The sequence below is a fragment of the Ambystoma mexicanum genome, chromosome 1p, assembly GCF_040938575.1.
Source record: "Ambystoma mexicanum isolate Mex_15411 chromosome 1p, UKY_AmexF1_1, whole genome shotgun sequence".
NCBI classification, from domain to species: Eukaryota; Metazoa; Chordata; class Amphibia; order Caudata; family Ambystomatidae; genus Ambystoma; species Ambystoma mexicanum.
This window is the reverse complement of record NC_090921.1, coordinates 525,304,962-525,449,140: the sequence shown is the minus strand read 5'-3', so window position 1 is coordinate 525,449,140 and position 144,179 is coordinate 525,304,962. Positions and strand designations below refer to the sequence as shown.

Sequence of the window (144,179 nt, the reverse complement as noted above, 5' to 3'; positions counted from 1 at the left end):
ATCGACCCTTGGTTCCTCTTGGGGATCTGGTGTTTCTGATAGTACTGAACACATCAAGTCAGCCTGTGAGCTGTCCTATTGAGAGCACAAATTCAACCCTGTCCCAGTAAAAGGGTTCTCTCCTACCACAGTGACAAACCCTACCCTAGGTTCTTGTGTTTGCTCTGTGTTCACATTCCGTTGTATCTGCATAGGTGCTTGTTGCGATTGCCCTTGCGATGGGTGCATTTGTGCTGGCCCCTGCTGCTGTGCTTGCAGCGCCTGTGTCTGATAGGATGTGTGATCCTGGGCAAAACCCTCTTGTGTTTGTGTGCTGTATGGCGGTGGATAAGCTGTCCCCCCTCTTGAATCTTGTCCATTCTGTTGCACATTTCCTCGACGTCTACATACACAAGCAATATGCTCTACTATCCCTCATTTCCAACACACTGGGGGTGGCCCTCTGGTAAACCCACCGTTATATCCTCCCTGAGTGTTCTGACTTCTACGCTGGGCATTTTGAAATCCACCTTGGGTGTTCTGAAATCTGCCTGCTCTTCCTCTAAATCCTCCACCACTTCCTCGTGGCCAAAACCCATACCCACATGGATCCACTGGGTGTACCTTATTTACCTGCGATGCACCCGTTATTTCTTGCGTTCCTACTCCTTCTCCACTTGTCAGTACTGCCTCTTCTATAGCAAATTTTGACACTTTCTTCTGAACTAACTCAGCTTCCTCAACCTTTCTGTTCTCATCTTTCTTTCTATTCTTCTCTTTCAACAATCTGCAATCTGCAATGATGCACGATAGTCAACTGTATTCACAACCCACGGCTTTGCTTCCATTCCTACTTGTTTTTTTATTTGTCTCTGTACTTTTTCTGATAACCCCTGACACAAAATAGGATAGAATAGTACCACTGTTTTTTCCCCAAGGCTCACTCGTCTCAAGCTGCCACCTCCCTTCAATATCCTGAATATAAGCAATAAGGTCTTCATCTGCTTTCATTTTATGAGTCATAATTGCACCCATATCTGACGTATCAGGATACTGTACCCTGAGAGCCCCCCAAACATCCGCCCTACAATTATTAAATGGCGCTCCATCATGCGCAGTGTTTTGTTCTGTCACACTTGCATATCCTGCTAGTTTCCAAATGTCATCAGCTCTCTCTCCAAGAATAGCTGCCAATAGATCTTTTATGTCACCTATGGCCAATGTATTTCCCTATGTCATTTTCTCTTATTAGTATATCCATTTTCCAGCCCCCAAAGTCAAACTAGATCACTTATATTTTATGTTATCCTTATTCATCTGAGGCCATGGAATATATTGCTGTCTTGTCCCCCCCTTCTCTGACAAGGGGAATTGTGTGAACCCCATCCCATAACTGGACCCCATTATTCGTTTATTCAATGCAGGGGTAATCGCCCCTATTCGTCTTCGTGCTGGTAACAACATTAACCTACTCACATAGAGTGGGGATTCTCCTCTCACACTACACGATCGTCTTTTGGGAAGTTCGGGATATGGTATAGGATCTGGTGTTCTTTCATTAGGGTGTTCCAGATCTGACCATCTTGCCTCTTTATCCAGATTTTGACTTCCCAAGAGGGCGCATGTACCCTCCCCTTCTATCTCATGACCTGACTCCCTTTCTTTGTCTGACATTGCTACACCTGAACTGGTGTGACTATCATCCTCTTCCCTATCTAAATGTATTCTACTTAAAGACAATGCTCTGCGTTCCTCACTGAACATGTTTTCCTCCTCATTCCGTGGTTTTGGTATACGGGATCACATGCCGCTCCTTGAGTCCCATAGCCCCTGTTCTGCCTTATTTGCTGATATCACTTTTCAATCCTCTCTCCTATACCTTCTGCATCATATTTTTCCTCTTCTAGTGCTACTTTTGGTATTTCCTGAGCCACTTCTCTCATTGGGAAAATGTCTCTTATCGTTTCCCATTGCCCCTGTCTTTCGTCACTCGGTCTTTTTCGTTCTTTAGGAATGAGACTGGCATCAAGATCTCACCGCCTTCTAGTCTGTTTCAATCCTTCTTCCACTTCCCTTTGCTCTCTCGCATCCCTTCTTATCCTCTCTTCTCTTTGTTCTTCTTGTTCCCTTTTACTGGGTAATATTTTTCCTTCACTTGTGCCTCTTCTTCCTCTCTCTTTCTTTCCTATCCCTTTCTTCTATTTCTTTCTTCCGACTTTCATACTTCCTTTGTTCCTCTGCCCGCTTTTCATCATTCTCTTGTTATTCGCTTGATATCTATTATCGTTGTTACCGGCTTTTACTTCCTTGCTTATCCTCCCTAAACTGCTTTTCTCGTTCCCTATCCTTCTTCTCTTGCTCATCTCTGTCTTCCTTTTGCCTAACCTCCTCGATAGTTTTCCCATCTAACTTGAGTAATATCTGTCCTGTCACCTATTTATTCTGTCCAAGCATTACCTCATCGGCCCTATCCTTCTTTTCTTTCCATCTCTTAATTTCCTTGTCTATATCTGTTGGTATATTCGATCTCTCGCCTTGTTCCACTTTATAGTGTATGAACTTACAAGCTTCTTCATTCTTTTTGTTCTCTTCTGGACTGTCATCAATACTATAAGCGGGGGGTTCATATTTTTAGTTACTATACCCCACCAATGCTTTTAATTCTTTTGAAGGATAAAATCCTGTCTCTTCTGCATCTACATTCTTAGTTTCAGGTGGAGTACGAGGAGCTCTCCCCTTTATGCTGATTAAGCATTTCATTCTTCTTGTAGTGGGTCCTCTTACTCCTCTTGATACATTTTCCAGAGTTCGAAAACTGACAGTGTTTTCTCTAATTTGTTTCCCGTGTACACAGTGTGCACATATGTTGTCCTGTGTTGTAATACTGCCTTTGACAATGATCCCCCTTGTGGCCATGGCATGAACATTTTACCAGCAAGTACCCTTTGCCCATTCTGCACTGTATTGTTTGAGCTTGTGCGCATGTCGTGGTTATGTTTTACAACGGTTCATAAGAGGAGTGTCCTCCATAATGACAAGTCACAATTAACTGTCTATACTTACCAGATTGTTACCTTGTTATATTTAACAAAACTCTACTTATCTCAAATCCTATTGCTCAACTCTTTTAATCTTAATCTCAAAAACAATAAATTTGAGCAAACACCATCAATCGCCGCTCAATCCTCTTTTGTCTCAAAAACCTATCTATCTTTTGACTGGCGCCAATCGTTTACTATACTTAACTCAAAACACCTCCAATTCCAAATTTCACAATTTATCACTTTTCAGAACTTAGTATATTAAATAATAATCAAAATAATAATACAAAACACATTAACAACTCCTGTGATCACCTTCTCTTTTCTATATAATCATTCAAATGAACAGGTATTCTTTCTACACCTCTAATGATATTACCCCGTACAGAGTTTAAGACATCCCCTTCCACGGTCCAGACTGTGTGCTTCCTATCTCTTAATATTCTGACTGGAATTTGAGACATCTTCTTCTAGCTCCCTTGAAATAGGATTACCTAGGCGTTCCTTTATCCAGACAAAATTCATTTTACCCAACTTATTTTCATAAAATATCCCAATCCCGCCCCTTTATTTTTCCATTTCCCTTAGTCTACTTACACCCGTTTAATCGACTCGAGGTCTTCGGTATCGACTCTTCCTCCAATCCGACCACTTTGCCTTCCATCCACGGAGCACCTGTGGAAATCAAGCAGGGATTTCTGCAAAGATGGACCTGCCCACCATCTCGGTTTATCTTGAAAGTTTCCCTTTCAGGAAACTCCACGGTCTTCCAGCTAATGGCAGAGGATGCCCGATCATCTGAAATTCTGAAGCCAAACTAGATACAAACAAAATCTTCCACACCGCTACCACATGAGCATATGGCCCTTGGAATGTGCATCTGTTACTGGATGGGATTACACTACAATAATTCTGAGTCCAAATAACCAGACAAACTCAAGAAGATGGCAAGTTGCTATTTGATTAGCAAAGATCTAAAACAGGGAGTTTACAACGAACATCAACGGACGTACACTCAATCTCAGTGATTTCCACATGAAATACAATGATATACTTCTTTATGCATCAGAATAACGTCATGCTACGTGGCAATGGTAAAAAACCTGTCAGGGGCTGAGATTGGTAAAGGGACACATCTAGATATATAATCATATAGGAGCCGGGTTTGTTATTAGCTGTCCAATATCAGGTGGACAACTTTTGCCTACCTCTTCATATGTGTCATTTAAGAAAAATCAGTTACACAATGTTTCATTGGTTTCTCAAACTATAAGGTCCTTCATTATATGGACTAAAACAATTGGTTTGGCACGCTTGTGCCATTTCTGGAACATTTCGTTCAATTAGCAGCACGTAAGCCAAGACCCAGGAGCAAGTAGATAGGATATGAAGCTGCCCTACCACCAAATTAGCCCAACATCTCTCATCACCCATACCTTCTGCCATGAAATTGTCTTTGTACTTGGCCTTGCAGAGTATTCTTGTCCTGGGAATGCAACGGCAGTGAGGGCACTCGCTATTGTGTCTGGAACTCCAAGTGCAAGGTCTATTTTCATCCTAGACTCACGTACCAAGAGACCACGATTCTTTTCATTCTGCAAGCTTTCAAATGTTTTAAATGAATTAAGACTTGGCATCCTTTGTGTTCTTTCTTGCACCTTAACGTGTGCAGATTCATCCTCCGCACACATGTTCCCCTTCAGCGTAGATAGTTCACCCCGACTTCTCAGTTCTTGACTTCAGGCTAGATAGCCTCCCAACACAACTCCAACAACCTGCTATTCTACTGCGACATAGCTTTTCATTTTCTCTTCATGATTATTTGGCCTAGTTATTTCATGATATTAATGTCCAGTTTCTGTAAAATGGCAACTCCGCCTGCATTCTACTCACTACTTGTAGCTAGCCTATACAATGGCTTAATCTATCTTGCATTTCAGCAGTTGTACATTCATTATACTTCTGATTTCTGCAGCACTTTTTACTGTGTAATGTTCTTCTTTTATATGTTTAAGGTTCACTTGATTCTTTACTTCATAATTTCTCCTCTAGGATTCATACATTGTCTTCATTCAGTATTTCAGGACTTTGTCATCAGTCCATTTTCTTAGCTCTTTCTCATTCCTTCCTTCAGGAATCTCTTTCCTTCCTTCAGGAATCTCCTCCTGCAAGCTGTCATCAACTCAAGGGTACATTCGATATGGTTGTCTTAATGGATACCGTCTTCCAAATACTTGCTGCGGTATTGTTACAATATCTGTTTTTAGACAGGGCATGGTGTCATGTCTCCAATGGATGTAGGGGTAGGATATCCTTTGGATGTGTATGTCTGCTCCTCTACAAAATTGCTGCAAGAATAGTTTGCCTGAACACGCCTGCTTATGAACCCAGAGTGCCCTTTCTAGTTCTGCATTCTCTGTGTTTCTTTTCAAGGGGTGGGGTTTTAGTGTTTCATTTACTTCCTCTGGATTTTATTGTTTGTTTAAAGTCCCTATATTTTTACAGAACCTCGATTGAAATGTTTTATTATTTTGGAATCAATGTACTGACCCTGTTTTGGTTGCTCCTGTTATCAGCTCACCCCTGCCCTCGCCCTACGCTACCTATAGAGGTGAAGGAGGTATAACTTTTGCGTTGTGCCTGTTTCACCTTTATGATAGGGATCACTGTTTGTTTAGAAGTAATGCAGAGCCTGGTCGGCAGTTTAGCCACTATGTATCCCTGCATTCCTGTAAAAGAGTAGTCATTTAGTCACACTACAGCCTTCCCAACAGCACACATGGCTAGGAATTATTCACCACCTGTTTCCTTCTTGCTCTCCCACTCTTCTTCATCTAAGATGTTGAACTTGTGGCCAGGCAATAACAATAATAGGAGAGCATATCTCAGTCTAGGCTAGCCATCCACTATGGCAAGAACCGCCCTAAAGAATAGGTGTCCTTATGATGCTGGAATTGTCCATTGCAACCACTTAGTTTTTGTTGGGGGCTCCACAATCTCTTAATCTCTAAATCAAATGGCGTCTTTTTTGCCCAACCTCTTTTTCTATATTTATTTGTTTGTTTTTTAAAATTAATTTAGAGTGCAATTTGGTTAATAAAAACCTTATACACTATAACAGACAATTTCAAATCATTATTATAAAATATTGCAAATACAGAAGTGAAATAAAGCACGTTCAGTTTCATATCCCTTTCCTTTTTAAAATACAATTCAGTTTAAATTCTAAGCTAATAGTATTTATAACAGCTTTCATATCATCACACTTCATCTTCAAAATACATGGTCATCCAGAACATTCAAAAGATAGCATTTCTAAAATATCAATCAAATTAAAATATACCATCTATGAAGATTTTTGTCATAAAAACATTATAAAATCATTATTATTTCCCTAAAAAATGGCTCTCTTCCAAATATAAAAAGCTGCCCGATATATACCTTGACCTTACCCTCAAATATAATAGACCAAAACTGGTCCATTGTTATCATTCTTTGGTCACTTACCAGATTCCCATATCTTTATATTACCATCCTTGTAATTCGCTACACATCGTAAGAATGTGTCTTGCAGTTTCCACCTCAGATTTACAATACCTACACAATCTTTCTGCACGAGGGATATTTGTCGAAGCACCAATATATTTGTTACACAGTAGAATATTCAACCGTAATTGCATAATAAATCTCCTCATTGCTCTGTTTCCTGTTTTTAATAAATATTCCCTAGGTGTGGCGGGTTTAAAACCTTGTTAAGCATAAGGTGTAGCTAAAGGGAGGCCCAAGACGGGTCTCCAAAGTTTTCCTTCTAATTTACCTAAATTATTCAGATATTTACCCACCACCGTTTCCAAGGCATACAGAATTCCAGGTATATTTGCAGCTTTTATATAGCTCTAGGAAACCCTCTATAGAATAACCTCCCTTACTAGACATATATTTCCGTATCACATTCCACTTTTTTAGAATTTTGGTTTCTATCATGTCCTGCAAAAGATTTCTACGGGGATAGGTCAAAATTGGGATCCCTAAATACGGTTAGGCCTCCACAACCTCCAGTGAAATGCGATTTATATGCCATCTGCATCCCAATTTTCTTTTCCCTTTTTTTGTTGCTCCGAAAATCATAATCTTATTTTTATTAATATTAATATTCAGATTATTTTCCTCTGAGTAGAGATACAGTTCATCCAATAACCTCTGCAATCCCACTGGAGTTATATCCATCAAGATGGTGTCATCTGCATAGATTAGACCACATATAGCTTTACCTCCTACTTTAGGCAGAAAACTATTTATAATATCAAATCTGTCCCAGATGTCCGACACATAAATATTATATAAAATGGGTGATGTTAAACATCCCTGTTTGAGGTCAGTGTTAGTTCTAATTGCTGGAGACATTTTCCCTCCTTTACCTAAATAAATGGATACGGTTGTGTTCCTATACATTTCTTTTAAAAAGTCTAAGATTCTAGGACATGTTTTTTTCCCACTCAGTTTATTCCATAGTAAGTCCCTGTTAACACAATCAAAAGCTTTGGAGTAATCAATAAATCACACATAGAGTTTTCCCCTTTTTTATCTTTTGTATCAGCAGTGATAAGGTTCAACATTGTCAAGTTATCCAAGGTACTATGGTCTTTTCTGAAACCTGTTTGTTGGGTAGATAATAATACCTCTTCTTGGATCCATCTATTAATGCTACCTACTAGCAAAGAACACAAAATGTTACAGCTGCTATCAGTTATTGCAAGCAGTCTGTAATTGTCGGGGATTTTTATATCCCCTTTTAAAATAAATAGGCACGACTATAGCTTTCCTCCAACTATCAGGGACAATTCCCTTTTCCCATATTCCAGTAAATAGTTGTAGTAACAGCACAGCCCATTTTTTAGGGTTTTGTTTAATTACAATATTAGCCAGCCCATTAGGGCCAGGGGCTCTCGATGATTTTCTTTTTGTAATTATTTGAAGAATATCAAAAATATCATAGGGGAATCTCTGTTTTCCATAGGGCCAACTACTTATGGGTAAGTCTATAATACAACTTCGATTGAAGAAGAGATTTGGGATATAGTGCATCCATACCCCCTGTCCCACATCGGTATTTACTCTATTATCCTCCTCTATCAGGAATTGTCGATACAAATACCAGAATGTTTTTGAATCGTGGGTTTTACATAATGTATAGATGCACCTCCAATTAGCATTATTAATATTATATTTATAGTCCTTAAACCACTTTTTATATTTTGTCATAATATTCCTGGATCAAATTCTCCTCTCTTCTTCATCCAAGTCATATAGCTCTTTAAGCTTCTTCATTTCCCTCTTCATTTCTTTTTTTCCTTTCCTTGATCTGGTGGTCAAATTTATTTATATGTCGTTTCCCTTGTTTGTTTTTCAGATTCAACTTACCACTTGCTTTTTGTATCAAGCCCAACAGGTTTCTTTCACCTTGAAACCATTAAAGGCTATAACCTGGCCGTCAATAGTAATTTGATCAAACAGCCTGTTAAATATATCTACATTTTTATCGGACCACGTGATCCTATTTCCTCCCGCCGTAAGTTGAACATTCACCTCTTTTCCTTATTTCCAACATTGTGTTGGGTAGTTAATACATTTTGCCTTCAATACTTTGTGGTCACTGAGAGATGTAGGTACATTTTCAAAGTCGCTCATAGATTCAATTAGTCTTTTGCTAACAAAAATATAGTCAAGCCGATACCCAACCTTCCCATTCGCCCAGGTTTCCCCAGTGCTCTGCCCTTCCTTGGGTTCCAAATACTTCAACCCCCAGTTTGACAATAATTTCAGCCATTGTGCCCCATATATAATTTGTTGTTTTTTGTGTGATTTTTTTCCCTCTCCAAACCACAGTTCCAGATTTCAACCGGAACAGTAATGAGTGATTCATCCCATAGTTCATAACATATTTCCATCTGTTTTTTAGCAGAGTCACAATAAGTGTTGGAATCTCCTACTATACAAATTAATTTCAGAGTTAGGAGAATCTAATAACCATCCTTCAATGGTATTATTTATAATATCTCCTATCTCAGAAATATTTCCTCCACCGGGTGGGAGTAAATGTTAATAAGCAGCATTTCGCCAAATTGGCTCAAATTATCTACAGCTGCACACATAACAAATGGGGAATTCCTATATTGGTTGTAGGTCCTGTATAGGATATGCTTTTTCAACCCTATACACAGGCCCCCTACTGGTCTGCCTGCCCCCCCCTAATAGTAGCTTTATTCCATATGTTATATCCTTCCAATAACATTTCCCCACATATCCAAGTTTCTTGGAGGGCAAATATGTCACTCTCTAACAGGAGTTGGACTCCATCCAAATGAAGTAGGGAGTTAAACCCCCTATTATTCCAAGAAGGAAGGGTAGTTTCCTTTCTGCATACCTCATCTCAGTTGTCTAATAACAAGTTGTTCTCTAAAAACCGTAGTTCCTTTTTGCTACTCCCTATATCCCTTCCTGGGTTTTGGCACCTCCAAGACTCCGTATTTGCTTCACTCTGATCTGGGTTCATCGTATTTTGGCAGCATATAATTTCAAATTCATTTCCGCACTCCCCCTTGGAGTATTGACAAATTAGATCAACCAAAAGTGCAGATCTAAATTGGACAATTGCCCAATCTTCCCAACTCCCACATTTTTGCAATATAACTGTGTCAATGTCCCCAGAATTTAAATTATGTAATTGCGGGATTTATAACAATTTGTTCAAAATTCTTGCCCTATTCAAATAGGGGCTTTCATCAGATGTAACCTTTTCTATTATCTTAATACTTTTCCCCCAGATTATCTTTAGTTACCATTTTATTAGCAATATGTTTATTCATACTAATTTTTGAATTACCACTCCTTGCCAACCATTCCATTTCCTTGACATATATCTCCCTTTACTTATTGGTCGGAGTCTAGGCCGTTTTATTTATTGGGATATTTACATATTGTATTTAATTTACCACTGTCTCTTCATCTAATTCCCTTTCTTCGGGGACCTGATCCTTGCCACTCAACCATTTTTCTAATCCTCCTTGTTTACTCACAGCAATTTTACCTTCCTCCAATTTTCTCTGACATTCAACAATCTCGAACCAATTTCCAACTTCCACACATTCAGAGTTTAGTGGAGCAGTAGTGGCTAAAGCCATGGTATTCCTTTTAGCACACTTATGGGTTTTAACTTTGGCCACGGCCACCCTACTTCGAGGGTGGCCATGGTTGTCAGGGCATCACATTTTTCCCCTACCTTAAGAGAGTTATCATTGCTACCACTTAACCCCAGATTCGGTATATTCTCAGCAGAATTCCCTGTTTCATTCCAAGACTCGTCCCCCTCATTACATATAGTATTTGTCTTTGCAAATTTTCCCTTATCTGTTGTAGTTGACAGATGTATTCCTATGACATTATTCATATTGGTTTCATCAACAATGGAGATATCCATATCTGTTTGTGTCCCCATTGATTGGTGGCTAAAATTCTGCACCAGGTTCAACAGAGAGTTATTATTGATCATCAAACTGTTTAAGGGGTTGGGGGGGTTTGTATCTACTATCTGGGGTTCCTGTAGTTTTTCTTTTATGGTTAGGAAGCTCAGTATTTTGGGTTGGTCTAGTAATTGTTTTTCTATACTACTCTGGCCACATTCTTTGTTGCCTCTACCCTTATTATCTTTCTGTTTTTCCAACTCCACAACCCCTTGTTTAGTATTCATAAATTTCAAGATATGGGAGCACAAACTGGGCCCCATTTTAATAAACTCTAGGCAGTGTATAAACGGTACAAATATATTAAAATAATAGGTCCAAGATTATCGCTTAGCTCAATGATATACTTAAGAAGATATATAGGCGGTAAGCAATAGCCGTCTGCTATATCTCTGATCAAAATATAAATTAATAACAAAAGCACATAAGATCACCAGAGGAGAGGTCCCACACCTCGCAGCCTCCAATGTTTTAATGTCGAGGTAATTATAAGATGGAATATCCCTATAAACAGGGATAAACACCAGATTTAAAGTGCAAGGAGTGCCGAAAAACAAGGACAAAACTGTACAAGAGAGAGAGATCTATTACCTTAGCCAAAGATAAAAAAAGATTTAAAAATTGATATTAAAAATAAATAAGGGGGGAAGGAACTTCACATCCCCTATAGGGGTGAAATGAAATATTTTAAAAAGGGGATATATAAGGGCAGCAGTAGATATATTATGACCGTAACATATAATAAAATAGCACTGTGTCCAAGAGCAAGAGTATTACAGATCTAGCACAATAGGACAATAGTGGAGGTATCGTAGAACAGAAGCAATTATCATGGGATCAAACAAAAAAGAATATAAAAGTAGCAAATCATGCAATTCGTATGATGATCATCAATCAAGATCTATAAACTTTTGTCCAGTCCCCAGAAAGACCACATCCGAAAGTCACCAGAGTTAAAAGAATGGGATCGCCCACGTTGGGCAAGCCCGACAGCTCAAGGAGCTGCCTTAGTCCGACTCTCCCCCCCAACAGGCGGTCCTGTTTATTTTGAAAAGTAGTAGTCTTACTTTCAGTCTGTATCCTCCAAGTTCACCTCCGAAAGATTCAGAAATGCTCCAAGGTTAAATAGGCCAGATCTGCGAGGATTAGCACCCGGCCACACGCCCAACAGCTTACTCGCGTCCTTTTCTCCTAGCAGGCTTAAGGCCACAAGGGTAAAGGCACGTTACTTTTAAGCCTGCACTTCCAGGGGTGGGCGAGGTCTGCAGCCGTCACCAGGCGTCGCTTGGAGCGCCCAAGAAAAGTTATGTAGAGAAACACAAATGCTGCGTGAACGCTCAGAGCAGCTTCTTTTACAATTTAGGAAAGCACTGACTTGGAGAGGCACGCCACTTTTAGGCCTGCACTTACGGTGGTGGGCGGGGTCTGCAGCCGTCACCAGGCGTCGCTCCCAAGAAAAGTTATGTAGAGAAACACAAATGCTGCGTGAACGCTTATTTGTATTTAATTTCTTCAAACCACATAACATTTCACTGCCCACTGGAAGGCTCCCACCCTGATGGGTGTGTATGTACCAGAATTCGGGCATTCTGATCAGGAACTCCATACTGAACCATATTTGATGGTATATGCGCGTTTCATCTAATTTTCAGCACTGATTTCAATCAAAGACATACCACTTGGTAGGTCTGGGTAATCTGTGGGAAGTCTATTCATATGCATAATGGACACAATTTAATCAATTCCATTTTTATGTATCTCTCCTCAGGTCCAGCTGCATCTTCTTATAAGTCTTTTTATGAGAGTTGTTAAATTTCGCAAATTGTTGCTCACCATGTCTTGAAGTCAAAGTAAACTGTGCTACTATTTAAGAGTACATTTCAGATTCTCCCATTTTGAGGTATTTATTTACTGCCCGTAATATCCATCTTTCCCGAGGTTTCATCCCTCTCTATTTCTGTATCGAAATGTTCCCTCCTGACTAAGGTCCCTGACTTTTCTGGAACTGAAACACTTTGGTACAACTGTGTTCCGAGACAAATATGAAAAAGACTTTTAAGAATTGCTGTTGATTTTGATATTGTATTGATTTGCTTTCATCACGGCACTGACACTTGATATATCACATGACCGATGTACTGACTAGATAGGGATAGCAAGCTTAGAGCATAGATACACTCTATTTTTTTTTGCATTCATTAAAAAGTGACACATTTGATCTACATTCATTGTGACTTTGGGATTAGTGGTAGGAGAAAGAAAGAGTTGAAAGGGGACCTTGTTTGTTGATTTTTAGTACGATGACCTTTGGCACTTGGTGGGTAAGAGTAACAAGACCTGCTGGACCTTGGAAGATGGAAGTATGTTAGATATTGGTAGTCAAGAGCACCGCAGGCTGCATATCCATGGTAGGCAAGAGCACCACTTCCATTTGGCCCATGGCAGTTAAGAGTATTAGCACTAACTAGTACATGATAGGCGAGAGAGCGCCAGGACCTGTTGAATACTAGTATGTTAGCGTTCCAGGACTCTAATGGACCTTGGTAGATGTGAGTATGCAGGCATGTGACATGGGGAGTATACCAGGACCTATTGAACCCCAATAGCTGAGAGTAGCAGGAACTGTGAGGCCGTGATAAGTGAGAGTGCCCACATTAGCTGGATCCGGGAGGTGATTGGAGCTGGACTAGTTTGTCCCCGGTAGGTAACAGATCCTGTATCTGTGGGACTCTGCAAGGTGAGGATCTATGGGCATGGGAAGGTACGAGTACCTTGATATTTTGGCCACTGGTAGGTGAAAGTGACAAGACCTGTATTACCCAGGTAAATGAGAGTTCTGGGACTCATAGGGCCCTTGTTGGTGAAAGTACAAGGACCTGTGGGAAAGTGAAAGTTGAAAATACCAGGACACATTGAAGCCTATAAGGTGATAGTACCATGGTCTGTTGTGACATGAGTATCTGTAGCTGCTGGACACGGATACTAAAACCTTTTGCACACTGCCTGGTAAATGAGAGTCCAGTGTCTGTGCGTACGTAGTAGTTGAGTATTAAAGATCACTTTAAATGCTGTGAGGTGGGAGTACGAAGACCTGTGGGACCGTGGAAGGTAAAAGTACTGGGCGCTGCTGGACACTGATACCTGGGAGTAGATGGACCATGGATGTTACTCTTATCTATCTTTGTCCAAAAGGATGCAATACTATTACCTGTTGTTGTACCCTGGTAAGTAGGAGAACCTGAACACGGGGGACCCTGTTAAGTGAGAGTACCAGTGGCCACATGACCCCAGTAGATGATAGTAGTGGTAATGTGGCCTTTGTGACTCTGGTACATAACAATAACTGGATATGTTGTTGGACACTAATAGGTGAACAAACCAGCACCCCATAGTACCGTTATGTGAAAGTAACAGGACATATAGGACTCTGCTAAGTGAGGGTACCATTACCTTTATAAACCTTGGTAGCTGAGAGTGCCATGAGCTGTTTCATCTTGGTAGGTGAGAGTATCAGGTTCTGTGGACCCTGAAAGATAAGGGCACCAGTAAGTGCAGGTACCTGATAAGTGAGGTTTGGGGATCTGTTGAGTATGGTAAGTAAGTCTACTTCTGCAGGAGTCTGTTCTGATACATTCTGGTTTCACCGTCACCGTCTTGTGGCCAATGCTGGATTTGACTTTTATGGACTTCATTGATTCACGGTGCGTCATCCTTTCTCATGGTGGCCCTGAATCATGCCGTTCCCATGTTCATCTTGTATCCAAGCTTGCAACATTATGGGCCTCATTACGAGTTTGGAGCTAGCCATGGTGCTGTTAGCACCATGGCTGCCTCCAAACCGGGCTCCATTACCGGGTTCCTGTAATCGGGACTTACCGGGTCATTCCGACATAGGAGGACCCGGTAAGTCCTGGCAGGAACCATTCCCCATTCCCATTGAGCCCCCATAAAGCTCAATGGGAATGGGGAGGGAGGTAACAATGGGCACATTACAAGTGTCCCGTTGTTACCTCCCTCTTCCCCTCGCGGGACCTGGAAAAGACGTCTGGTTTTACCTATATCCTCCCCTCCTCCCCTTACTTTCTTCTACGCACTTACTCTATCAGAATAGTCCCTGGACCTAGTATGATAGCAACCTCGTCTGTCTCCTCTTCCCTCCCCTTACCTGTTCCCCCCCCTCCAGCGCTATCTGAAATGTCGTCAGGCCTAGTACGAAAGTCGCTTGTTTTGTTCCCCCCCTCCCTTTCTGCGCCCCTCTCCTTCACTTTTTGTTTTTCTCCGGCTCTACCAGAAATGTAGTCAGGCCTAGTACGGTAGTCGCCTGTCTGTTTCCATTTCCTTCCCACTCTCCCCCTCCCTTCCTTATCTATGTCTTAGCTCTTGCACTATCTGAAATGTCGTCAGGCCGTCTATGATAGTTAATTTCACATCCTTACTGTTCATGGCCTGTAAAAATGTCATTGTATTTTCCTGTGTTCCCTCCCTTGCCTTGAAGCGCTTTGAAACACATTTGTGTAAAGGCGTTATATAAATAAACGATCATATCATATCATACCATATCCCCATCTCCCTGAATGGGTGGGGGAATTTGCCCATAAATGTTTAATTAATGTATCGTTTATTGTTTCTGGATAATTTTATCCAGAAACAATAAACAATAAATTGATTAAACATTTATGGGCAAAATCCCCTATCTATTCATGGAGATTGGAATTGCTATTTCGGTGCCCATGCCCACAATAATGAAACTAATAGTCATCATTAATCCACTCCTAAAACCAGTTACATATACACTGCTTTGAAGATAAAATGTACACTTAGAGTAGTAACAATCTAATAAATACTGAAGTTATAAATAGATCATGTATTAATATCTGGGTCTCCGACTAACTTTCTGTTAATCATAATCAGATGATCAAATGTTACATACTGCCTATCAGGCTTACTGAGGCACATACAACTGAAGATTCAACAGGTGTTTGTTGATATTAGGAGCTCTGCCTACATAACATTACCACCATCCTCCTCAGGCCCCCTTTCACATTCTCTCCCTTCATTCTTGAACTGCCATGATGCACGGATAACACACACCCATCTCTCTTCCAGATTGCATACCTCTGTCTTTTTAATGAGAATGGTCCTGCAGGTATGTTGGTGTTGCATATCTTTGCCCTGTTCTGGATGTGGGATATAGGTCCTGTCTCTCCCAGGTAATCTGTTTCCTTTTGGTTCACGTTAGCAAGGAACATACTTTGTTGAATGTTTAACCTTACCCTCTATGCTCAGTCTTTCCTGCCTCACTACCCTTCCTAAACCCTCAACTAGAACTACAACTATGGCTATAGTCATTTCAACCCACCTTGTTAACAAATCAATTAGTACTTAAGCAATAGGCCGCTCGCAGGGGGTGGGGGGGCATTATCACTTATGTAATGCCCCAGGGCACACAGTTAATGAAGGCTCTGGGGCATTACCTGAAGTGGTAATGCCCCCCTGCGAGGGCCTACTGCTATCAGTACCCCGGCCGGTAAAGCTAGGGTACTAATAGCATTTCTTTTCTATTCTGAAACGCGCTGGCGTTTTGAAACAGACATTATTTTTTTTTAAATGGCCGTCGGGTAAGGGAAAATGAGTCAGTTTTCCCCTTCCATGGTGTCCATTGAAAACAATAGAAAAAAGTAAACAAAAAAAATGGCTGCCATGGAAATGGGAGAAGGAACTACACGTAGTCCCTTCTCTCTTTCCGTGGAGGCCATAAAAAAGTAAACAAAAAAATGGCCATCATGGAGAGGAGAGAAGCGACTATGTGTAGTCCCTTGCTTCTTTCCATGATGGCCTGTCGCAGATCAGGAGCGGACGCTCTGGGGACACAAGTGCTTTGAGCGTGTCCGTTCCCGAAATGGACAGAAAAGAAGGTAAGTGGGGGTGGAAGGGTGGGCAGGGAATTCTGTGGATGGGATGTGGGGGGAGGGGAAGACTTACCTCATTCCCCGGCGAGGGGAGATGGCGGCCGCCAGCCCTGAGGAGGCACATGGCAGCTGAATTATTGTCTGGTAATGCCCACGTTCTGAGACACCCTATTAACTGGGAGGCCGCCACCCCCCCTCACCGGGTACTAATAGACAATAAGTTTGATTCTGCCCATTGTAAATGGGTCCTATGATATGCTTTCCTAACTTCTCCCACGGTGCTGCAGATATTACTGTAACCATCATTGGACGCTTAGGACTTACACATACTTCATCACTGTTTTCTCATATGATACAGACTCTTACAGCTCTTTCTATTTGCATATCACAACCTAGCCACCAATGATCACTGCAAATGTGTTGCATAGTCTTTGTTATAATGAGGTGGCCTTCATGGCCTAGCCTTATTATGTGTTCCCTGATACCTTTTGGGGGAAAAATGATATCTCCTCTTTTAAAGATATTCCCCTCCACATATAGTTCATCTTTAATTCGCCACACCAAGTCCATACCTATCTCTTTAAATGTTGCCTTGTTTACCAAGTTCTCTTTGATCTTGTTGATCACCTTGACTAATACCAAAACCCTTTCCATTACGTCATTCTATTCTTTTTCCGGGATTGCTTGATCTATTACAGATAAAACGTGCTCTAGCTCTTCCGCTTTCTCTGGTTCTTCAGTACTTATTAGTATCCATAGGCAATCACATTACAGTTTCTTTGCACCCAGAATGTATGTTGTTTTGAAGGAACGTTCTTGCAATGCTGTTACCCATCTTATAATTCTGCCGGACACTTTGTCAGATCCGTTTGACAATAGAAGTTCCCTTCAAGTTTTATGATTTGTGCCCCAAATATAGGATCTACATTTCTCAATAACCCATCTGATAGCTAACATTTCCTTTTCAATTATTGTATGTGATTTTTCTGCACCTTTGAGCAATCTTGATGCAAAGGAAATGGTCTATTCTCTGCCCTCTTCCTTCTGAGCCAAGACTGCAACCAGTCCCACATCGCTGGCATCCATTGTTATTATTGTTTCCCTTTCACTTTTATATTTGTTCAAAACTGGGGCTTTGCTGAGTGCTATTTTATGTCCATGAATTCCTTTTCACAGTTCCCGTCCCATTCAAAAACTGGACCCACTTTCACTTTCTTCCTTTGTGTTGTTGTGCTATTTGGTATACATTGTGAATAGTACCCAGCCACGGCCAGACAGGACATTACTTGTTTCCTGTTGATTAGGTACGGTGTATTTTTAATCGTGTCAATTAGTTCCATCTTTGGTTCAATGCCTTTCTCTGATAATATATGACCCAGGTATTCTATTTAATTCTGTAGCATTCACCCAGCAATGAAGGCAGTTTATAATCAAATCGAGTTGCATCCTGACTAAAAAAAATGTATTAGCGTTCATAACACCCGAAGGTCTATTCAGGGTATAAGGACATCATTTGGATTCATCTTGGCAGCAGCTGTTTTCCAAAGGATTATGTATCAATTGCTTTAAGATGCACAGGGACCCGTGTGTTTTCAGGATGATGTATTGATGCATGGGAAAGATTTAGGAGAAAAAGACACACGCTTGCAAAAAGAATTAACCATATTAAGTAACGCAGGGATGTCTCTAAGAAAAGATTAGTGTAAAATGAGCAAAGAAATAGAGTATTTTGGCCATGTAATCTCTGAGAGAGGAGTGGAGCCGAAAAAAGAATTAATTAACACCATTTAGAAAGCACCAGCTCCCATGAACAAAGAACAACGTGTATCACTCCTAGGAGTGGCTGAGTACTATGCACGTGATTTGCATGCACTGCAGGTAACAAGAGGATGTTGCGAAAGAAAGGAGTGGTATTTCGTAGGGATGAGAAACGTAATAATGAGTTCAATGAAGTGAAGTGAAATGTGCATTAGGGAAGGCAACACCATTAAAGAACTTTAAGTCTGGTGGAAAGAGCATAATATCAATAGATACCAGCAAAAGGGGTTTATATGCTGTTTTAATACAACGACAGGGGTCAATAGAACATACAATAGCATTTGCTTCGAGAGTATTAAAAGTGGTACTAAGTGAAATGGTCTTTTTTACATTTTCAAATTTAAATAAAAGACCGATTTAGGAAGACTGCTCGGAGACCGCTCTGAGCGGTCTTTCTAAATCAAACTGTCATACCCCTGCCGCACAAGAGTGCGCGCAGGTGCTGACAGGCGCGTCCAGACAGGAGAAGTCACGGGAGAGGAGGGGGAGGTTAGTGGTGGGGAAGGTTGGAGGAAGGGGGCATGTAAATGTGTAAAGGGGGTAAAGGTAAATGTGTAAATGTGTGTTTGTATGACTGTCTGTGTGGGAGATGAGGGTAATGTGGTGGGCTGGGAAGGGGACAGTTGGTGAAAAAAGGGGGAGTTTTGGGGGTGAAACCCCCCTATTTTCTAGAAATGTCTAGAAATCCAGCCAGTGCGGCAAAGGGTGGGGCGGGACCCTTTTTCCGGGGGCTGGGGAGCTTCAGAATGCCATATTTCAGCATTTTAAAGGCCACACAAAATCAGCAAAAAAAAAATCAGCCTTTTTTGTGTTCGTTCTTTAAAATGCAGAAATATCACATAGAACCTTAAAAGTAGCCAAAGTAAGTTCCTCTACCATTGAGGAAGAGCTCTTAGCCATCAAGTGGGCTGTTGTGAAGGTCAGGTCCTTTTTATGGGCACAGAATTTGAAGTGCAGTCACACCACAAACCCTTGAAGGAAATACTAACTATGAAAGGATTAGATAAGGTATCACCCCGAATACGAAAATGGGCTACCAGGTTGCAAGAATATTCTGTAGAAATATCATATTTTCCTGAGGTGAATAATGAAGCTGCTGATTGCCTGTTAAGGCTGATAGATATACCTGAAGAAGATACTTCTGAGGATGAAGAACAAGTATTGGCTATTGAACAAGAAGTACTATCTGAAGAGGAGTACCGACAAAACCATGCAGAAAGATAAAGTGCGTAAACAAGTAATGTATGCCCTAACAAATGGTGAATATGGAAAAAATGACTTCAGGAGCTAGGGATGGAGGCCTTTTGGAAGGTCAGGGAAGAGCTGCATGTGGATTGGGAGTTTGTAATGAGAGTTGACAGAGTTGTTCCACCTGTAGGAATGTGCGCGCGTATCCTCAAAATGGCTCATGAAGGTCAACAAAACCTGATAAAGACCAAACAGAGGGTACGGGAAGATTTCAGTATCCAGTGATGTTACCAAAATGAAAATAACAAGTTAAATGTTACTGAAAAAATAGCAAAAAATAAATATATATGGGGTGGAGGTAAAGGGTTAAAAGCTGTGGGGGGTGGTTCAGGGTGGGGTTACAAGCATGGGGAAACAGGGTTTTGGGGGAGGACCCCTCCCCAAACATTTCCGGTAACATTTCATACGTTAAAATTCATTTCGGTAACATCACATGGAACTGAACATTAATTTCGGTAACATCACATGGAACTGAAGATGGAACTGAAGATTTCTGGTGGCCAGCAGATGACGTGCAGATGGAGAGGGCAGTTAGGCAGTTTGAGAATACATTACGTGTAACAATAGCGATGAAATGTGTATCGCTCCGACTAAGCCAATGACAATTATGGAGTTTTCAAATATACCTTTGCAGCGGATGCGTTTAGACATAGTAGGGCCCATTCACAATATTACCATGAACTGCAGGGTTCTCATGGATGTGCTTACCACCTGACGAATAGAAGTGGGTTTCATGCAGAGTATATGTTCTAAGATGTTATCGAATTTTTGGAGGGGATTTTTAGGAGGGAAAGATATCCCTCAATTATTTTGATGGATCATGGGGTCCAGTTCAAATCTAAGGCGATGGAATATTTTCTTAAAAGGAACAGTATAGAGTATCACTGTAGTGCCGGGTGTCACCCAGCAATCAACTGGATGGTGGAGAGGTTTAACAAAGTGGTTAAAGTGACAAAAGGCCATGTTTTGAAGGTCTCACAGGCGATACACCACCCATCTGCAAGCTTACCGTGACTGGCATGGTGACGGAGAGTGTGTGTTCCGCGAACTAGGACCCGCAGCCGCAGTGTCTCCAGACGGCTCAGCAGCTTAATGTTTGGCCTTACGGATACCCTGCAGGGATAAATCCTTGGCTTATCTTGACCTCATACCTGACGGAGAGCACTGCAGAGGTCGACTGGGTCTGGGATCTCTGCCTGAGCGTGCCCAGAGGCCACGCCAGGAGCCCTGCCTTCCTTCAGCTATGCCACTAACCATCAGTAACAGGCTCTCTTAGTCTTGGTTGGGAAACATCAGCAGATGTCTCATCGGTCTTCTTCGTGGTTGGGATGCAGACAATCGAGGCACTCGTGTGCCTGTCCTCCACGTAGATGTTCCTCAACTACACTGGAAGTAGAACCTGAACAAACTCCTCTTGCTTTCCTCTGACATGGTGAGGTGTGAAGTAGGCCTCACTAGGCCATCCAATACTTGACACGAAGATCTGACGGTGTAGTTGTCGATCTTCACCAGCAACGGATGGCCGCTACCGGTACTGACTACGAGTCAGCAGGAGAGAGATTTAGGACAAAAATAGGAATTTCTTCCATTAAAAAACAACAATTATGAAAAATAGCTCAAAGAGTAACTCACGAGTACTCCCTGCACCAAAACATGTGGTAAAAAACTGAAGATGGCCGCCATGGGCAAGGCTCAGGGAGACGATTGTCATTGGATGAGTGCAGTATGACCCAGTCTCCAGTGATTGGATAATGAGAGAAAGGCCGTTTTCAAACTTTTAAAGCAAGACTGCATTTATTTCTTACTGAGGATTCCTGGCCTGACGGCGGGGAATATTCATGAACATGTGAATGCATGCAAGATCCATGCTGGAGAACAACAGTTACAGGTAATTAACTTATTTCTTAGTTCCCTGAGGTCTATGTATAGCCATACCTTGCCTTATGGTTTCTGACTACCACCAACAGCGACACCCATTCGGAAGCATTTACATTCTGCATAATTTCTTGGTTCTTCAAGTTATTTATTTACTTCTTGTCTCATCATAATAAGTATGTTTTGTAGGTTTATGACTACTGGGTTAGACCCTGGCAGCAACCCAATCTAGTGAACGAATCCTTTGATAAAGCCTAACCTTTCATTGAATACTATGTCCAAAGGATTTTCTTTCTCTTCTCCATTTGCTAGCACAGATCCTTCCGCATTTGGATCTAATTTTATTTCATGTTTTTTCTGGTGTGCCCTACTCAGCAGTGTAATTGCTCCTTTTCTGATACATATATTATTTTACCTGTTGTCGGTCTTCCATTAAATTGTTAGCCAGCTTTGAATCAATCCTAACTCCTACATATGCCAGATAATTGATGTCTACTTAATGTAAGTATCTGTGGCTAAACGTGTCGCTCCATATTGTTTCTGAAAGTAGAGTGTATTTAGCCCCCGAGTCAACCATCATTATAATCAGTTTTTCACTCACATGCACTACGAGTGTAGCACCATTTAATAAATACTTCATGATCATTGTTAACCATGTAATTGCACTCTTCAAGTTCGTCACTTACAATTTACAGAATGTGTAGCTTTAAAGCATTTTGCAAAATGACCTTTTCGATTACATCATCTGCAAATTATGTGTATGGCAGGGCAATTCAGGTTATTCACCCAATGGGACATACTTTCACACCTGTAACAGTGCTGCTGTTCAGCAAAATAATCTAATCTGCCACCGGCATGATCCATTCTGGGCGCACCTCTAAACCATTCCAAACCACCCCTATTCCTAGTGGATGAATACCAATTATTCTTTTGTGATGCTCCAGTGTTTACTACTTGTATCGTGCTTGTTTGTTTGGTTTCCTGGGGCCTTTTCTTGCTTCTTCAGTACTATTTGTTTGGTTCTGTTCTCTAGCGTATTTACACAGATATTGGTGTGTTCTACTTCTTCTAGTGCACGATCAACTCTAGACCACAGCCTGTCCCCCACTTTCCCATCATGACATTCCAGCATGAATTGGTCACTCAGCCTTTCTGTTTGTGTTCCAAAATTGCAGGGCCATGCCAGCCCTCTCAGAACCGTGATTTATAGTCCAATTGTTTCCACGTCTTCCTGCGCTCTCCTCCAGAAGTAATATCATTCTAGGATTGTATTGGTTCTTTTCTTTTAATGTTGGCAAGACTTTTTCACACACTTCTCATACTCTTTTAACTTCTGTGCATCTTCCAACATGAGTTCAGGCATGTCCACAAATTGTTCCTGCCCTGCCATTCCTAGGCAGCGTAGTAGCAATTTACAATTGTCTTCCTTTCAGTAGCATAGCTGTTACCACAAACTACACTGGCATAATGCTCAAATTATTAAATCCATCTTTTCCAAGGGGCTACTGGTTTCTGGCAGAACAAACTGTTGGGAGTGGAACACGCTGCATTTCTTTATAATTTGAGCTGTCTCCTCCAGCCTCCACCTACACCTTTAATTTATTTTGACACTTTGGTATGTACTTTTTTCTCTTTACCCTGTGTTTATTTCATTCACCTGACCTTAATTATATAAGGTTCACTGTGGCGATCGTGTATCTGGTATTTTTTCATGGTCGCTAGCTAACAAGTTGCTTGTGTGGGCATGGGAGCGGTGGTCAGAGGCAAGCCTGCTAATGGTGACTGGTAAGTCTTTTAAGTAGACTTCTTACATTTAGTTTTTCCCACAGGCCTTAGTTCCTATAGCTCCGCTAGCGTTCTCTGGTCGGTCACCTCTTACCTTGTGTGGTATCGTCAACTTCATGGTCATTTTCCTTGTTGGTATCGATGCACCGGAGATCCCCGGCCTTCTTGTTACTAGTTACTTGTTACTAGTTTGTAGCAATGAGACACATACATCAGAAGATTCAACTGATGTTTAATAATATCAGGAGTTCTACTTACGTAACACAACTGCAATACTCCGCAGGCTCAGTCACTCTCACATCCTCTCCCCTCATTCTAGATCCACCATGACCCATGGATACCACCCTTCCTTTCACTCAGTCCTCAATACAAAGAAAATCCTCCACCCGCTTTACGTCTCTTATCCCTGATAGTCCTGAGTGAAGTCTAAAGAAATCCTTTTATTCTCTGTTCAGTTGGGAGCAAAACAACAGGATGTGGGTCATTTTGAGAAAAGTGCATATTGCTTGGAAAGGTCTGCTTGCGCCTCTAGTTACGTGTAAGGAGTCCGCTCTGCGCACTTTTAATTACTTAAAGGTGATATACTGTAGGCATGAATATCTTGTGTGGTCCAGGGTTCAGATGCCTTTAGTAACTTTGGATCTCGAAAACAATTTTAAATGTCGCCCGCAATGTTCCGGATTTGCAGATAGCATTACACGATTCCCAATGGATTCCGCCTGGGTTTTGGAGGTGTGAAAATGATGTAAAATTCCATACCCATATGAGTATTCAGTACGGTTGCAGTGCGCATGCATTTTATGAACAGAGAGGTGGGCAGGGGGTGGAGTCTGAGGCCTCCCAGCTCAATGCAGAAAATGCACCAGAACTGTAAATGGCTCCTTACTTATTGTAAATTATGACCCTGCCCCCTTTGCATCGACCGAAGTGAGTCCCTAAGTGTTACCAATAAGCGATTGATGGAGATGTTTATTGCTCGCGAGAATCGAGGCGTATCTTAGAAATATATAAGTATGTTGAGCATGCATTGTTCAATTCTCTCTTGGGCTTGAGGAGTTATTTTTTAGGAATTAGTTGAGTATTCTGAAAATTCAAAGTGTTGCGAGTAGCCATCATATACATAAAAGTATCATTGCCCTAGGATATCCTGTCCTGTCTAAATGGCATGCATTCCCGGCTCCGGCACAGGTGAACAGCCAACCTGCAGATATAAAATGGGGAAAAGGCGGGAAAGAGCCAGAAAACTGCGCTCCATAGCTCAGCTAGTGCCGTGATTTACGCTGACGTGTGACGAAGAACAGCTCTGATGCTAACTCATTTTTAGGATCTCACGTCAGTATTGGAGGTTTTCTAAGTTGAGTAACTGAAAAAAGAGCAACTGTGAAATTGAAGCTGTTTTGTGAGCAGGCTGATCACTTTGAACCGTCTTATTTCACACAGCTTTTCCTCACACATTGCAGATTCCACACGGACAGTGCCACTGGCATAGCAGGGGCCCCTGCATCCCTTGGGGTGTAGGAGCGGCACTGGAACAACTGGGGGGAGGTGGGGTTAGGGGTGGCACCTTGACCGTGACCACTGTCCTTCTACACAGATGGGAGGTGTGAGCTGCCCACCACGAAAGCCTTCATGCTGCTACCCACTGGTTGCTAGGCAACAAAGCTGGACCCTGCCTACCTAAGTGCCCACGTAGCTCCAGAGCACTATCACTGACCACCTGGAATAAGAGTAGACCACCAAAGCAGCAGCTTGTAAACTTGAAGGTCAGATGAAAATATAATAAAAGTGTGTGCTTGTTTGTGTGCATGATTTTGATGGTGTGAGTGAGTCTGCGCCCAGATGCAGTTCTCTGCCAGGTTTCCCTTTAGGGTATATGCGCGATATAAATATAAAAATCCAATCAATCTGTATGTGCATGTGTGTGTGGGCACGCCAACTTTCTCTCCTGTGGACAATCAAGCCCTTTATCCCAAAAAACAACTTCAGATATGCGTCCAAGCAGCGGTAGTCTTCCACCATGGTGGCAGTTCCATGTTGGGTGGCCTTCCAGCAGCTACCCTGGCACCTACCATGTGTCCTACATGCTGTGGCATGACTCATCAAAGAACACCAAATATTCAACAAAATCACCCCAGACTTAATCGAACTGCACTGGCTAAAGCTGCAAGCATGTATCATCTTCAAATTCTGCTGCATTTACAAAGCTGCCACTGTGAAGTACCCAAGCTACCTCACTGAGAAACTCAGCATCCCTGGAGGCCTACTATCCAACAGAAGTAAGGATATGTGCAGTCTGAACTCTGCCTGTACAGAAAGGAAAGAAACAGAACACAGGCCTAACCTGTCTATCACGCCTGACTCTGTAACCTCCTCCAGGTCAACACCAGACTCGCCTCTTCACATCTACATTTCAGGAAGGAGCTTAAGACGCTCCTCTTCAAGGAATGGCTCCTCCCCAATGCCAAGGTCCCTAACACAAACCCTCCACTTCCCACCTAACCTGAGACTTGGCGAGGTGCTCTCCCCTGGTTTCTCCCTGTTTGCTTGTATATCCCTTGCTGCCAATTTGCCCACCATTCTCTGTCTGTTGTTAGCTTGCTCCTTATTTGTATGTCTGCTCCCCACACTGTGTCCTTCCCCCTTATGATTTGTGAAACACTCTGCTGCTTCATGAAGCTAGGGCCATGCTCAATAAATAACCTAATGACGATGATAATAATAATATTAATAATAATACTGATGCATGCACGGCACAGACAGCATTACGAAAATCATTTATAGTGAGAATGCTGGTGTGTTTTCGGCATGCAAATTAATCATCAAAGTGCTGCAATATTCGAAACTGTGATATCATTTGGGGCCACATCTTCGTAAATGTGATTTACAAAGACAAAATCGTCAATGAATGTGGCCTAAGCTTCATGTAAATGAGTTACAGTGACCACACAGGCATATTTGTGTCCGCTCCTTTATGAAACCGATTCACAGTCACCATACTCGCAGCGATTGTGTCCACAACATCGAAGTGATTGTCTCTGCGAATATTGACACATGTAACAGGTGCTGCTTCAGAAAGTTATTTATAGTGGCCATATTCCCAAATATTGAAGGCCGCACACAAAAAAGACAGATTTCTTTCAGCTAATTTTGTCTTCCTTTCAATATTCAGAATTGTCACTGTTGTTTAACTGCCCACCCCCGAAACCATGTAACAACTGATCCCTGCCCACCTTCACTCTTAGACAGGGGGGTTTCTTCCCCAAACCTTACCTTTGCTCCTCTGCCCCACCATAAACATTCCTAACTGACCCCCGTTCCGATCACAGACACACACACAAACACACACTTACATGCCCACTGGCCCCTGCCCTTCCACGCCCGCTGGCCCCCTCCCTTCCACTCAACAAACACTTCTCTTCAACCCCCACACAAACACACTTAAACTACCCCCTCGCCTGTCCCATCCTCTCCACACTAGATGCATTCCCCCTCAACAGACACACAAACACACTTACATGATGCAACCGCAGTTTCCGTCTTCTGCCCGGCTGCGCCTGTTATCCCTTGCACATACTCGTGTGCGCCGAGGGAAGAGTCAGGTCGCTTTAGAAAGACCGCTCCGAGCGGTCTTGCTAAAGCGATATTTTTTGTTTTTGTAAATAAATAAAAATACATTTTCACTCCACACAGCTATATATTTTGGTTGCAGCTACATAAAAGTGAATGACAATGGTAATAAAGCAGCTGCTTCCATTCTTCTCTTTCTCTCACAACGTCACTATCATGAGAGCTTTTGTCTTGTCCTGTTTGCAGTACAGCAACTGCATGTATTTCGGCCTTTAAGCAAAAGGTACTGGATAAGCATCAGAGGGTACAGAATGCAGCAGCAGGGCGTATGCTCGGCAGTGGTCGAAGTGTACGAAAAGAAGTAGTTGAATTATGTTCCCTACTGGCCTGCACCGCTCCCTACAAACCCCATTCCCACACCCCTCCCATTCACAATGCAAACCTCAAAACCATGCACTTGCTGTTTAAGGGCACGTCCGGAACGGTTTCTTTTTAAAATAAAACTATAGGAACGGTAAAACTTATTTTAAAGAAGTATAGGAGCACCGCTCCCACCCACTTCGACCACTGATGCTCGGATTGAAGAGATTTGGCCATATCTCGCCAGGATTAAGAACCTTGCATTGGCTCCCTATCGAACAATGATTGTTGTTTTATGTCAGGGTGTTACTGCACAAATGTGTTTATGGAAAAGGAAGGACTCCTCTAGATCAGAAGCTTTATTCATATTAGCATACTAGATGACTCATATCTCAGTCATCATATTTCTATATTACTCCTAACTTCAAAAGGAAAGGATCGGAGGCCACAAGGTCTCTCTTGTGGGCCGAAGGCTTCTGAATAGTCTTCTTAAAACAAGAGGATCAAGATCTTCTATCTTTTAGAAGACATTTGAAGGCCTTCCTATTAAGTTGACCGTGTAATACTTATTTTACTATCTTTAACTTTATATTCATCTATTTAAGGCGTATGCAGTCTCCTCCTTTTCACTCTTTTAGCATTCTCTATGATTGCACCACAATGTCTTTTGTGACCGTCTGCATTATGCTAAACTCTTAAACTCTCCAATGATTACAAATGGGAAATGCTGACATATTTTGTGGACACAGACATCTTGGAAATATTGTAAAATGCTCCTGGTGACATCTATTGGATTTCGTCATGTGTTGGTGCTGTGCTCCCCTGTGGCACAATGTGTGATGGCCCAGGACAGCCTGAGAGTCTACGGCCCCGTCGGCACGTTTTTGAGGAGGTTGAGCCCCCACCGCAGAGCTCACAGGGTGGCCCCCACATTTTGTGTTATGTCACTGGACTTAAAATGACTTAATGCTTCAATGTCCTACACCATTTTGGAAGGGGGTTTTGCATTGGGAAGATGGAAGAACGTGGGGATGACATATATGTATAGATTTACAAAAACAAACATTCTAAATACCTTTTTGCAACCTAAACGGGATGTGTCTTTAAAAAGCTAGCATATGACTGATTACTTACTAGTAATCTTCATTACTCCTAGTTCTACTCTTCCTCGTCCTAGTGTTTACTTTTGAGGTGTTCCACCAATTACGCAGAAACTATTTTACACATTTATATTGTTCACACCCCCATGTGAGGTATACAATGCCTCTGCTTTGGTCTCGCCCATGCTTTTCCCTTGGGAAGCTACCCACTTGTCACCTGAGACCTACAGCCCGCTCTACACCTGAAGACCAACTATGCTCCTCTCCCAATGCCAATCCTTACTACTTATCCAAAAACTAACCTGGAGACTTACCCGACGGCCCATCCAAATTCTTTACATGAGGATCATCCTCCTTCTTCAAAGAGGTCAATCCCTGCACAGTAGCCAAGCCCTAACTGCACTCCTTACCCGAAGCCCATCCCTGCTACTCAACTGAGAACTATAACTCATCAACTGGTGCTTATCTGCTCTCCTCATCTAAGGCCCAGCTGATGCACATCCCGTCTCCACAACCATGGGTCATCCACCACTTCTTACTGGATGGCCATCTCTCCTCTTCATACAAGGCCCATCTCCGAGCACCTTGCATGAGCTCTCCGAATCTCAGGATTTTTCCATGCTCCTTACAAGAAGCCTGTGTAAACTGCTGTTTCATGTAAACTTTAATTGAAATTAATTCCACAATTATACTATTTTAGATAACCACAACAGATAATGGGCTTCATTACGAGTACGGCAGTGTTGGAAAAAATGTGGTAATGCAGTGGTAACTCCATAATTCTGCCAAAATCTCACCGGAGTCCTATAGACTACAATAAATGGAGATTTACACCGCCTATCGACAATTGTAATCCCACGGTAACGGTAATTCGGTTTTGCAACATTTCAGCGGATTTAACACCGAAATATCACCAAGCTTGTAATGAGGCCAATTGATGGTCACTTCTTTTCTCCAAAAAAGCATATTATTAGTAGATTAAGTTACATGGGAGTGTTGTGCCTTTATAAAACACGTGTCCCGCATCTAGGTGCTTTCTATGCCACAGAACCGTGACCTGAAGTTTAAGAGGCTTAGAATGTACAGCAAAGGGTACATTATTTTCTATGTTACCCTGCTTGTGACATGAGTACTCCAGTAATGTTATTGTACCGAACTATGAAAACTAACATCACTGCTCTACTATTGTACCTTATGACAGTGCAATGCTGATATCACCCTGTATCCGGCTAGAACAAGTGTAAACTGTCAAAAGAAGGTGAGAATTGTATTCAGAATCCTCCCTTGGTAATTTTTCTTTCTCTGACAGTCCAGGGTCAGTAGCTGATTATAATGTTTTTGTTTTTATTAATCAACAGCTGGAGAGTACGACAGACGAGAACGAATCTAGCTGAATTTTACCACACATTTCAACACAGGCCACACATTTTGAGAAGGACCTACAATAAACGGGTTAAAACATACGCTGTCAAACACTGCAGGCTTTGGTTCGATTTGTTTTATTTCCACGGTACAGGTTATGTTGATTTCTATATAGCTGCACCGGGAACAACGCTTTCATCAGATGGACATGCCAAAAAGTGGCACAAGGACTTGGGGCCATGTATTGCAATAAATAAAGTATAGCCTACCACATGGAATAGGGTATAGCACATTGACTCAGAATTATGTACCCTTAAGAAATAAGTGTCCTTAGCCCTCAGTCTCCAGTCAAAGAATTCCACGCTGACTTGTAATATCTCTACAGGCTATGTAAGGTGGAACGTCCCCCATGTGTAACTGGTATCAGGTAAAACAATCGCGGCAAAAATGTAGCAGGTAAAATAAATGCTGTGGTTTGACCCAGTAAAGGTGTACCCCATTATACCATTTAAGGGGAGCAGGGTTTTCGGGGGTGTCCCCCGGCCCCCTTTATTGGTATAATGGGTCCAGGTGTTGCGGGGGTGTCCCCTGCATCTTTTACAGGATTGTGGCGGCAAAACCACAGCATTTTTGCCACGATATTTTGTATCCGCAGCCATTTTTGACGCGATTTTAAGACATGGAACCATGTAACTAACACTAGGCTACTTGTGACATCAGAATCAGACTACAATAATTTGTCGCAGTGGAACTCGCAATGTCAGCAGGAAGTGTTAAAAGCATCTCCCTGAGAACACTTCCAACTGCCTCTGAAACAATTCATGAAAACAAGGGCTTCCTTACAGATTCCTTGCATGATCTACCCTGTTCCAGCAAATCTTGCTCATCAGCTGATGAAAACACAGGCATGGTTCTCTGTTTATTTAGTGCAATGCTGGAGTGGAGGACAGTAGAGCAAGAATTCACTGGACTAGTACCACAAGTTTGAGAGTAGGCAGCCAGATTTGACTGAATTGCTCAAAACATTTCCTTGCCACAGACTGCAGGCTTCGTATTCTTTTGTTTTATTTCCACAGTACCAATTTCATAATTATTGTACCTCACATTAGATCAGCAAGAATGGAAGGCTGTGGCCTCGGTGACCATGAGTTACAAGCAGGGCTGGTCCTCTGCTGTGGGATTCTTTTGTGTGGGTAACCCGGTTTTCTGCTCCTCTTACCCTCCTTCCCATGCACCCCGCCCCCTTACTTCCATCTCTGCTCATCCCCCACAAACCTTTGAAGTGAGGAATTTCTTAAAAGCTTCTAGTATGTTATTCCTCACTCTTAACAAATTCTATGTGTTAGTTTTCCAACATGATTGACGACATTGTAATCCTTATATAGGGACAAGTGCGCTTTAACATTTTTTCCAAATTGTCTTGTGGGAGAAGCCCCTCAAACCCTAATTGGAGGGGTTGAGCTTGCTTGCTGCATTTGTTCACAGAGTGTAATATGGGGACACTTGGAACAACATTTCCTGGGCCACTTTTGGCTCCCAGTCCACCTCTGGATATAAGGAATTTTCTAACCCCTACCATACATACAAAGTATCTTTCAAGTGAGGGTTCTGTGATCTTAGAAGAACTCTGCCTTGGGACTATTTATTCTATATGGTCATAGTACTCCATGGCGGGTCACACAGTCCCCTTAGTTTAGGGACAGGTTTACAAATGGTGACGATAGGTTGCTAATGGGTGGAATGTTGGAAGTGCAGAAGAACAAGGAGTACTAGGCCTCCACACCCCATAACTTGGGCATACGACAGGATTCAACAAGCGTGCTGGTCTTTGAAGATCAGTGACCATTACTTTTTAGCTGCATATGCATGCTGAGCCATTGGAGATTCCAAATGTGCACATGAGGTATGGTATATCAAGCTTGACTCCTGTGCATTGTGTGCCATTGTGTAACCCAGGGCGTGCACGTACAGCACTGCGTGACTGCGTATGCACAGTGCGTCTTGTAGAGAAATAGCTCGATGTTGCGTCTGTTTAAATGGTACTCTTCAAGTATGCATAATATATGCAAGACGTTCTTTCAAAAGAAATCACTCTGGTGACTCTGAAGTCCAAAATCTCACTGAGGGAATCCGCATTGACGTTCAGATGCCATCTCGCTGGCCCCTTGGAAATCGTCTCTATCAACTACTTAAGGGGTACCAGTCACTTAGAAGGTCCAGCAGTCATTTTTTCCTTGATGAAGCTGAAGGCAGAGCTTTCATATATACCTCTTGAGGTGAAGAATTCATACATGGGTGAGACGATCTTCAGCTTTGATGGAAATTAGTCTTGAAGCGCCCGGCCTCCCTTAAATGGGCTGCCAGGTCTTGTCAATGATTTGAATGTGTTCCTTGGCCTTCATCCGTAAGGAAGCAATGCTAGAGCTCCTCTGGTCCAGGTCCTCCATTGGGTACTTGTCCATGTAGGTGGTGTTGCACTGGTACGGTGAGTTGGACATGGATTGCATGGATGGCGCCATTGGGGGCTGCGTGTTGAGGAAGGAGTGACCTGTATAAACAGGCTGTAAACCTTGTGCCGGCCCCATGAAGCCCGGCATGTTGTGGACCGTGGCGGACATAGGCGATGTCAGCCAAGGGTCCATAGGTAAGGAGTTGCTCATGGGTCCCATGTTGCCTGCCATAGGTGGGCGGTTGAAGGAGAGCATGGGGGTGTCATGGATCTTCATGGTCGAAGCCTCCATTTTCTCCTGACGTCTCCATTTGGCCCTTCGGTTCTGAAACCACACCTGCAGGAGGAAAAATTAGTGAAATGTAAGCGAGACAATGACAGACACACAAAACAACTCAAGGGTCACAATGCATCTCTACAGATATAGGGGGCCATATAACTGTACATCAGTACCAGGTGTTCCTTCTATAAAGTGATATATTATGGGAGTTGTCTTGAGTCACATAAATTGAACCAAATAGACTAACTTACCTAATTGCCAAGATTTAGAGCGGAAAGTTGCTGACTAGCTTAGGTCGGTTGAACAGGTGCAAGGTTTCTCTTTTGATGAGAGTTTAGGGCAGGGGCCTGCACTCTGTCGCCCTCCAGATATTTTGGAGTAGGACTCCTATGATCCCTCACTATTGACTATACTGACTGGGCTGATGGTAGTTGCTGTCCACAACATCTGGAGAGCTTAAGGTTGCAGATCTCTGACTTTGGCGAGCTCTTGCAATACCTCATGCAGGCCACTGTGGTATTTTCTGCTTAACAGAAGCCCGTCTTGCAGCCTGAACCAGGCGAGTGTCAAACCCAAACATTTGCCCAACTACTGGTCATCTGCTCACTACCACAGGCCTTTCTAGGAGCTTGTTATTTAAAGACACCACCTGTCCTTTGTGGAATTAAAGAGAGGTACACCGGACCCTAGGGAATCATGGGATTTCCTGGCAGGCTGGTGTCAATGAAATACCAGTTGGTTTCGGGACAAGCTAGCTTGTCAAGCATGTCACCAACTAACAGAACTCATCTAGAGTCAGCCGAATGGCCTTTAGCCGGAAAGTGTTGCATGGTTTTCTCTACAAAACCAAGGTGTTCTTAAGCAGAGCTCACAAGTTTTTTTCATATCGAGTATGAGATGTTGTGCCAGCCCTGAATATTTAGCTCCCAACAATTTGCATTCGAGTACTTGTAGCTCTGGGAAAATGGGACTGCAAGTACCACATTGCAAAGAGATGAAACATACATAGGACAACTTGTCATTTCTTATTTGCCTTTCAATGTGTTTTCTGGGTGTTTTGGTGTACATTGTAAAAAGCTGGACCTCATTTATTTCCACAGTTTCCACATTTCGTGACAGAGCTCCCTGTGGGAAATCTGTGAGTTCTCCAAATGTTGTTTCTTGTCGTAGTTTTCGTTTTGCATGGCCCTGCCATCCTGCCCACCAAACACAGAAGAATCCTTAACTAGAATTCATAAAGGCAGTAGTCTAGGATTGTGTGTAGAGATAAGCTTTCCTCTCTGCATACAAGGAAACACACACCTAGACAGAAGTACCCAAACCTTAGACACAGCAATCCCTTGGTATTCGCAGCAATCCAATCCACTCATTGACACCCTGCTCTACAGGCACACCTTTCATCCTGGTACTGCCACTGCCACAGGGCCCTTGCCATCTCCCTCAGCCCTTCATCGCAATACCTCTGCTATTCCAGCTTTGGGGTCCACACACTGCTTCCCCAGAGCACACCCATGCGCTGCTAGAGCACCCAATGTTATGCCAATGCAGGAACCTGCACACCGTGCTGTTAGTGCACCTCACGTCTGACCTATTTGAACACTGCACAGACTGCTCTGGGGCACAATTTCATCCTGACCCGCAGTAGCTTCTGCTATTCTAACAGGACCCAATCGCTGCTTGATCCTGACCTGCAGTACTGAGTAGTACACAGGCAGACGTCGAAAGCCCTGCCAGAGTGCCTCAATCTATTCCTGCAAAAGCCCTTTGCTATCTCAGCAATGTCCATACAGGCTTGTCAGAAGCCGCCTAAATTCTGAACGGCAGGACCCACGCCATTTCATTACCGTTTCCCACAATCACATTTCTGCAGCGCGGTCTAGCCCTGATTTGCAGTATGCTGGCAGTTAAAGCACTGGGATCCACCTGTGCTGGGGGGCACTTGCATGCTTCCTGCTGTACCCTTACACCCCTTCCAAAAACACCCAAAACCCAGGTGACCCCAGTTGCAGGGAGTAACCAAAATCATCCCTTGTAGATTTCCCAAAAATAAGTGATAAGGAAAAATCCAAATCTCCCTGGACTAAAACTATGAGAGAGAAAAAAAGTGAAACATTTCTGCCAATACGTCACACTATACGGCATGAAAAACAGACGTGAGGGCCTGAAACTGAGCCGATAATAAAGCTTACTCGAAAATAAGGATAGAATAGAACTACACCTCGTGATTAAAACTGGAAATAGCATGTCTCCAAAAGGATCATATCCTCTATAAAGAGCAAAAGAAGGAGAATTGATGCAGTGTTGAAAGGGCGTTATGCAGAGAACAAGTGAATGTGAAGACAGATTTCTAGTGAACAAGCAGACAGAGGCGATTCAAGATCTAGCTGAGGGTTTAAGTAGAAAGGTGGGGACTCAGATGAAGTCTAAGGGCTAGGCGCTGTCCCTCTGTGCTCTTAACACACATAACGAAAATTAGCTAGAAATATTTGTTGCTTCCATCTGAGGAATCGACAGCTGGACTCCCTAAGTTTTGCTTTGTGAAGATTCTGTCCACTTTTTCATCCTTCAGTTTTTCTGGCTCTGTACTTGAATGGTTCCTATTTAACCGATCAGAGTTACTCCGTCTCCTGCTCTGGTCACCTATCCTGTACCTTTCCTCTCCATTTCAATGTCCCACAATGCCCAGTCTTTGGCTGTCTCCTCTTTCCCCTTTCTACTAATCCTCTTATTTTTCCCTTTAATCTATCCTGTCATTTTGACACTAATGATTGTCTGACCTTTCTGTCCTCCACATTTCCTGACTCTCGTCATTATACACTTTCTAGCTGTGCAGTAACTATTCAGTCGTGAATGACCTCTCATTTTCTCAGACAGAGGTGCTACTTTTCATTTCCTCTACAATTCACCCCCCCTATTCCTCTTCCTCCCTTAGCCTTCCCCCTTCCCTGCTTTCTTTCTCCCTTCATGTAATCTTGGGGTAATTTCTGATCCTGCATTTTCTCTAGCTCTACAGATCTATGTTCTTGTTCACTCCTGTTCATTTAATCTATTTAATATATATATCATCTTATATATAAGATCTTTTTTTGGCTTTCTTGCAGCAAAACCTCTTATTTTGCCATTCATATTTTCTCATGTAGACTACTGTTCAGACCCTCTGGGATATTGCAGCATTAAATTGAACATTTTGGGGCATAAAAAGAAAATTATGTGCCACAAATCGTGGAATTTTTGCCGCAAATTTTGTATTGATTGTGGGTGGTGGGAGCTGGTACACATTTTACAGTGATGAGCCGGCCCCTGTATAATGTGATAAAAAAGACATTGGGCCTCATTACACGGTAGGCACTAAGGGATTACTGGTACCGGTAAGGTCACCGATGCCGGTAATCCCTTAGCACCCTACTACGAGGTCCCTCAGCGGGTCCCGTCCTTAACGCCTGGTCTGACCAGGTATAGAATTAATCTTATCCTCTGGCATTGCTCTGGGAAACCCTCCAGACCATCGTTGTTCGCTTGCCAAGCCATTACAAAAGGGGAAAGACCATATGCAAATCAGGCTTGATCCCACCACATATTTGAAACAGGGGCATGGGATTGCTTAGTTTTTTGCACATTTAAAAGCACATCCCATTTGTGAACTCGGGATATGCTTTTAAATGTCCAGAACAAGGGCTGAAAAAGGGCTGCTCCTTTTTTCGTGCAAGTGAGGAGCGAGTGCATTTCATCACTTGTGACAAAAAACATTTTGAGAACATGGCCCTTTGTGTGTTTTTATTTCAAACATCTGCTTTCGCGTTTTATTTAAAAACAAATGATTTTGCAGTATTTTTGTGTGATTGTGAAATCGCTTTAAACTGGAGGGTCTGACTGTTCTGCGCTCTTAGTTGGCTACTCTGCCTATTGTCTAACACCTATTTGTTCAATTCATCCCTTTCCTATATGTGCCCTATTTGTTCCTTCCACTTGTGATTATTGGCTTCTCTCATGGCTCCCCTTTGATACTCATCTTCTCTTCCATTTTCTCTGCATTGTCTTTCATCCCTTGTTTCATTATACTGACCAAGACACGCTCTTCATTCTCAATCTCATTTTCTTCTTACTATCCCAAGGAGGCCTGCCTGTGCTCAATCTCAAATGTGTTCATTCTTTTTCTTGCTCCAAAGCACTGAAACTCGCTGACTTGAACTATTAGGTCGTCTTCCTCATAATCTGTCTTTCGATATTCTCTAAAACAGCACTGTCTCTCTTCTTTGTATCATCATTTACTTAGTCATGTACTGTTAAACGCTGCACAGCATTTGGTGAAAGAACTTTGTAAATTCAATAAAATATAAAACAAATAGAAAATGGCTTGGTGGATTTGCCTCCACCACAACTTCCTCTTGAAGCTATGGAATTTTTGGGTAGGCTTTTTGAACTATAAAACTCAAAACATCCCTTGAAGCTTTGGTATTGAAGCCTGTGATCGTAAGCCAGTCGATATAATTCTGAAATTTTGGGATTTCTGGTACCAGGGGATAGAGAGCCCACTTTGATCAAAATATCTTTATGAAAGATATTATTATGATGATTTATAAAAAGAGAAAAAACAAGAAGGCCACGAACTGCCTCATATCATAAGTAAATTCAGACAGTAACATTTTCTCAAAATTGCTAGCCAATCAGCTGGTGGAGCTGGTTATTGGCAACGTGGTGGCCCATGATCGGTATGACTTTATGCCTAGGAGGGATACTGTCAGCCTTACAAACCTGTCTCGGATAGTCATAGATTTTGTGGGCCATGTGTGTTCCTGGCTCTCATGTACTTTGTGGGATGCCGAAAAGGCTATCAACGCAGTGCGCTGGAGCTTCTGATGGACAACGGTGGACAACAAGATCCTGTGTTTTTACTTAAGAAAAATGTCTAAATATTATGGAAACATGTCACAAGTGAGAATGATTGGCTCACGTTGCCGGTTTTTCCTGTTACCAGATGAAGGAAACAAGGCTGTGCCTTGTCCCTAGTCCTCACTCTTGTTTGTGAGCTCTTTAGAGGCTTCAGGCTGGAGCTTCCGGTTCAACAGAGAGATTGCGCCATTTTATGTGGGAATGAAGACAACTGTAAATGTAGCTGTTTACACTGGCACTTTCATAATGTATAGTGATAACCTGATAGCAGTAGCTATGCTTGTCACAAGGATAACCTTAGCCTATGAAAGAGTTTCAGGATAGGAATTAAAGGTACAATGTCCTTCCATCAAAAGTCATTATTTTGATGGTTTTTTTAATGAAAATATTTTAATGGAAAAACGTATCAAAATATATAGGGGAGTTGGGAAAGTGTATATAAGGAGTAGGGAGTTGGGAATAGTAAAACAAAACAATAGGGAATGGGGTGGTTGGGGAGAACTCCTCCCCCCAAAATGAAAATAAATCTATTTTGATGAGTTTTTTCATTAAAAGATATTCGTAAAAACTCCATCGAAATAACGACTGTCCATGAAATGACGTAGAACCATATGGGCTGGAACATAATTCCATGTTGGCAAACTTGGGGGTAGAACCTGGCAATGCTGGAGAGTAGAAAGTCTAAGAGAATTGTGGAGGAGGTTAAAGGGAAATTATTGAATTAGATGAACATGCCTCTCTCTCAATAGAGGGAATTACCCTATTGAAAATGTCAATGTTCTCCAAATGTATCCATCTGTTTTTCAATATTGCAGGTTCTTCCAATCTTATTCAACTGAGAGTGATGTCATTTTTAATCAGCCCTACCGCCAAAGCCTTCCCTCCACATCCAGGGGAGTGTCCAAGACACCCCCCTACCAGTAGGGGCTGTGGTAGGCGATGGGATAGGGAAAAGCATATACCTATCACTTTGGATCAGTAAAGAGAGAATGCAACAATCCCTGCAGTAGGTGGCTACTCTCTTTCATCTGCACAGGAGGGGTTTACCAATGTCACATATATTTTATTGATAGTCCACTGCTCACATCATCCAGCAACCCTTCAAATGTGTATTAAAAGACATGTATCATACTTAACACATCAATACAAAATACATTTAAATAGGATTTTATGTTAATTTGCCAACAGACTTTATTTCGAGGTATTTTCTAATGCTGAAAATTACTTAGAACAAACCTGTCAAATGTTTTATTTTTTAGTATGGGGGTCCCCTCAATCCTCCCTCCTTATCCCTGTTCTTTAGTCTCTATCCCAAATCCCTCCCCACCCATTTTAGAGTAAGTTTGGCATCGGAAATTACTTCTGAAAAATGTCTGTCTGCAAATGAACGCAATACCTTAAATAGATGTCCCACACTTAACGCTCTTGTTCAAATACTTCTGACAAACCTCTCAGTGACCAACACTCAATAAATGCTTCTTAGACTCTCATGTATAAAGTCAATCTTTTAATTTTGAGAATGAAGTCAAAAAGAAACATTGCTACTAATGTAGTCACTAGACATAACACACTTAAACAGGGGCATTCTAGTCAATTCAAAAAGTAACTGGCCACCTAATAAGATCTCACTAAGCACTTCACAGAATGATCTGCCCTCTATACCTCTCCTCTTTCTCAATGTGATGTTAGAAATGGGCAAAGCATTCATACTCACTACTCCCTAGAAGATAGAAGGTAGGGAGACGAATGGAGGTGGGAGCCCAGAGGCCTGTAGTCTTCACAGTCCACAACAAGTAGTTGTTCTACTCAAAAAGTTAATAGAGGCTTTCGGAGACGCAAAGAGCACAATAATGTGATTTCAAGAGACTAAAATTCCAGCCAGTAAAAAAGGAGGTTGATTCCTCTCTCCCCCCTGCATTGGTTTGCATGAAGGGAGCTTGCAGGTGCTTCAGTCCTCCGGCCCTCTTCTTCCTCTTCTGTGAGTCTTCAGGTCTGCTCACAGGCTCAGCTCCTAAACCTCTCGACCAGGTCCTTAAATAGTACTTGGGTGACTTCTATACCAATCTGAGCCAGCTGCAAAAAGCGGCTGAGGTCACCTATCATTTTCTACCAATCAGGGCGTTAAAAGCATTAAGCTGCTGAGGTCACCTGTCATTGTCTACCGCTGATCCTTAAAAGCAATAAGCTGCTGAGGTCACCTACCATTTTCTACCAATCAGAGCATTAAAAGCAGAGGGATGCTGAGGTCACCTGGCATTGTCTACCAATGAGCATTAAAAGCAATAAGCTTCCACTTTGATCATGCAGTGCTGCACCAGAAGTGTTGCAGTTTATTAATTCATTGTAGTTTCTTAAATAACTGCTATCTCAATTTTGTTTATATTTAAGCAACCACAGTGTTTATCTGTCAAGGGCACCTGCCGCTCTTACTGTAAAGTCTGTAGTGTGTCTTAGAGACATTTTGTTTAAAATGTTGCAAAACAATGGCACCCAACCAGGACTTCCAAGCAAACACATTTCTCTGCCTTGTGCATTTCTAAAGCAGTGTTCACATTTAATGAGCATGACTTTGTACTTTTATTGAAGGAAGCGTTCATGGCTTCAGAATACCATTCAAATATTCAGCTCTATTCAGCTGTAAAACTACATGCAACTACATGTCAAGAGAGATACAATTGGAAATCATAAACTTGCTTTGGAATTGGAAGGGGTTCGGGAGCACACCACTGTTCGCATAGGCAATTACGTGGATGACACCCAGGTGTTTCTGAGAGTACAGAATCAAGAGGAAACTTATGAGAGTGGAACAGTGTCTACAAGAGATACAGGGCCTCATTACGACCCAGGCGGTAAGTTACCGCCTGGGTCGTACCTTTACCACCATGGCGTAAACTATGTTTACGCCATGGTGGTTGGCGGACTTACCGCCCCATTCCGAGGTGAGTGGGGCGGTAAGTCCCCATTAACCCATTTACCCTTCCCCATTCCCATTTTTGCCCCATAGGGCATAATGGGAGTGGGGAAGGCGTTAATTACGCCACCGTAAATTACGGTGGCGTAATTAACAACAAGGTCCCTTAGCGCCATGGATTTTAAAACCTGCTAAAAGCAGGTGTTAAAACCTCCATGGCGCTAAGGGACCTCGGAATCAGGCGGTAAGGGTCGGCGCTGTTTACGCCGCCGTAAACCCCTTACCGCCTGGGTCCTAATGAGGCCCACAGAGTTGGATGTGTGCAAATCAGCTATTGCTGAACGCCAGCAAAATTGAAGTAGCTGTTTTTGCCTCAAAATATCATTTACAGAAGGAGATACTGCTCCCCCTTGCTTCTTGGGGACGCACCTGAATTTCTCCAACCGCCTGGGTCCTAATGAGGCCCACAGAGTTGGATGTGTGCAAATCAGCTATTGCTGAACGCCAGCAAAATTGAAGTAGCTGTTTTTGCCTCAAAATATCATTTACAGAAGGAGATACTGCTCCCCCTTGCTTCTTGGGGACGCACCTGAATTTCTCCAAAAAAAATTAGAAACTTAGGCTGTATTTGGGAAGACAATATGGAAAGTGGAGCTCAGGTGAGTGTCAAGGTGCAGGCAGTTTATTACTCATTACGCATGTTGAGACATATTTTACCTTTTATTGCGAACGAGGACAGAGCGGCCGTTACCGGTACTCTGGTTAACTCGAAGCTAGACTATGGCAACGCATTATTGTCAGGTATCCCAGCTTACCAACTGCGGAGGTTGCAGCTGGCCCAAAATGCAGCAGTTAGACTGGTGCACAAGCAAAAAAATCTGATTCAATCTCTACTTTGAGGAAAGCCCTGCACTGGCTGCCTGTAAAAGAGAGAATAGAGTTTAAGATCCTCTGTCTGGTCCACAAGGGCGTGAATGAGATAGGACCAGCATGCCTATCAGATAAAATCAAAAGGTACATTCCTACCCGACAGTTGCGCTCGGCAGACCAAAATCTACTCTGTATACCAGACACCAAATGTGTGAAGAAAGGAGATCGTAGATTCTCTGTCTATGGGCCCAGAGCGTGGAACAAATTACCTAGAGAAATCTATGACATCAAAAGCCTCTCGGTTTTCCGGAGGGCTGTAAAGACTTACCTGTTCTGCTAGCCCTTGACAGAGTAATTTCTTCTTTTTTGTTAAGTAACCCTCATAAGATCCACTGGACCTCTCATAGACATACGATCAAATGAAACATCTGCGCCCAGGCACAATTTAGTTTGTTAGGTGCGCGATACAAATACCACAATACAATACAATTGCAGGGATTGGATGAATTAAGATTCTACCATTATGCATCATTGCCAACCCTCTGGATTGGTTACTAAGTGACAAGGACTCTCTGTTTTACTGTCCTATGCTGAAGAATGAATTAGGTCAGTGTGGTGAATTTAAATTTGCTAGCCGCATATGCTTTAAAATGTTTTGACTGAAGATTTTACAGTCCTATGCAACAGCTCAGTCACAGATTAGGACATTTCTGCAGCCCCCAAATTACTATCCATTTACACTAATGTGGAAAATTTAGGACATGTCCTCAATATTTTAGAAACCATGACACAGTACCAGGTAAGGCAGACACATGCATCCCATTTCAATCTATTAGTGTGATCTGTCAGCCAAATATACACGATTTAAATACCTACAGATTAGGTTTTCTGAACAAATTTGGTTGGTTTCCCAGGCTGTCTAGACCAGTCAGATGTTCTTTTGCTGTCAGTTGCTGCGAAGAGAGGCTGTATTCTATTTGTATTGTTTGTTCCTTTGTACATCTTTAGAGGGGGGTTCCTGATGTTTGCAAATGGCAACAATATATTGAAGGGGGCGAATGATGCTGTGGTGCTGAGATAGTCACTCAGTGCCACAAGTAGAGCAAGTAGAGCAAGTATTGTGGCAAACCATAAACTGCACCAATTTAAATGAATCTTTTGTGGCAGTACTCGCACCCACTGTGAATGGTTGGAGCAAAACACAAGGTTTACCCTGTGCAAGATGCAGTGAGGTTGCTGCTGCTGTCATCCATATTTTTCTTAGCTGTTCCCCTATAAGTGCTTTTTGCAGCGAGATTAATTCTAGATTGGGAACGATTATTAGTGTAGTGCGACCAAGCAGTTTGGGTTGGGCCACACCTTTTGGGGTGGGACCAAGCCTGATTTGCATAGGGTCTTCCCCCTTTTGCAATGCCATAGCAGGTGAAAAAAACAGTTACATGTGATTTTATCAAATGATAAAACAAAGAATGAATTTTGAAAGAAGAAAAAACATCTAAAAATGTTTTTAAAAATTCCGGATGTTTTGGCGGCATCCCCCCCTAACCACCCTTTTTTAAATACTTTTCCCCACCCTTAAAACTTCTATTCATATTCCCAAACATATATATATATATATATATTCCTAAATTCTAAATTTTTTCTTTATTATTTTATGTTTTGTGTTCGTTTAAAAATGCATTCTTTTTTTCTACTTGCTAACATCACTGCACACTGTGAAAAACGATGGTGAAAAGTGGTCTCAAGGAGTTCCCATGAGAAGGTGTTTTGGGTAGGGAGGAACAGGAACTGGATGGGAATGGCCATAGAGATTGGCATGGCCCTGGGCAGTGAATGGATGTGCAAATAACCAAACAACACATACAAGCCTTGTGCCCCTCCTTATATGCCATTTCTCTCTGTACTCTAATGCAAAGGTTTTGGCTTATAGGTGGCGCAAGCGCTACCGAATATCTTATACTAAAAAGGGGTAGCAGAAATTAGCACAGCGGGAGGGTCACATAGTGCAGCAGCAAAGGGAAAAGATCGTCAGGCATGTTTTGGCCTCATTGGGGGTCATCAGTGAGGAGTAGCGTGGGTCTCAAGGCCCAGCAGGCTCGGGACACACGTCTGGGCATACCCGTCCCACTCAGGGTGACTAAAGCAAAACCAAAATGTGATGGCTAGAAGATTTTGATTCAATTGTAAACTCTGGCTCCGCAAAATGTCTGGGGATGCTTGTGGCCTCGTGCTGAAGGGATGTGACCAAGCAGTTCGGGCTTGACTGCCCCTTTTGGGGTGGGACCAAAATTGATTTTCATGTGATCTTCCTCCTTTGTAATAGCTAGGCAGGCGAAGAATGATGGTCTGGAGGGTCTCTCCCCTACCCCCCAAAATAACACCCCTTTGCTCTCCAACCTGGAGTGGTGCAGTACATGTTTGGATCTTGGAGCCCAGCCCCCTTAAGGGAACCATGTTCATAATGGTGTCAGCTTCCTGAAAAAATGAACGACTTTCATTCAAGAACATTGCTGCCATGCAATATTACATTCCCCGGTGTAAGAGCTGACTTTCTTAATGGGAATGTGTCCTTAGACATCATGTGACTATCCCATGTCACAAGATGAGGAGATAGTGAGGACATCCAGGGCAATGCTCCTCATAGCACCACTAGGCCCATGTCCTGATACCTTAGGGAGGCACTTGGCACCCTTATCCGTCCTTCTAAATGTCCCCAGAGCCAGGTATGTGACCTCTTTACAGAGTCTGGAGGCTTCAAGAGGAGGAGGTCATATGCAGCAAGTGAGCCTCAGTCCACGCAGCTACACAGCATCAAACCATCGCTAACATTTGACACTCTCAGTATTGCTGCTGAAGACTGCATGAGCACAACCACAGGCCCATTCGCTCTCTAAGGGGCTCTATAGTTTGGTGTGAGCGCATTGGTACAGCCATGGCGCACCTGCTCTCTCTACTATTTCAACTATCACCTTACACACCTTTCTGCTCTTCTAGACACCAAACAAAAGCATAATAAAAAGAGTCAGAGGGAACAGACTGCATGGGCGGAATGGTGCCACACACCAAATGAAAGACATGCATTGGGAGAATTGATAACACCATAGGAATGGTGCACTGGAAGTGAGGCGAGACCCAATGTGGCCTGGCTGCATGCAGATGTATTCAGAAAGGGTGGTGGTGGGATCCAATAGTGGCCGAGTGTAGAAGGCATGGGCACTCTGGCAGAGGGCATGAGGCAGAAGAACTGTGTGGGTAAAGATGAGTATGGGCGTGAAGTAGTGGATGGGCTCATGAGTCCTTCTGGCGCATGAAGGAATGTCTCGGGTCACAGTGCCAGTGCAAAAAGCCCCATCCAGGTGGCACATGTCCAAGCCTACAAACGTTCAAAAAGAGCCTAGTAACAATGTTCTGAACTGTCTGTACTCATGCCATCAACTTTACAACCAACTCAAGATACAATAAGTTTCAGAAAGCAAGTCAAGATGAGACTTAATAGGGTTAATGGATTGGGGGAGAGTACTCATTCCTAACTAGGCAAAGGCAAACGCTTTGGAGGTCAGTGAGTCATACTTGTGGAAAAGTCCATGAAGGGAGGGACAGCGAAACTGTGAATTCTGTTTTGGGGCAGCCAGAATTATCTATAGTCAGGCACACCGGAGTAAAGTTAAATGGTCAGTGAGCACCACTTGAGCACAGATGGATGAATTGAGGGCCAGGGAGTCTTGCATTGGTGTAAAACAATACAGGTGAGGTCAATGAGTCTCTTTAAGCAGACTCGTGGTTCTGTGTTCAGTGAGTTCCCCTTCGGTAAAGGCTGACAGCGATGGCTCTGGAATCAATTAAATCCAATTGAGTATACTTTGATAAATCAGCAATCAGTAGGGTGAAATTGAGAAGAGTTTTATGAAAGGTCTCTGTGGTAAGAGAGTCCTTCTTCCAACGCCTGATGAATTGGGACTCTGTGACTCTTGCATGAGTAGAGCATCAAGAACCCAGGCCAATGAGACTTTTTGAGTAGAGTTGGATATGTCTGAGTTTACTCCTCATGAGAGTCTGGTGCATTCAGCTCAGTGAGTCCAATGTGACCGGGGTGTGGTAGAGTTTACGATAAACATGTTTCCGTACCCATGCATACCTGATGTTGGGATAAGATGAGGACACTCCGAAGGTTATGGAGTGGAGTGTGGTGCATCACAATTGAGGTTATGGAGTGGAGTGTGGTGCATCACAATTGATTATGGCTTAATGGATTAGGATGTCAATGTATCTGGGGTGTATCAATCCTACCCGAGTAGCCCACAAGGACAGCCAGCAATCCCCCGGTATTATCAAGCACATCATTTCTGGTTGAGCTGAAGGGGAGGGGAGCAGTTCTGCTTTCTACACTGCAAAAGAGATGCAAGACTAGGACTGCTGGAGTTGCAGGCAATGGTAGCATCACAGGGACGCTTATAGTGAAAGAGCTCCACTTTTCTGTTGTTCAGAAGCCTGGCACCACGTCAGTAAATCAGAGCAGTCGCACTGTGATCCAGCAAACGCATCCGCCTTCCCTTTTTCACTGGAAAATGGAAAGAACGCTCCTGAATGGTGAAGCCATCCGCTGCTCCCAACCACCCCATACTTTCTGTCACCACTGGTGACAAAATAAGGGTCCTCGGAAGATGATCACAGCTCCCGGTCCCATAAGTGAGAGAGGAACAGTCAAATCAATTCTCTTCACTCATCACTCTTAAACAACATGCTGCAATCCGGTATTAAAATCTCCCCAACCACTAACTACACTTCACTGGAGCCCCAGTTTTGCAGCTTTTTTGTAGAAAAAGTGCCAGAGTAAGAGGAGAATCTACTCGCATAGAGAGTGCAACACTTATGGTGACCATTAAGGCTGTTGTAAGGTACGGAGGAACAATGGCATCCTAAAGTGGTGGATTGCTTTGCATCTTACCACTTTTGGTATCTGGTGCTGATTAGAAAAGTATTAATCATCAGCAGAACAGCGGTATGGTAATTTAACATGGAGCTCAGACTCGGGTCCTGCTGACTATCACTTTTTCTCCCCACCAACAGTGATGCTTTGAAGGAGTGCACTGTCTTTGCAGTGTTTAGGCCGGACCAGACTCAGACCCTTAGGTGTCCCAACTGAGCTCAACCACGAAATCCGAGGATTTACTCAAAAGATGGAGTTTGATGGGAGGAAAAGAGTGAGAAAGAGCGAAAGCATTCATCCAGAATCTCCGGATGTTGCACCAAAAGATATCCTGGTCCAAGATCGGCTTTCAGTTTTGTAGGTTTTAGTTTCTTAATCTGATTGCGTACAGGTGCGATTTCCATCTCTTGCAGAGAAAATTGTTTCCTTTCTATCTCATGCAGTATGTGAGAAGCGGGGGAGCACTGGGTGCTTACCATTCACGCCCAATGTCTGTTTGATTTTGATTATTTGATATACCGATGTTTCAAAGAGATGGGAGCCAGCGAGTCCCTGCAAGGTAGGCTACCCTCCCGGTGACAGGGTGATTGAGTCCTTTCACCATTAAGTCCCAGCTGAGCTGAGCCTACCTTCAGATAAGAGTTAGTGTAGAGATTGGTGTATATCCAGTGAATCCATCTTGAACATGGCATTGCAGAGCCTGAGGTTAGTGAGTCAGTCTTGAACATGACATTGCAGAGCTGGAGACTAGTGAGATCTCCGTCAGTGAGTCCCACTGGAGCATAGTTTGGTAGATCAGTGGGGTTTGGGTTCAATGAGTCTCACTTGCTCTGAGCCTCTCATCTATGAAGGTCAGGAAGTCCCTTCCGAGTACAGACTGGTCGACATGTCGGCCATGAGAAAGTGGGTCTGTCTTGAGCACAGCGTTGGGAGGAAAGTGAGTTCTGGTATTGATATTGATATTTTATTTCTATCGCGCTCGTACACAAGTGTTTCAGAGTGTGAAAGATCCCCTCAAGCACAGTCTGGTAGATCTCTTTAGCTCAGCCTGGTAGATCTGGAAGCCATCATTACCTCCTATGTGCTACTAAGTTTGCCCCAATCTGTGCCGGGGGACCATGAGTCTTAAGGGGGAAGCGGTGGGCACCACGCTGCCGAGAGCCTGGGCAAGGGGGCTGCTGATTAAGCCTCTTATTGTAATTAGCAGCTCACTTATGGTGCCTATCACACAACAGAAGGTGATTACGCTATTAACAGCCCTTAAGTGTCAGTAATTGGATGCGTGGGGCAGTGATTAGCAGGGTTTGTGCACACATAGCCTCTGCCAGTGCACACACGAAGAGCAGATAACAGATTAGGTGATATGTTAATTAGACGGTATTGAAATTAAGCGGATATCCTTGGTGGCGCCCTTGGTGGCGCCCTTATCGGCTCCAATTTCGACTGCCGTATCGTTCTGACCACAACTTCACCATCACATCACAGGAACATTTTCACCACAGTAACAAATATTTGAGCATGGAATTATTTGTCCCCACAAGATAGGAAGGGCTGTGACAAAAAGTGGCGTGTCTACGGAATGCAGAAATTATTCGTACATGTATACACTCAGGTGTATTTGCTAAGCTATGCACAGTTTGTAGCCTTGTAGCAAAAGCATTCACATTAACAGGTGCAAAAGTGCAAATGTGCATATATCAGAATTGCACATTTTAGCAAAAGCAGAGTTAAATAACTGCATTGTAATTCAGCTGGTGCTACTATGCACCCACACATCCTCAGTTTGCTCGCCCCAGGTCGGAATGGTGTGACTTTCCTGTGCACAGCACTCAGGGATCATGTTTACCCCCTACCACTGTGCCTCAGGGCGTAGTACGAGTGCAACCCCATGTTGTTGTTTTTTTATTTATTGCCTTTGAAATCAGGTGATAGTGCCTTTTATAGCCCCTTCTTATGCTGTCAGCCTCTGCAGTAACATACGTCTATTGTGCTCAGCAGGCCACCGTTGGTCTAAATTGCTTGGGAAATCAGTGACAATGGAAGAGCCCATCGCATGCCTGCAGGGGCTTCCACAGGCCAGAGTGGTAAAGGGTTTTAATGACAATTGTTTTATGGGCCAAGGTGGGCAATTGCAATGTCTTCGTGCACTGCTCAGGTCACGATTTTGACCAATAATACTGGCCTATCCTTTAAAATGCACCATTTGCCACACATTGTACCTAGCCGTCCTTACGTGCATTTTCCTCTGTCACAGCCCTACTGGCCTTACCCAGGTACTCGGCAGTGTTGACATATTTCTATTTTAGTCTATCTTGTATCAACGGTAATCATTTCACCCCATTCAAAAGAATGAAAAGTAGAGCCAGGGGCCCATTCCGTTCTTGCCTTAACTCCAACCCTACTGGCCTTTCAGAAGTACTGGCCTACTGCAATATCTGTCAAGCATTACCAGTTGTTTAGTGCTCTTCATTGCCCCGAGGGTCAGGAAGGAGGAATCTGACAGGCCTAACATGCTTTGCTTCTGTTCTATTAGACTTGTACATGTGCCACTTGAGGTGGAGTCTTTCTAACTCTTCACCAGCACAACTGGCCTTTCAGAGGTACTTATATTTGATAAAGTATCACCATTTAACATTTTCAACTCAAAGGTACTCATTTGAGCACCCTCAGAATGATAAAAGGCTGAGTAAGGTAGACCCAATGTGTAGGTGATGCCTGCTACATGATCTCCACATATCAACATTATTCAACAGTGCCCCTTTCATATAGCCCTATTCCGCCACCTGCTTACACTACCGGCTCTTTGTTCAGTACGTTCTCATTCTTCTTTCCCTCTCTGCCACCTTTGATACTATTGACTACACCATACTCGTAGACAGGCTACACTCTTTAGGAATCAAAGACACTGCTCTCACATGGATCTCCTCCTTCTTCTGTAATCCCACGCAAATCATGTTCCCCCACCTTTCACTTCCACACCCCACCCAGTGTGAAAGGAGTTCCACAGGGAGCATCCCTACCCCTCTCCTCTTCAATATCTATCTCAGCCCACTCGCCGCGTTCATCCACTCCCACAATCTCAACTGCTACAACGACGCCGATGATACCCAGATCATCCTCAAAACACCCAAATCACCAGACACCACCCGACCAGATCTTTGATCATGCCTCTTGGATATTGACCGCTGGATGACGACCAACCACCTCATCCTAAACTCTGAAAAAACAGAAATCCTAGTTTGCGTAAAAAACACTCTCCTTCCCCAACCTATCCCTTGGTGTCACTCTCTAGGCCTCCTCCCGGCAACCTCTTCTTCAGTGAAAAACCTTGGATGCACACTGAACACAGACTTATCCCTCTCCCAACACATCAACTCTGTATCCAGACCCTGCTTCTTCCACCTAGGCATCCTCAGGCAAATCTTCCCATACCTCACCTATCCACACCAAAACGCTACCATCCTCACCATCATCTTCTCCTGCTTAGACAATGCAAACTACCTTTATCTGGGCACACCAGCGTTCCAACTTAGGAAACAACATAAAAAAAATCCAAAACACTGTGGCCTGCCTGCATATTGGCCTCCCACCCAGAGAACACATCAGCCCCACACTGAGAGTCCTACACTGGCTCCCTGTTGATTGATGGACTACCTTTAAAGCCATGTGCATTACTCACGTGGCATCCACAACACTGGTCCCCAATTCCTCCAAGATAAACTAACACGCTACCGACCCTCCAGGACCATCAAATACAGCGCAGTACTTCACCTAGTTATACCCCAATACAACAAGCCTGATTTGCATGGGGTCTTCCCCTTTTGCAATGCCATAGCAGGTGAAAAAAAACTGCACCAGACTGGGTGGAACCTCCTTCTCCATCCAAGCTCCAATCGTCTGTAACTCTCTCCCTCTCCATATCCGCCACATTGACAATCACCTCGTATTCAGAAAGGTCCTCAAAATCTGGCTTTTTCCTTCTTTTTCCTGAAATCCCTCTTCCACACTATCCTTTGATTGCTCCTCGCACTCAAGTACTGACCCACACCCAACATAACGTCAACAATTTCACATCACTCCAGATGCCGGCAGCGTTTGCAGCAGCACAGCTTGATAAACACGCCCCTTTCCATTACCACAGACGATCATACATCAATCCCCTACCCCCAACCCACCCCCTCTTGGTCCACCAACACAGTAACTGGTGCAAACTGGTTACTGAAAAACACCTTAAAATCTGATTTCACCTTGAACGTTGCCACTCAAAAGTGTCTTGGCAGAATGCTTGATTAGACGAATCATTAGAGGTAGCAACTGTAGCACACCCGGTTTGAATTGGAGAGAGGTCATGTCATGCACTCAGTTGGACCATCCTACCTAATTATCAAGGGGCTTACCCAGGCACTCAGCATGCTTGACTCATAGGTTCCATTTGCTGCTGGAGCACTGTGCTTCCATGGAGAGAAAGAGGTTCCCCCTATTTGGTTCTCCCACTTCAGCGTAGCACGTAAAAGGACAGTAGGGGGCCCAGCATGCAAGGGAAGAGGCACAGCCAAGGATTTAGTCTCAGGGAGACCCTGATGTTATCCTTATTTTCCAATGAGAATGTGATAAACAAAGAGCATGTATCGAGCACAATGTATTTCAATGGAAAGTTGGCATAGGATCAAGGTTTCAATATAAAGCATTGGCCATTTGGTATCAGTTGGGTGTGGCAACCTAGACGACTGAACTGCATCAAAATAGGAAGATTTTCACAAACTCTGCTACTGCTGAAAGGTGAGTAGTGGTGGGGTGGAGTCACTGGAATGTTAGATAACACCTTTCAGCCTATCGTCTGGCAGGTAATCTCCCGATTTGCTTACAGGTCTGTACCTGAGATGTCCATTGGCTTTCAGCCACTTTGGTCTTCAAAGAGCTGACTTAACTTGCAAGGCCTTGTTTGTGTATGTAGAAACAGCCCACAGCGCAAAAAGCAAGAACTGCCCCCAACGCATGTCCCTCACCTGAACTCTGACCTCTGGCAGGTTAACCTTCATGGCCAGTTCCTCACGACTGTACACGTCGGGGTAGTGGGATTTCTCAAATGCTCGCTCTAGCTCGTGCAGTTGATATGTGGTAAAGGTGGTCCTGTTCCGGCGGTGTTTTTTCTTGGGCTGGTCCTCCTCTGGAGTATCGGGACCTGGGGAGCCATTCTCGCTTTCCATACTTTTCCTCAGCTCACTCAGGTCCCCTTCACATTTACTTAAGAACATGTTGGCGTCTAGAGAGAAACAGAACAGGTTATATTGGGACAGTGATGAAGGAAGGGGTTCTGTGATTTGTAATTAAGGTATTTTTACTCCCTGGAAGAGGTCTGAATAGGTGTCCCACTGCCCCCTAAGATAATTATTAACACATGTGTGTGTGCTGGAGCTGGGCTCAATTAGATATAAGTGTCCTGTTGTGCCATAATGGCCATCTGTAAGTGCAGTATAGACGGAAACATTTTTATTTTGTAAATTGCAATCTTCAGGTTACAGGTGGCTAAGAATTAATTTAACAAACACCAATGAGTTTTTGCACTAAAAGAAATATTAGACTGGTGATTCAATGACTTTAACTGCACTAACAAAGCAGGGTAAGTTCACTTTTATTCTTGCAAAAATTGACAAGCTTAACTCACCTTTGTAAGGGATATGCCTTTTCAAAGTTTACTACATTATATTAACCAAAGATTTCTTAATTTTTCTGAGCTGTTCAAAAACACAATTAATATAAATTGAAGGATGATTGAATAACTTTTCAAAATAAATGGTTTCTTCTGACTATTATAGTCACAATCAAATGAGTATACCTCAGAGACACCTCTGCTACAGCCCATGATTTCCCCGTTGTACTTGAAGGAGCTCATTTGGGCCCCCCAACAGCTCTTGGACGGTGCCCCCTTCCTGGCCGCCCTGGGGAGGAAGGTCTGGGACAGAACAAAGGCCCTCATTCATACAAAGCACCCTTACTCCCCGGATATGCCACTGATAACAGACATGTATAGAAATGAATCGGAGCTGAAACACCTTAGGTACTGGGAAAAGTGGGGAGTGTATGCCTGGGGAGACCTGTATGAGAAGGGCTCCTTTAAAGAATTTGAGAGGCTACAAGAAGAGGCCGATATCCACACTGGGCAGTTCCTATGGTACCAGAGAATACGCACTATAGCACGTAAGAAATGGGAAAACTGGCCAGAGGAACCAGAACCCAACCCCCTTACCACGTTGCTGTATAACCTGGGTGAAGGCTGGAGGCCGATATCACAGATTTATAGTCACCTGAGTGACACCTCTAACCCACGCAGTGCGGAATTGAAAGGTAAATGGGAAGCTGATGTAGGCTGGGAAATAACTGAGGTAGAATGGGAAAGAGCCCTATCATTTCCAAAATCGGTCTCCAGAAACCACAGGTTTCGACAAATACAACTGAATTTGCTGTATCGAACATATTTAACCCCGCTCAGGTTGGCAATGTTCAAAACCTCAATACAATCTACTTGCATCTGGTGCAGTGTGGATGGGGCAGACCTGATACACATGTTTTGGTCCTGCGCCAAAGCACAGACCTTCTGGACCGTCATACAACGAACAAGCGAAAAGGCTGGGGTGATTGGATACCATTGGACCCCAAGCGAATGCCTTCTAGGGACATACCCCAGGCCGACCAAACTTAAACATCTGGCCAAGCTAATGGACATTATGTGTATCTTGGCAAAGAGGACAATCGCAATGTCCTGGAAGAAACCCGCCGGACCACAACACAAGTTATGGTACAGGGAGTTGGAACGGTGGGTGGGTCCATGCCGAAACAAAGGCTTGGGAAAACAGTGTCGCTAAGTCCACTGATGCCTCAAGCATGACTCTGGAAGCTTGGAAAGAACTCAGAGGGTCGTTGTTCCACCCTTCGGATGATAAACCGCCATGAACGCGGGAAATTCTATGGACACCGGACAGTAACCCATAGTTTCAATATTACCGAAATGAGGGATCCTAGACACAGGAGATTCTGTTGTTGTGGGCCTCCTTTCCCCCCCTGTCTGGTTGACTATCCCCTACATTCCGCAGCTGATACTGGGCTGCTGCGCCCAAAGAAATACTCGGAGACAGTTACAGTTAAATTGTTGTAAAAGTTAATGTTGTTGTTTTGCAATGTTCACCATCCTTGAATCTGAGGCGCATTTGGGGCCATGTAAGCGTTAAAAAATGATAAATGCCAATAAACAAATTTTAAAATAAATAGTCACAATCAATTCAACCTCCTGAAGAGCCACACCGTAGTGGCGAAACACGTGTAGAGGTTTGATAACTCAGGATGAGTTTTGAAAATATATGATCAACACATTTTGGAAACTAACAGGATTTATGATCAAGAGAATTTGGATATTAAAGGTAAAAGAAACACAGGAATCTAAATAACGAACAGAATCATAAACAAAATTGGACACTAGAAGGACATAAGACCAAGAGAACGTGGACATTTACGACAAAAATAAGCACGATAATGCAAGTACAAATAGAATCTAAAACAAATTGAACATCATTTAAGATCAAGACAAAGAACAAACTGAGATACAATAAAGCAGTAACTGTTTGTTGAACTTGATTGAGTTCAGCAAAAATAAATTAAATGTAGCAAAAACTCATATTCTTAGGCGCCTGTAACCTAAAGATTTCAATTTGCAATTTAGATATACTGCTGGGCAAAAACAGCAGTTAATCTTTAGTCAAGCAATAAGATCATTGAAAACTGTAACAAAAAGCTTGCCTAGATTCTGAGTGATTTTTTGCAACCATGTATGGAACTTTTTAAAAATCTTGTTACATAAAATGATGCTGGTAATTATGCTTCTGAAAGCATAGGTCATTCCATTGTCATTCCATTGATGCTGATTTTTGACTGAAAAAACTCATCAAATGTTTTATGAGGGGGGTTCTGCCCAATCTCCCTTCCCAGTTTTCTACTACCTATTCCCTACGCCCTCTACCCCTTATATCCCTATATCGAAGCCCATATTTTTCTATGAGTTTTTCTGGCCACAAATTGGCTGCAAAAAACTCACCAAAAAAACCCTGGCAATGAATGAATGTGCTACCTTTGAAAGGGGGCTTTGCTGATCCAACCACCATTTCATAAAGTGCTTCCTGCTAAACGAATAGTGCACTCGTGTGCCTTCTTACTTTTCCAGACCTGTCTGCAGTGGGAACATAGCAGGCTCAAAGGTCACATGTGCATTCCTGAGTCAAGCTAGCTGGAGCCACACGCCAAGAAGGCAAGCACGGGTGGCCTTTGTATTTAAAGACTCCCTTTTCCCTAAAATGATAATTGTGTATCTGAAAAGGGCCTGGTAACAGAGTAAACTACAAAGATAAGCATTCACTGGTTTCAGATCATACAATTATAACGCCACAAAGCAATTTGGTGTCAGTAGTCAACCTGGATCAATGACTCTTCCATGGCAGAACTGTGTTGATTTCGGTTTGTCTGGCCTGGCCTGGCCCCACACAGAGATCCTCTTAGTGGAGGTCAGGAAGCTACGCTTTTGATGCTACTGGAAAGCAACGTCACCTCCTCTCCCAGGACACAAAATCCCGTTGGGGGGGTGGTCTGGAAACTCACTATAAAGACATGCCAGCCAGAATACAATAGACAGTTAACACCAGGGTGTTGATTACAGAACCTCTTTAAAATTAGCAGACAAAGGAAGGGGGCAGAGTTTAAGTAGCCTGAGACAGAGGTAAAGTCCACTGAGGGTTTCCACTATCTTGGATTCTGTTTGGGTTCACTCCCTACTTCCTGCAGACAGCTCACTCTGGGTATGACATCAGAGGGCAAATGATACTTGTTACAGCAGCCTGGATTGGTCCCTTGAAACCATGATTGCTTTGGACCAATCAGCTGTAGCATTTTCCCTGTAAAAAGGGGTAGACCCTCCCCTTGTTGATTCATCTTTGGACTTCTAGCTAGAAGAAGACGAAGGATTCAATGGAACTTTGGTGGGGAATACTTTCAATTTAAAAGTCTTCTGCCACATAGGTGAAGACAGAAGGCTCCAAAGCAGAGGTAAGCTCTGCCCCCTTCCCATCCCAAGGAAACACTTGTGGTGGCCAACTGGCTGGACCAGGCCTACTGCAACTGTGACAGTGGTACCCAGGACCCTGCTCACTGGAGGTGGCAGAATTCTGCAATTGTGCTCTTCAGCCCTTCTGGCTGGGATGTGCAGAAAGAAAGGACTCATCTGGCACTGGAGGTCCCAGAGTGCCACCCAGCAACCCAGAGGTCAAGGGACAGTCCTGGGCCTGGATTCCCGCATTGACCCACTTGTGAGCGACACCGATCTGGACGCTGCCTGCCAGTTCCAAGCTTATTCGGACTCTTGCTATTACCACTTGTGAACCGCATCATGTGTTAGATCCAGACACCCAGCTCATCAACCTGATGCTGAATGAACACCTGAGATAGCGCCTTGCGGCCTAGCTTGATACTGTTTAGCCAGATGAATAAGACAACGAGGTATTTGCAGTGATCCTGCAAATAGGGACCTCCTTCCCATACCCTGGATTCCCCTTCTGTGAACTGGCAGAATTCCTGTCCCATCTATTGAACGAGAGAGACCGCCTTGTTGCCAATTTTTGCCGTCTATAGTTTTGAAGTCTTTCATGCTTCATGTATCTATTCTGCACACCTGGAGATGTAAGAGCATCATGAAGGAGGCCCTGAGCAGCTATGCAGCTATCATTCCTTCAGCGGTAGACTTGTGGTACGCCTATATAGAGTAGCCAGAGCAGATGTAACACTGTAGCGCAGTTAATTGCCCAGTTCTGACAGTTGTGTACTCCCACCCCTATCTTGTCTCAAAGTCCTCCATCCTCACACAGTCGGAGCAACCTGGTACCACGTTTTCCATATTTTGTAACCTGAATCCATGCTACCGCTAAGCTTTTTATCCACTGGCTGAAATCTTCCTGCTGTATTTAAGGATTAGCAGCATTTTGATCTGTCAAGATCCACAAACATTGAAACAAACCACACGCAACAAAAGCCCTAATCCCGAGAGCTTCTTTCTGCAGCGGGGAATGTGATCAGATGGCCAGTCCAGAGCACGCAGGCGAATTTACTGAACTGGAAAATCTGTGGTTTCTTTCAAAATTAATTATGGTGAAATGAGATAGGGAGGGGGCAACTGAGCCCCACCCTTAATGTCGCATTGGGAGCCCAGCGTAGTGCCTTGATGGACAGCCAGGTGCAGCCTGGCCCCCTCCAGGAGTGCACATATGCTGTCCAGGGTGTCTAGTGTTAGAGGCATCTCTGGGCCTCCCACCAGGTTGGTACTCTTTGCCTTCTGATTACCTGTGTGTGCGTCGACATATGTCCTCTGCTCTCTACTGGACTGTTCCATGTGTATGTATTCCCTGCATTAGGCTGTGTATATTGCTTGGTGGCATAACGATAACGCCCCGAAACCCACTACCCCGGGATTCCCACATGTGAACAGCCACACCTGCAACAGAATCCCTCATTTGTCAGATTATCCATCACTTTCGCCAAACCTCTAGAGTTATGTGCCGCTTAAACAGTTAAAAAGTGACTCAAATAAACGTGCTTCACGGTGTATTTTTACTGTACTATGCAGAGAACGATATAAGCGGGAACTATTGGGAGTAGAGTGCCACTACTTTAATTGTTTGCTCTTAACAGTTCCACTACTTTTTGCAACCATGCCTGAACTGCACCTTTTGAAGTTGAAGCCCACCGCTCCATTTTAAAATCTTCCAAGCAGTTAGAGCTAAAATGAAATCTGTTTGACCATACATTTCTGAAGCCTGGATGACCTCTCAGCCTGGATGATTCAAGGGGGCTTCATTTTAGCCAGCGGAACATAGAGGCGGCCATACAAATACTGAGAAGGAATTTCTCCTCAAACCCCCTGATCTGTGGAAAACTTGTCAAATCGTTATCTCATGTTTAAAGCATAGAGAATACAGTGTCCTTGACACTCGCCAGTGATACTATTTTAATATCTGGTGGCTATTTATTTATTTTATTCATTGGATATTTATAAGGCGCTTATACAATAAGACAGTGTTTCAAAGCGCCACAAGGCAAAAGGGAAAGGAACAAGGGAGCAAATAAACAATGAAAATGACAATAAATAAATAGAAACAAACAGCGGTCCAACTAGGCCATGTGACATTCAGAACGTGCAAGTGCAATGAAAAGAAAGGAAAAAGGGGATGCGGGAGGGGCTAAGTGCAATAAGGCTCCCGACGAAGAGGTGGTGTCAGAGGTGCCCGTTGGGGAGGCAAAAGGTATGTGCATGGGCAGAGACATCCCAGGCGAAAAGGAAGGTCTACCACCCGATAAGTAAGTGCAGGGTGGAGGCAAACCACCTGACAGGCGGATATGGGGCCATAGGTCGGTACAGGGGTGGTGTTGGGAGAGGGTGCTGTTGACAATTGGGCAGGGGGGCAGGACCCTATTGGACTCTTGAGGGACAAGCTGCCAGTCTCAGCAACAGGGGGGATGGTTCCATGGGAGGGGGAGAGGGAAGGAGAGAGATCTGCCCCCAGCCCTCTACTTGAAGAAATGTTTGATCAGTAGAGTGTTGGAGCTAGAAGATCGAAGGGATCTGGAAGGAGAGTATTAAGAAAGAAAGCGCTGCATGTAGCTCATTCCCAGGCCCCCGACAGCCCTGTGGATGATGCAAAGGGCCTTACATTTGATCCTTGCAGCAACCAGAGTCAGTGGAAAGAATTTAGAGCTGGAGCGATTTGGTCACAGGGCTTGAGGCAAAGGATAAGTCTTACAGCTCTATTCTGGATTAGTTGAAGAGGACAGAGTGAAGAAAGAGGAAGGTTGAGGAAGAGGCCATTACAGTAATCCAGCCTGGAGAAGACCAGAGCTCTAAAGATGTTGAGCTTCTGGGGGAAGGTGAGGAAAGGGTGAATGCCTCTAAGGAGGTGAACTTGAAAGTGGGCCTTCATGGCAAGGTCCAAGATGTGAGGACTAAAGGAGAGAGAGGAGTCGAAGATGACCCTGGGCTCAGTGGAAGAAGAGGGAGGTGAGCCCATAGAGGGCAGCCAGAGAGCAGGGGGGAAACAGGGAGCAGGTGTCCCGATACGAAGAATATCGGTCTTACTGGCATTAAGACAGAGATCATTGGAGGTGTACCAAGACTGAATAGCAGACAGGCAGTCAGGGATAATAGAGGAGAGGAAGAGGGGAGCTTGAAGGAGAGTTGTGTGTCATCTGCGTAACACTGGAAATGAGGAGAGAAGTCAGAGATCAGGTGAGCAAGAGGTGCAAGGTAGATATTGAAAAGCAAGGTGAGGGGATAGATCTGTGGGGAATACCACATATAGAGAGAGTGGTGGTGGATAATATGGAGCACAGGAGCACCTAAGAGGGCCGGTTAGTGTGGAAGGAGGTCAACTAATCTAGTGCCCGATCTGAGATACCAAGAGTATCTTGGAGTTGCTTTACGAGGGTCGAATGGTCGACCGTGTGAAAGACGGCAGAGAAGTCAAGGAGAATGAGAACAGCAGGAGAGTTAGAGTCAAGATTTGTGAGCAGTTCTTCATGGGTGTTCAGGAGAGCAGTGTGTTGGGTCAGTTGGGAGAAGACCAACTTCTCCAGAGGTTTCCCAAGGAAGGGTGTAATGGAGATAGGGCTCTTGTTGGCCGAACAAGACGGGCCGGCTGAAGACTTTTTTAGGAGGGGGTGCACAGAGGCATGCTTGAGAGAAGAACGGAAAGAGCCAAATGTTAGGGAGTTGTTGCAGAAGTCAGCAAGAGCCACAGAAAGGGAAGAGATGTCCTTAATGGTTCTGGAAGAAGAAGAAGAAACCTGTTTGGATGAGACCTTCATAGAGCAGACTACTCTAGAGATCTCATCCATTGTGATAGGTGAGAAGGAGGAGAGATTGGGTGGTGGTGGAAAGAAGCCAAGGGGGCAGGGGACAGGGAGATGAGTGGAGGAAGGGGAGGAAGAGAGAGAGGTAAAAATGTCCTGAGTTTTAGAGGTGAAATGGGTGGCCAGTGCAGTATAGAGGGCCTGAGAAGGAAGAGATGAGGTGGAGACTAAAGATGGATTGTCTAGTTGCTTGCAGAGTTCAGCCATGTTGTTAGATGCTCCAGAGATGCAGGCCTGAATGTGGGCCCTCTTTTTGAAATGGACAGAGAGACAGTATTGCCGTTGGAGTAGACAACAGGCGAGAGGATGAGCCTGAGGTCTGCCACTTCCGTTCGGCAACTCTGCACTTGCGTTTCAGAGTGGCTAGATCGGAATCATACCAGCTGTTATGCTTGGAGGCAGGTTTCAGGTGGATTCTCATGACAGGGACAAGAATGTAAAGAGTGTTAGTGATAGCAAGAAGAAGATTGCCAAGAACAGAGTCAGTGGGAGAGTCAAGAGTCAAGAGGAGGGCAAGAGGAGGGATGAAGGTGGAGGCAAACGTAGCAGCCGACACTCGTTTTATCGGTCAGATGACCACGAAGGAGGCTGGCAGTGCTGGTGGAGGCTCAGTCAGGGGGCCAAGAGGTCCCAGATGAGAAGAGAGGAGAGAGTGATCAGACAGGAGAGAGGGGTAGTGAGAGGGTTGGAGAGCGGGAGATCAGCGGGGATGAAGGCATCAAGTGTGTGTCTGGCAGAGTGGGTAGGTACCAGAAGGGGGATAGTGAAGGAGAGAGAGGTACAGAGATCACAGAATAGTGAAGAGGCAGGAACAGTGGAGTTAGGGTGGATGTTGAAGTCTCCAAGGAGGAGGAGTTTAGAGGTAGAAGTCAGAAGGAAGGAGCTAAAGTCAGCCCATTCCGATCGGAAAACAGACACAGGGCAGGGGACCTGTAGATAGTGGCAAAGGTGAGAGTGAGTCAGAGAGACACCAAGCATGCAGACAAGACTTTCAAATGAGGAGGAGTGTTGGGTGGGTATGAGAGAGGTATTGACCCACTCAGAGAAGATCAGGGCTACTTCACCATCAGGTCGATTTTTCTGAGGTTTGGAGAGAATCTTGCAGCTGTCAGAAGCAGTGACAGAGAGCTGGCATTGAACCACTTCTCCATGAGAGCCAGGACGTTGAGATCAAAGTCTGCAAGAAGGAGCCAGATGTCAGAAGAATGTTTGATAGCAGATCGAGCGTTTAGAGTGGCTAAGTGTAGCCAGTCGCCACCTTTAAAGGTTTTCCAAGGAGAGGTACAGGGTGGCGTTATGCCCTATGGAGATGGGGAAGGAGTTGCAGAGAGAGAGGCAGGAGTCGTAGCATGAGAAGATAGGAAGTTGATGAGGTCCAGCAGGCGCCGGTCAAGGAGAATAAGATTGGGTTGAGGTGGCTGGGCCATGACAGTGCCATTGTGATATATGTTAATGATGCACCTAGAGGATGAGAATGTGTGTCAAGGGTACTTCCCATCTAGTGCCGCCATTAATGGGTGAAGAGGAAAAAGGGGAGAGGGTAGAGATCTGATGAGAGGTCCATAGGTCTGGAGAGGGGACCGAGAAGAGGATGCCAGTGATAGTCTGTCTGGAAGTAGCACTAACATAGGTGTCAGAAATAGGTAGGCCATGATTAGAGGCCAAGAGATCTCTTTTCTTCTAGATTTCATGAGAGAGGAGGGATAGGTGATCAAGTAACAGAATAAATGGAGAGATAGAGAGTGCCATTGAGGTGAAAGAAAGAGGGACAGTTGGAGAGGCTGCACAATTCATGGGCAAACACACCAGGCGGTCTAGCAGCCGAGGGAGGCAGGAGGATGCACAGATGTAAGGCACACCTAAATTTGAATTTTCCAAAGAGCACTAGAATGCAGCATGACATGGAGGATGCACAGATGTGAGGCACGCCTTAGAGACAGAGCATGCAGCAGATCAACAAGGCAATGCAAGGAAAAGGCATCTACAATTGAGTAACATGCCCACATGTGAGAGGCAGCATTTGGCTGGATTGAGACTGCTGATTTGTCCTCAATCAGGCTGGTCTTCATGATGAAACACTGAGGAGCGTTGTCCTTGAATTCTGGTACAAAGCAACTCCACTATCCCTAGATGGGGTCCACCAAGCCGGGCCAGGATAAACTGGAAAGGGAGTAGGTGAGATCACCACGGCCATAAGGCAATCCGACTTAGTGCAGTCTGTGACCCTGCAAGATTCACTCTCCAGATTGTTCCCAAATATGATAATGTTAGGGGTTAACACTGTTCAGCTCTGGGGCTAATGGTAATCCAGAATGTGTGGTTACCGCACAGGATTATTACCCCAGTAGCTGCATTTCACCTCAGTAGCATGTGGGATTTGTCCCTTTATGCCCCTGGACAAGGGTCAATTTGTAGTAGGAGACTTATTGACTAATTGCTTGGATTATTGTAATGCACTCCTTGGGGTTACTTCAATGAAATGTATTAACATATATTAGATGGCTAAAAAATGATTTGATTAGGGACATAGCAAAAGTAATCATGTCCAGAAAGCAATTGTTCGTGACTAGAAACACTTGTGTACAGACGCATTATAAATGCGATATCATATCCAAGGGGCTGCCTCTGCCTCCCTTCAGGATAGTATCAAACAGCATATTCTAGGATGGAGCCTTTGGTCCATGGAGAATCGCAGACTATTCATCACTAGAACTCTGTTAGACCAGAGGAGATATGACTCTCACTTTGGACAAAGGTTTAGGAATAGCTCCTGTTAAAGTGGCATCTTGTATGGTAGATGTTAGGTATAGGTTCTAGTGTTGTCAAGAGGAGCGAGTAGAGACAGTATATATAAATGTTGAAATGACAAAACGGCTGAGAAAAGAAAAGAAAAAAACAATACAGAGGCTTTGCCTTCTCTTCCTATTCCAGTCACTTAGCTGTCAACCTGCCGCGGCCGCAACGCCTTGTCACACGTTGCAACATGCTCCTGCCAACCACTACCCATGCCAAGGTCACAGCTCCACTACTTTGTTTGTACGCTTCTACTACTGGTACTATGTTGAGAAAAATGTGTTTCGTTTGGGTGCCATAGCAAACATCGGCTATTATTTATTTGTGAGGCAAGAAAGTGTAAAACGTTCAACAGAAGCAGAATACTTCTCCAGTTCACACAAAGAAAGTTCTCCGAGAGGCACAGACAGAGGGCAACCCTAGTCAAAATGAAAGCCATTTCTTAAGCATTGGTCACTTCCAAAAGGCCTTATTTAAGCTTTTTCTGAGCTCTACCCACACATGTGTACGGCACAAAACATGGGAATTAGCTAAATAAACTGTCATCAAAGATTTTCCGAGCAGTTTAATTAATGCTTAGAGAATAAATGTACTGCTTGTACAAGAGAAATGCTTATCTCGGCTTCAAACTGTTATTTAAACATGTTAACTGCTTGAGAAGTCGGTTCAGAGTGATTTCATCGAATGTATTTGATCGAAGTCGATTTGATCGAGTTTATTGTCTGTAGCTCGATTCGGCTGCAAATATATGTGTGGGGAAACCCCGCATCCCCCAGTCGACCCCCTATATTTATATTCACGATCACCCCCACATATATTTGCGACCAAATTCATTGTAAAAGCTTCTACCAAATCGAATTCAACCATTTCTACTGCGTTGTAATCTACCATTCCCGAGAATTGCTGGAGTAATGTTAGGCAAGCATATCCCTTTATCTAGGGAAGTTGAGAAACGTTACAAAAAGCTGATGCTCGTTGCCTTAAAAATCAAACATAAGCATCTGCTATTTTGTAACAGTGCTAATATTGTAAAAAGCTTTTGCACTTTTGTTTACATGGATATCCGGCAGCCACTTGCTAATAAATTAAAAGTTAATCAGTGCCAAAACGGAAACCGTAAAAAAAAAGCCAATTTTCAGGGCTGGAATCCTAACACTCAGTTTACAGGTTTTGGGAACTGGGGACTAACAATTTACCAGGGCCTGACTTCGCGGAATGCCGCGATTGTAATACCCCAGTGTTTCCGGCAAGCCAGGTGCTGGTAATATTCGCAAGTCTGGCGGCAACCTGCTGGTATTTACAGGCACGGTTACTGCCGGACTTGTAATGAGGTATAATCTCCTCCTATCTTGCACGGAGCGTGATATTCGAACTCAGGATCATTGGGAATTTTATCAAAATGCAAATGTTGATACACTGAATCTAGAGCTTAATCTCTGAAAGTTGTTCGGTACATCAGGGTTTATTAATTATGAATTTCACTTAAACGTAACAACAAAAACACTATTAGGTGAATTGTTGGGGTGTAGGTTATAATTCCAACTTCCAATTTCACCCATTGTATTAATAAAAAGAATATCACTCATTGAAATTCATAATTTTCATTTGCTAAATACATTAATTTTAAAGAACAATTATGAAGAAATTCCGTGTATAGCACTCATGCTTTGAAAAATGTAAATGTCTATATTGAGATGAAACAAATTAGCAAAACCACAAGCATTTCCCAAATGCTCTGAAGGGACAGGGGGGTGTGGCAGAAAATCTGCGCCCTGTTTGGATATGCAGCCACTATTCCAGGCGCTGACGTACCTGTACCTGCTTTTCTTACGATCATAATTCTCTGATAGGCCAATGCGTTGTTTCAGCTAGGGTTAGAAGGAGAGTGACTCCAGTGGGCCACTGTCTCCCTGTAAGTCTTTGGTTTGAAGGTCAGCCTTTTGGCTTTATGGCTACAAACGATCCTAATATCTAGTCTTGTGGCTGGGATAACTCTTCCTACTGATTCTGAGATTGATAGGCTCAGAAATGGGTCCTTGTGCCTTGTTGGCAGTCGGCTGACAGTCGATAAGCTGTTCGCACCAAATACAAATGTGCCCTGGGTTGAACTCTTGGAAGGAACCTGTTGAAGTCCACGGGCGCGCATTCTGAGCTCTGCGCTTTGACGCGCTGTGCATTGTAAAGATGAGTGAATAAGAAGGTTTGTTTAGGGTTCACCAGGAAGTAAATTACTTCAGGTTGCTACTAAACAAGATGATTTGGGTGCAAGCCCTGGCAAGCAGGACAAACAGGGTAACTAGAAACCTCAGAAGAAAGGAGAAGGTTTCACACCAGATGTTTGTCGTTTAAGTCTTAATTATCAAGCATGTTTCATTGCTGTTCAGCGATTATAATTGGTTATTTATAACGCGCTTAATACCAAAGATGTTTCTAAGCACAGACCTGGGATTCGAGCTTGTGTTGAACAGTGTTGTCTTACTTCCAAGACGTGCACGTTGCCTCTGAGCTAATCTACCTGTGATTAGCTCATGATGATTTTGCTACCCCTACGATCTTCAGTCAATAGACCTCATTACGAGTTTAGTGGTATCTAGGCAGTAAATCCACCCAGATACCACCAAACTATATTATTGTTACCGCCACTTGGTCTGGTGGTATTACCACCAGATTACAAGTGATGCTGGCGGAGTAAATCCCCATTTCTTTTCCGTCCATAGGACTCAATGGGGTGTTTTCGGCAGAATTACCAAAGCGTGATTCCCGCTGACATTTGGTGGAAAGCTAGCAGATGTACCTCCAGCTCATGGCTGGAGGAGAATCCCTCAACTTTCCGCCCCATCTATAGTTGGGCGATGTGGTAATGCAGCGGTATACAGTAATACAGCTGCATTAAACCCGCACCACCCAACTTGAATGTCCTTTAGATCAGGATATCAAAGGCATACCTGTGATAGTGAATGTCTAACTAAACCAGTTGCAGCACAGTGGGCTCATGTACTTATTGAGCAGGATTGGTAAACGGTGACCATTCCTGCCTGCAGCATCCCAAAGTAAATTTTTGAAGGGACAGCTGAGAATGGTTCACAGCCCACTCCTGTCTATCTACTGCACAGATGAGGTCTATACCTCACCACAGACTCTCCAAATACTTTGGGGCGCATTCTGAGCCTGCTGGTCTGGAAACAACGGTGCTGGTAAGCTTAACGGCACCGTTGTTTCCAGACCGGCATATTACAGGTCTGCATGCCGGAGCCGGTGTGCCCGACAGGTCGGACGCTGCCGGACACAGTGGCCACGGTAAGCAGACCATCATAGAAGCACCGGCTATGTTATTTACGGTGTCAGTGCTTCCATGTTCCCCATTCCCATGGAGTCCTATCGGACTCCATGGGAATGGGGTTTTTCAATTTCCCGCCGCCTGACTTTCCGGGGTTGTCATCCCCTGGTGTTACGGGCAAGTCGGCCGGCGGTAAATCATTACAAATCTGGCAGCATCCTGCCGGTAGTACCGGCAGGTTGTAATGAGCCCCTTTGAGTCCCTCAGACAGCCTAGTGATAAGGATCCTGCTGTTCACTGTGCAAAATGCAGTAGGGAAGTCCCTTGGTGGCTAACACTACACATATTATCCATCCGTGACAGTACGGATGCCATTGGCCATTGTTACTACAGCTCTCTCAAAGGAAGTGACCTGACCGTAGATTGAAGATGTTGCAGAATGATTTCAGAACAGATAGTCTAATTGGCATTAGGGTAGGGCGTCAAATTGTATGTGTGTATTACGCCCTTCTCTCAAACACACACACACACACATATGTGGGTGCCTATATAATTATATATATATACATGTACACATATATGACATAAATTGTTGTATAAATAAAGCTTGTTATATATATATATATATATATATGTATTATCAATAAAGTTATCTCTCAATTAAGCACATATATAAATTACTTCCTCCTTTTTTGTCCATTCATCATTTCCTCCCACAGAGGTAGAACAAACTCCTTTTCCCTCAAACTCATGACCCTTCCCTCTTTCTCATGCTCTTGCTTTCATGAGAGGTCTTTCAGCACATCATGCTCACTCAGCCCCAGCCTGGTGCAAAGCTTTATGATAAAGGGTATTTTACCATGCAGAGTTGCTGGGTCCGTGTCAGAGTCAAGATTTGTGGAAGGTTCTGGCTGCTGCTGCCCTGAGCCGTCTGAGCCCCTCAGCACTGAGAATGGCCCTGGTAGCAGGCTGCTCAGCAGCGCCTCCTCCTGGTCCCAGCGATGTCCCAGAATCACGTGGATGCTGTGCATGGGCCCCATGTTTATGAGTGCCTGGGGCAGTGTTGCAGCATCTGCTTCCTGAAGACCATTCATGGTGCCCAAGAACATCAGTGCCTGCCCAGACCCTTCTGCCAGCCCTGCCAGAGGCTGAGACTGAGTCACAAACGTACCTGCCAAAGCTGACCAGGTATATGTCAGGTGTCTCCCTGCTCCTTGTTGGTGTATGGCAGCTGATCAGATGACGGATCTCTGTCTTACTCTGCAAACAAAAAAGGTAAAGATGACCCATGTAAACAATGCACTGACCAATAGAATATCCAAGAAATCAGAATCACCAATAGGGACAGGCGGATTTCAATTACAGGAAGGTCTGAAAGCAAAGGCCTTCCCACTCTAAGGAAAGCTGAAATGCTTCGTAGACACGCAATGGTAAGTTGCAAGTAAGTCCTTCACTCCTGTTACTCTTAAGCCATTGAGTTACATAGGGGGAGCCCACTGGCTCCTACCACCCATGCTACATCTTCCAACTGCCTGGACTGGAACGCCAGCACACTAGCATTCTCTCACTCATACATCAACACTCATGCAATCATGAGGAATAATATGTACATCTATCATGGACCGCCCTAAGAAACACGGTGCCTATATAAGAATGGTATTGATTTTTGATAAAACATTTTATTGGTTTGAGACAAACAAACAAACAACATAAGCACACCGTCAATACAGGTCAGTGATTGTTTCCCACCGTTATTACAGATAACATTTCAAAATTGAGTTCACTGCCCCTTCACAGGAGCTACATTCGATTTCCCCGCTTTATTGGTACCCTGGATGTCGAGGGGCGCCACATTCTCTTTTCTTATTTGCTCATACAGAGTCACCTTTCAGTGGGCGTCTTCCCATTTTTGCCATACCATTTGCGCCTTGGCCGGACATCCTCTGGCCGTATATACCCTGTGCTCCATTGCAACACAGATGTCTACGTCTGTCGTCCATTGTCCATAACTCTGAGTCACCTCTGATCCCCATTTCTGAGCAATGTTTCTTTTGATAAGTGCGGTAGTGGTGAACACAAACAGTTTTTCATATTTTGACAGGTCGACTTCATCGTCTATTCCCAACAGTAGCAGCGTAGGATCTCTGGGGATCTCCTTACCTAGGACTCTAGATAGTTAGTTGCAACATGCGTCCCAGAACTGCTGAATGTGTGTGCATGTCCAGAGTATATGAAAGAAGGTACCTTCCTCTGTCTTGCATCGCAGGTAGGTTGGGTCATTTATCCTTCCCCATTTGTAGAGAGCCACTCTAGGATAGTATACTCTATGTAGTATCTTTAACTGTATCAGCCTGAGTCTTGACTATATGGCTACCTCCCTAAGAAACATCAGAGCTATGACCCATTCTTCCGGCAGTATTGTACCCACATCAGTCTCCCATTTGGTCTGTAGAGCTCGCAATTCTGTCATGCCAAAGGAGGTTATGGCACTATGCATGACTGATGTCACTTTCTGAGTGTTTCGCTCCGGGAAGAGGTTCCTTTCTATTGGGGTGAATTCTGGCAATGCGGTCATATCAGGGAGATTGCCTTGTAGTGCGTGGTGCAACTGAGTATAATGATATTGTTCAGTTTGGGGAAGTGTGAGGTTGAGCGCGAGCTCCGAGAATGGAATTACGCTGCCCTCTCTCACGACATCACCCATCCTTAGTGTTCCATGTTGGGACCATCGCGGCCATTTGGGGAGATTGTATACACCCGGGAGATTTGTGTTGGTCCACAGTGGTTGGGCTAGCAACAGCTTGTTGCCCCATCCCACAAATTTGTGTGCTTCCGTCCAGATTTGGGTTAGGTGTGTCCGCATATTGAAGATGTTTGGACGGGCCCTTTTCCTATAAAGATATTGCATGACAGGGTTTTCAGGAGTGTCAATTTCTAATGCGTGGTTATGCGGTGCGGATTTGTCCCTGTGCAATTGGTCATTTACGATTGTCAGTTGGCTGGCCCATTAGTATGTCTGTATCCGGGGAAGCCCTATTCCGCCCTCCCAAATGGATCTTTGGAGCGTACGGGGGGGGCCATCATTCCACAGCAGCGACTGAAGGCGCTGTATTTTTGTAGCACTCCGGTCACTATGGGACAGAATCTTACTGGATCGTACAGATATACAATCAGCATACAGGGATACCCTGTCTTCCCAGCTTTCCGACCAGCGGAAGCCCTTCCATGTCTCATTGCCTCTCAATAGTATCGCGAGTGGCTCGATTGCTATCGCGAATATCATGGCTGACATAGGGCATCCTTGCCTGGTTCCCTTTCCTATTTCAAAGGGGTCTGATGCATAACCGTTCACCTTTGTGACTGCTGTTGGTGCTTTATACAGTAGTTTGACCCAGCTCATGAATTGGGGCCCAAATCCCATTCTTTGCATTATCTCCCAGATCGCTTCCCAGTGTACCGAATCGAACGCCTTTTCAAAATCTACCGCCAACAGGGCTAGTGGACCCTGAATGGTGGGCGCATTTTCTATCGCCATATGTAATCGATGTATGTTCATGCGCGTGGATCTTTGTGGCATGAACCCACATTGATCCGGGTGAATCAAGGAGGATATAATTGGCTGGAGTCGATTAGCTAGTGTTTTTGCTAGGATTTTGGTTTCGGTGTTGATGAGAGAAATCGGTCTGTAAGAACTGCATCTATCCGGGGGTTTGTCTGCTTTGGGTATTACCACTATAGTGGCTTGTCTCAGATCTCGTGGGAGGAATCCCTCGCTGTGGGAAGTTTCATACATTTTTAATAGATGTGGTGTAATTATGTTTGTACCCATTTTTTTCCACACCTCTACCGGGAAGCCGTTGGGCCCCGGGGTTTTCCCGGGTTGGAGGTCCGCTATGGCTGTGGACAATTCGTCCTCTGTGATATTCGTGTCTAGGAGGGCAGTTTGTTCGGGTGTTAGAGAGGGAAGGGTAACTTCCGCTAGGATTGTGGTATCTATGGGGGTGATCGGTGCTTTGTAGAGCTCCCTATAATAGGAGGCGAACCCCTCCGCGATGTCCCGGTCCGCTGTTAAGAGTGTGTCCCCCTGTGTCCTAATCGCCCTAACATGTCTGAGCCCTTCATCTCGCTTCTCCAGCCATGCCAGCATTTTGCCCGCTTTATCCCCAGTTTCGTACACTCTAGCCCGCATTGCTGTGTGCGCCTGTTTGGCGTTGTCGAGGGAGATGTTCTGTAGTTGTTTTTGTGCTAGTTGCAATGCCTGGAGAGATTCCGGTTGGCCTTGGGATATATGGGTTGTCTCTGCCCTCTGCACTCGCAATTCCGCTTCCTGGATTGATTTAGCTTGTTTTTTCTTATGGGCCGCAATCCAGGAGATAAGTTCCCTCCCTTAATACCGGTTTATATGCTTCCCATACACTTGTTGGGCTGCCTACAGAGTGTTCATTCAGTTCAAAGTACAATTCTGTAGTTTTTTGTACATGCTCCAACAGGTCTGGGAAACCCAGGTAGTAACTGTTCAGCTGGCAGGTAGGTGGGGGGGTCGGTCTATCAGTGTTGATTTCTATCATGAGTGGGGAGTGGTGTGATATGCCCCTGGGTAGGAATTACGCTGCACTTACTAGGTGTATTTCAGATGTTGGCAGAAAAAAGTAGTCAAGCCTTGATAATGAGGCATGTGCCCCAGATAGGAACGAGTATTCCCCCGTGTCAGGGTGTAGGTGCCTCCACACATCTTTCAGTCCCATGGCATCCGTAAATGTGGCTAATTTAGTGCGCGTGGAGGGGTTTCTCGCGCGGACATGTGTGCGATCAAGCTCCAGGTTCATTACCTCATTGAAGTCTCCCCCTACTATCACCAAGCTAGATGGATCTGCAGTGATTACGGGTATTAAGTCATCGATTACGGAGGTAAATAAGGTTGGTGGGGCATAAATGGCTAACATGGATATGGAGCGTCCCCAGAGAGTCCCGGTTATATGTACATATCTGCCTCCCGTGTCCTGTGCAACGGTTAACAGTTTGAAGGGCAATCGCCTGTGTATTAGGATCAGGACTCCCCGGGCCCCCATGGAAAAGCCTGAGTGCAATGCTATGCGGTAATTTGATCGCTTGAAAAGGTTGCAGTTCGTGCCCGCTAGGTGGGTTTCCGTTAGGAAGGCTGCATCTGGCGCATTTTGATTCAGTTGTTGTAAAACAAGGCGCCTCTTAATGCTACTGCCCAGCCCGTTCACATTCCAGGTCATTATCTTAATGGACTTGGTGTTATTCCTGTTGTTGGATTCCATCATTTCAGATAGGCATTGGGCGTGGTGGGTTGTGCTGTGTGTGTCGTGTGGTAGTGAACTTTATCTCTCCGGTGGGAGCCAGATCCCGACCTATAGTGTGCTGTAACTTCTGTGCCCGGGTGGAGCCACGGGCCATTTTAAAACAAGGAACTAAACAAATAACTTTTGATGCATGTTGGGGCGGAGTGTGGGGAGGGGGTAGGGGAGTTTGAAAAAGAATGATATTGATTGAGTCACACTTACCCAGTTGGAAAAGGCCTGTGATTAGACCACTAATTTCTGGGTGCCGTCTCCCTTTAATCAAAAAAGGATGGAAGAGCAAGATAGACACCTTCCCAGTATAGGTGCCAGGATCCCTACTATGGGGATTAGTAGAGGGTTTAAGCATGCTACCGATGGGGTGTTGTCCTATTCCGATCGTGATTAATACCATTAAACATGGCCTTGTGTGCATTATAGGATCAACTATAGATGGAGTGACCCTGTGTAAGCGAACAAATGAGTAAAACTGAGCACCCGTTCTTTATGAGCTAGTGCTGGAATAGCATGCAGCCCGGGGTGAGTACACGCTGCAATTGGAGCGCTTTGACAGGGGGAAGGGAGTCCATCTGTGTGCCTCGCGGTTCCTGCCTGCAGAGACAGGTCCTGTGATCGTGCACCCGTTGACAAGTGGGGGCATCTCACAATTAAGCTTCGATGGGTGGTGAGTGACCCACATAGTGTGTTACTTGTAGTTAATAGGGAGTCCATCAGCCGGCACCACATTCAGCTGCATAATGAAGTGAATTGTGCAGCACAGCGGATCGTGTTTATATGGTCACCATGGAAACCCGACTCCAGGTAGAGCAGCCGTTTCCATGTTGGCCGTCTTGTACTTTCATGGAGCCCGCTGTCTCATAAGGGCTTCAAGTGTGTGAATGAGGTCCCTACTGGATATAGTGGGCCATGGGTAGGGCCCAGGCCCTTGCAATTAGGGGTGTACTATTTAAGTTAATATTAAAGTTACATCCTACCATCTGAGCTCGCATGTTTTTAAACTCTGAACAATGCTTCACATTTTAACGTAACCTGCTGGTAACAAAACCAGTACGCATGACATGTTGCTACATAGGGTACAACTTAGCTCCAACATTGCAAAAAATACTCTTTCTGGCATTTTGACGGAGCTTGCAGAGAGAATATGGCATATTGCTTTGTATAGTACAAAGTGGCGAGAACATTGCAGACAATACCATTGCCTCCAGTACAAATACATTTAACAGTATTAACAATCAGTTTTGATACACCCTCTAGGGAATATTTGACAGAACATCTATATGACAGATCTAGTGTAGACAGGTGAGGTGTGAAGTATCAAGGTATTACAGACAATTCAGTATTACTTGAACAGAGGCAATTAGGGTGTATAGTGTGACAGTTCAATGTCTACTACCTTGTTCTCAGGTGTGTGCAGCTCCAACTCTATTGTGTGATTAGGCTTTTCCAGTCAACAGAGACATTGAGACCTCTGTTGGCAGTGTCTAGGCGGTATATCCATCACTTTTCTAGCTTCCTAAATGGCTTGTCTCTGTCCCCAAGGCTCCTGTTAGGGGTGAGAATCTGTAGGACAAGCCATTTGAGATCTTGGGCAGTGTGCTTCTTTTGTATGAAATATTCCACGAGTGGATTGTCTGGAACTTTGTTGCATATGCAAGAGTGGTGTTCTGAGATGCGCTGTTTGACAGGTCATATGGTCTTGCCTACATATAGTAATTTTCAGGGACACTCAGTAATGTAGATGACCATCTTGCTATTGCAGTTTGTGTGTGTCTTTAAGAGCCAATGGATGTTGCCATGGTCAAATGTGTGTATGGTACATGCTATGCATTGTCCACATTGGTAATGTCCTTGGACTGGTGGAAATCCCCAGGTCCTCTCGAAGCCTTGGTGTATCAATGATTCTGGATAGGAATGGACGAGACGTTCCTGTAGATTTTGATTCTTCTTAAAAGCGAAGAACGGTTTTTTGGACAGGGTCCCAGTGTTCTGTATTAGGTGCCAATTCTTGTTAATTGTGCTTTCCACTACATTGCTGATGGTACTGAAACTAGTGGCACAGACCAGTCTATTCAGGGATTCTTTAATCATCTGGGTTGGGCAGACGTTTTTGGGAGTGTTGGCTGCTCTTTTCCTTGTGTGTCTCACAGGTTTTTTTTTTATAAATCCGACATTTGACAAAGAACAACCTCACTTTGAAGACCTGGTGGTCACCCTTGCAAAATAAGATCAAGAAAGAATAATGACAAAGACATAAAAAGATGACTACATCTTTCTCCAAGTTATTTTTCATTGTGTCCAAATGGTTGCAAAAAATCAAAAAACAACTGCAACATCTAAATCTAAAAAGAAATGTTTATTCCACACTGACCCAGAAGAGTCCTCTGTTGTTGATAGACTCAACACAATGACTGCCTTCTCTGCAAAATCCCATCTTTGTACTTTGAGAACAGTCTTATCTTTCGAGGCAATAGTTGAGCAAGACTTCTTCTAACTCTTTACAGTTCCTCATGTGCATAAAAGACAGACTGATTATGATTATCAGGGAATTGGTAGAGCATTACACATGGTGCCGAGCCGTTTGTGACTGCTTCGGGGTGCAGCTGGAATAAGAGAAGCAAAAACGCTATCCTAGAAGGCTCTAACAGCAGTTTGGACTAAATAAGAGGTTACATGAAAAGGAAGGTTGACAGGCCTTTGGGAAACATCACAGGGGAATTTAACGAAGAGAGGTGGAGTAGGAGGTTGTTCCAGGGGTGAGGACCCATCACAGACTACCCTCTGGCTCTTCTGGCTAGACACTATACATAGGGAATGCGTAGACAATTTAAGCTCTCTATCAGGGCTTGGCTTTCAGAGTGAGATGCAGGGGCGCTAATCCATGGATATATTTAAAGAACAGAAACAAAATCTTAAAAATAATCCATTGGGAAATGAGCAACCAATGCAGTGATTGTCGAGCATTGGAAACTGAACAAAACTTAAGTAAATTGCAAATGAGCCTTAAAGCCTCATTCTGGGTGGTTTGTAAGCGACTAAGCAGGTAGCTTGGGAGTCCGGCATAAAGGGCAATGGCGTAGTTGGGTCAAGAGTTCATCAAAGTGCCACCCACTACAGCATGAGCAGTGTGCAGGAGAAAAGGTAGAGAGTGTGTCTCAACATTCGTAAAACGAATGAGAACGTAACAACGTCATCAACTTGGATAACTAGTTTCATTTCATGGCCTCAGCTAACGCCTAAAATCTACATCTTCTTCCCAAAGCTTATGGGCAAGCCGAACATCGGGGGTGGCACAGGACGGCTCAGTGGATCTATTAAAAGATGCTGAAAGCCCATAAAAACAATCTCAGTCTTTAATGGGTTGAGTTGGAGTTTGTAATTAGCCAACCAAAGGATTATTTCAGAAAGGCAAGACTCAAGGTGAGAGACATTCTCCTTAGGAACCAAGACCTTAAGGTCATCAGCATAAGAATGAAAATGAATATCGAAGTTCTGAATAATGGTCTTCAAAGTTAATACATAAATCTTAAACAGGAGCAGTGATAGGGGGACCCCTGAGGTATTCCCCATAGTGGGATGCAAAAGGACCCATCTGAAATGCTTGACACCTGCCCGAAAGGAAACTGCGCAACCATTCCAAAGAGGAACCTGAGATGCCCTCCACATTTGAAAGTCAGGACAAAAGAATGGAGTGGTCTACCGTATCACAGGCAGCAGATAGGTTTAACATAACTAATGGAGACTGGAGTCCTTGATGCAAATAATATAATACCGTACAGAGAACAGGACGGTCTCCGTCCCATGTCCTGGGGCAGAAGCCTGACTGCAAATAGTCCAATATCTGATTATTGTCCACAAAGGCCCTTAGTTGGCGTGTTACCACCTTCTCATGGATCTTGGCGATCCAAGGTAGTCCAACAGCAGGTAGCTAGTTCCCCAAGAAATCTGGGTCCAATGGTGGTTTTATTCAGAAAGGGGGTGGTAAGGGCAGTTTTTAAGCCCTGAGGAACAATGCCCTGTTGTAGAGGCAAATTGACTGAGTAATAGGTGTAGTCACAGATTTTGCCTTCGTGAGGATAGCTCAGGGGCAACACGCTCGTCTTGGAAGCAAGAGGACGCAAAGCAACACAGGTTCGATCCCCGGGGCCGTACTTAGAAACCTCTGGTTATTAAGCATGTTATAAATAACCAATTACAATTACAATTACAGGTGGAGAGTGGAGTTGTGCTGCTTAGGCAGGTAGTACATCCAAAATGGACCAAGTGGACTTAAGCGCATTTAATAAGGGAAGAACATCCGCCTCGCGCACTTCTTTGAACTTAAAAGCGGGCCTCGGTTGAATACCAGAGTACAACCCCTGTAAACAGGTTGGGGTCTCAGCACTCTGGAAGCTTTCATGGATCTTCTGAATCTTCCCAAAAACGAATACATTAAACTTGTTGATTAAATGGACAGTGGGTTCAACTTTCTGAAGTAGGCAAGCAGGGCTGGTAAATCTTTTATCAATAAAGACATGTTTGGCAGGCTTGCTAATGGCCAAAGAAATTTGGTCATTGAGAGAGGTGGATTTGGCTTTACTGATTGCGATTTTGTACGCATGAAGTGCTATCCATGCTTCATCCTGATGAGGGGGATCCCTAGATCTCTGCCATATTCTTTCTTTCCTACCATATATTTGTATGACTGATTTTAGCACAGGTGTGTAGCAGGTATTAGATGTTTTGTCATGACTAGGTGAGAGAAGAGGAGCAAACTGATGGGACAGCACTCGGAAGGAGGTTTGCCAGCCTTGATTTGTAACAGGGCTTTATTTGATCATAGAGCCTCGAGTATAGAGCGACCTCTAGTAATGGAAGGGGGAGAAAACGTAATAACCAAATACCGGATGTAGTGGTTACTACAAGATAAAGGTACGGTCGAAATAAAGGATAGGTCTAGATTCTGGAATAAGGTCACATCAACACAGTGACCACCATTGTGGGTGCTAGTGAGAGCTTGGGACTATACAGAATGTCAATATACTCTTTCTGATAGTTTTGCGGAATCTCCCTCGAGAGGGCAGTCATGGCAGTTATGAAAGTAACCAAGAATGAGTAGTTTATAGGTCGAAGAAATGGCTGAGGAAAGAAAGCACTCCAACCCAAATAAAAATCTATTAGCAGGGCCAGATGGTCTGTAGCCAGGAAATGTGAATGTGAAAATATAAAAGTAAGAACAAATGTGGGACATCTCATCCCACGTTAAACACTTGACAAAAGGATATGTGATTTGAACCCCAACGGTTTTCTCTAATATTATTAACCCATTTGATCAAGTAGCCATCTGGCACCAATTCGTGAAGAGCGCTGCAGCTATAAATGTACAGTCAGGTTTCCGTAACAAATACAATATCTGAATTGTAATAATTAATAAAGTCAGCAATGTCAGTAGCATTGCTACCTGCCGATCTGGCATTTAATAATTACCCTGTCCCATTGTGGCTACATGTGTGTTTTGATGGCTTTCTTGAACACATGCGGAGATGAGGATGACCTCAACGATAGAGGAAGGGCATTCTATTCTATTCTTTGGGGGCTTGCACATCAAAGGTTGTCCCGCCAAACTTTAGAAGCTTAAATCGTGGTTGCACAAGCTTGTGGTTATCCATGGATCGCAGTTCTCGCCGGTATTGATCAGTATCAATGGGGTTCATTAAGTATTGAGGGGCAGAACCTGTTTGACATTTGTATGTCAGTGACAGTAGTTTGTGTATGATCCTATGCACCACAGGGAGCTAGTGTAAGGCTCATCTGGATGGCATAATATGGTCACATTTAGATAATCCGTGGATGGCTCTTAGGGCTCAATTTTACAAGAGCTGTAGAGCATGAATATTCACTCAAGATGCACCAAACAACAGACTGTTGCAGTAGTCAAGTCTTCTGTTAACAAGAGCAGATACAGGTAAGGGTCTGTTTTCAGCAGACAGTAAGGTCTTATGTGATGTAACAGCTTTGTGGCATTTCCACAAGAGGAGAAGAGATGAGAAACACTGGGTTTCGTAGATAACTCTGAATCCAAGTAAACTCCCAGGTTTTTACCTGTCTGGCCACCGGGAACTCACAACCTGAGATCGAGAAATGTTTATAAAAAAGATCTAACTTCTTCAATCGAGGGAAAGAGGCAACAAAAAGAAGCTCTGACTTCTCATTATTGAGGGCAAGTGAATTTACAGCCATCCAGGTTTGTGTAGCCAAGTACACTCTATTCACTGGCCCTCATTACGACCCAGGCGGTAAGTTACCGCCTGGGCCGTGACTTTACCACCATGGCGTAAACTATGTTTACGCCATGGTGGTTGGCGGACTTACCGCCCCATTCCGACCTTGGCGGGGCGGTAAGTCCCCAATCCACATTTACCCTTCCCCATTCCCATTTTTGCCCCATAGGGCATAATGGGAGTGGGGAAGGCGTTAATTACGCCACCGTAAATTACGGTGGGGTAATTAACTCCATGGTCCCTTAGCGCCATGGATTTTAACACCTGCTAAAAGCAGGTGTTAAGTCCGCCATGGCGCTAAGGGACCTCGTACTCAGGCGGTAAGGGTCGGCGCTGTTTACGGCGCCGTAAACCCCTTACCGCCTGAGTTGTAATGAGGGCCACTGTCTCAGTGTGTAGTGAGTGATTACCGAAAGCTCAAGGAGAATCTGGGTGCCAGAGTATCCAAGAGGTCAAGCAGAGGCCCAATGTATGAGTTGAATAGAGTCGGTGACAGGCAGGAGCTTGTGGCAATTCATATGTAGAAATGATAGGAGAGACATGGCCATCCCTAGTTACAACTCTGTATCCTTTAGAGCCTAGGAAGGATTTAATTCTCTGGGCTGCTGATTCCAAGTAGCGTGCAGTGGCCTTGAGACCATCCATCAAGAGTGTATGTTCCTCAAGATTGAAGGCTGCGGAGAGGTCTTGTAAAACCCGCAGTGCGGGATGTCCCCTTCACATAATAATGGTTATATTGAATGTTTGCCATGTTTGTATCTGAGCCCTGATTGAAGGTTGTCTAAGATGTTATTAGCTTCAATGAATACTTGGAGTTGCAAGTATGCAATCCAATCCAGGATGATTTTCAGAAGGTACAGGACATTTGTGATAGGGCGATAGCCTTTTGCTATGGAATGGTCCAGGCTGCTTTTCTTCAGGAGTGGCATAATCCATGCTTCTTTAAGGCATGAAGGTACCAGCCCATCTCTAAAAGACCTGTTGATGATCTAAGTGATCATGGGTCTCAGCAGGTCGAAAGATCCTTTAAGGATATTTTCTGGACAAACATCGCCAAAGCATGATGTGGGTTTCACGTAGGATAGTATCTCATGAATCTCTGTCTGAGTGCAAGGCCTGAACTCAAATTTGTGAAGAGTAGGCTTAATTATAGGACTGTCCGTAGTGTGAGAGAGCCCCGTGTCCAGACCAGAGTTTTTCAATGAATTTTGACAGGATAAAATTGCCTGTTGATGGCCAGGAATTTTCCCTGCAAACTCGTCCTGGATTTCCTGACACCATGCTACATTCCTGGCTACTTTAGAGGAGGTTGGGAGATTTCCCTCAAACTCTTTTAGGATTTTAAAAGGTTCACTGGAGTTGGACTTTGCATGATTGATGTTGTTGTTAAAATCAGTATATTTGGCTTTGGTGATAGTACGTTTAAAATTGTGTACAGATTCCTTATAGAATATGTACGAGAGTGAAGGTTTTTTCTCCACTCTCTTTCCACAGCCCTTTTCTGTTTCCTTGCCTGGATGATGATATCATCAAACCAGCAGTTCTTGACAGTCTCAGATGTAATCCATTTCATTTTTTTCTGGCGCAAGAGAGTCAATTGGGGTTGAGATTGATTGCATAAAGTGCTGCACTAGATCGGTGGGGTCATCAAGGGACAATAAGGAGTTGAATTTAGGCGTTAGAGATATCAAAAAGGAGGCCACTGTAACACGTTTGAACATAACATAGAATGACATAGCTTGCCCCATGGTTTCATATGGGTTCCACAATGGGGAACAACTGAAGGGCCTGCATGGCTCAGAATCATGTGTACCCTTCAAGTTATGGCTTGCTCACTGCATTCAACAACAGCAATGGCGGAATGTGCATAGGAAACACTGCCAAACTTGTAATCAGGCCCATTTGTCCCCAAAAAACGGCCTACTTTTGGAGCCCTAAAGTTTGCAGCAAATTAATTTGAAACCCCCCACCCTCGTAGTGGATGATCAGCTTTAAGAGGTGCGGCTAGAAAGCATTCCTCTATCCCTCAATCTCTGGTAGTGCAATATCGATAGGTGGCAGCAATACTCACCCATCTCCAAAAGCCTTTTCTGTTGCACGCAGAGACGTCATTTTGGGTTAAAAGGGGTCGCAACTGCGACCTCTGAGGTTTCCCTTTTATTTATTTTTACATTGAAGCTCCTGGGCTATGGCAAGCGTGGTTATTTGTTTCTGGGGTGGCTAGAATTTATGTGGAGGCCTCTTAAAAAAACAGGGGGTTCCAAAAGTGTAACACTTTGAGCAGTGACCTTAAGTAAGAAATAATAGGAATAACAAATAATGTGTCTTTCTGGAATTCTATACAATAATTGCTAGACTAATTAAACGGGTGAAAGGTCATGTTCTATCGCTTCCCATGATGTCCTTCGGGGTGTGGACAAATGACACCACTGCCTGTGATGTCACCAGAGGTCAAGGGTCATGCGATGTCACTTCCGCTACCCGTAGCATTTTTGTGGAATGACGTCCCTGGTTACACGGTATGTGACAAGAAAACGCAACACTTGCTCTCCGGCCCTGCTGTTGCTGCGTGTATCACACGAACACCCAGCCCAGTGTCCCCGTGCACGGCCACTGCTGTTGCAGAGTTTATCACCCAGTCCAGAGTCCCCGTGCACGGCCCCTGCTGTTGCGGAGTGTATCACACGAACACCCAGCCCGGTGTACCAGTGCACGGCCCCTGCTGTTGCGGAGTGTATCACACGAACACCCAGCCCAGTGTCCCCGTGCAGGGCCCCTGCTGTTGCGGAGTGTATCACACGAACACCCATCCCAGTGTCCCCGTGCAGGGCCCCTGCTGTTGCGGAGTGTATCACACGAACACCCAGCCCAGTGTCGCCGTGCACGGCCCCTGCTGTTGCGGAGTGTATCACACGAACACCCAGCCCAGTGTCCCCGTGCACGGCCCCTGCTGTTGCAGAGTTTATCACCCAGCCCAGAGTCCCCGTGCACGGCCCCTGCTGTTGCGGAGTGTATCACACGAACACCCAGCCCAGTGTCGCCGTGCACGGCCACTGCTGTTGCAGAGTTTATCACACGAACACCCAGCCCAGTGTCCCCGTGCACGGCCACTGCTGTTGCGGAGTGTATCACACGAACACCCAGCCCAGTGTCCCCATGCACGCCCACTGCTGTTGCGGAGTGTATCACCCAGCCCACAGTCCCCGTGCACGGCCCCTGCTGTTGCGGAGTGTATCACACGAACACCCAGCCCAGTGTCCCCGTGCACGGCCCCTGCTGTTGCGGAGTGTATCACACGAACACCTAGCCCAGTGTCCCCGTGCACGGCCACTGCTGTTGCAGAGTTTATCACACGAACACCCAGCCCAGTGTCCCCGTGCACGGCCACTGCTGTTGCAGAGTTTATCACACGAACACCCAGCCCAGTGTCCCCGTGCACGGCCACTGCTGTTGCAGAGTTTATCGCGGGAACACTCAAGCCCTGCAGGAGACTGGATGATCTGTGATCTGATACCCCCAACCTTTGTCCACATTTGATTCCATTCCAGGGCACTTTTTCTCGGGTTCTGGGGACCCTTCTTGTAAGCACACTTTAGGTCTGATTCACAGAGCGTTTCTTAATGGGAGAGTGGCATTGAAAAACACTGTGTGAATCAGGCCATTTGTGTTTCTATTAGAATAATCCGGAGTTCTCAACCATACTAGGAAATATAACTGGTGGGTCAGAAAGATATTTTTCACAGTCATTTTGTAAAATCATAATTTCATGTTTGTGAAGGGCAAACCGTATCGCAATATGTTGTTTATAGTTTTTACTTGTCAATTATGAGCCCCTGTACGCATGCACATGTTATGTATTTTTTATTATTTCCATTTGTATCAATCTTACATTTATACCCTGCACCATTTCAGCCTTTTGTCATTATTGTTTTGATATATTGGGTCAGCATCTCAAGCAAAAAGATGCACAAAGGCTATTAGTGGATGTCAATTGCAGGATGCTGGGAGGAGGGTGCACAATGCAATGGCACAAGAGGATTTATCTAGGAGATTGTAGTGCTGTTGTTATCTGAGAGGAGCACTCAGCCATTCCAGGAAGTGTCCGCTGTTTAGGGATAATGCAGGGCATAATATCCCAACGCAGGGAGACACTTCCTGGAATTCCACGGAAGATATGGCCGCCTCCTTCCCAGTCCAATCCATTCTTTGGCAAGCCCCAATATTCTAAGGTAGGTAGACACTTCCTGCAATGCCATTACATATACGCCAGCCCTTCTTCGCAGTCTAACGCATTCTTTGGCAAGACGGAATATTCCAACGTAGGGAGACACTTCCTCCAATGCCATTACAGAAGTGCCAATCCTTCTTCTCATTCCAACCCATTCTTTGGCAGAGATCTTATATTCGCCGACAACACCCCGGTAGCCCTGTTTCTCGTCCGCAGACCCTGCTGTTACATGGCAGACATGTGCCATAACAAGTTGCAGATTCTCACCAAGCCCAGGATTTTGACGATAAGGGTCTATGGTCAAAAATTCAATGGATGTGCGAAATAGGAAATGACATGAGATATCATCGGGCAACTCAAGTCAGAAGAAAGCAAGAGCATTGTTTAAGGGTAGATGGGGTAGCAACTGCTTATCCACGTACTTGCTTGTGACCCACTGTGATTTTATCTGAACACTGATATTTTAAAAGTGATTAGGTCTTTAGTTTTTGCAGATGGTCGATCCTAAGAGTGTCGATGCCAGCGGCCATTATTGCGAAGTTGAATGATTCTTGTGCGCAGCTGGTTTTGTTCCGCCCTCCTTCAGGAACTATGAGGACTGGTCGAAGAATTGGATGTCACCACCCAGCTGTGCTGACACTGGTCTGAATCAATTACAATCCCCAGGTTTTGTCCCAGTTCCCCTCCCTACTCGTAGGGTCTGCAACAGGTGACTACCAATGTAGAAAAATAAAGAATCAGCCACTGTTTAGTATCATGCTGCAGCTTTGGTCTGTCAATAGACAGTGTGCTAGAAAAAATCGATGGCCTGACATTAAGATCAATTGATTATTGGAAATGATGTTCACATCACACTGCATGTAAGATCACTTTCTCTACATATCGATTTGATGAATGGGGCACATAGATGAGAGAACATTGAAGTTCTCTGGCCGTCAAGACCTTGTGCATACATAAAGCATTTACACAACTAATAATGTGTAAAACTGACCCAAAAGAGATGGTTATATTTGAATGTACTCGTTCATGACGTGCAGTCTGTTTCTTCATCTGACTTATGAAATAGGGTCCTGCTGGAACTCAAATCTCTTCCACACTTGATGCTATTAGGCTTTTAATGTATATGTTTTACAAATGCATCTAATGGTTTCAATTGATCTTAAAACTGGTTCTTACGATTGGAAATGTTTGTGTTATATGTGATTCTGTTCTTTTTTTTAGTATAGGGTTTGCTTGGTACGGCAAAACTACTTACAAAAAATGTCATAATATATTTGGTGTGTTATATAGCACCTCTATCACTGCAAATCCACTGTCAGAGCACCAGGAAACTGATATTACTTATTACCATCATTTTTTCCCATAATGTGGTACTCAGTTTTGGGGGGAGGGTGAAGGACTTGCTAAACCCAAGTGGGATATTAAAACCTTGACGCACAACGTCATCCTGTTCCCAATGCAAGTTATCCTTCCAGCATGGACAAAGGCTCTCCGCAGACTACGTGGAGAGGTTCTCAGTGGGTGCATTGCACTGGTAGTTACTGGGTTCTTCCTCCAGGGATTGAGCAGAGTTATCAGACTAGTTGTCATGATTTTTAAAGGGAAACATATTTCTTCCTTCCTTTTTTCTTTGGTAAAACATTGCCCAGTGATCCACATTTTTTTCTGGATGAGCAACATAGACATGTCCAGTTTCTGGGGCAAATTAAATAAATCCATCTGTATTTACTTTTGTTGCTTGACGTCTATATACATAAAGCATTACAAGTTAATCTCTACCAACCTTGTATTTCCTGTCGTTAATACCCCTACTGTATTGTAAACTGAACTCTATCGACTGGGCTCATCCAGCATCCCCACAGACAGTGTTTGCAAGTCCAATTTTTTCGAACGTGTGTCATTTGGCATGTATTCCTATTTTTTGTGTCAAACCCAACCCTTTCAGCCATGCATCTCCTGTCATCTATATCGACAATGTATTGTAAGCTCAAGTCTATTGACCTTGGGTTTCCTGTCATCTATATCTGCATAGTATTGCAAGATCCACTTAATCAACTTTCATCTCCTGTCATCTAGATCCAAATGATAACTAGTTCAAGTCTATCCACCCTGTGTCCCTGTTACATATATTGATGTACTGCAAGTTCAGCCCTATTGACCTTTTATCTCCTGACATATATAACCACACTGTATTGCAAACTCCAACCTAGTTTGTAACCTGTCTTCTATATTGACATTGTACTGCACGTTCAACACCATACACCTTAGATGTCCTGTCACCTAAATCTGCACTGTATTGCAAATTCAACTCTATGAAACATGCATCTCCTGTCATCTATATAGGCATTAAGTTGAACTGTATTGACCTGGTATCACCTACCAATTACATCTTCGTTGTATTGCAAATTCAACTCTATCGACTGTAAAGCTACAGTCATCTATATCCACATTGTACTACAAATTAAGGTATATTTTCCTCATTTCTCCTGCTATTTAGATACATATAGCAATGCAAGTTCTAATTCATTAATCGTTTCACATCTGCCATCTGTAGCCGCATTGAATCGCAACTTCAACACTATTGACCAGTTATCTCCTGTTGCCTGTATTCACATTCTATTGCTATTTCATGTCTATACACCCTGCCCCTCGTGTCATATATGTATCACTGCTGTATTGCAAAATAACTCTATTGAGCTTGTATTGCCTATTATTATTTTCAAGTGGTACTGCAGATTCCCCTCCATCGCCGTAAGGTAGGTGTTCTGATATGGTGCTTTTGAGTCAATAATGTTGGCCTCCCTGTGCATAGCTCTGAAAAGGAAACAAGGTTGGGGGATGTTAATGAGATAGTAGGGAACACTGATGAGGAACCCTGTATTGTTTTTGATGAGTGTAGGTTGGAAACCCTCCTCTCCCCATTGGCTGTGTGCAGGTCTGGATTCTCCTGTATTTGGGTAGCATACGTTGGCCTGAGTAGCCATAGGGGCGATCCCAGGACTGCAGGGGTTGTGATGGTTGCATTGGAGTCGGGGTATTGATAGCAGCTAGACAGGTTAAGAGTCTGTGTTAATTGTGCTAGACGTTGTGATGGGGAACAAATGTGTTGTAATATTTATGATTAATGTATTACATTAATGAATCATGCTATCGGGTGCATACAGGGCCGTTAACAGACCGCCATCCCAAGCCGGCTAGGCCTGAGTGCAGCAAATGCCTCGCAATGACTCATTTGTCACTACTAGCAACATGGGGCACCTTCTGGGGTGATAAAAAGATTTGGTAAGGGAACTTGAGACTGCAAATTTCATGTGCAACCAATTTCCTCTTAAAAAACTACAAACCAAGATGGCTGTCAGGGAGTACAGTACAGGGATTACATCCCTTTTCTATATCTATATCATGCCAGCCATGGAGCAAGAGTTCGTTTTGGAGGCCGGGGGGGGGGGAGGGTAAGTGCGGAAGGGTTTGGGAAAGAAGGGATTTGAGGTGGAACACTATGTGTATCATTGCTGGGTGTGGAGCAAGGAGAGAAAGGCTTTGGGGCATGGGTCGAAGCGATGGTAAAACGAGGGACACCTAGGGAGGAACAAAAAAGGCCAAGAGAACGAATGCATTCACTGATGGATGCCGCCAGGTTATCTCCTTCTGATTGGCTGGATGCCCTCTCCGGGTGGTAATGCAAATTCCTCTCTTGAACTTTTTCCTTCTGACATCATGTTATGTTACACACGTAATGTTATGGGGTCAGGTGCACTCTCCCATTGTAAAGTGCTCCTCTGCTCTTGAGTCTGGTTTACGCTGCAGGCAATAAAATACGAAAAATTAAACAATAAAAAACTCTATTGTCAGTGCCAGTCCTGACGTCTATATCCACATTTGATTGGAAGTTCTCCAGTCATTCATATCTGCATTGTATTGCACGTGAAACTCTATTGCCAGTGCTACTCTTGTCATCAGGAGCTGCAATCTATTGCAAGTTTCATGATATCGATCTGGTATCTCCTGTTCACATGGCAATGGCGCACGGTGTGCGCCACTGCACTGGTTCTAGTACCCTCCATCTTGGAAGAGAGTTTACAGCGCAGCTCCTGTTCCTGTGTTCTTTCCATACCCTCACAACCCTCATTACGCCGCACGCTGCACGGGTTTGGTCCATCTCCGTGGTCTCTGAGTTATGCAGTCTAACACCTTATGCCGCACTCTGCAATCTCACACCACTAATACAAATTCTCATTCTTGGATGGTCTCTTCTTTAATAGCGTTTCACCCTTCTTCTGGTACTATGGCAACTTTCAGAACTCCATCTCCTGAAGACTCTCAGGCTATGAGATCTTTAGCTTCTGCTCTAAGGCACCTGCAAATTGTGGCTGTTCTTCTTGCCCCGCCCGTGGGCGTTCGTGTCCTCCATCGCTTTGTAATGCGAGCTTGGAGGACATAGGAGTGGAAAGAGGAGGGTGTCAAGAGCGAGTAGGTGGTGGGCGAGTAGTCAAATTGCAGAAGTGATGATTTGCCTACATGGACACACACAGACTCACTGCTCAGTTTAGCTCACTGGATGCCATGACGCAGAGTACTGTTGGACATTGACTTTGGGGGGTCGTTTTGAGTGGATTGAGACCTGGTTCAGAATATTCTTGCGTCCAAGGGTGTGTGACGCGGAACAGTTAAAAGCTGTAGAATGCACCTGGTGGGGAAATCCGCCGGCCCATGGGAAGGAAAACATTGAAAGCAGAATATTCATCTGTGACTGCAAGTGACTGATTTGGTTGGCAAAGGTGGGTCGATTGTGTTACCTGGGTAGTAAACCATGAGAACGGCCATGTATGCTTCACGGGGTAATTCAAGTGCATATAATCAACCCAACATGCAGCATACACGTGTGCATGCATTTGGTTCCGTAAAGTACTTGTAGCCTTATACAGAGTGACAGAAATGGAATTCACGGAGAGACCATAATAATGATACTTATGGAGGAATCCTAGTAAGCCTACGGAAATACAGCATCATCGAAGACGTAGTTACTGCAGCCAGCGAGCTACCAAAATGCCATAGGAATGACACACATCACTTCTTTGAGAACTAGTCAGATTCATTTTATCTTGTGTTACCATTTTGTTTCTTCCAGTAATTTAACACAACTTTGTTCATCAAGTTTCTAGAGTAACCGTAGAGCCCTTTATATGTGTGTGGGTGTGTGTGTATGCTCTTCCAGTCTAACTTGGGCCTCCAACTTCCAGCCTAGTCTGTGGCGATAATATGCTTCAATATCTTGCTAGTTTGTAAAAAAAATATATATATTTATATATGAAGTAACCTCAGCCGCCATCAATGAACAGTCAGAAAATAAGTGATGGATTTTTCCAAATGGTTGTTAGATTCCTGTGTATTTTAATTGGACATCATTGAAACAAAAGAGGTCAAACAGGCTGTGGAATTTGAGGCCAGGGTGTAATTGGAAGAAAGGGAGCTGGACTTCTTAAATTATTTAGTGTCCATCAGCTGACAGAATCCATCACCGAAATGGTGAAAAGTGGTTTGCGACCCTCTTTTGGGGTTCACGAAGGAGCCCGAGCCAGGAACACAAACCCTCTTGAGAGGGAGTGCTCTACCTGAAGCACTGAGTGCCTAGTGTTGTGTACATATGCATCTTGGTGGGCATTCAATTTCCCAACGTCAGTCATGATAACATGATATAGATGTTTCTGTTGACAAGGCCACAGTTAGGACATCTTGGTCATCTTTCATGAGAAAATGAGCCAAAAATCTTACACCAGTAGGATGTAGCGACTCAGTGACTACCGTAGAATACAGTGGGTTTAAAATGCCAATTCCAGTTGGAAACGCGTTCTTTAATGGGCGGACAGGCCCGTTTTTTTTTTTTTTTTTTTTTTCCAGTATCTCACCAAGTGTTTGCTGCCACCTCCTGTTGCCAGTCTGGGACTGAGCCCTGCAGGGACGTTTGCCTGTTTTCCTTTTATTTTTATTCTTCAATGTAAAAGGCCGCAGGTAGGAATATATTCCCCCGGACACCTCGCCTAAACATTGTCTACCAGATTTCATTGTCTTTTACTCCCATTTTTTTCGACGCAGAAATTCTGAAATCTTCAAATAAGTAAATGGATTTCGTGTTTGTATGAGTATGTGTTATGCATCACATAACATGATTTTTTTGGCACGTGCCATTGAACAAACTCTACTTTCAAACTGAAAACACACTACTGACAGAATTTGCATCATGCCTAATTAATTATGCATTTTCAACTGGTGGGGAATAAAAAAAATAGAAAATAGTATTTAAAAATGTAGAAACGCTGGTGTGTGTTCCTACCTGGGGGGGGATTGTCCTTACACAGAAATCTCTTCTCTGTAGAGGGGAAATGCAGAGATTGAGGAAAATCTTCTCTGGAGAGGGTAATGCAGAGATTGTGGAAAGTCTTTTCTGGAGAGGGAAATGCAGAGATTGTGGAAAGTCTTCTCTGGAGAGGGAAATGCAGAGAGGGGAAATGCAGAGATTGTGGAAATTCTTCTCTGGTGCTGGAAATGCAGAGATTGTGGAAAGTCTTCTCTGGAGAGGGAAATGCATAGTTGGTGGAAAGTCTTCTCTCGAGAGGGAAATGCAGAGATTGTGGAATGTCTTCTCTGGCGAGGGAAATGCATAGATGGTGGAAAGTCTTCTCTGGAGAGGGAAATGCAGAGATTGTGGAAAGTCTTCTCTGGAGAGGGAAATGCAGAGATTGTGGAATGTCTTCTCTGGTGAGGGAAATGCATAGATGGTGGAAAGTCTTCTCTGGAGAGGGAAATGCAGAGATTGTGGAAAGTCTTCTCTGGAGAGGGAAATGCAGAGATTGTGGAAAGTCTTCTCTCGAGAGGGAAATGCAGAGATTGTGGAATGTCTTCTCTGGCGAGGGAAATGCATAGATGGTGGAAAGTCTTCTCTGGAGAGGGAAATGCAGAGATTGTGGAAAGTCTTCTCTGGAGAGGGAAATGCAGAGATTGTGGAAAGTCGTTTCCCCTCACAGGGGTGACTTGCTTGGAAAGGAGCATGCTGGGATTGTGGAAGGATGGTCTTTTCTGGTAGGGCCGCGTGGTGAGATGGGGAAGATGCCCTTGACATGGCGATGATCTCATTATGAGGATTACACCCATGGGGGGGGGGCCGTCATTGCGGAGATGTTTTTATGGAGGGAATTTTCGGATAATATTCATCTCGTTATGGGATTACCTCAATGGCTATAATGACATTTACAGCTTTGCACGGTTTGGGGCGTTGGCTTCTGCGGAGCCCATTGGTGCATCCAGGGCCCGGCCCTGCTGCCCTTCGCTCTCCACCAGTGTTATGGAATTCTCTCCTCCTGGACCCTAGCTCAACCTGGAGGCCCTCTTTTTTTAATCGTATTATTGTAAAGTGTGTTGATTCCCCTTCAGAGGGAGATGTTTGGCTATGAAACTAAGAATGATGACATGAAAGCTCGCTTTTTATGCAGGAAGTTGCCCTCCCCAGTGAATGACCTCTTTTGAGTTTCAAGGAAGATGGCTGCCGTGACGGGGATGTTCTTTTGTAAGATCTGCTCTCCTGCACTGGTGCGTTCTAAATGATACAGGGCCTAGTAAGATCGCGGTTTTGTCCCCTCTTCTACCCCTCCCTTGCCTCGCCGGGCCCTGAATCACTCGTGTATGGGCGCAATATAAATAAAATATCATATCATATGTATCTCCTAGTGGTGCGCGGGCTGGGCTCGGGTTTCGGAAGCTGCAGATTCTAACCCAGAGAGCAGCATGTTTCATTTGAGAGAACATGGTTCTTCTGAGAAGGCAAATCAGAGGGCACTTATCAGCTGGCTGTCACTTCTACCTTCTCAGCTTTTAGTTACTCGTTAGGCCGCATCTTATAATACTCCTTCATGGACTGGTCTTGCACATTCTGAGGGCAACGGGTGTACTCACGGTGTTCCTTCAGACACCAGGCCAGATGGCTCTCTCCACACAGACACAGGGAGATTAAGCTAGATCTGAAGATGGGGGTCTTGCTTGCTGCAGCCTCTGGCACAGAGGCCTGGGCTGACCCACAGGGCAATTGGTTAGTGCTTGAAGGTCCCGCGAGAGATGTCCGCGTGGCTCAGATTTCCGGGCCAATACAGACGCATTTTATGACTCCGATAGCTTTAAACAGTGTCACTGCACCTCCGCATTTATAGCAACAGTGCTGCTGCTGTAAAATGCACCGTTTTCCATACTTTGTGCCTGCCAATGCATCCCCAGCTACTACACAAACAGGCTGTCATGAAAAAGATTTGAATTGTTTTAGTGTCTGGAGTGATTCTTTTAACCAATCTGGCCCTTCACGCAGAACTTCTTTAAAAAAAAAACAAGAGTTGAAAGGAAACAAATAAATAGTAAATAATAAATAAATAAATAAATAATAAACAGCGCTTCCTCGCGCTTTCTTACAACACGAAAACGTTTTTATGGCACCGTTGATGTTGCCTAGAGGGGCGGGACCGATCTACATGGAGCGGGGAGAGGCCCCCAGAGCCGGCCGAACAGTCAAGTGAGAAATAAGGAGTAATGGGATCCACTTTTAACCCCTGGTGCATTCTCCAGCTGGTCGTTTTCTCAAATACACCTATTTGCTATAAAATGCATCCGTTCACGAAAATGTCACCCGTGTACTATGCAAACAGTTTGTTGCAAAAAGAAATGAGTATGTATTTGCGAATAAGGTCCCGAATTTTATTTTGAATGTGTCTTTTGTTTGCCCTTGTCCGGCCCCGGTGGGCGGGGGAGGGGGAATTCTCAACAGGGTGGTGCCGATGAAACCTGGAAGGGCAGAAGAAGCACATATTTTCAGGCGAGTGACTTTGCCCCAGCCCTTCCAGCCTATCAAAGGAGCTGACCTGTTGAACTATGCCACGACTGCCTGCAGAACGTCTTCTATGATGCCCGTCCATATTTAGCGCCCAATTCGATCCACACAACTGTTCGGGGTGTTTAACGTTGTATTGAGGCTACTCGAAAGAATTAATTCTGCAGAAAACTTGAAAAGAAATGTCTAAACATTGCAGAACCAAGGTGGGGTGTTTTACCATGTATAATGAACAGGGGTGGTATAACTGGGCACCCGGGAATGAAGCAACGCCACCTTGCGACAGAGAGCTGGCATAGATGACCTACTAAGCCATGTAACAGTCCCCTTCTGAAGCGACACACACAATATTCTACCATCATGCAGTAGGCATGATTGGGAGAACACCTCGAGACCCCGGAAGGAGGAGCCAATTTTCCCATGGATCGTTCATATATACCTCTCAACATTTATATAGCGCCCAACTGCCCTTAATATGGCCTCAAGGGGCTGTGGGTCGCTTGGGAACATGGCATCCCGTAGTGTGAACCTTACACGACCTACATTGCTTTTCAGGAAAATAACATTCGCGTTGGCAGAGATTATTCAAAGACTACCCTGAACAGCTGTGGGGCGCCGGGTGGGCAGCAGTGTGTGTTTTCATGGGTCAGTGAACTAGTGTTGGCTGGCACGTGCTCGGGTTGTGGGACTGTGACAGCTATTATTGGAACGCTGTGTATAAAAGTGCAGTCTACCTTACAGGAGCGAACCGCATTGTTCTGCGTGTGAGGTGTGTTCTATGCAAGCGGCACTGTCGGAACCAGCATGAAAACTACCGTATATAAGTCTGGGGTCTTAACTTGACACCTACAGCGGAGGATCTCTTCAGCAGGTGCACGTCTCTTGTGTGGCATTTGAAACGTAAAAGAAACAAGTGGGCACTCTATGGTCTCTGGAACCCTTCTGCCATTTGTGGTCATTTAAAGAGTGTGTGTGTGTGTGTGTGGGGGGGGGGGGGGTGTCTCCCCCGCTTCCCGTTGCGCGCTCTAAAATGTAGCCTGTCACCTGTGGAGCCAGAACTCTAATCCTGCCTTGCAGATTTGTCCGAAACCATGGGCCTGAGCAAAGGGCGCCATCTTCCCTTGTCTCGGTCCTTGTTATTTGCCAGCATGGTGATTGATACGAAATATGCTATCCCATAATACCAAACTCCAAATAAACAATATACATGCACGGTGCCCCGCTCTTTTTTCCAAATGAGTAATTCTTTCCCCTTCGCTAAGTACTGCGCACTCCCATTGAACGCCCCCTGCACTGCTAGCGCCTAGGAAATCAAATTAGCGGTGTGCTTGACACATACAGCAACATTTGTGTTATTACACATGGTGGATTTCATGCTGTACGGCGCATATTTGATTTGTACACAATTTCGAAAGACGCCACCTGGCCACTCATCTGCACCCAGCTGCTTGTAAGAGGCCCAATCAGTGCCAATGGGCTTTTGCCTGGCGCCCCTCTGCCGCTGGTCTAACTTTACAGCGCTGGAGCCTTGGCAGTAAGTGGCGGCGCTGCACAGAACTGGCGTCCGGTACGACCGAAGTCTGGATAAGTAGAAAGCGTGCGGTTGTGAGCAGATTGCGTGACGGTTGGGTGCGAGGTAGCGAATATTCTGTAACCGCGCCACGATGCACCAGGGCCGCTGTGCCCGTTATCAATGCAAATAAATAAATAAATAAAATGCGGTGCGTGCAGTGGTTGGTGCTGCATGGGCTCCGGCTTTGGTTCTGGGCTCGCATATCTCTGTGCAGTGCGGGTGAGACCCGTCTCGGGGTTTGTAGTTGCATTCGGTACGACGCCCCGAATGAGAAGAGGTCTATGGACTGGGGGCGTCCCTCCCTTTGTAGGTAATCACAATAGTAACTACATTTTACTAACTAGAGCCCAAAGGCCCCAAAATATTAAGCATTCGTGTAGTAAACACCACAACCTTAATGATCCATAAGCACGTGGCGATACTTTCGCTACACGTCAGTGGTGGCTAATTTGATCAACCTGTGACCCTTCCGATGTGTGCTTCAGGCACCCAACCCTCTCAGTTACTGAGCAGTATACATCGACACCTGTCATAGGATTCCTCCCCTGTTCATAGGTTCGGTCCCAGCGACCCTCTTGCCATGGCCCAAGACTGTTCCTGCTTAAAATTCATTTCGCTGAACAGTGCAGATTTCCAGGCCAGTGTAATTCCTAGTGGCAAACACTCCAGATCGGAGTATCTGAACTTGATACCCACGTTCAACAAGGATCGACATAAATAGTGCTTCCCTAAAATGTATTTGTACCTACCAAAAGTACACTTAAAATAGGAGCCAGGCCTGGTGCCAATAACAATATACCCCTAACATTGGTTTCCATTGTACCCAAAGACTCCTGCACCCTTTTTAGACTCCCCAATGAATTTGTAGCAATCCTTTTTGTTTCTCCGAAGACCCCATCCCCTCCATTTCCAGACTCCTCAAGGTTGCATTTGCAGCTATCCTTTTAGTGCTTTCGAAGACACCCGCTCCAATCTTATACTCCTCAATGTTGCTTTTACATCTATGCCATTTGTGTCTCAGAAGACTCTGTAACATTTGCAGACTCCTCAATCTTACATTTGTAGATATCCCTTTAGAGTCCCCAAATACTGTCACTCCATTTTTACACTCCTCAATGCATTTGTAGCTATCTCTTTAGTGTCCCCAAGGACTCCCGCTCCACTTTTAGACTCCTCAATATTGCATTTGTAGCTATCCCTTTAGTGTCCCCAAACATGCCCGCTCCATTTTAAGACTCCTCAATATTGCATTTGTAGCTATGTCGTTAGCGTCCCCAAGGACTCCCGCTCCACTTTTAGACTCCTCAATATTGTAATGTAGCTATCCTTTTTGCGTTTCCGAAGGCCCCCTTGCTCCATTTCCAGACTCCTCAATGTTGCATTTGTAGCTATCTCTTTAGCGTCCCCAAACATTCCCACTCCATTTTAAGACTCCTCAATGGGGCATTTGTAGCTATCCCTTTAGTGTCCCCAAACATTCCCGCTCTATTTTAAGACTCCTCAATGTTGCATTTGTAGCTATCCCTTTAGTGTCCCCAAACATTCCCACTCCATTTTAAGACTCCTCAATGGGGCATTGGTAGCTATCCCTTTAGCGTTAAGACTCCTCAATGTGGCATTTGTAGCTATCCCTTTAGTGTCCCCAAACATTCCCAGTCCATTTTAAGACTCCTCAATGGGGCATTTGTAGCTATCCCTTTAGTGTCCCCAAACATTCCCGCTCTATTTTAAGACTCCTCAATGTGGCATTTGTAGCTATCCCTTTAGTGTCCCCAAACATTTCCACTCCATTTTAAGACTCCTCAATGGGGCATTTGTAGCTATCCCTTTAGTGTCCCCAAACATTCCCACTCCATTTTAAGACTCCTCAATGTGGCATTTGTAGCTATCCCTTTAGTGTCACCAAACATTCCCGCTCCATTTTAAGACTCCTCAATGGGGCATTTGTAGCTATCCCTTTTGTCCCCAAACATTTCCGCTCCATTTTAAGACTCCTCAATGGGGCATTTGTAGCTATCCCTTTAGTGTCCCCAAACATTCCCACTCCATTTTAAGACTCCCTTTAGTGTCCCCAAACATTCCCACTCCATTTTAATACTCCTCAATGGGGCATTTGTAGCTGTCCCTTTAGTGTCCCCAAACATTCCCACTCCATTTTAAGACTCCTCAATGGGGCATTTGTAGCTATCCCTTTAGTGTCCCCAAACATTTCCACTCCATTTTAAGACTCCTCAATGGGGCATTTGTAGCTATCCCTTTAGTGTCCCCAAACATTCCCACTCCATTTTTAGACTCCTCAATGTGGCATTTGTAGCTATCCCTTTAGTGTCCCCAAACATTCCCGCTCCATTTTAAGACTCCTCAATGGGGCATTTGTAGCTATCCCTTTAGTGTCCCCAAACATTTCCGCTCCATTTTAAGACTCCTCAATGGGGCATTTGTAGCTATCCCTTTAGTGTCCCCAAACATTCCCACTCCATTTTAAGACTCCCTTTAGTGTCCCCAAACATTCCCACTCCATTTTAAGACTCCTCAATGGGGCATTTGTAGCTGTCCCTTTAGTGTCCCCAAACATTCCCACTCCATTTTAAGACTCCTCAATGGGGCATTTGTAGCTGTCCCTTTAGTGTCCCCAAACATTCCCACTCCATTTTAAGACTCCTCAATGGGGCATTTGTAGCTCTCCTTGGCTATTCTTTTGTAGTGAAACTTTGGAACACTCCACAATTACCTCCCGTGGAGAGACCAGACTGATGCCGATTTCAAATGTAAGTTCTCAGTTATGGCAGGGGCGGCAACACCATATATTCATGAGACCTGATTATTTTTCCCAGCATAGCCAGAGACTCAGCCTGGTAAATTTGTGATATGCCAAATGTTAAGAGTTGTGGTGATCACCAAGTGATGCAGTGTTTCCGCACCCAACTTAAACCAGTGATATTAATTGCATCATCTGCATGTGCGATGCATGCAAACACTCACTAAGCGGGTGCGAATACACAAAGAAGACAACAATCTACTGTTGCTGTGGAGATGTTGAGAAGCTCTAAGAATGACCCAGGCCCCGGGCCGCATGAAATGCGGGACGATAGAGGGTCTGGGAGTTTAGGCGCGGGGTGGGGGAAAACAGCGCGAAAGCGTAAGGAGGGGCGTCCGAATGGCCCCACAAGAAACAAAAGCCCAGGAAAGGGCAGGAAACAGCACCTGGGAAGATGCAAAATATAACAGCAAGTGGTCAGGGGGGTAACCCGGCCGCCCCCAAGAAGGAACAAAAGGCCGGGGGGGTATAAGTAAGCCTGGAAAAGGAGAGGTGGCACAAACCAGGTAAGAGCTCACCTCTCTCGGGTAGGCTCTTGGTACCTGGAGAAGGGAAAGGAAAAACGTTGGCTCTTGCGGGCTCACGCATTTTCCTACCTCTCTGATTTCGTTCTAAATGCAGTGGCTACGAGTCGCCTAGCGGTGCCGGAGCAGGAGCGACTCAGAAGTACCAGCTGCAAACGAACAAAGCACCTTTCCCGTGGTCAAACGAGAAGCGTGGCTGACAGAATTCAGACGAGAAGGATGGCAGAAGGAAGAGCAAAAAGTGCCCAAGAATTCTCAGAATGGGCGAGAAAGGCAGAGAAGGAGTATGGGGCACAATGGGTGCTGGAGATAATGCAGAAAGAAGAAAGGGCAAAGGCAACGTCACCTCTGCTGTTCATAGAGCGCAGCAGCAGCGAAGGAGAAGACGAGGTACCGCAAGGACAGAAGAGGGGAAGAGCGGAGTCCAAGAGATCAGAGGAACAGACAGAGGCACCGACCAAGAGAAAGAAAAAAGATAAAAACAAAAGGTACTGCGAATAATAATGTGGGGAATAAAATCGTAAAAATGTTTAAAAAAGTGAGATTTTTATGTCAGAAATAATACCAAGAAGGGTCTGGTATGGGGTACAGAAGAGGCACGGAATCGAAATAGCCAGAAAGAAACTAAATAAATCAGTAGAAAAGTACTGCAGGAGCACAGGGCTGCACTTCATAAGACATGGCTTACACCGGAGCAATCCGGACATGTTTCACCAGGATGGGGTACACCCTTCAAGGAAAGGGATGGGGGGTTTTCCGACAACATTTTTAGGGCACTCCAAGAACGAGGTTGTAGGTAGGGTGCTTTTGGGGGGGACCTGAGCGGGCGTAAGGAACACCCACTTAGGTGTGGCGGCATGTGCCTAGGAACGAAGGCCCAGGGATAACAAGGACTCAGGAGGAGCCTTGGGCAACTTCGGGACTGGACACAAGGTGCCCAAAAGCACATGGCAGTGTATTTATTTTGTTGTGTTGTATTTTCTGTAAGAAAATAAAATGCCTACGGCCTACAACTTTTCCATACACATAAGTTGTCTGTGATTTATTACTTAGGTAGGGATCTTGTAAGAGAAGCAAAGCGAGCCCACACTACTCAGCCTAGAGTGCACCAAGCTTGAAGCTACACACACATATCAGAAACTCTGGTCCAACCAGGGGAGTGTCCAGGCATCACAATGACGGGATTGCTGGGCTGGTCATCAGAGAGTCTGGCAACTTTACACAGTTTCTAAAAGGGTACTTACTGCATGCCAACCACACTGGAAGACATTTCATCCCCATTAGAACGTGTGGTCTCCAGGTTATGCACACACAAGCATTGAGGCAGACAACTTCTTACAAGTCAACATTATAGACACCCCTACAGGGACTGACCCAAATGGCGAGCAATGCAAGGATTATAGGCCTTTTTTCCAAAATAGTTGCACATTTAGAAAGAAAGGCCAGTGTGAACTAAACCAAGGCGACAAGGGTGGCGACTAGCACAGACATGTACCAGAGCCTGGCAGGGGAGCAGACCTTTGAATTTCCAGGGGTGCTGCTAGGGCGGTTCCATTGAAAGTGTGGGGACATTCAGCGCAGATGCTTTTTTCCAGGGGGGTGGCTGGGCCTCAGACTACCCCCATACGCAGCGCCCGTGGTGCCAAGGAGGGAAACACTTTTTGGCTATGTGGTAAGGTTTTGGGCGGGATGATGGCACGCTGGCCAGCTCATAAACTCACCGGGTAGAAGAGGGCATGCGTCGGGCCGATCCTCCTGGAGTATTTACCGCAGGGCCCGGGGCAAACAAGGAGCTCAAGGCCGGCAATCCGCGAGCTTTGGCCGCCAAAGTTCCGTCTAGTCCCCTTATTTGCCACGGATCGGGAGCAGGACTCGCGCAGGGATTTGCAGGAATCTTTATTTAGTCTTGGCAGATGTCGCTGGACTCGGGAGATTGGAAATGAGTCCGGGAGATTACGCAGGGTTATTAATTGGTGACCTCCCCTTTAAGAGTGATTGGCGGGGACTTTCTGCCCAAGCGGTTGCTCCAAAACGTTCTCCAGCCTTGGGCGGGGGTCCTGGGAGAGGGGGGCTATAGGGCTTGGAACTGGCAGGAGAAGAGGGTACACGCTAATGATGCACACAAAAGCACTTTGCTTTCCCAACTCGATTGTCTCGCTCACAAAGGTCTCCTGCGGTGAGAGCTGTGTAATCCGCTCATTACAGGGACAGGGAAAGAATTACAGTGACACACACGCAGTGTGCTCTGGGGCCTGCCATGTACACTGACAGCTCTTCCCGGGGAAGGCACTGAGGCAGGGAGGCTGCTTTGGGCCTGCAGACCTGGGGGCGGGTTGAGTCGCCAGATGACTCCATGTGAACCGGGCGCCACGCTTCCTGTCCTGGGCTTTCATTTAACGCACCAGTGCATTCTGGGAGTTATTGTATTGGTTCTCTATAGCTGCACAACTTGCACTGATACAATCACAGGCATTGGCAATAGGGGTCACAGTGTGGTGGAATCAACTGGTCACCCCAAGGTTGGGGGGAATTGGAGCCACATTAGCTCCAAGTATTCGTGGCCCCCCAACCGCCCCTAAACCCAGAGTATCCCCTCCCATTGCCCTTCCATTGCACAGCGATGACGACATCACAGAAAGGCCCAGGGCAGTCGCATTCTGGCAGACAATCCACTGGCAGGTATGTTATGCAGGCAATCCACACGCAGTGACATCACGGAAAGGCACTGTAAACACCACATGTTGCTCCAATGCTACAGAGGCTGTGACAGCAGCACAGACAATGAACAGGAAGTGACATCGCCTCAAAAGCCGAAGACAGTAACAACCGCACAGAACCTCCACAAGCTGTGACATCACAGAAAATACACAGGGTAGGACATCATACCAGACAAACCACAGGCAGGTGCATCATGGCAGACAATCCACAAGCAGTGACATCACAGGAAAGACAGAGGGGGGATATCATGCCAGACAATCCACAGGAAGGTATATCATGCCAGACAATCCACAGGAAGGCACATCACGGAAAAAGGCACAGGGAGGGACATCATTGTCAAGGCCATGTGTTGTATCAATACTACAGAGCTGTGAAAGTAGCAGAGAAAATAAACAGGAAGTGACATCGCCACAAAAGTCCCAGGGGCTGATTCCTGGATTTATCTGCGCAGAAAATAGGGTACTTGCACGTGCTGCGCGCAAATCTTCCTTCGTCAATTCATGGACCCGTATGCGTGGCACTTTCGCTGGATTTTGTGGCTTTTGCACTGGCTCAGCACGTCTGTGCGAGCGGTCACGGGCCTTGCGCGAAACTCTGAGCAGAGCGTGGACCTTGCCTGTGCAGATGGCTGGGAAGGGGGTGGAACTCCAAAAATGGGGAAGAACTTGCGAAAAAGTAGGCATTCCGAGGGACGGCGTGCAGGCAGTCCCTCACACTCACACTATTGTGCAGCACGAGACATATTCAATCGTGCAACGTCTCGGCTTGGAATTGTCCTTCATACAATCCGCCACCCGAAGGCTGGCATAAATACGCTTGCGTGTCGGATTTTCAGCATGCAAGTGGGGTCGCATGTCGGATTCCGGGGTGAGTGTACTCAATCGGGGTTCCTAAGTAACTTAGGGCCATGCGTTAGCAGGGTGCAGGAACGTTTTACGTGGGTTGGCATGCAGATTTCCTGAGTTACTGCAGAGTTACGATTTTTTGTATACGCATGTTGTCGGGGTGCCGGATACAGTAGCAGGGGATCCCACGCAGGATACCAGAGTCGCAGGGCTGCTAACTGGGGACCACACACACTGTTTCAATGGTGTGTGTATTAGCGCCCCGGGTGGAGCGCGCACGGGTAGCCGATCAGGCATTTTTTTGCTTTGTGTGTGGGCATGTCGAGATGTCTTACGAATTTGGTTACTTTGCGCAAAGAATTCCATGAATACGCGGGGTGCGTATTTTTTCTTCTGTGCACAGGCTTGCACAGTGTCCTTCTCGGTGCGCGACCCTTGTGCGATTTCTGCACGAAATTCCATAAATCGACCCCACAGACAGTAAAAACCTCACAGATCCTACACAAGCAGTGGCACTACAGAAAAATCAGGCATTAACAAATGTGCAGAAGATTTACAGTCCATGTCATCACTAAAAATCGCAGGCAGAGCAGTGGCATCGCTGTGAAAGTCACAGGCAGTGGCACTACTATGGAAAACCTAGACAGAGTAGCATCACCACAGAAAATAAATTCACAGGTAGTCGCATTACACAATATCCCCAGGCAGTGGCATCACTACAGGACGCAGGCAGCTGAAGCTATAGGATCACCAGAGAAAGCTGACACTACAAGTAGTTGCTTTATCAAAACGAGCTAGCAGTACAGGCATTGGGATCACCACAGAGAGCTGGCAGTGCAGGCAGTGGGCTCACCACAGAGAGCAGGCAGTGCAAGCATTAGGATCACCACAGAGAGCTGTCAGTACAGTCAGTGGCATCACCACAGAGAGCTGGCAGTGCAGGCAGTGCAGTCAGTGGGATCAGCACAGAGAGCTGGCAGAGCAGGCAGTGGGATCACCACAGAGATCTGGCAGTGCAGGCCGTGGGATCACCACAGATAGCTGGCAGGGCAGGCAGTGAGCTAGCCACAGAAAGCTAGCAGTGCAGGCAGTGGAATTGCTGCAGAGAGCAGGCAATACATCCAGCGGGATCACCACCGAGAGCTTTCAGTAAGGTCAGTGGGATCACCACAGAGAGCTGTCAGTACAGCCAGTGGGATCACCACAGAGAGCTGGCAGTGCAAGCAGTGGGATCACCACAGAGAGCTGTCAGTACCGTCAGTGGGATCACCACAGAGAGCTGGCAGTGCAAGCAGTGGGATCACCACAGAGAGCTAGCAGAGCAGGCAGTGGGATCACCACAGAGATCTGGCAGTGCAGGCCGTGGGATCACCACAGATAGCTGGCAGGGCAGGCAGTGAGCTAGTCACAGAAAGCTAGCAGTGCAGGCAGTGGAATTGCTGCAGAGAGCAGGCAATACATCCAGCGGGATCACCACCGAGAGCTTTCAGTAAGGTCAGTGGGATCACCACAGAGAGCTGTCAGTACAGCCAGTGGGATCACCACAGAGAGCTGGCAGTGCAAGCAGTGGGATCACCACAGCGAGCTGTCAGTACCGTCAGTGGGATCACCACAGAGAGCTGGCAGTGCAAGCAGTGGGATCACCACAGAGAGCTAGCAGAGCAGGCAGTGGGATCACCACAGAGATCTGGCAGTGCAGGCCATGGGATCACCACAGATAGCTGGCAGGGCAGGCAGTGAGCTAGCCACAGAAAGCTAGCAGTGCAGGCAGTGGAATTGCTGCAGAGAGCAGGCAATACATCCAGCGGGATCACCACCGAGAGCTTTCAGTAAGGTCAGTGGGATCACCACAGAGAGCTGTCAGTACAGCCAGTGGGATCACCACAGAGAGCTGGCAGTGCAAGCAGTGGGATCACCACAGAGAGCTGTCAGTACCGTCAGTGGGATCACCACAGAGAGCTGGCAGTGCAAGCAGTGGGATCACCACAGAGAGCTAGCAGAGCAGGCAGTGGGATCACCACAGAGATCTGGCAGTGCAGGCCGTGGGATCACCACAGATAGCTGGCAGGGCAGGCAGTGAGCTAGCCACAGAAAGCTAGCAGTGCAGGCAGTGGAATTGCTGCAGAGAGCAGGCAATACATCCAGCGGGATCACCACCGAGAGCTTTCAGTAAGGTCAGTGGGATCACCACAGAGAGCTGTCAGTACAGCCAGTGGGATCACCACAGAGAGCTGGCAGTGCAAGCAGTGGGATCACCACAGAGAGCTGTCAGTACCGTCAGTGGGATCACCACAGAGAGCTGGCAGTGCAAGCAGTGGGATCACCACAGAGAGCTAGCAGAGCAGGCAGTGGGATCACCACAGAGATCTGGCAGTGCAGGCCGTGGGATCACCACAGATAGCTGGCAGAACAGGCCGTGAGCTAGCCACAGAAAGCTAGCAGTGCAGGCAGTGGAATTGCTGCAGAGAGCAGGCAATACATCCAGCGGGATCACCACCGAGAGCTTTCAGTAAGGTCAGTGGGATCACCACAGAGAGCTGTCAGTACAGCCAGTGGGATCACCACAGAGAGCTGGCAGTGCAAGCAGTGGGATCACCACAGAGAGCTGTCAGTACAGTCAGTGGGATCTCCGCAGAGAGCTGGCAGTGCAGGCAGTGGGATCAACACAGAGAGCTGGCAGTGCAAGCAGTGGGATCACCACAGAGAGCTGGCACTGTAGGCAGTGGGATCACCACGCAGTGCAAGCAGTGGGATCACCACAGACAGCGAGCAGTACAAGCAGTGGTATCACCACAGAGAGTTGGCAGAGCAGGCAGTGAGCTAGCTACAGAAAGCTAGCAGTGCAGGCAGTGGGATCACCACATAGCGCTGGCAGTACAGGCACTGGTATCACCACAGAGAGCTAGCAGTGCAGGCAGTGGGATCACCACAGAGAGCTGACAGTGCAGGCCGTGGGACCACCACAGATAGCTAGACGGCGCAGGTAGTGGGGTCACCACAGAGCACAGCCACTGCAGGGAGTCGCACCACCACTTAAAGCTCGCAGCTCAGGCAGTGGGATCACCACTGAGAGCTGGCAGTGCAAGAAGTGGGATCACCACAGAGAGCTGGCAGCTCAGGCAGTGGGATCACTGAAGAGTGCTGGCAGGGCAGGAAGTAGTGGATCTCTACATGGATCGCCAAAGAGAGCTGGCAGGAAAGGCAGAAGGATCACCAAGAGCACACAGTGCAGGCAACGAGGACATCACAGTGCAGGAAGTAGGATAATCACATGGATCTGGCAGTACAGGCAGCGGGATGACCACAGAGAGCAGGCAGTGCAGTACAGTGAGCAGCAATCGCGATTTCCACGTAAGTAACAGTGCATGTAGAATTCACATCAAGTGAGCACAGGCATGATGCAAGCAGCACATGGTCAAGTGAAGATCAGAAACAGTCAGTGACATCATTACGTATAGGTCAGAGTACAGACAGTGACATCACTACTCAGAGGTGCAGACTAACCGGCAGCCAATGGCATAGCTGCCAGTTTACTGAGCCCACCACTCAGGGAGGGACATCAATACTGGTAGCTCAAACCCTACGAGAACGCACGGATTAAGAACTCAAGCCATCCATCCCCTTCACTAAAAATGACTCCAAGACGTGTATTTTGGGGTTTGTTCATTCTTGTTTATGTCTATATTTTTGGTTCTGTAGAATGCTTTGTCTGCAATCATGCGCCCGATGCAAAAGAGGACAACCCAACAAAACAAGGAGCAGTGCCACATCAGGAAAGAAAGGTTTTAAGATCATGGTGAAAGGCAAGGAAGTTGTCAATCTTGCGAAGAGTTAAATGAATGCAGTTGCATAGTGCAACCGCCAAAACTGAAAAGGGGAGACCTCCCAAGCGGACACGAAGAAAACCCGGAACAACCAAAAGGCAATGGTCAATAGACTGATGAGATTGATAAGCAACTGAACAGGTCAATCTGGATGCAAGAAACGAAGGAGGTGAATTGTACAATACTCAACAAATCTGTCACAGTACCTTCAATGTAATTCTTTCCTGTACTGGTCACCAATGTAGAGCCGACAGAAGTGGCACTGATGAAGGACGGAAAAGAGAGCCTGCAGCCGGCATTCCGGACTCGGGCGATCCTGAGTCCGGCATTTAGGAAGCATTACAGGGAATACCCATAGCTCAGACATGAATTCACAAGAGGGAATATATCAAGGGGTATATCAGGGGTATGTCAAAGCTCAGTAAAAATGAAAGGATCTTTTGGAGTGTTGTTAATACAATCATGCAACTACTAGACACTGCACTGCTCTGAAGTTTGAAAGAAAGGGCTAGGTCCAATTTAAAACCAAGATTCATGACAATAGACGCAGGGAAGATGGCTTGTCTCCAAAGACCAAAACTCTGGCCCCATAAACCTATGTCAATATACCGAGCCAACACCTAAGTCTTCTCAGAGCTGACCTTGAGACAATGGCACAACATCCAGTCATCCATGGCTCGCAAGCATTTTGCAAAATCATGCTGAGTCACCCCAGATCCTGGTCCGGCAGACCAGAATTCAGACAAAAGACAGCTAAAAGCTGGAGGTAAGCCAGGCCCTATACAGGCAACAAAAGGGGCAAATCCCATGAATGGGGATTTACCCTGTCATTCCGGCACTCAGAATCCGGTGGCAATGCCGCCAGACAGAGTCCCCGAAACGGTGATAGCATTTGCCGGTGTCCTGACGGCTCTACTGTCAGGATACCAGCAAACTCAGAATGAGGCACATAGTTCCACTACTTCTTTTCTTACACTTTGACCACTGTGGATGAGTCTTTACTTATTTTAAATCGCTACTTTTCTGGTCTGACAACAGCGTGTTTTAGCCACGGTCGTTCACTGCGATGGGCTTTGAGAGAATAGTTAAAACCGAGCCTGTCCCCTGTCAGGTATGAGCAGCACCATTGATGTCTCGAATTGCACACTTTTTATGCGTCGTGGTCTCATGCAAGCGTGAAGAATGATGGGTGGAAGGTTTTTATTTAAAAAATATAACCACTGCCATTGGTCCAGGCTAACCACAGAACCCCTGTTTTACATCCTGCTATCTTATGGGTTAGTCTAATCATTTTGCCTGGATGATGAACCATTACAATCTTTGCTAAAACTTAAGACAGGAGCAAGTTAACAGGCCCGTCTTTCTTCATACAGAAAGTACAACAGATCAGACCACCTGTGAGAGCTCAGATATCAGGCCCATGCCCTACCGTACCACATAAAGACAATCCATGCACCAGCAAGGCAGGAACAAGACCCAGGATCTGCTGGACCCCCCATCTTCACTGTAATAATAATATCGTTTTATATAGACCTTCATCCTCGACTCCTCCTACTTTTAAGAACTGTAATAATAGGTGTTATTACCCAATTTAATGGTACTCAATATATCAACTTGGCAAGGATGAAGAGAAAAGTTATTCCTGCTGAGATTTAAACCTGTGCCCTACAGGCTGAACAAAGATGGGTAGGGCAATCGCTTAACATGCTGAGCTATCTTACCAGCTGCAGAGGAAGCCTAATCATTCCACACCCTGAAGGACTCAGACTATGAAACATCAGAGACCTCCACTAGGCAGCCAATGTGGTGGGCAAGGCCAACATTTTAGTCCAGCACGTGACATCCTTCATTAAAAAATCCCTGCAGGAAGGCCACACTCCAAAACAATATTCACATTCTCACAGGTCACAACGCTTCTGAAAAAGCTTTAATTGTCCCAGACCAATAAAAAGAATAGCATAGGTATCCAAAACCCTGGACAAAATAGCAATCACACAACTTCAAGCACACATCAAAGCTCACTCCTTCCTTGATATCTGTCAATAAGGCTTTCCACTGAAACATGGGACTGAGTGTATGTGGCAGTAGGGAGGTGGGGGTGCAGGGAGCGGGCTCATGAGGGAACCGCATAACAAATAAAGGTTGAATTTAGGTCAACTAAAACTAGTCAACCAAACGGCAGACTTTCCAAAAAAGTCTTTTAAAACAGGTACAAACCTAAAAAAAACACAATGAAACAATACAAACTAAACATGGCGGTCCCAGGACAGATTGAACAAAGAGAAGACAAAGGGCCTCATTATAAGTTTGCCGGTCCGGGAACTACGGTACCGGTAAGCATGCCGGTACTGTGGTTCCCGGACCGGCAAAATACGAGTTCTGCTCGCGGGTGCCATTACGGCCGCCAGGTCTGACCTGCCGGCTGTTCCGGCACCCGCAAGCAGAGCATGTCGGATGCACAAGCACTGTTGATAACGGTGCCGGTGCATCCGGTTTTCCCATTCCCATTGATCCCTATGCGGCTCAATGGGAATGGGGAAGAATATTTTCCGGCACCCAGGAATTGCCAATTACCGGGTCTGGCAAGGCCGTAATGACCAGGTAATTGCCCATTCCTGGGCGCCGGAAAAAAAGAAAATACAGGGGGCAGCCGTGCCCGTATTACAGGCAGGGCTACCGCACAACACCTCTGGCAAAGCCTGCCTGTGGGAAAATGCAACCCATGTTCTGCTCTTCCATTTGCGGGTCGTCAGGGTTTCTGCTGTGACCCCCGGTGACTTCCTGGAGACCCCTGGCAGTACTTCTGCAACCCGAGTTCAAGGATTACAGAGGCAGCGAGAAAACCAAAATAAAATAGATTGTTATAGCCCTATTCAATTTTAGAAATCACACTGTGGATTTGTCCTTTCTCTAATGTGCTATGAACGGTTGAGCATTTCTCTATATAGGACAGGCAGGCTGGATGCCCCAGACCCAGAGCTTCTTGTTTAGTTCCAAATTAATGTTTTATGTTGCTTAGGCCTATCATTGTGTGCAAAAATACTCCACGTTTTGATGTTACCGTGGCCTAGATTATTCCATATCATGGTTTGTTTTGCGCTTCATGTCTAACTCCTGACTCCTACTGCTTCTAAGCACTGTAAAAATAGATGCTATTACTATAAAATGCTGTAGGTACTTCATTTATCAACTTTAGAGGATGACGGGTTGAACCAGCCCTGCTGAAATATAAACTTGAAAATTGCAGGCTGGCATACCTCCAGCCCTTTTTTTTTTACTTTACATTTTCATTTGCATTTGTTTACTTACACAACTACATTAACATCAATTCCAATCCTCAATTTACGCTTGTCCCCGTCCAGCCCACCACACAACTCAAAGGTTTCCGTTAACATTTTCCAAAATAGACTGAAGGCAATAGGGTTGTAGGGTTAACATGGGGAATACCTTAATGAGTTCTTAGATTAGGGCATACAGCAAGGTAAGTCAAGGTGGCATTTCTTCATACTGCTCCCACTTTGCAGAGACCCCCAATAGCACTGGACCTCCTTGAGAAATACTGTAGTATCATACAAACCCTTATGTGATGCCATTCACCCAAACTCCCTGCATATCGTCCGCCAAGAAAGCACTCGCTCCATCTGCCCACCTTGCAATCAAGGGGCCCCATTCATCCTGGAAGGAACCCATGTAATCATTCACCACCTCTGTCCGCCTTCCCATCAACATAATATTCTTCAGCTTCTTCTCACATTCTATTTTCGTAGGCACCCTTCCACTTTTCCAATTTTGTGCAATATCCAGTCTCCCCACCCCAAACATTGCTTCCCGCAGTCTGGGACACCTGTGTTCCTCCCTTTCCTTTGATGGGATGCCCAACTGCATCTGTAGAGGGTCTAACTGCAATTGCCTCCCCATTATTTCCATGTCCAGCTCAGAAGTTCAGCCCAAAATATGCATATCCTCGGCAATGCCACCACATATGGGAAAGCAAACCCACCTGCCCACACCTTCTAGGGCATTACATGGAGCCCCCCTGAAACATCGTAGATATCCTCAGAGGGTCACTGTGGCAGCCCTGCAAGATCTTGAAATGATGCTCCATGGTGGAGGTGAACAGATTCCCATGAAAGGTTACCTTGAAGATCTTTGCCCAGTTCTAATACGAAATGCCCCAATCCAAAGTCCCCCCCCCCCACAACCCTGGCTAGCAGTATCTCTTAAATGTTTGCCTACCTGAAATGTCGGCTATAATCATTGATTTATATAGTCTCAAACTCCTCCCTTTTCTTGATGTCAAAGAATCTAGGGCACTTTCAAAGAGGGTCAGGCCTCTGGACAGATTACCATAAAGTGTCCCATCCATAAATAAACCTTTGAGGTAGATATAGTCGAAAATGGAAAGTGTCTCATTGCCCAGGATGTCCCTCAATGTCTCAAAATCAAGGAATACACCATTCTTGAACAAGTGACCCCCCCTCTCTAGACCTGCATCCAACCTCCGTTGGGAGTGACGAAACCCCTGGTGCCCAAGGTCAAGCGGGGGGCCCCAAACAGGGGACAACGAGGAAGGCCAAGATGTGAGAGGACCCGTTGCCCTGTTTTCTCCCATACTTTCCAGAGGACTCCCAAAGTGGGGTGTTCCCTGTGGGTCGCTTGGGGATCTCGTTATACAATGTTGATACAGTGCTCATAGAAAATCTCTCACCTTCCTGGGTGAGCTTGGAGATACTCTAAATAGGCCCAATATGTTCTCAGGTCTTCCCTCATGTGTTTGAGCATTACGTGCCACTGAGCAGCTTGGTAATACAAATGAAAATCTGGGAGACCGAATCCTCCCTGATCCCTTGGCAGAGTGAGGTTGGCTCTTTTCAGTCTTGTTTTTTTATCATGCCACATAAATCTGCTCAACACACTATTACGCTCGCAGAAAAAGCTGTCCGGAACGATTGTCGAGAGAGTTCTAAAAATTTACAGGAGAGGCCACAGGATGTTCATCTTTACTGAAATCCTACGCTCGTACCAAAAGAGGGTTTAAGGTCCCACCGCTTGAGATCTAGCTTCACTGAATCCAGCAGAGGAAAGAACTCAACTTGCACTATGGAGGCCATGTCCCTTGTAAGGAAAAACCACAAATATTTAATGCAATTCTCCACCCGCATTCCCTGGATCCCAACCAGGGGATCCAGGTCAGAAGGGCGGTCCCTTCCTGGCATAACGCATGATTTATCAACATTTATTTTCAGGCCAGAGAAATAACCAAAGCTCGAGATGAGGGACAGCAATGCTGTCAAAGATGATCGGTCATTATAGTCATGTAGGCGAGGATGTCATCTGCAAAGAAGGATACCTTGAAGTCAACCTCTCACACTTAATCCCTGTCACACATTGGTCTGACCGAACAGCTATTGCCATTGACTCCATAGTGAGAGCATTTTGCAAAGGCGACAGGGGCCGACAACCCTGCCTAATCCCCCCGAATAGCCGAAAAGGTTCCATCAATCTGCAATTTACTTGCACCCTTGCCCTGGGTGCCCTATACATAGCCAAGACCCATTTAAATAAATTACCCCCAAACGCCATCCTTTCCAGGATGGACATCATATAGCGCTACTCCACCCTATCAAATGCTTTTTCTGAATCTATCGATGTCAGGCAGGCATCCGGATCTGCAACTTTAGAGTGGTAAATTAGTCTTCCTAATATGATTGAGAACATGCCTATCTTTAATGAAACCAACCTGATCGCCATTGACCAGAGATAGAAGCAGAAAAGCTAGCCTGTTTACCAACAGTTTTGCCAGGATTTTAACATCATTATTCAACAAACAAATCGTGCGGTAGGACGAGCGGAGTGATGGATCTTTCCCTTCCTTGTGGGTGACCTCTATGATGGCCTCCATCATTGTGTCTGACAGATCCCGGCCCACTAGAATAGCGTTGAAGACTCTGACTAGATAGGGGGCGAGCATCATCCTGGAGAGCTTATAGAATTTCATTGAAAACCCGTCGGTCCTCGGGGCAGTGCCTAACTTCATCTGTTTTATGGTGTGCATCACCTCTTCTAGGTTTATCAGTGAGTCCATGATGCAGGCAGCATCCCGAGAGATTGCGGGAATGGGTAGGTCTTCTAGAAAGGTGTCAATGTGGGAGCCATCCCCCTCATATGCAGGCAAGTACAATTTCTCATAATGTTTGGTAAACTCCTCCCTTTCATAACCATGTTGTACACAATAGGACCCTCCAGTGGCTTTCTAGTGGCTATCATTTTTTCCTCTTGTCCTCCTTCAATCTTCAAGCAAGAATTCTATCGGCTCTGTCCCCTTTTTCATGGTATTTCTGCTTCAGGAACAGAAGTTTCTTCTCTGTGTCCCTTAATCAGAAGTGCACAAAGCTGCTCCTTGTACTGTCTGAGTTGTCTGGCTTTGGAACGGGTTAAGCTGCTACCTGAGCCCCATCTGGTTGAATCTGCTACCTTCTTCCTAATCAGGTTCTCCTTTTGCAGCCTTTTCTTCTTTTTCTGTGAACCCCTAAGTATGGGATCTCTCCTGACTGTGGCTTTGAAGCCCTCACAAAGGGTCTGCACTCCCACCTCTCTGTTATCGTTGTGCTCAAAGTATTCTTTAATGTCCATTAGGAGGCCTTGGGTAAATTCCATGCCCTTGAAAAGGAAATCATTAGACCTCTGTGCTCTAACACATTGAAGCGCCTTTTGTGCTAGATGGAATTACAATAATAGTTCTTAGACCAAACAAATGGACAGACTCCAAGAATATGGCAAAGTACTACTTTATTATAAGTTTAATAAAGCATGGTCATCTGGCAGACATCGGACTGATGTTTGCACACTCACACAGTAACTTGATTACATAGAGGTTTTATACCCCAATATATGTCATCTATGACGTCATTCTACGTGCAAAATACAAAATCTATCGAAGGGAGGGATTGGTTAAGGGAACATATCTACTTATAAAATATATAAGTATTCATGCTTCATTAACTAACCCTTGTCTATAGGGCCCACCTTGAACTACCTCTAAATGCATACAGTACTGATTATGATGGACAAAACATCAGGGGATTGGCTCTTGCAACATTGTATGTTAGGTTGTCCCTCAACCCCACTGATTGGTTGGAATACTATCCCAAACTTGGATTTTCAGCTCCTTAGCAGCCCGTACGTGAAACGAAACTTAGGCGTTTGAATGCCATCAGACTACTCCCCATTTTCCCAATTAGACCATCATCTGTCATCAGTAGGCCATCAGCCAAAGTCTTCCGTTTGTAGTTGACATTGTTGCTGCTCACTGTTCAGGAACATTCAAGGGAGTATGAGCACACCACTATCTTAGCTTAAAACTCAAATGAATAGTGTTTGTTTCCGGACTTCTAGGTCACATGTGAGTGGACCAAGAATTTGTCCATTTCAGCCTTTTATTTACTGCTATTTGGTATAATTATGCAAGGTGCTGTTGCTCCTCTTGCCCTCTAGCTCACTCTATCTCATATGAACTTAATACAATTTTTACTGACCAGCAGTTTGGCTCTCACAGATGTTTCCGTCTTCCTTCATCTAAGAAGAATGTCTCACGTTCAGAGCTTATCCATGTACGCCCAATGTGCTCTGTACTTATACTTTAAAAATAGAATCTTCGCTCTGTACTAATCTTGACTCTTCATCATATCTGCTTGCACGGCTGTCTGTTTCATGCCTTCTGATTCTTACAGCTTTGAATTGTTTATGAGGTAGCTTGGTTACAGTCAACATGAACCATTGTCCATTTTCCTAATGTGTCCGTCCTTGCCATGTTATGTATTCTTCTATAACAAGCTTCTATATGTTGTCTTTCTACCTTGCGTTAAAGCGTATTTACAGTTATTGGTCAATAAGGAACTTCATTTCTTTTTAGATTCATGGTCACTTTAACTTCAGATTCATGTTACTCTTAGTACTTCAGTTACTTTACTGCTAAGTATTTTCATATAGTTTCAACATAAGTTCATATATCTTCTTTATGACATCACTTTGTCTTTGTCAGATTTCATTTAACATCCATCTTTAATATTCATTGATGCAGTCTGATATTTTGGCAGGTGACATCCTTCCATGTAACATTCGTCCATCCAACATCCTTCCATACTTTCAGTGCAAGGCTACATTCTGTATGGCGGTCTGAGTGTATAACGCCTCTCATAGACTCAATGCAGTATAGGAACAGTACAGCGGGTCCCATCTATAGCTGTTCTCTAAATGTTCCAATATTATATTGTCGAGGATACGGGAACTGGTAAGACAGTGCTTACCTGCTCCTCTACATTCCCCCCTCTGTTCGAATTATTGACCAAATTCTCTTTTTCCATGGTCCTTATGTCCTCTTCATCATTTATCAGCATGTTTTCTTCATTCTGCTTCTTTTTTGGGATCCAAATCTTTGTCACCACCCCCAGGTGTCCTGCATTCTTTATATGTTAATCCAAACTCCTAGTCATCTGGCAGAACTCTCCAGATGGTGAGCAGAATATCCAACTCCCCACATATTTTTCTTTCCCGATCCTTAGGATAATAGAACTTGGTTTCTGAAGGTGCAAGAGTGCTTTTCTTTATATTCCCATGGGTACTAGCTTCATTTTGCATCTGATCACCTGTTCCAGCTTCAATGTCAATCATTATCCTCATCCCAATAGCTTTCTTGGCTGTCTTCTTGCATTGTCCCAAAATGCTCATTATGAGACAGAATCCTAGCAACACGAACACTAGTATTGCTCCAAGTATTTTGAAACCATTTGCTATCCAAGTTGGAGAACAGAGATATAAACAAATCATCATCTTCAATTTTGTCTATTTCCTCCACCATCATTGTGTGCAACGTTGACAACATAGTGATTGATTATGTCAGAGTTCCATTATCGTCATCATGGATGGGTATAAATGCCCAGCAAGAAAGCCCGATCTTTGCTCACACGCCCCCTTCCCATTGTTGTAATCGAGTCCAGAACATACCTGTTATGAAGGCACATATAAGCCTGATAGCCCTCATTTCTTCTCAAATGGCATTGCATCCCTTTATTGTCGAATGTATTGTTTGCAGCAACTTCCATCTTGTAATCTCCAACCAAATGTCATTTGTTGCAGCCTGAAATCCTGGCACGAATATAGATGTAAGTATCACTGCTGTTTAGCTAAACAGTTTATGCTCATCTGGAATGTCATAAAATGCATCTTCTAATTTTGCCGAAAAATAATTATCTCTCTTTTTGTGATAGAGATTGAGCGATCTTTTCTTTCTCAAGTGTGCATCCATTTGTGGGCAATTTATTGTCTGCAAGTTACTTTGTGGTACAACCAAGGCGGGTATACTTATTAGTACCAATAAGTGCACACCTCCCCACTTTGGCAATAACGTCATATATGCTCTAGATCCACAGGCCCACTAATGATCCATTAGTACTGTTGTTCCTTCCTTCAAGCCTGGAATATCAAAAATTCGACTACACTTGAGATTCTTTCTTACTTTCATTGTGCCATTGTTTCTGAAACATAAGGACACATCTTTCAGAGGTAGTATTTGCAGCCCCCCCCTCATCATCGAACCATGCCAGCTATCTTTCAGTCTTGGGCCACTGGTTTTAACATTCGCTTTCTGCATTCATCACGACTGCTTCCCATTGTCCGGTCAATGCTAATGTTTTGCACAGAAATAATCCTTCAGCCCATCCTACAGGATTAAGTACCCTTCCTTTTATTCGTAGCAGGCTTCCCAGCATTCTCGTCTTTCCGCCCCAGGCATGTCTTCACATTTGAGCATCTTATTTACTTCTGTCTAAATTCCTGCTTCATTTATTCCAGGAAGTTCATATTGTAATATTCTGTTTCTTGCTTTTCTCCTGACTTTATATTTTGTACATAATTGTGTTCTCTTGACGATATTGCTTTATTCACCCACACTATGGATGCTGCCCTGCCTTGAAATTGTCCTCTGGTTAGGCAAAGGGCAAGGTGCGTCAGGCAATGTGACTTTTTCAATGAAACTTCCATAGCTATCAATATTTTTGATGTTCTCAAAACGTAAGGTATAAGGGAACACACATAACAACTTTTTTATGATGTTCTCCTTCTCACCCTTCGCATATGCTTGTACCATAAATTACTTTTTAATTTATTCAAATTGTCAAGGTATGTGTTTGTCTTCTTGGTTGTCTTTTACATCCCTTTTAAATTGAAACAACCTCTTAGTTATATTGTAAACCAGAATGCTTCTGCCTTTAGTGGGGACAATAATAGATGGTTCATTGATACCTTCTATAACAGTACTACCCTTTGCAGTGTTTCGAACTTGCATAATAATGAGAAAAATACAAATCAAAATACCCATAAAAATCATCATTAATATCCCATGAAAACCTATTGATTTTCTGGATTATAATGAGTTTCTAAACTGTTAAATCTCTCCATGTTATATTAACTTTAATGTGCAAATCTTTTAGCTCCTTTTTCAACTTATTTATCAAAAACTGGAGTATTACTGTAATTATCACTCTCTAGACAATACAGTTGTTTTTTGGGTCCTCCAAAAAAGTTATAATGTTTATTCCTCTTTGAAATAAAGCTGGATAAGTCTGCAATACGTGGCAAAAAAGAACAGATAAGAATTTATATGCTAGTGATGTTACAGGTATCATAAATGGTAGTTGATACTCTTTTTTTTCAAGGTCCGGACTCTTTCCTCTTTGGCCCTCCTTACAAGTTTGCCAGTCCCGAAACAACGGTGCCGGTAAGCTTACTGGCACTATTGTTTCCGGACCGGCAAACTACGGGTCTGCGGGCGGGTGCCGTACCGCCTGCCAGGGTCAGACCTATGGGAATGGGATCAACATTTTACTGGCGCCTGACTTACCGGACCGCCAGGGCTGTAGTGCCCCAGTGTTTCCGGCAAGTCAGGCGGTGTTAAATCATTACGAGTCTGGCGTCTACCTGCCGGTTTTACTGGGACGGTTTCCACTGGACCCATAAGGAGGGCCATTGTCTTTTAAATTCTGTCTGAAGGGAATGTTCCAAGCTAGCTTTAAGTCTATTTTCTCCTTGTCAAATTTGGAAATCAATCATCTTCAGTTGATTCAAAAAATCCTTATCTATAGTGCTTATTTCCACTTCATTCTCATTGTTCTTGTTCCTAACCATTCGGCGAGTCAGCATACACCGAACTACTTGTCTTGCTTCTCTTTGGGTGTTTTTGGGAGGGGCCGTTGCTTTGCCTTTATATGGTTTGATGTCATTTAGATGTAGCCATACTCTTCACCCCTTCAATTTGATAGCACTGGGGCTTGCTTCCTCTACTTCCTTGGGACCCTCAAAATGAGGAGTACTCCAAGTGTGCAAATATTCGAACAAACACCTGGTCTCCGGGATACAGTTTTGGAGGTTTCAGCAGATCTTCCATTTCCTGGGACTGATTATTGCTATTGCTTCTTTTTGACCCCTCCTTCCAATTTCTGATCTGTTGAGACATGAAACACTTGCAATCATTTTTGTTAAATAATCATGCATCTTATCACCTAATGCCCTCCCTACACTCTCAGCATCAGTTCTTACCCTAGTTGGAGGAGTCAATTAGGTTCTCATACAACATCCAGTCACCAACTCATGAGGAGCCAAATGGTGAACCGAAATAGTTTGGTTTCTTAATGCAAACAAAGCAAGGAGCAAACAATGCACCCACCCCTTTTGTAAAGAAATATGTTTAGTTCTCACAGATACCGTTGGTCTGTGGATGATAAGCAGATGAAAATGTGTGCTTTATACCTAACAAAAGTACTGTCTGCTCAAACATTTCATTTACAGAGTGCAGTCCATTGTCAGACCGCAATAAATTGCACCCCCCCACCTGGGGTACACCTTGTGTACCTGAAACCTGGCAGCGCACAAGGCATCAGGGTGTGTGCCTGTACCTGCCTCGATCCATCTAGAAAAAGGACATACTATGGCCAGCATATATATATATATATATATATAGCCATTACATATCTGTAGCATATCTACATAATCTATATGTAAATGATGAAAACGGGCCATTTGGTCTAGGGATTGCTCCTCTTACTATTCGCAAAGTGTGTCCTGCAGTACACCTCTGGCACATAATGCAATTCACAATGAACTGTGCCATATGTTCCAGGAGATTGGGTGAAACCCATTCTTCTGCAGTTGTTGCAGCTAGACTCTCTTGAGTCGTGTATGCTGGGTAGTGAAACTGCTCCAGTGCTACTCTCAAGAATGGTAGGGACATAACACGCTTTCCAGTACTATCCTGCCTCCAAATTGCCTCAGTGGGGACAAATAACACCCCAGCTTCCTCCATACGTCATGTTCTTTTTGTGGAGTTCAACCTTGTATTTCAATTAACTGGACAATAGACAATATGTTAACGCCCTCCTTTACCAACATGTATTGTCATTTGTTTAACATCTTCTTTCTCCAGACTGAATATTGATGGGTAATAGGCCGCTTTTCTAGCCTCTATGTCTGTGTCTTAATTTCTGCAGGAAATTCAATCTGCTTGCTGAGCATTTTACAATTGCTAGGGCTAATGGAAGACTCAATGCTTCTATAAGGCCATCCAATAGGGCCGCATGTTGCACTGGAGTGCCATCTGCGCAGAAGAAGACCCTCCTTTTCCATCCTGACAAACCTGCATGCACGGTTGATGTCACATAGGGAGAATCAGAGTACACTGTCACTTCCTCATCCTCAAAGGTTTGCAGTGCTTCGATGCATGCCACTAACTTAGCAGACTCATGCTTATTACAACCTCAAATTCACCTTCTCTATTCAGCTTAACTGCTGCTGACCCTGTATGCCTTTCCCCAGTTGTCTGGTCAATTTCTGAAGGACCATCAATAAAAACAACCCCCCCCCCCAATAGCATTTTCTCTAACTTGGGGGATTTCATTATAATTCTCAATATACATTGTACAATCATGTACATAGTCATCCTCTCCTACTGGGCCTACTATAAACGTGGCTGTGGTCACTGTCTTACATCTAACAATTTTAACTGTGGGGTTAGAAATTATTACCTCGTACCCGATGAACTTTGTGTAGTCAATGTACTTTTGGTTCTTCTAAAATTGCAAATAATGCATGCTGTACACGTAGCGTTACTGAAAACCCATTGTTATACTTGAAGCTTTTTCAATTGCAAATGCAGCAGCAGCTAACGATTGCTCACAGGGATCGTGTCCCTTAATTACTGGATCTAAAATAACACTATGATATGCCAATGGTTTATGTCCATGTCCTAATGTCGTCTTCTGTGTAAGAACTGCTGGCTTGACGTCTCCATTTGAATGGGAGAATAAATAAAACTCTTCACTATAAACTTGGGATACCCATCAAAGGTGCTGTACTGATTGTTTTGTTTCAACTCCTCAAATCCTTCAGCCATCTCATCTGTCCATGTTATTGTAATCTTATCTACTTGTGCCTCTTTAAGTCCTTTTAAAAGTGGTTGAACATATGTACTGTAATCAAAACCCCAGGCCCTGCAGTAATTACACAGACCTAGAAACTGCTGCATTTCCCTAACTGTTTTAGGCGCTACAGTTTTCATAATTGCCTCTGCTCTTTCAGGTGTCACTTTTCTCCCCTTGTGAGAGATTAACTGTCCTATATACAAGACTTCTTCTTGACAATATTGTAATTTCTCCTTTTCTACCTTGCATCCTTTCTCAGAGAGTATTGTCATGAGTTTTACTGAGTATTCTCTGCACCTTTCCTCGGTCTCACTACACACCAAAATGTCATCCACATACTGAATTATTTCACTTTCGAGTTGAACATTACTCAAGCCCATCTGGAGAACTCTGTTAAAAATTGAAGGGGGCTCACAGTACCCTTGAGGAAAATGAGTGTGTTTCAGGCGGATCATTCCATACAAAGGAAGTCAAATCTTGTGAGTCTTCATGAAGTAGAATCGAGAAAAATAAAAAATAAAAGAATCGGCAACTGTAAAATATTAGGCCGCAGGCAGAATGTTACACAATATCGTGGCAGGATTTGGAACGAAAGCAAAATCAACTATGACTATGTTGTTTAAAGGGCAAAAGTCCTAAATACATCTCTGCCACCATCCCTTTTATTTTTTGACAGGTTACACGGCCCTGTTACATGATGAATCTGATGCCACTATTATGCCTTGCTTCATTAATGCAGACTCAAATATACCTTCATCCACCGCTCTAGACATGGGGTAATGTTTTGCACATGCTAAGAGAGCTCCTGGTTTTAATTTAATTTATAACTGCCCCTATCCCCAATAAGAGACCTACATAATATGGGCTTTTGGTCCACAAAATGTCTGGTACTTTCTCTAAGTTTTCCTGAAAAAATGGCAGTCGTCTGTTTACCAATGCCATTTTCTGCGGTATTTCTATATTATTCACTTTAGTTCAATAAGTGATGCTTACAAAAAACACTAGTTCATCATAAGAATAGTTATCTCTAAACAATTCATTGGTCCTCATTATGATTGTGGTGGTACTCGTGATGGTGCTGGTGTTTCCACGTCCGCCTGCAGGTGGGCAGTGTTAAACCCGCCAGGTCAGACCTGGCGGGAATATCGCCTCCCGCCTGCAGGACTCGGGATCGGGCGGTCCGGAATTAACAGTGGCGGTGGGTTAATTCCGAACCGCCCGACCTGTAATGAGACCTATTGTCTTTTTAAACTTTGTCATTAAATCATGTCCTAGTATATTAACTGGTGTCTGCCTAGAACAGAATAATGACGTTTTGACATGTCATGTTCTCCTCTAGAAATTGGAAATTTGTTTGTAAAAGAAACTAAATTTGTCTCCCCAAAGAACCCTTGAGCATTGATTGCAATTCCTGACATTGGATATTTTCCCGCACAGACACAGGAACAAGTGGTTCCAGTGTCTACCAAAATTGAAAATATCTTGCCTCCTAGCGATACCTTGACCCTTGGTTCCTCTTGTGGGTCTGGTGTCACTGATAGTACTGAACACATCAAGTCACTCTGTGGGCTGTCCTATTGTGGATATAAATTCATACCTGTACCTGTGAAAGGATTTCCTCCTATCACAGTCATACTCTCCATTTTAGGTGTGGGTGCCTGCTGTGTTCCTGAAGTCATGTTCAATCGTGGTACCGTAGCCTGTTGTCCCTGTGTTTGCCGCAGTTGTGCTTGATGTGTTTTCATGGGTGCCTGCTGTGGTTGCCCTTGCAGCGATTGAATTTACAGCAGTGCTGGCTGCATTTGTTGGAATTGCAGGGGATATGTCTGAGCATATGTGTGATCTTGCACATAATATTCCTGTGTTTCTGCATTATATTGTGGAGTATAACCCACCCACCCTCTTGGAACTTGCTAATTATGTTGCATGACTCCTCTGCTTCTGCATGTCCTAGCTATATGTTCCATTTTCCCACAATTACAACATTGCTGTGGCTGTCCACCATCTTCCCTGAGAGTTTTGAAATCCACTTCGACCTATTCCTCTAAACCCATTGCCTCTTCCTCTTGGCAAACAATTGTACCCGCTCTTATCTGCGGGATATCCCATGTTGTTTTGATGCCCTGACTGTATCTCCTGTATCACCCTCAATGGCTATCCTAGACAATTTCTTCTGAACTAACTTTGCTTCCTCCTGCTTTCTGTTCTCAGCGTTCTTCTTATTTTGTTCCTGCACTAATCGGCAGTGTTGCACGTTTGTCAATTGTATCTCTGGCCATGGCTTTGCTTCCATTCCCACCTTTTTTTTCAAATGCCTTTGCACTGTCTCAGGCAGCCCCGGACACAAATTGTGGTTAAAAAAAATTTACTTTTTTATCCCAAGGTCCACACATGCCCTGCCTCCATATGTCCTGAATATCTTGAATATAAACAATAGGATCTTCATCCTCTCCCATTTTTCTAGTCATAATCGCCTCCATATATGATGTATCGGGATATTGTACTCTTGAGCGCTCACCACGCGTCTGCTCTGCAATTATTAAATGGCGCTCCATCGTATGTCGTGTTTTGCGCTGTCACACCTGCATATCCTGCTTGCTTCCAAATGTTGCCTGCTCTTTCCTCTAAGATAGACACTAGCAGCCCTATTATGTCACCTATAGCTAACGTCATTCCTGATGCCATCCTATCTAATTCATGAATCTATTTTCCTGCACCGAAAGGTAAACTCTGCAATGTACACCTTAAATTATCGCTATCCCTCTGCGACCATGGTATATATTGTGGTCGTCCTGCCCCCTTCTCCAATAATGGGAAGTGTGAAAACCGAAAACCCTGATTCATAATCATATTTACCTGCACGCCTTGTCTTCTAGCAGAACTGGCCTTGCCCATTTGTTTCCGTCCAGGTAATGATCTTAACCTACTTACATATGGCAGGGATATATCCACTGTACTGCCGTTTGCTCAATATATGGTATTGATTTGTTTGTCCTCTCTTTAGGATCCTCTAAATCTGACAATTCTACTCCTTTATCTACACTCAATGCTTTTGAAAATCTGTATGCGTCCTCTTTGTGCCCTTTCGTTCTCCTCCCTTTCCTTGTCTGACATTGTTAGGCAAAACTGCATGCCTCTAGGACCACCACACACAATTAGCACTACAGGTGTAAGCCAAACCAACCTTTGGTATAAGTCTGTACCACACAGTTTTTGGTATCGAGCTGAGCAGCCAGGCTTATCTCAAGAGTGAATGTGAGCAGTAAAAGTTATTACACAGAGGTATTTCTATCAAAGTGGTTCAAGTAGACACTTATACTCAAGGTTTAGAAGGAGGCCACTTAATATAATATACCAATACAATACAATACAAAACTCTACATTTTTGAGACAGTTTGAGCTTCCCTGAATTAGGAGCCAAATGGCAGTTTAGTTACTTAGAAGTGAGCAAAAGGCATAAACAAGTAGAATAGATCACATATACTTGTTAGACAGTGCAAATAGTTTCAGTTCACCAGAAGAGCTCAATTCAAGTCAATAGGCCTAGGCCAAATTCAATGGGCTAGTGTTCTGGGTAGGAAAGAGCAGTTCTGGTATCAAACGGTAAAGTCTTTGCAAAAGTTCTCAGAAGTAGTTTATGCAAAAAAGAATCATATGGTGGGTCACAAGCTGATTAGGCCTGCAAGTTGGGAAAGTTTCACAAACTTTCACTGCGAGAGTGGCGCTCTCTCAATCGGGTTGGCACAGTACCTTAGTATGAAGAATCAAATGCAGCTGAAGTCGTTGGTTCCTGGCAGTCCTGCAGATCTCACTGTTCCTGAGCCTCAGGCGTGGGAACAAGAGGGAGGACGTCGAGGGACTCCTGCACTACACAGGATCATTGGAAAAAAGCATACAAAACGGAGTCACTTCAGTTCCAGTAGCTGTAATTCAAGCACACAAGCTGGTGTCCCTCTCCGTGGTTAATCCTAATCAGCCTTGAGAATGGTATCCAGGTAGTTTACGAGTTGATTGGTCCCACCAACTCAAAGGGAGAAGTCGTCCTTGAAGGGGCTTCTCTGTCGAGATGAACTTGTCAATTGGACCTGCAGCAGGGCTTCACTGGGCAAACCAATGGTCGAGGATTTGCAGCAGCCGTCCTCTTCCAGCTCTTCTTCGGTTCTTTTGTTCCAGTGCTCAACTCTGCTTTCCAGTCCAAGAGACTGGCCTTTTAAACAGTTCTCTCCCTTTCATTCCATCCTAGCTGTCACTCACCCAGCAGGGCGGCTGTCCTTGCCAGAGAGTCAGCCAGCCAATCACGCCAGAGTGCCTTTGGGTCTCCTAGGAGATCAAGCACAGGGAGTTTCGGGCACCTCCCTCGCTTCCTGCCCACCCCAGACACTCAGACGCCAGAGGCGGTCTTTAGTCCTGAAGCCCCCAAAGGCATACGAACAAAGGGACCAAACATGGTTTGGCACGCAGAGACAAATACTAGAAGGACCTTTCCAAAAAGAAACAGGGTAAAAAGAAGACCGGGACGTGTTTAAATGAAGGGGTTTGAGGCACCATCTTGAAAATCATGGTTCCTGTGATTTTTAGCTACCGGTGTTCGCGGTCGGGAAAAATCATGGTAGTTCGTTGTAAAACCACTGCCACCAGCCTTTTCAATAGAAAAGGGTAGCATTTGACTGCTACATGAGTATTTAGACACAGGGGATACTATGTAACCCCTTCAGCACTCCATTATAAGATGGTGTTTGCTGGGTCTAGGAATTTGGAAAGACTAGTAAAGTCAATTTCACTTTACATTCTCTGGGAAACAATAATGTATCACAGAGAAGCTATTTAAACCTTTGGGAAGTCTAAAGGACATCTCTGTGTCACTGCACTGAGGGTGCTGTGTAACACAGATAAAAAGATGATGCAAATGGAGTTATCTAAAACTCCATAATCAAAGAACACAAGTGTAAAACACACAAAATACATGAAAGAGTGGGAAAAAAGGCTCACACTCTTTCCAGGTAAAAAGATTAAGTCCTCAAAATCCAGCAAAGTTGCTGGGGATGGTAAGGTGAAGGGAATTAGCATATTTATAAGAATTCTCCCTAACACTCGTCCCCCCCAGACTAAGGGTCAGTAGGATTTAATCCACCCCTAGATGAATCTCCTTACTCCAGTCGGTCAAACATTCTGGAGAAACCATCAGCATTTTGGTGACTACACCCTGACCTGTGTTCAATGGTAAAATCAAACCCCCGTAGGCTGATTGACAATCTTATCAATTTAGGATTTTCCCCCTTCATCTGCATTAACCATCTCAAGGGTTGGTGGTTAGTCTGAATCACAAAAGTAGATCCATACAAGTATGGTCTAAAACTTCCTCAGTGACCACACAATAGCAAAACATTCTCTTTCAATGGTTGCCCACCTTGTTTCTGGTTCCTTCAGCTTTTTCCTGATGAAGCAGATGGGGTGATCCCTACCTTTCTCATCCAGCTGACTCAGAACTGCACCTATACCTGTATTGGAAGCATCTGTTTGCACAATGAAGGTTTGGCTGTAGTCAGGATCTCTTAAGACTGGAGCTTGACAAAGGGCTTTCTTAAGTCCTTCAAATGCCTTGTTGCACTCCTCATTCCATCTGATCTTTTTTGGAAATGTGGTGAGGAGACCACATTCAAGGGAGAAGTTATGGACCCATACTTCTCTATGAAGTTCCTATAATAACCAGTGAGACCTACAGAGGCTCTCACTTGGGTTTGAGTAGTAGGGGTGGCCCATTCTTGTACAGCTTGTACTTTGCTAGGCAATGGCCTTATTTCACCACCTCCTAGCTCATGTCCAAGGTAGACCACTTTGCACTGACCAATTTGATATTTACTTGCCTTTATGGTCAAATGGGCCTGCTCAAGAGCCTGCACAACATATCCTAAGTGATCAACATGTTCTTTCCAAGTAGGGCTGAGCACTGAAATGTCATCCAAGTATGACATGCAGAAGTCCTCCATTCCATTCAGAACTTGATTAACCATCCTTTGGAATGTTGCAGGTGCATTCTTTAATATAAAAGGCATTACCTTAAACTGGTAGAGGCCTGCTGGGGTTGAAAATGCAGTTTTCTCCTTGGCATGGTCTGTCATAGCTATTTGCCAATAGCCTGACATTAGGTCAAATGTACTGAGGTACTTGGCTGAACCAAGTTTGCCCACCAGATCATCTGTCCTAGGTAAAGGATGGGCATCAGTCTTTGTGCCTGCATTTAGAACTCTATAGGACACACAGAATCTCAACTCCTTTGATCCTGCCTTTGGCACTAGTACAACTGGACTAGACCTTGGACTGGTAGATGGTTCTATTACCCTGAGTTCAAGCATCTTGTAACCTCTGCTTTTAATAGGTAAACAGTCACCAGTGAGAATATCATGCTGGCCCCAAGGGGTCAAGCCTGGTGATAGTGAAAACAGGGAGGAAAACTGATTTAACAGAAACTTGCACTTCTCCTGTTGTTCCAGTGTCAGATTAGAAGAGAGATTAACTCTTTCTATTTTCTCATCTATAGGTTGTCCCCTGAGGAGATCAGGTAGAGGTTCACTCTCTTCCTCCTCTTGAGCTGAAGCTAGAAGCAAAGCTTCCACTTCTGGTCTGGTGACATACGCTTTTAGAGGGTTGGTGTGAAAGACCCTGGGGGCCTCATTAGGATTACCTAAGTCCACCAGATAGTTGACCTCTCCAGGTTTTCCCACAACCTTGAAGCGTCCTATCCATTGGTCCTGTAAGGCCCTCTGCCTTGTAGGAACCATAACTAAAACTTGCTGGTCTTGAGTAAACTCAACCATGTTGGCCTTCTGGTCATGCCAATGCTTCACCAGAGCCTGACCTGCTTTTATGTTATCAGATGCTTTTGTCAACATGTGTGTCATTCTCCTCCAGAGACCTAACACATAGTCAGTGACTCTCACTGGCTTGGGAGAAGGAGCACTCTCCAACCCCTCCTTAATTCGAGCCAATGTACCTCTAACTGGATGACATAGAGAAGCTCAAAGGGACTAAATCCAACTCTCTTCTGAGGGACTTCTCTATAAGCAAATAGAAGGCATGGCAGTAGAAGGTCCCACTTTCTTCTAAGGGGTTCCTCTAAAGCACCAATCATGCTCTTCATAGTATGGTTAAACCTCTCTACCAATCCATTTGTCTGTGGATGGTAGGCAGCTGAGAACGTGTAAGTTACTCCACAGTTTTTCTACATGGCCTGCATGTAGTGGGACGTAAAGTTTGATCCCCTGTCAGAGATGACATCCTTAGGAAAACCTACCCTGGTACAAAATACCACTTAGGGCCTTAGAAACAGCCTGAGCTGTAACAGTCCTCATACGTATAGTTTCAGGATACCTAGTAGCATGGTCTACTACAACCAATATAAATCGATTGCCTGAAGAGGTTGGAGGGTCTAAGGGACCAACAATGTTGATTCCTACCCTCTCAAAAAGGACTCCCAACACTGGGAGTGGCCCCAAAGGAACCACATTCATGGCTCTATTCTTGCCAGAGATCTGACAAGTGTGACAGCTCCTATAGAATTTATCTACATCAGACCCCAATTTAGGCCAGTAAAAATATAGAGAAAGCCTTTCCTTGGTCTTCATAAAGCTCAAGTGACCAGCCAAAGGAATCTCGTGGGATAACTGTAGGAACTGGTGTCTTGTCTCTAGAGGTACTACAAGTCTTCTGTGGTCCCCTGGAATAGACTCAGTTGGTTCACTGTAGAAGAGGCCATCTTCCCAGTATAACCTATGCTTCCATGGCTCTTGACCATCCAGCTGGGAAGCTGCCTGTTGGCGAAGACCTTCAAGACTAGGACACTCCCTTTGGCCTCTGCTGAAGCCTGTCCTACAGAGGCCTCCTTCTGCCAGTAAAGACTACTGCTCAGGATGGTCTTTAGGATCCAGATCTCCAACAGGGGTAAGGTCTTCTTCCAGCTCTGAATCTTCAGCAGCTGATTTAACCTTTCCTGGTTGTTCCTCACACTCAGCCTCAGCTGGTAGAGCATTCACAGGTGTGGCTTTGGACCATCCTCTCGGAGATATCCTTCTTGGTAGCACATGAGTGCTTTCTGGATTTTTCCTTGAGGCTTTGGGTTTCCCCTTCTTCTCATTCTTCTTTGACATAGCAGTTAGTAATTCCTGTGGGCTAGGTGTTATAGACTGCTCTGTAACATCCTCTGGAGAGCCATCTAAGGTACTCTCCCTGGCACTCCTTGTCTGCTCCTGTTTCCTTTTGCTGGGAGGCCTGGGGTTGCTTGATACAACTCCAAGAGTTTTTAAGTCATTCCCCAAAATGACTCTCCCAGGCACCTCACTTTGTACACTAACAGGTATCTTGACAGTCATGCTGTTGCACTGGATGAGAGCTGGTAGTCTATGAAGCATTTGGACCGGGCCCCCAGCAAGTTTAGTGAGGCTTTTGGGTGCCTTAGCAACATCCTCAGCCTTGAGAAAAGATTCATCCACTACTGTAAATGCTGGCCCCAGTGTCTCTAATGGCAGGGGTCTCCCGACCATTTACAAGAGCACTGTCCTTGTAATATTCGTTGGTGTTATCTGGAATTGAATTTTAGACATCAAAATTCTGCTGTTCCCACAGACCCAGGGACACTAAAGAAACACTGGCAGAGACTCCAATCACTGGTGTAACAGGGGCCCCCTTAACGGAAATAATTTCTTTATGAAGTCAGAGTGACTTCAAAAAGAAACAATGGGCTTCATTACGGGTTTGGCAGTAACCGTGCCGGTGCTACCGGCAGGTTGCCGCCGGACCTGTAATAATTTACTGGTGCCCGACATCCCGGTAACACCGGGTGATTACAACCACAGCGGTCCGGGAAGTCAGGCGCCAGCAAATGGTAAGTCGCCATTTCCAACGGACTCTATGGGAATAGGGACCACAGAAGCACCGGCACGTTAATAATGGTGCTGGTGCTTCTGTGAAAACTCTGTGGGTGGGTGCCGTTCAGCCCGGCAGGTCTGACCTGCCGGGCGGGACAGCAACCGCCCGCAGAGCTGAATTATGCCGGTCTGGAAACAACAGCGTTGTTTCCAGACCGGCATAGTTGTAATAAGGCCCAATTTCTTTTTGATGTATTGGGGCTTCCCTCAACCCCATGACATGTGCATGTGTGAGTGTGTGGTGAAAGGGTGCACACTTAAATGTATAGGTGGCTGCCTGTGTGAGTGTATGGTAAAAGGGTGCACACTTTAATGTACGGGTGGCTGCCTGAGCGAGCCTGTATGGGGAAAGGGTGCACACTTAAATGTATAGGTGGCTGACTGTGTGAGTGTATGGTGAAAGGGTGCACACTTAAAGGTATGGGTGGGTTCCTGGGTGTGTGTGCCTGTATGGTGAGAGGGTGCACACTTAAATGTATGGGTGGCTGCCTGGGTGTGCCTGTATGGTGAAAGGGTGCACACTTAAATGTATGGATGGCTGGATGTGGTGTGTGTATATGGTGAATGGTGTGTATGCTTGCTTTCAGGGGCGCAACAAAACTACATTTCAGGGGCTAACCCTTCAAATGTTGGGAGAGGCGCTAACGTCATTTGCGGTGGGGGAGGGGCAAACTTATTTGTTTGGGAGACTATCTTTGTGCAGCTTCAATGTTACAAGCAGTTAACTCTCTGCTTTAAGGTTGAAAGCACCCACTTATGTACTGCTGTGAGAATGAGTGGTCTCCTGTTCTCCCTCTACCGTTCCAATCAATCCCCTGGCATGCAAGTATTAAACCTACATCACGATTTCAATTGCCTAAAAAATGTGGCATTTGAATGCAGGTACTAATAGTGAAATGCTTTATGTTAGTAATTGCTGGGCTCTTGTTAACAGCAAAACCCAGGTGCCATTTAACATCTGTGTCCTGTTCTGTCTGGCAACTGCTCTGAAGGTAAGTCAGGTCGGGTCAACATAGCCCAAAATTTCAGGGGGGAGGGGTAAGTGCTGAATCCCAGTCAACTCAATGGTGTTGCACCAATACGTGTGTTTAATGCCTTGATTACTCATTACTCCTAGCCCTATTCTTCCTCGTCCCAGTGTGTATGAGACAGCACTTGTGTATAAGGCATGCTGCCTCATACACAAGTACTTGGGTGAGGTAGAGGTATATGGAGATAATGCCTGACTTAGCTACCTGTAATCTTCATTACTCCTAGTCCCACTCTTCTTCATCTCAGTACTTACCTGTGAGGCAAAGAGCCTCATACGTAAGCTCTGGGACAAGGAAGAGGGACGTGAAGGTAATTCTAGGCCCAGGAGCGGATTTTGGAGGATGGGGTATGCTTGGGAGGGAGAGGGGATGTGTGGGGGGCAGGATTGTGCAACAAATCATAATGGCTGTCCATGTCCAGACTAAGCAGGTGTATGGGAGTGAGGGGTCCCCAGGCCCCCTCGCGTCGTACGCTCCTCAGTACAAGGCTTGGACCACGTGCCTCCGGTAGTGGGATTGCCCCTTGCCCTTATGTAAAGTTAACCACGGTTGACTGCTTCATAGATGGGACTACTGAGCAGGACACTGGGCATCCACCTTTTGTGCCCCCTTTCGACTCCATCTTGGGTAAACAGGCCTCACTGCGATAGTACAGCAATGCTCAGCTCCCCTTTCACCGCAGCATCCAAGGACAGAGACACACACACAAGGCACACAGGCAGCTGGTTGACCTCCACCCTTGCACTCCCCCTGCGAAGGAAAGCTCTGCGCTTCCATTTCTCACGCTGAAGCCGGAGAAAGTTGCAACAATCAATATGCTACAGTTTTCTTGCTCTGAGATCACTGCTCGTCTGAGAACCAGCATGTGAACCAGAATGAGCTAAGCACTTTCTGCTTGATTCATTCCCATAAACGTGCAAGCCACCCACCCCCATTAAGAACAATTTATTGCCATCTTGACCCTGTGCTCCCTGTAAGGTATTTTCTTTCAAGTGCCAAACCCTCGCCTGTGCTGCGAAACCCACCCAACACACCCACTACTAACCTTAAGCATCTTACCACAATATATGTTTTTACTTATACTAATAGGTCTAAAAACTTAGCAGATATGTGAAACTCAGCTTGATTCTTTTTACATGCACAATAAGGTCAAGGCCTCCAATTAAAGCCACAAAATGACTAAATTGTACTGACAATAATTGTTATGTGTAACTTGTGTAGAAATATGAAAAGTAGCATAAAATGTTTTAGATAATTTGTTATTTAGTGTTTTTCGAATGCAACATATTAGCTTAGGTAGTGACCACAGTGACTGGACCCTGACCTGCGTGGAGCACAAGATATTTGACGTCCGTCATCTCGTCAGCCACTCAGCCAACCAGAAGGAAGAGATGCCACCCACACCTACAGCACCACACCGCCTGGCCAATCGGGTCCATTTAGCATTTTTTGTTAGAGTTACTTTAATTAATATATATACAAGAACTGATGTAAATGTTGGTGGGAGTTTTTGGGTTACTTCCTAGCTGGAGAAATAAACCATCCTTTGAACTCTTGCAGCCCGGTCTCGGTGCCTTCTTCCCCGAAAGGGGTTGCTTATTTTATTTTCTCTCACACGTAGTAAGCCGGGGAAGTGCACCTACATTGTTGGTGATCCCCGCAACGTGATTTAGAGAGGTGCCTCGAGGCCTGCACTGCCCGGCAGCGAGATCCAGGGCGCCCCCCAGCAAAAACATCGCCTCCGCGGTTGACCAGACTGTGCACACCAAGAAGAAAGGTTCAAGGGTTCCCGGTTGACAAATACCCGATCGAGAAGGCTGCTCGCCAAGGCAGGCCACGGCTTGGTTGAGGGATGGACCTGAGCGAGGTCCGGCCGTGAGCGGCGACCCTCGGAGTACCTGACTGAACACGTGGAGTCCCGGTTGCAAAGACCCCAAAGGAAGGTTAGGGGAAATACGGGAAGAAGGGAATTATCAAAAAAAGGGAAGGTAGTTAAGAATAGGGTCTGTGTGAGTGACAGTGAGGCTTTTCTGATCTATCCTTTATATGGCCATTAGGTGTTATAAGAAGTAGTAAGAAGAGAAGTGGTATCCTAGCCCGTACGGGGTAGAAGGCGGCGCCGCATAGCATTTGTCCCGACCAAGTGCAGAATAGAGATAAAGAGAAAATAGTAGGGGTCTCGAGTAGACTCGGGGTAGTTTTTTAGAATATTCTTTTTCCGTGATGGTAAGAAATCTTGAGATATAATAAAGGTGAAAGGGGTGGGGAGTGAATGTGAAATAGTAGATAGGATAGGAAAGAAGAAAAGCCAGGGACAGTAACGGGAATAGGGAAAGAACAAACGCGCGCAGGCAGTGCATGTGTATGTTGCATGATTATATGTTTGTCGGTCTGCTTTTGCGTATATGTCTTGTTGAACACGCTAAAGTATTTCAGTACAAGTAAATTGTGATTGATATAAGATAAAGCAAAGAAATAAATTGTGACAGGTGACCAGGTAATACCTCTCAGAAAGCTAATGCGACATATGGTAATTGTGAGCATTGATAAAGAACATATTATTTCTACATATTGTAACTGACATACCAAGTGAGAGGTGGGAAGAGATTCAAGGGTACCAGAATACACAAGAAAGGAAAAGAAACATTGCCATGGGGGGAGTAACACCACTGGCACATATTTGCCAGCACCTTCCATTATATAGCGACAGGATACAAAACTATCACGATCAGTGGATCACTGAGATAAAACGAGACGGGGTTACACCAATTTGGCCAGAAGGAGGATCATTTGACAAAAGAGTGTTGGACCTAGTATCAACACATTTGCTAGCATGATACAAAGGGAAACAGTTACAGAACCGAAGAGAAGTATTAGATTTATGGTGAATGTTCGAAGAAGTTGCCCCCACGGCAGAGGTAGGTACAAGCCGAATGACAGAAAAGCAGAAAAAACCTGAAGAAGTAGGCGGGACACCAAAAGAGGAATGCTCAACAACTACAAACGAAAACGAAGTAACAAAAATCTATCCCTTAATGACTAGGCCAGCGGTAGGGTTTAGTGAACCCCTGTATATACCACCCACCGCCACTGCTCAGGGCGGGGCAACAGCCCCCGAACCTCCACCATATGACAAAGGAGGCCTGTACGGCCCCACGAGTGCACCTCCTGTGGACATAGCATGTTTAACAGGTGATTTAGACCGCCAGTTAGCACACACACAAATGGAAATAACACGGTTAAGAGCTTTATGTGACAAAGGGCAAATCCTGCCAGAGGGAGGGGAGGTACCCCCGCTGTCACTGGCAGATCTCACACCCCTGATAGGGGCAGCAAGCAATGCAACCCCAGCAGCCTCGGTATCAGGGCAATCTATAGCATCGCAAGGGACATCATCACAGCAAAGACAAGAACAAGAGTGGCAGTCAGGACAGTTCCTGTTTCAATTGAATAACAAACCAGTGAGAATTATACGCCCAGATACACCAGAGAGTCAACAAAGTGGAGATCAGGGTGAAAGACAAGGAAGTGAACCCCAGGAAAACTGGGAGGATAATAACGAGCTAGAGTCAGAGATAGAAGAAGTATGGGATGATTTAGATGAATATGAAGAGGCAGCTGCCGCTGAGGGTTCCCCATTGCCAAACTGCCGTTACCCAGACACACTATCACCACCATTATGGCAAGGTAGATTAAGACAACTAACAGGGAGGACAGGGAACATACTGGTAAGTAAAACGAAAAAAGGGAGAACGAGCAAAACGGGAATGAAACAGAAACTACAAATGCCACTGATACATAAAGGAGCAGGTAGCCCAAACTATATTCCGTGGGCCCAAATGGACAAAACCAACCTGTTAAAACTCCTCCCCCGCTGACGGGAGGGGCAGGTGAGTGGATACATGTATTTGAGAAGAACACAGCAGGTTTGCCGTTAGCTATAGGTGATCTAAAAAGCTTATTAGTATCAACAATCGGGGACCAAACAGACACAATCTGGGAAAGGGCAGGGTTCCCGTGAGTAACAATGAGCTGTGATCGACATGATGGATCACCATTCAACAATGTTCGAGCACAAGTGTGGGATGCATTGCAGCGTGCATTTCCAGACATTTCAGATTTACATGCAGTGATGCAGTGCACGATGGAGGAGAACGAGGATCCTGCGCAATTCATTTTGCGAGTGAAAGACTTATGGAGAAGCGAAACTGGTACGGCATGGAATCAATCAACAGCTTTATTCTATTTTATCATTAAAAAGGGGTTGCCGAAAGAAGTGCAGAAGGCCTTGGACAAAATAGCTGGGATCAAAGCCAAAGGGTGGCCTGAAATTCAGAGCATAATTGTACACCACTGGAGGAGGATCAAAGAGAAGGAAAAGGAGGTCACGCAAAAGAGGTTGGCCGACGCAGCAAAATTAGTACAGACGAAATTAGTGAAGGTCGCCGCCATTACTGCCAGTGTAACAGCAGACAGAGGAAACGAAGGAGAGGAAAACGTAGGAGGAAGACCTGTTGGGATAGCAGCGCAGTGGATTGGAGAGGACCAAGGACAGTGGAACAGAGAGGAACAGCCATGCCAAGGATCACAGTGGCAGAACAGACAGGCCCAAGGAAGAGGTGGGTACCGCGGGCTGAGGGGAGGATACGGAGGAATGGGAAACGGAGGGTATGGTGGGCAAGGACCAAGAGGAGGACAAAAAGGGTCATGTTGTTATTGTGGAAGATGGGGACATTATTCACGAGATTGTAGAATGCGACCATCAGGGTATTTTCAAGGGCAGCAGCAGCAGCCCAAGAACAATGAACAGGGGTGGGGCTGCTCGCACCCAGGTAGCCCTTGTGGAGCTCCAATGGGGAGGGGGGCACAACAAGATCAGCACTGCTATGACCCCCAAATGCAACAAAGACAGCCATCCCCACAACAGCAGCAACAGCAGCAGCCACAACAGCAAAACGCACTACAGCCCATGGCAAGACAAAACCCAGTAGGGAACATAAACAATAACCCTTTTGCAGCAGCCGCAAACTGTGCCCCTACACCATTCCGTGGCGTAACGGTCGTAGGTGACAACGTTTTTTCAGTGCCAGGTCAGCAAAGATACCAAGACTAGGACAGCCCACAGGGAGTACTTGCGTGTCCAGTCCTATCCACCACACAAAGTGCAAATGAGGAACCACTAGTGGCGGCAGAGATAGGAAACAAGCAGTTTATCTTTATGGTAGACTCTGGAGCAGAAAAATCATGTCTTCCAGAAGGGCGGTTTCAGCTCTCGGGAAGAAATTTGGAGACGCAGGGGTTCTCTGGGGCTATTTTAAAAGTTCCTTATACAAAAAATCTTGATGTAACAGTAGGGGGAAAAACAGTGTGCGCACCCTTATTGTATTACGAAGACGCACCAATCAATTTGATGGGACGAGACTTGCTCAGTAAGTTAAACATGACCATAGCCTTTACTGAAAGTGGAATAGTGTGCTCGACGCCAGGGTATGCCCCGTACGAGCACTCCTGATAATAAGCACGATTGCAAAGAAATTGCATAAGAGGGATCCCCATTGACATGGACATGTTCGTCTATGGAATACAGGTATTAGCCCAAGTAGTGCCTGAAATAACACAAAAAGAGTGGAGAATACCATCAGACTTCATATTCCGCCCAATCACACCAACAGATGTAGTGTCAGGTACAATTATATCTATAGACATTGAGGCAGTTCAAGTTTCCAACAAACGCATTGTAGTCATAGGCCTGGACACACAGGGACGCGAGTAGAGAAGTGTGCTATGCATAGAGCCAAACATAATGCTAAAAGATATAACTGATGAAGAATTGTTTACTGATTACGAGGGGGATGGAGAAATAATAATGGAAATAAGCATACCATGTGACGTTATGATCCAATACAGAGAAATACACAACCCACTCATGGCTAACATAAATGCCCCACTGACAATATTTGAGGAAGACATGACCAGAGTAGCACCTGAAATTTGGACTACAGGACCACACGATGTGGGATTGTTGCATGAGGTAACTCCCATAAAGATAAAACTGAAACCAGGTGCCCTCCCACCCAGGGTGAAACAATACCCAATATCCAAAGAAGAAGAGGAAGGTATTAGAGAAACAGTGAATGCACTCCTAAGCCAAGGTATCTTAGTGCCATCAACTTCCACATGCAACACAGCGATTTTTCCAATTAAAAAAGTGAAAGGAGGGGCGTGGAGAATGGTCCAGGACCTCCGCCCACTCAATGATGTCATCCAAAAAGAGTTCCCTTTAGTGCCCAACCCGGCATCAATATTGTGCAGCATGCCAAAAGAGGCAACTTGCTTCACTGTCATTAATCTAAAAAATGCCTTTTTCTCTGTGCCACTCGCACCAGAGTCGCAGTACCTTACAGCTTTTACATTAGGAAACAGCAGATATGAACATCGCAGACTCCCACAGGGGTATTGCGAGAGCCCAAGCATTTTTAACAGAGCACTACGAGAAGACATTGGCAACATAGATGTAGGGAGCACCATTATACAGTACGTAGACGATTTACTCGTCTGCAGCAAAACAGAAGAGTGTAGAGAAGACTCGATAACACTGCTTAACGTATTGGCTGCCGAGGGATACAAGGTGGACAAAGGAAAGTTACAATACTGCCTTGCAGACGTTGTATATCTCGGTCAGCAAATATCTAAAGATGGAAAAAGAATACTACCAGACAGAGATGCTGCCATTCGACACATTAGCATACCAAAAACAGTAAAGGACATGCAGAAATTTCTTGGCATATGTAACTATTGCCGAGCGTGGATCCTCGATTATGCAGCATACACACGGCCAATGCTACAAGCACTGAAAGAAGCACAAAAGAACAGAGCCCCAATAAAATGGACACAGGAGACAATTGCCCAATTCTCTCGATTAAAAGACCTTATTTCAGATGCCCCAGTCCTTGCAAATCCAGATTATGAAAGGGAATTTTTCCTGTTTTCACACAGCAATGGAACATTAATGACAGCAGTATTGACACAAAAGTCATTGCTAGGCCACAAACCATTAGCGTACTACAGTGGAATATTAGACCCAGTAATGCAGGGACATTTCGCTTGCGAACAGGCCCTCGATGCAGCGGCCTTCGCCATTGAGAAAAGGGCCACGATCGCAATGGGATGTTCAGTGAAGCTATATGCGGAACACTCATTATTAGCTATCTTGGAAAGATCAAAATCTACTCTCACAACACAGAGAGCCTCTGCTTATGAAATAATAATATCAAGTCCAAATGTACATGTGGTCAGATGCAAGACAGTGAACCCAGCCACATTCATTACAGAGCCATGCACAACTGAGGATTTACAGGAATACGATTGTAGCACGTATGAGGGAGAGGGCGATGACATTCCCAAAGCAAGAGAAAATGCCCTTACAGAAGGAGAAATTTATTTCATAGACGGGTCAGCATCCATAAACTCAGAGACAGAAGAGAAACATGTGGGGATGGCAGTAGTGCGCATGGAAGAAGACACATACGAAGTGATTGTTCAAAAGCGCCTCCCCTCACACTACTCTGCACAAGCAGCCGAACTGACCACACTAATCTGCGCATTACACACAGCCAAAGATTATGCCGTGACAATATATCACCACCACAGTTCACTCAGGGCTATCACGTTGGCGAAGGAGAGGGTTCAGAAGAGCAGACGGGTCCCCCGTACAACATGCCACGTTGCTAAATGAAGCTTTAGCAGAGCCATCGGTAGTAGCGGTGGTTAAATGCCAAGCCCATACCAATAACACAGACTCCGTCTCATTGGGGAACGCGGTAGCCGACGCAGCAGCGAAGGAAGCCTCGTACTTCAACAAGACACCAACATCAGAGTACATTGTAAAAACAGCCACAGCAGAACCACCAGCAGAAGCATACAGTAACACACCCATAGCACAATTGATAGAACTCCAGAGAAGGGCCCCACCGGAAGAGCAGGAGTTGTGGGGCAAACGAGGATGTAAACAATCAGCCACAGATCTCATTTGGAGACAGGAAACGACAGGCAAGGTAGTGATGCCTGTAGAATTATTAGAAGTAGCATTCCAGCAACTGCATTTCCCAGCTCACGTTGCAAAACAACACATTGCCTCAGATATTCAAGAGGATTGGTTTGTTCCTAATCTGCACAAATACTTGTCTAAATTTGTGATTGAATGTACTATATGGCAAACTTACAATTCAGGAATGACATTACGAACTCTGCGTGGCACTTTGCCACGCCCTACAGGTCCATTTAGAGAATTACATATCGACTACGCCGATATGGGAGAAAGATGTAATGGAGTGAGAATCTTGATTGTGGTAGTATGCCCTTTTTCAGGGTGGGTGGAAGCGGGCCCCTGTCCCCATCCTGATGCAAAATGTGCTGCCAAGTTCCTTGTGCGAGAAGTATTCTCGCGGTGGGGAATCTGTGACGTGATCCGTTCAGACAACGGCACGCACTTTGTGAATGACCTTTTCACCCTTCTGGGGGTGAAACATAAACTATGTTCGATTTATCATCCAATGGCCAATGGAGTTGTGGAGAGGATCAACAGGCTGCTCAAAAGCAATTTATCGAAATTATGCAGCACGTTGAAATAAAATTGGGTATATTGTCTGCCCTAGCACTGTTCCAACTCAGAAATCAACCATGCAAGGATCACCATTTAAGCCCGCACGAAATCGTGACGGGAGAAGAATGCACACGCCGCTCTCTCCTGTTAGGAGGGCGTCTGATGCACACAGGGCTGCCACAGTGCTGGGGGAAGAGTTTAAGGAATACCTAGCACAACTAACGCGCTCAGTACGCAGCATAGCAAAACAAATTGCTCCGCCATTTACTGAATATATAGCAACAGACACCTCCATGCCGGTAGCAGATAGCCCGGAGGGGCCATTAATGCCAGGGGAATAGATCTACGTTAGAAATTTTGTAAGAAGGTGGAATTCACCAACATTTCATGGTCCATACACAGTGGTGTACAGCACCCCAACTGCAGTTAAGGTGAAAGGGTTGAGATACCTCTCAGATGTGAGGAGGGCGCACAGCGTCGCACTTCCCCAAAATGAAACCGACTGTGTGGATGCCATCGCTAGCACAGTCTGACATGATGAAAATTGCAACTAAAACAGGGAAAGTACAGTGGAAAAGCAAAATGTTTTTACATATTTTGTCTCTCTCTCTCTCTCTCTCTCTCTCTCTTTCTTTTCTTCTCATATAAATCGTGTTGTTTTTTCTATTTTTCTTCATTATTTCATGATAAATGAAAAGAAATTCTTAAATGCCTAATTGAGCAAAGAGATGAAAAAGAATGAACAATTACAAATATGTTTCTTTTCATGATGACTTAACGAATTTGTCTCGCCCACATAGGTTCAACATGAGCCAATGCAACGAAACGGCTGAGCAGGCTGAGATGTTAGATAGAAATAGGGATGCCACTAGGGCCAGTAGATTAAATAATTTGGAATGTGTTATAAAATATGCTGCCATACTATTTGCAATAATGATGTTTTATTTGATTTGGTATAACGTTGTTTTATTTGTGGCACATGAAATGAACAAAGGGGAGAACGGGGCTAAAATGACAAAACCAGGGTCTAAACTAATATGGACTGAAGCAACAACTATTTTGAAGGACACTTATGACATTGAATCGAATAGTATAAAGACAACCTCACCCTATGAACAATTGCATGTAAACAAAACTGCTATTCCATTGTTGAGTAATACTATGGCCAAGGAAATAGAGCTTGGATGGAATGTAAATGACGATTACTATTGGTTGTCTAACTCCAGAAATACAAGCATGCACACACACACTGCACCAGAAACCACTACTGAATACACACATGTCACCATGAGCAACATAGATGATGCATGGTCTAGAATATTCCCGCTGCAATATTCACGAGTTGGTACCCAATTAAAAAACAAAAGGAGGAGCAAAAGGTGGGTGGGAAAAAACAGATACGATATTTATCATAACCTGGGGTTAGATGAAATAGAGGACCCCCGACACCCTGACCAATCAAATAAATGGTATTCAGACATGAGCGCCGCAGCAAAGCAAGCAAGTAATGAAAGTTGCTACGTGTGCTCACTTATTCCTCATGCAACTGGAAACCCAAAAATGTTAATCCCACAGGAAGTACCCTTGTCTGAGGCCCAATGTTTGATTCATCTGATGCTGTGTAGAATAAAAAAGACATTTCACGCACACACAGTCACTATGGAAAAATTGGAAAACAAACAAACTTGAACCAGCAGACGACAAGGAGTAATCTGCCTCCAAGAGCCATTTTTCATCATAAAAGGGACAAGGTATGCAGACGACAAGTAGCATGATGAAACGATTAAATGCAAAGCTGAGGGGCTTCGAGGGCTGCCAGACGAAACATGCATCCCCATCTGGTCACAGCATATCACCAAGCTGACATGGGTCACACCCCTGGAGAGGCCCATAAAGATTCAAAGAGAAATACTGCACAAACTTTGCTTCAATGGTGAAGGGAAGGTGAATATGGGAACCGCACAGCAGTGCAATAAGACTTTAATAATGCCAGATATGAAAAAAGGCACTGCTGCATTGGTGGACATATACTGGATCTGTAGCAAACAAGCCTACCTGCATCTCCCAGCATCCTGGAGGGGCACTTGTGCCCTAGACACACTTCACTCAGCATTAATGGTGATATCAGAGAGCCACGTTCAGTTTACAGCAAGGCCTTCGGCTGACAGTTCGACAGCAGGCCAATCGGCTGACACATCGGCAGCAGGGCTACCGGCTGAACCATCGACAGCGCCGATGAGACAATCACGGAGCCCCCAGCATACCAACTATTGTCAGAAGAAACTTTGAAAACCAAGTTGTCACGCAGCAAAAGATACAATTATATTTCGTCCAAAGCGTCAGAACTCCTTGCTGAAATCCCACAGCAGTATAAGCTTTTCTCATCTGCAGAGACATTTTTTGCATCATTTCTAGCACCAGGCATTCAAACAAGGACAAAAGCAAAATGGCTGCAGATAACAAGCTCGGAGCTCATCCTGCTGGCTAATGATACTGAAGAAGGATTCAACATCATAAAAATAGAGCTCTGTGTACTGCGCCTGATGACGATGCAAAACAGATATGTCTTAGATCTTATCAAGGCGATGGACGGTGGTGTTTGCAAAGAAATTGGGGGGGCGTGTTGCACGTTCGTACCAACTTCAGATGCTGATAACGGGACACTGTCACATGTGATAACAGCAGTGCATAATTTAGGAGAAAGAATGAGAGCAGAAGGTGGAGCAGACAACAACACGTGGTTCGACGATCTGTTCAGCTGGATACCATCATGGGTGAACATAGCAGCGAAGATACTCATTTCCATTATTGTCTTTCTTCTCCTAATATTCTGTGTGTGCCAACTGGGATTAAGATGCTGTGAAAATAATATGCCTAATTCAGCAATGATGATGGTAACAGTGGGCCGACAGACAACGGTGGCTACCATGATAGATTCCCAAGTACAAACTGGAGAATACACCACACCGCAGTATAGGATGACTGCCATTTATAGGCAGTATGGGGACGTGGTCGATAATCTACATTACACTACCATTAAAGAACCAAAGAACTTGCTGTGGTATAATGAGGTTTGGATACATTTAGATGGGGATGGTGGAATATACTTAATGGTCACCCCAGAAGAATACGCAAGAAGAGGTAACAGCTTAAGAAGTGTGTGTAAAGCATGGATGCCAATAAAGGGTACACCTGCTTGGGATGAGGCTGTGGCTGAAGCTGAGCGCTACCGAAGGGAGAACAGAAAGAACACAATAAGTAGTTCATTACTTTAGATGTAACGAAAGGGGGGAATGTATGCGAGTGAGCGGTCCCAAGGCCCCCCTCGCGTTGTTCGCTCCTCAGTACAAGGCTTGGACCACGTGCCTCCGGTAGTGGGATTGCCCCTTGCCCTTATGTAAAGTTAACCACGGTTGACTGCTACATAGATGGGACTACTGAGCAGGACACGGGGCATCCATCTTTTGTGCCCCCTTTTGACTCCATCTTGGGTAAACAGGCCTCACTGCGTTAGTACAGCAATGCTCAGCTCCCCTTTCACAGCAGCAGCCAAGGATAGAGACACACACACGAGGCGCGCAGGCAGCTGGCTGACCCCCACCCTTGCACTCCCCCTGCGAAGGAAAGCTCTGCGCTTCCATTTCTCATGCTGAAGCCGGAGAAAGTTGCAACAATCAATATGCTACAGTTTTCTTCCTCTGAGATCACTGCTCGTCTGAGAACCAGCATGTGAACCAGAATGAGCTAAGCACTTTCTGCTCGATTCATTCCCATAAATGTGCAAGCCACCCACCCCCATTAAGAACAATTTATTGCCATCTTGACCATGTGCTCCCTGTAAGGTATTTTCTTTCAAGTGCCAGACCCTCGCCTGTGCTGCGAAACCCACCCAACACACCCACTACTAACCTTAAGCATCTTACCACAATATATGTTTTTACTTATACTAATAGGTCTAAAAACTTAGCAGATATGTGAAACTCAGCTTGTTTGTTTGTTTGTTTGTTTATTTATTTATAATGCGCTCCAGACCCAAAGGTTATCGGGCGCAGCAGCAAGCATATGCGAGACTTACAATGTTACATGAATAAGTTTACAAAATGACAATATTACATGAATGTACAAATAGCAGTTACAAAATTACAAGAATGTACAATTGGCAATATACAGAGTTAACAGTTATATACATAAGGGTCACTAAAACATCTAGTACACTGGGTGGGGCAGCACGTGTGAATGGTTCATAGCAGGTGTCTAGTCGTTGTTAGCGTTAATGTGTTTAATGAAGTTCCTTCTGAAGTGTGGGAAAGGTTGGTCTACTCTTAGGTTAGGTGGCAAAGCGTTCCACAAGTTGGCAGCTCTCACAGGGAAGCTGGCACCACTGATTTTAGCAAGTCTAAATCTGGGTACTATCACGCAGTTAGAGTTGGCGAGTCTCATAGGTCTACAAGATGTTTTTCTTTTTATTTTGTCCGTCAAGTAACTAGGAGCTGCATTATTTAGAGCCTTATGGGTCAAGGAGATCATTTTTAGGTGGATTTTGTTATCAGTGGAGAGCCATTTGTGTTGCCGCATTATAATGGAGATATGTTCCCTCTTCTTTATGCCTAGTGCGGCTCTAAGAGAATTGTTTTGTAGAGTTTGGAGTCTTTGGGTGGTGGCTTTGTTGGCACCACTATAGAGGGCATTGCAATAGTTGAGTTGGGAAAGTATTAAGGCTCTGGCCAAGATCAAACAACTAGTATTGGATAGGAAGGGCTTGCCAGCTCTTATCAATTTACAGGTGTAAGCAGTGGTGGAGGCTAGGGAGTTGAACTGTTTGGTGAAAGACAAGGTAGAATCAAAGTAGAAACCGAGTGTTTTTACTTCCCTCGAGATTTTGAAAACATTTCCATCTATGATTCTTTTTACATGCACAATAAGGTCAAGGCCTCCAATTAAAGCCACAAATGACCCAATTGTACTGACAATAATTGTTATGTGTAACTTGTGTAGAAATATGAAAAGTAGCATAAAATGTTTTAGATCATTTGTTATTTAGTGTTTTTTGAATGCAACATATTAGCTTAGGTAGTGACCACAGTGACCGGACCCTGACCTGCGTGGAGCACAAGATATTTGATATGTCATCTCGTCAGCCACTCAGTCAACCAGAAGGAAGAGATGCCACCCACACCTACAGCACCACACCGCCTGGCCAATCGGGTCCATTTAGCATTTTTTGTTAGAGTTACTTTAATTAATATATATACAAGCACTGATGTAAATGTTGGTGGGAGATTTTGGGTTATTTCCTAGCTGGAGAAATAAACCATCCTTTGAACTCTTGCAGCCGGGTCTCGGTGCCTTCTTCCCCGAAAGAGGTTGCTTATTTTATTTTCTCTCACAGGTAGTAAGCCGGGGAAGGGCACCTACACAGGCATGATATTTGGTATTAGTGGCTTGAGAGGCATTTCGGTGCATACAGTCTAGTCATTCCTCAGTTTGGTATGACTTTTTTTAACTGGGCATTTCTGATAAAGCAGTCCTGCTAAGCGAATTACCTGGCTAGACTGCCATTTGTGTGCTGCCATTCTAGCCATTTCTTACTGCAGCATTGTATATTTTTCTGGGCATCTGTGATCAAATTATATGATATAAGTCATTAATAACGCACCTGTACACAGGTGTTTCTAGGCGTGACAAGACAAGTGAGGGAAGATAGAGGGAGGACAAGACAAACGATCTTACTAGGTCTTGTGTCATTCAGATTGTGCAAGTGCAAGAACGGGAAGTGCAGGGGGAAAGGGAGGGGGGAAGTGCAAGGGAGAGGGGAGGGAAAAACAGGGCAGCAATACTCTGAGTAAGTGCAGCCAGGGCAGCAGGGCTGTGGGTAGTTCAAGGAGAACAAGGGACTGTAGGGTTACAGTTACAACCCCTAAGTGTTTGGTAGGTCCAGAGGCAGTGCAAGGGTGACTAATCAAGAAAGAGTCTGGACTCAGTGAGACTCTGAGGGTAGCCAAGCAAGCAGTTGGTACAGCAGACTGGTAGGTCAGGTAGGCCAGCAGGTGAGGCAGAGAGAGAAAGCAGAGAAGAGGAAAGTTTTGAGCTGCTTCCAGACCATCAGGTGGTCCGGCTCAGGTTTGAGAGGGGCAGGGAGGCTATTCCAGAGGGCGGCACCTGCAGAGGAGAGAGATCTACCCCCCCCCACCCTCTGCCTTGAGAAGCATCTAAACCATAGAGAGTTGTAGGTAGCTGAGCGAAGGGCTCGAGAAGAAAGATATTTTGGAAAAGAGTGTTGGATGTAGTGTTGGCCCCAGGCCCAGGAAGCCTTGTGGACAGTGCAAAGGGTCTTGAACTCGATCCTTGAAGCAAGTGGGAGCCAGTGGAGAGATTTCAGGGCTGGAGAGATACAATCCCTGGGCTTGAGGCCAAGCATAAGTCTCACAGTCCTTTTCTGGATTAGTTGCAGAGGGTGGACAGTAGAGGAAGGCAGATTGATGAAGTGGTTGTTGCTGTAGTCCAGCCTAGAGAGAACCAGGGCTCTGGCGACATTGAGCTTCTGGGGGAAAGTGAGAAAGGGAAGAGTCCCTTTGAGGAGGTGCAGCTGCTAGTGGGACTTCTTGGCGACGTCAGAGATGTGAGGAGAGAAAGAGAGAGTGGGGACAAAGATGACATCAAGGTTGTTTGCCTCACAGGAAGGCGAAGGAAGAGGGCCCAAACCCGGCGGCCAGAGTGAGAGAGGGAAAGCAGGTGCAGGAGTCCAAATGAGAAGGATCTCCATCTTACTGACATTAAGGCAGAGATCGGTGGAGGCACAACAATGAGCGAGAGAGGAGAGGAGTCTGAGAGGAGCCTGAAGGAAAGGAGAGTGTCATCCGCATAACACTGAAAGTTAGAGGAGAAGGTAGAGATCAGGTGGGACAAAGGGGCCAAGTAGAGGTTGAAAAACCAGGGTGAGAGCATGGAGCGGAGAGAAAGGGACCAAATTGGACCTGGGAGGGGCTGTCCAAGGGGAAGGAGGTCATCCACTCAAGAGACTGATCCATGATGCCCGGGTTCTCATGGAGTGGATTGATCAGGATGGATCAGGATGGTGTGGTTGACCGTGTCGAAAGCAGAGGAAAGATCAAGGAGGATGAGGACAGAAGGAATGCTGGAATTAAGGTTAGAGAGCAGATCTTCACAGGTGTCCAGGAGAGCAGTTTCCATGACTCTGTCAGCTCTGAAGCCAGACTGAGGGTCATGGAGACAACCAACAGATTCCGTGTGGAGAGAGAGTAAACTGGGAGATGGCCAGCTTTTCCAACAGTTTGCCCAGGAAAGGGGTGATGGAGATTGGGCGATAGTTTGCCGGGCAGGCAGGATCAGCAGACGGCTTCTTGAGTGGGTGCATAAGGGAGTGCTTAAGGGGAGAGGGGAACATTTCAGTGGCGAAAGAGTGATTACAGAAATCAGCCAAGGCTGGAGCGAGGGTGTCAATATGGTCCTTGATGGTTCTGGAGGAGCAGTGGAGCACCTGTTTGGATGACACTTTCATAGATCAGACTTCTCTAGAAACCTCGTTAGGTGTGTCAGAGGAGAAAGGAGGAAGATAGGTAGAGATGGCCTAAGGTGGTCCGAGAGAGGAAGAGGAAGAGGGAGAGGGAGAGGAAGAGGAGATGGAGGACAGGATGTCCTGAGTTTAAGCTGAGAAGTGTGATGACAGAGCCATACAGAGGGCCTGGGAGGGAACAGGAGAGGTAAAAACTGCAACAGGATTGACCAGTTCCATGCCGATTTTAAAGAGTTTGGCTGTGCTGTTAGAGGCCATGGGCTTGAATGTGTGTTCTCTTCTTGATGAGTGTAATTGCTTCGTTTGGCATTATGGTGCAACCAGTCTAGGTATGTCTAAATGTGGCCTGGCATGCTTTACTGTAACGTTATTACATGTCTACACTGGTCTACATTGTGCAGCCAGTTGGACATGTTTTCATTTTGGCATGGCATGTTTAATATCAAAGCCTTTATGTTCCTGTGCACTGTTGGTGACTTGCATCTATTGGATTGGTGTTACCCTACAAAACAATTGCAAACACTCTGGCTTTTTTGCCAATTTTTCTCAGAAAGTGTGCTGTATATCGCAATAAAACACATATTTATATCTTTCTCCTAGTGCAGTGTGCAGCATATCCCTGCAGCAGCACGTTTGCGCGTATTGCGCAAGCATGATAATCTATGCTGGCCCAGAGAGGGGCACGACCAGTGATTTGTTGCCGAGTTGGGGGGGGGCCCTCAGCATGGCTCGCAGGGGGGCCCCCACATTTTGTGTTACGCCACTGACTCCAATGGGGTCTTCAGCCAGTACTTGAAAGTTACCACTTGCCATATTTATCTCTTCCTCTGGGGAGAAGGTTAAGGAGACAGTGCGAATCCCTCAAGGTTTACCCTTGCATCTGGGATCCCCTTTCACATGGTCAGTAGACCCACAAGCATAACATTTTCCAAATGGGGGTTTCTGCTGACCTCCCTCTGGTTTGGCACCAGAGGTTTCACTGAGGCTTGCTCTGTGGCTTACCCTTCTTATGTTTGAGGCCCTCTTTTGGATTGGAGGTATTAGAATTCTCTTTGCCATCATTCTTGTGCCACTTCTCATCATCCTTCTTCTGAGTTGCCCCAGAATCCTTGTGAGTGGCCCGTTGGCAACCCACAAGTCAGCAGCCTATGCTAACCTCTTTGGATCCATTTCCCTAGAGCCAGCCAAGTGCTGTCTCAGCTCAGGAGAGCAGGCATCAAAAATAGATTCCAACGAAAAAAGATTTCTCTTTCCTTCAAAAGTTTTAACTCTGTAACCCTTTACCCAACCACATTCACACACCTAGGTAGCCCAAGGGTAGCCCAAGGGTTACCATCATGCTTTTCGAGGGTCCTAAACCTCTTAAGGTGCTGGGAAGGAGTTTTCCCAAATCTAGCTATCAAAGCTAGCTTCACATTTTCATACTCCAATCTTTCAAGTTCCCCCACCTCCATTACAGCATCAGTTGCAACCTGGGGGAGCCAAGACAAAAGCCAAGGAATCAACTGATTCCATGTGAAACCCTGAATCCCATAGTTATATTCAAAAGTAGCCAACCAATCTAAAATATCAAGTCTCACCTCATACATACTCACAGCTTCTTTAGGCATGTGAGGCCTCTTAGGACTGGAAGACCTAGAATACTCTGGGGTAGAACCATTTTTAAGAGACAATGGGCCTCATTACGACCCTGGCGGTACGGGGTAAACGGCGCCGTAAAAGGTGCTGGCTCCATTTACCCCATACCGCCTCATTACGAGGTCCCCTCGCGGGACCCAGGAAGCAACGCCTGGTCAAACCAGGCATGCTTACCGGGTCCCGTGAGGGGAAGAGGGAGCAAACAACGGGCCAACTCGTAATGGCCTGTTGTTTGCTCCCTCTCCCATTCCCATTCATCCCTATGGGGGCTGAATGGGAATGGGGAAGGACCGGGTCCAGGTCCTTGGAGGGAGGAATTACCGGGCCTTCCGAACTCGGAATGGCCCGGTAATTCCTCATTCTGAGGACCCAGACGCGATTTCGACGGCAGCCATGCCGCCAATAGCGGCATGGCTACCGCCGAGGTCGTAATGAGGCCCAATTTCTTCATTTCAAGAGCATGATTCATTTCCATTTCTCTGAGTCTGAGTTCCTGATGTTTACTGTCAGTTTGCATTTGGATTCTTTTGAACTCTAACTCAAGTCTCATTTTTTCAAGAGAGACACATTCTTGACTGGACCTGGTAGGGCCCCTGTGGTTATAGCTTGAGGACTTAAGGCAAGTAAAGGTGCAGGTTGGGCTCACTTCCTGAGACCCCTCTGACTCTTCTAACTCATCAATAACATTAGAGTTGGATTCTGAATCATTATCATCCTCATCAACATTATCCACATTTGCTGAAGGGGTAGTGGTTATAGCTCTACCTCCCAATCTTTGAGGATTCAACAATTTCTCAATCAATTCATTTTTCTTGCATTCAACAGTGAGAGACCTGACTTTACACATATCTTTCAGTTGATCTACTGTTAGAATGATCAGGGCTTCCTATTTGAAGTTATCCATATTTGGAATTATAAAGCAATTGCTTTTCTAGTGGTGCTTAGCCTTGTGAAGGTCACTTGAACAAAAGTAAGAGCAGTACTCTCAATGTAACAACTGTACTTTATCCTCACCTCTTTCCACCAGTGTTAGGCAAAATTGCATGCAGTACCTTCTGGGACCACCACACACAATTAGGACTACAGGTGTAAGCCAAACCAATCTTTGGT

At 44.8% G+C, this 144,179-nt stretch overlaps 1 protein-coding gene across 2 annotated transcripts; it reads right to left on the bottom strand.

The window, feature by feature from the left end:
• Window positions 1–29,685: 29,685 nt before the first annotated feature.
• RAX2 (retina and anterior neural fold homeobox 2) lies at window positions 29,686–96,731 on the bottom strand. Of its 2 annotated transcripts, none has more exons than XM_069649418.1 (3): window positions 65,757–66,061; window positions 50,898–51,154; window positions 29,686–32,350 (listed from the first exon to the last, which is right to left on the bottom strand). In XM_069649418.1, the coding sequence occupies exons 1-3, from the start codon at window positions 66,004–66,006 to the stop codon at window positions 31,913–31,915; spliced, it is 945 nt and encodes a 314-aa protein (XP_069505519.1). In that variant the 5' UTR covers window positions 66,007–66,061; the 3' UTR covers window positions 29,686–31,912. The 2 variants fall into 2 exon arrangements, 1 of the variants encoding a protein (XP_069505519.1); XR_011303938.1 differs by lacking the exons at window positions 50,898–51,154; window positions 65,757–66,061 and adding exons at window positions 66,069–66,157; window positions 96,209–96,731 and having other exon boundaries at window positions 32,220–32,350.
• Window positions 96,732–144,179: the final 47,448 nt, after the last annotated feature.

Bases quoted from the DNA above. Each gene is read 5' to 3' on its own strand.
- RAX2 (XM_069649418.1), bottom strand. From the start codon at position 66,006: ATGTTCTTGGGCACCATGAATGGTCTTCAGGAAGCAGATGCTGCAACA. The intron at 51,155-65,756 runs GTAAAATACCCT...GTTTCTCTCTAG, and splicing joins GGACCCAGCAACTCTGCATG to ACGCCAACATGTTCTTAAGT. The intron at 32,351-50,897 runs GTGAGGGACATG...TTCCTCCTGCAG, and splicing joins TGCCAGAGGTCAGAGTTCAG to GTGTGGTTTCAGAACCGAAG.